Here is a 144179-nt window from a genome sequence, read left to right on the forward strand (position 1 = left end):
TATTTCCAAGTCAATTCCAATAACAATCGGTCCAAGGAGAAGGGAGTTTACAAAGGTAAAAATAAACTCTCTCCTGAAGAGCTTGAAGATTTTCGTAAGGACCACAAATGTTTTAAGTGTGGGGAGCAAGGACATGGCTATCGTTCTTGCCCCAAGAGAAATGCCTGCAATGAGACTCCTAGAGCTTCCACGATCAAAGCTCCAAAAGAGGATGCTCATTGCAAAGGATCACCTCTCTCCTATGCTTGGGGAAAGGTAAGGGATCATGATGACTTCATCTTGTTTGTGACCGTGGCTCTACTCACAACTTCGTATCAACGGAGTTGGCCACTAAGTTGGACATTCAAGCTTTCAAGATGGGAGATATTGTAACTACCGCTGGAGCTTTCAAGGGACAGCAAGCCTCCATTACTCCCTTGATTGGGAAGTTGAGGCTTCATGTCCAAATCTACATCGACAAAGAAGACTTTATCATCTCTCCTCTCCAACATGAGGATGTTATCCTAAGGGCACCATGGTTCAACTGCATGGCTGCCAACATGAAATTCCCTGAAAGGAGAATTTACTTCACCTACAGGAAAAGACCATGTATATAGATGCTAGTGAGTCTGGTCCTACTACACTACTCGTAAATTCTCCTGCTTTTGATAAATCAATGAAAATCGTAATTTTTGTGTACTTGATTTTTGTCAAAGAGTCCCTAAAAGGTCCTAATGTTTCATCAAATGTAAATGGTAGGAATCAAGAAGAGTTAGACTTGTCTAATTTTCTAAATGGATTCCAAGATGTGTTCATCGATGATACCCCTATGGAATTACCTCCAAAACAAGGAGATGATGACCATCAAATTGAGCTCCTACCAAGAAGCTCACCGCCCAACAAGCCTCCTTATCGAGTTTCCCAAGCTCAACAAGAGGAGACCATGAGGAAAGTACAAGAATTAGTAGACAAAGGGATGGTGCGGCCTAGCTCCTCTTCTTCTTTCCCTCCACCCTTTTTAATGCAAAAGAAAGATGGTACATACCGCATGTGTGTGGACTATCGAGCACTAAAACCATATCAGTATCAAAAACAGATTTTTTGTACCACGTGTAGAAGATCTATTTGTTAAGCTACAAGGTTCGACCTACTTCAGTAGGATTGACCTTAAAAGTGGCTACCATTAAATAAGGATAGTGAATGAAGATATCCTAAAGACCGTGTTCCGTACACCGTTTGGTCTTTATGAATATCTAGTCATACCTTTTGGTTTGACTATTGCACCAGCCGCGTTTAATCGTTTAATGGAGAAAATATTTAGACCCTACCGTAAATTCACTGGAGTGTTCTTTGATTATATCAACGTCTATTCCAAGTCTTTGGAGGAACACAAGCAACACCTCTAGGTAATTTTTCAAGCTTTGAGGGAGAACAAGCCTTTTATCAATCAAAAGAAGAGCGAATTTTTCCTTCAAGAGAGTCAATACTTAGGTCATATTATCTCTCAAGATGGTATTTGTATAGATCCATCAAAGTTGGAGGTAATAAAAGCATGGCCTAATCCAAGGAATCTACATAAGCTAAGAAGCGTTATTGGCATGTGTGCATACTATAGGCGCTTCATAAAAACATTCTCTCAAATAGCAGGACCATTGCATGACTTAACAAAGAAGAACGTTAAGTAATCATGGATTGCTAATGAGAAAAATTCTTTTGACAAGCTTAAAGAGAAGCTTACCTCCCAACCAGCCCTTATGCTTCCGATCTCTCAAAGCCATTTGAGGTCCAATGTGATTCTTGTGATGATTGCCTTGGAGCAGTCTTGCTTCAAGAAGGGCATGCCATAGCATATGAGAGCCGAAGGCTCAATGCCGATGAACGAGTCTTGGGCATATACGCAAAAGAGCTTTTAGCTATTCTACATTCCCTAGACACATGGAAGCACTATTTATTGGGGACTCTATTTATTTTGCAAACGGACCATTAAAGTCTCAAGTACTTCATGACGCAAACCAAACTTTTCACAAACAAATAAGGTGGGCAAAATTTATTTTGCAATTTTATTTTCATATTGCTCACGTTGTTGGTACGCATAATCAAGTGGCCGATGCACTTTCACGACGACCAAAAGTCAATGCGGTGTGTATAGCAACTCACAATGATTTATCTTCTATGATAGGTGAGTATGCTATTGACCCTGACTTTAAAGATATAATGCCATCCCTTGCCTTAGGGAAGAAAGATGGTTATCTTCTCCGTGGAAATAGGCTATGTCTTACCCACTCCCTTTACGAGAAAGTTATGTATGAATCCCATGCTCCTCCCTATGGGGGGCATAGAGGTATCCAACCTACTCTTCGAGGAGTAGAGACATACTTATATTGGCCTACCATGAAAGTAGACATACAAAACTATGTTTGAAAATGTGTGGTATGCCAAAAGACCAAGTATGATAGAGAGAAGCAACCTGGATTACTCCAGCCATTGTCAATCCCTAATTACCATGAGAGAGTCTATCCATGGATTTTATCTTTGGGTTACCTAACTTTATCAATGAGAATACGGGAATATGGACAATAATCGACAGGTTTAGCAAGGAAGCACATTTTATTCCTGTCAAAAAGACTATTAAGGCACACCAAATGGCAAGTCTCTTCATATCTCAAAATTTTCAAATACCATTGATTTTCAACATCCTTCATGTCACACAGAGATCCTAGAATGACCAATAATTTAAGGAGAGGTCTCTTTGAAAATCTAGGTACAAGATTGAATTTCTCTTTGGCCTATAACCCACAAACAGATGGCCATAGTGAGATAGCCAATCTTACGATTCTCGATCTACTAAATACTTATGTTACAGAAGTAGATCAATGCTCACAATGGGAGAAGTACTTACCCCTTATAGAGTATGTGTACAATAATATTGCCCATAGTTCTACGAGAAAAGCATCTTTTGAAATCATAGAGGGAAGACCTAAAAGTCTCTTGCTACTTAAAGTACATGGGAAGATCTTCAATGTTAATGAGTAAAGCCATGACATATGTCAGAAAATCTACAATTAATATCTAACCAACCCAAATTATTTTCTCATATTAAATTCATCACTTAATGTGGGAGGATAAACGGGAACAAGTGTTAAGATATAGACATGTGCTTATAGATCTATCTCAACACGGGGCCAATAGTAAAGGGGCCCAAATGAGAGATGGTCTATCAAAGAGAAAGGCTAACAAATGGAGCATAAGACCTTAGGGTTAGCTTCATTGAAGACCTCGGACAATAATGTGTGTAAAAGGCCTTTGACCTTAGGTAAGCTAGAGCTGAGCTTGAGGCGCGGGAACCCGACCCAGCTCGAGGTGCTTGTCCTACTTGTCATGCTTGATGACTAAGGTGCTTGAGGTGCTTGATGATTGAGGTGCTTAATTATTGATATGCTTGAGGTGCTTGACATGCTTGAGATGCTAGGGTTGCACTTGAGGTGAGAACCCAGCCCAAGCTTAAAGTGCTTATGAGCCAAGCTTGTGGTGGGGCCTATGCATGAGGGGCTTGAGGTGTCAAAAAGTCTCAATCCCTACAAGGAGGGTGCGAGCCCTACATGAGGGGTGATGAGAGAGAACACCCACACACTCACACAAGGCATGCATGGTACAAAGAAAGCAAAAGGGACACTTGTCAAGTTCATCCTCATGTTGCCCTCATGGTGTGCCTAAATCCTATTGGTTGGCCACCCAAGGGGTCCAATAATAATTTAGGAGATTTAATTAATCGATTTGGCATTTATCTAGCCCTCTCTCTCAAAGGGGAAAGGGGGACACTTGTCTCAAGGCTACCCTTGCTGCTTGTAATGCCTCATGCTTGTGATTGGCTAGGCCTGGAGGGGTCCAATGAGCTTCAAGCATGAGCTACAAGGGGGGGTCTACCCAAGCAAGCTAGGGGGTTGCTTAGGGGGTATACTCACCCATACACACTCACAAACACTCTCATTGTGTGCTATGCAAAGTGCAAGAGCTCCCTCTCCTTCTCCAAGCTAGTAGAGGTTGAGAGCCTACACCAACACTCTTGGATATGGAGTGCAAATCCAACCAAGAGCCATGCTTCAATGCTTAAGCTTGCCATCTCCTTCTTCATTACTATGCTATTATGTATGCTAGCAACAAGAGTTCTGATAAGTGAGGAACTAATTCTTTCTCCTACGAAATGTTTCTTCTTCCTCTTCCCTACCCTCATCCCCTGCTAGCTCTCTCCACCTTCGAAGGTGTTTGAGGTCTTGGGACTGAGGCTTGGGATAGTTAACGCTTTCTCCAAGTTTATGTTATTTTTGTGATGCATGAAGCTTTCCATCTTCATTGCATCACCTAGGTCACAAGGAACACTAATATTGTATTGTAACAAGTCTCTCTTAATGGGAGAAATCATAATACAAATGCCTATTGGAGGGGGGACCGGCTCCACATAAATCGGGTCCTCAACTGTCATGTTCTCTAAATTCTCTCTCTTGCAAAAGTATTGTTCATGCCAAGTTAACTAATTGCTATGATTATGTTGCTATCTTCAATTATGTTCACCCGCTATGCTCACAAAGTCATTTCTCAAAAGTACTCTCATTAATTTCCGCTACTCTCAAATTAAATAGGCCAATTCCATTACAACATACACGAATCTTTCCAAAAGATTAAGAAGCCTTTATCCATCTCTCAACAAACGCAAAAGATTGTTGACTATAAGCACATAACAACCTTAACATTCAAGGAAAATAATTGGGTCTTACTCAAGTTTCCTATACAGCTCAATTGAGGCAAACGACAAGCAAAAATCCTATTGGCCATCAAAAGAATTATGCTAAACTAGCACTATGGTCCTTTTCAAATCTTGAACCAATCAATGAGATGGCTTATCAACTCAAGCTGCCCAACCATTGGCTCATACACAATGCTTTTCATGTGAGCCTACTTAAGCCCTACAAACAAGAGCCAACAAGTGAACCAATTATTGAAGACCTCCAGAAATCGAAGACCAAGAAGAGGTGCTACAATCCGAAGCGATCCTTCGGCATGAAGACAAGGTACTACGACATGGTAAGATTATTGGACGGTATCTTATTAAGTTCAAAAGTTATCTTTTTGAAGATGCTAGATGGATGCAAGGAATACAACCTAAGGATAGTATGAACCTTGTCAATGCTCACAATGCTACATTAGAATAATCAAATGTACATGTTTCTTTTAAATGACTATTGTTATTGTCTTATAAGACTAATTTTCTTTTTATTGTGCACAAATTTAAATAGTATGCATGCTTGAATCATGTTTATGTGACGACATCTCTCAAACACCAAGTAGTATTTTTCACTCTACTTTGGGAGAATGAAATGGACAAAAGAGCACACATGTTTGTGGTAGCTACGTCCCCCAAGCACCAAATGGATTAGTCATCCATCTTTGAATGATGTCGTAGGGTAAAAAGGCATCCTCCACCCATTAAGAAATATCGACTAATGACTAAGGTTTTATCTCTTCTACCTTATAGTCGAGGACGACTATGATTTCAAGAGAGAGGTAATGTCATAAAATCTAATATCTAACCAACCCAAATGATTTTCTCGTATCAAATTGATCATTTAATGTGGGAGAATAAACGAGAACAAGGGTTAGAATATAAACATGTGCTTATGGATCTATCTCAACACGGGGCCAAGTTAAAGGGTCCAAACCAGAGATGGTATGTCAAAGAGAAATGCTAGCTAATACTGACTAAGATGCTTGAGGTGCTTGTCGTGCTTGCTGACTAAGGTGCTTGAGGTGCTTAATGACCAAGGTGCTAAGGTGCTCCATGGCTAAGGTGCTTGAGGGGTTTGAGATGTTCCACAAAGTCAAAGCACATCCCTACACAAGGGAGGGCGAGCACTCATTGTAGGAGCTAGAGAGAGAACACACACACCCTCACACAATTCAAGCCTTGCCTAATGAAGCAACAGGGACACATGTCAATTTTCTCTCCATGTTGCTTTCATAAGGTGCCTTAAGCCTATCAGTTGGCCTCTCAAGGGATCCCAATGATAATTTAGCTAGTTTAATTAATTGTGTATGCATTTATCAATTCCTCTCTCTCAAAGGGGAAAGGCAGACACTTGTCCAAGGCTAGCATGCTTGTTTGATATGCACTCTGCATGTGATTGGGCAGGCTGTAAGGGTTCCAATGAGCTTCCATCATCATGAGCTAGAAGAGGGGGTCGACTTAGGAAGGTAGGGGCTTGCATGCAGGGTATTCTCTCTCTCTCTCTCTCTCTCTCTCTCTCTCTCTCTCTCTCTCTCTCTCTCTCTCTCTCTCTCTCTCTCATTGTGTGAAGTGCAAAGTGCAAGAGCTCCATCTCCTTCTCCAAGCTTGTTGAGAAGTTGAGATCCTACACCAACACTCTTGGCTATGGAATGCAAATCCAACCAAGAGCGATGCTCCAATCTTTAAGCTTGGCATCTCCTCCATCTTCATTACTATGCTATTATGTATGCTAAGCAAGAAGAGTGATGATAAGTGAACAACTATTTCTTTCTTCTATGAATGTTTCTTCTTTATCTTTCATATCCTCATTCCCCTCTAGCTCTTTCCACTTTTGAAGGTGTTTGAGGCCTTGGGACTGAGGTCGGGGATGGTTAATACTTTTTCAAAGATTATGCTATGCTCGTGATGCATGAAGATTTCCATCTTCGTTGCATCACCTAGGTCACAAGGAACACAAAGATTGTATTGTACCAAGCCTCCCTTGATGGGAGAGTCTATAATACAAAAGCCTATTGGACGGGGGAACGGCTCCACATAAATCCGGTCCTCAATTGTTGTCAACTTCTATAAACTCTCGCTCTTGCAAAAGTATTGTTCATGCCAAGTTAATTAAGTATTATGATTATGTTGCTACCGCTAATTAAGTTCACCCTCTATGTTCTCAAAGTAGTCTCACCAAAATGCTCACTCTAATTCTCTTAATTCTGCTATTCTCAAAGTTCATAGTCCATTTCCATTACACCTTTGGCATATCCGTTCGGGGAAAGAGGTACGTTGCCTTTACTAAACAGTAAACAACCCACAACTACTATAGCTTTCAGAGGCATGATTACAAATGCTAAAGCTGCAACTCCGACTAGCAAGGTACATATTTATCAAGAATACAATGTACATATTTATCAAGAATATTGTTGTATGTTTGTTCAATAGGACCTTATTGCAGTGACCATAAAGTGGTTTGATAACTTTCTAATCACATTGACATGTGCAAAAGACCAAAGTGGATATTCTGGAGTAGTGCGCTAGAGTGGATCTTCTCGAGTAGTTTCACCAAGAAGGATTCTTTGCCAAATCTAAAGGATAACATGATGTGATTATTAGAGTCAAATATATAATACAAATATGGTTTCTTTTGTAAGAACATTTCTAATTCTTTGTGAAAATTATTGATGGGTATAGGGATTCTGTCATGCTCTAGTAAACAAAACATTAGGACACCCTCTGACGATATTATATTATGTCCATCACAGGGAAAGGACAGCGATCCTAACAAGCTCTATATGAAAGAGCTTCTAAAGAAAAAGCATAAAGAGCACCGTGCCATTATGCTTGATAATTGTTGTGTTTTTTGTGGATGGTTTCGCAATTTCATTATTCTCTCAAACACCAAGTAGTATTTTTCACTCTACTTTGGGAGAATGAAATGGACTAAAGAGCACACATGCTTGCGGCGGCAGCTACGTCCCCAAAGCACCAAATGGATTAGTCATCCATCTTTGAATGATGTCGTAGGGTAAAAACGTATCCTCCACCCCTTAAGAAATATCGACTAATGACTAAGGTTCTATCTCTTCTACCTTATAATCGAGGACGACTATGATTTCAAGAGAGAGCTAATGTCATAAAATCTAATATCTAACCAACCCAAACGATTTTCCCGTATTAAATTGATCACTTAATGTGGGAGAATAAACGAGAACAAGGGTTAGAATATAAACATGTGCTTATGGATCTATCTCAACACGGGCCAAGTTAAAGGGTCCAAACCAGAGATGGTATGTCAAAGAGAAATGCTAGCTAATACTGACTAAGATGCTTGAGGTGCTTGTCGTGCTTCCTTACTAAGGTTCTTGAGGTGCTTAATGACCAAGGTGCTAAGGTGCTCCATGGCTAAGGTGCTTGAAGGGTTTGAGATGTTCCACAAAGTCAAAGCACATCCCTACACAAGGGAGGGCGAGCACTCATTGTAGGAGCTAGAGAGAGAACACACACACCCTCACACAATTCAAGCCTTGCCTAATGAAGCAACAGGGACACATATCAAGTTTCTCTCCATGTTGCCCGCATAAGGTGCCTTAAACCTGTCGGTTGGCCTCTCAAGGGGTCCAATGATAATTTAACTAGTTTAATTAATTGTGTATGCATTTATCAAGTCCTCTCTCTCAAAGGGAAAAGGGAGACACTTGTTCAAGGCTAGCATGCTTGTTTGATATGCACTCTGCATGTGATTGGCCAGGCTGGAAGGGTTCCAATGAGCTTCCATCATCATGAGCTAGAAGAGGGGATCGACTTAGGAAGGTAGGGGCTTGCATGCAAGGTATACTCTCTCTCTCTCTCTCTCTCTCTCTCTCTCTCTCTCTCTCACACACACACACACACACACACACACACACACACACACACACTCATTGTGTGAAGTGCAAAGTGCAAGAAGCTCCATCTCCTTCTCCAAGCTTGTTGAGAAGTTGAGATCCTACACCAACACTCTTGGCTATGGAATGCAAATCCAACCAAGAGCGATGCTCCAATCTTTAAGCTTGGCATCTTCTCCATCTTCATTTCTATGCTATTATGTATGCTAAGCAAGAAGAGTGATGATAAGTGAACAACTATTTCTTTCTCCTATGAATGTTTCTTCTTCGTCTTTCATATCCTCATTCCCTGCTAGCTCTTTCCACTTTTGAAGGTGTTTGAGACCTTGGGACTGAGGCCGGGGATGGTTAATGCTTTTTCAAAGATTATGCTATGCTCGTGATGCATGAAGATTTCCATCTTCGTTGCATCACCTAGGTCACAAGGAACACAAAGATTGTATTGTACCAAGCCTCTCTTGATGGGAGAATCTATAATACAAAAGCCTATTGGAGGGGGGAACGGCTCCACATAAATCCGGTCCTCAATTGTTGTCAACTTCTATAAACTCTCTTTCTTGCAAAAGTATTGTTCATGCCAAGTTAATTAAGTATTATGGTTATGTTGCTACCGCTAATTAAGTTCACCCTCTATGTTCTCAAAGTAGTCTCACCAAAATGCTCACTCTAATTCTCTTAATTCAACTATTCTCAAAGTTCATAGGCCATTTCCATTACACCTTTGGCATGTGCGTTCGGTAAAGAGGTACGTCGCCTTTACTAAACAATAAACAACCCACAACTACTATAGCTTTCAGGGGCATGTTTACAAATGCTAAAGCTGCAACTCCAACTGGCAAGGTACATATTTATCAAGAATACAATTTACATAGACTATTGTTGTATGTTTGTTCAATAGGACCTTATTGCAGTGACCATAAAGTGGTTTGATAACTTTCTAATCACATTGACATGTGCAAAAGACCAAAGTGGATATTCTGGAGTAGTGCTCTAGAGTGGATCTTCTTGAGTAGTTTCACCAAAGAAGGATTCTTTGCCAAATCGAAAGCATAACATGATGTGATTATTAGAGTCAAATATATAATAGAAATATGGTTTCTTTTGTAAGAACATTTCTAATTCTTTGTGAAAATTATTGATGGGTATAGGGATTCTCTAGTAAAGAAAACATTAGGACACCCTCTTATGACAATATATTCTGTCCACCACAAGGAAAGGACAACGATCCTAACAAGCTCTATATGAAAGAGCTTCTAAAGAAAAAGCATAAAGATCACCATTCCATTATGCTTGATAATTATTGTGGTTTTTGTGGATGGTTTCGCAATTTCTCTATGCGGACCCACTTGCATCATAACCAAAAAGGCAAAGTTGAGATTATAAAAATAATTTGCAACTATGATGAAATCAATTTGCTTTCTTAGGATGGAGCCAATTACAAATGGCACATAGAGGATATCTATAAATGTGTCGCAACCTCAAAACAATCAAAGCTAAAGTAGACCAAATCAAAGGTAAATAAGAGAGTTGTCCAATTTAATTTTTTTCTTAAATTATTTTGGATATTATCACTCCATCTCATGAAGACTAAAGACAAAGTGTGAAGTCTCTCCTCCCCTTTATCTGTTGTTATTTTATACAATTTCTTCTTTAGGTACACCTTGCGATAGCCCCAAAAAAAAAATCAAGGTGAATCTAAAGAAGCAATTTAATAAAATAACACTTAATATAGAGGACATAGCAAGCCTTGTCAATAGGCTTAAACATCTAGCTCATTTACCTCAAATGTGAAGTTCTTGGAGATGAGAAACTTCTAGTCCTTACAAGTGCTTTTTCTAGACCTTAGGACCTAGTCACAATTCTTAAAAAATGAAACCAACACCGTAACTACAAGTTCACTTTAAGAAGAAGAGAGAAAACAAAAAAAAAAACACAATCCACCTCAAGGGGAGGTGCACTTATGACTGCATAAATAACAAAACATCCGAATGTTATACTTGTGATTGACTAGGATATCTAGCAAAAGATTGCTCTTTAGACAAGAAATGTGCTCATTGTGGTAAGAAGGGCCATTCATCTACAAGAAGATATTTCAAGGAGAAACAAAAGAGCGAAAACCAACCGACAATAGCAATAAGAAGATGCAAAGATCAAGAACACATGTAGTAGATGGCAATGAAGATGAACATGAAGAAGTCAACCACAGCTTTTTCTCTGATTCTTAGTTTGGGGCACTATCAAAAGGATTACAAAAGATATTTCAAGGAGAAACAAAAGAACAAAACCAACCGACAACAGCAACAAGAAGATGGAAAGATCAAGAACACACGTAGTAGGTGGAAATGAAGATGAACATGAAGAAGTCAACAACCACATCTTTTTCTATGATTCTTAGTTTGGTGTACTTTCAAAAGACACCCTTTGATTACATCTATCTCTATTGATTATTGCATTTATGAGAGAGCTTAGGTATATGCTTAGTCTATACCATGATCAAAGCCCAAGGGTAGGGTTTCTAGAGACAGAATGTATTCTATCACTCTAACCTCCATTTTTTGTGCCATGATATGAGAATGTATGATATGATGTATTTATTGCTGTGAATATATCAATATCTCCCATGAGCCATCCAAATTAGAAAAGGTATCCTGGCCATGTGCAAGAGCCAAATGTTGTGGGGGATAAAATTTTCAAGTGGCCTAGATCATCACATGTGTAGTTGGCTTCCTAAATGTTTCCCATTATCATGTAAGTGTTAGTTGCATGCAACTAAATATAAACTTATAATTTGCTTGCTCTAAGGATCAACCAAAAGCGCACGAACAGAGAACATCTTCTTGAGGGAACACTCATGCTCATGTACACATCAAAATTTCCACTAAAATTACAAAATTTTGACTAGATTTCAAGCTTGTCTAGAAAAAAATGGCTCATTGTCTTATGAATGGCTCACTGCCTTATATACCCTAATCACTTCGGGGGGGGGGGGGGGGGGGGGGGGGGGGGGGGGGGGGGGGGGGGGGGGGCTGCTGCTGCTGCTAGCACAATTGGTTACTAAAAGCAAAGGGTGCTTCATGGACCCAAGAAAAACTAAATTTGTGTTTTTCAACAACTAAAACTGAAGAAAAGGACCAAAATCTTACACCATAATATTTGGGCGATTGTGCCTTTTTAATCATTGGTTGAGAACATGAACTTCCCCTTGTGCTGTAATTTTTGAGGGGGCTCCCAAATCTACAGCTAATTTTGCTACAAACACCTTGCCTAGCCTCTCCTTGGAGGATCACTCATGGCTCCTTAGAGCCAAACACCATCACAGAAGCCCACAGTCACAACGAAACTCCATTTCGAGGCATATCGGATTGGAAACTCTGTTTCCTAAAGTCCTCCATTTCTCGTTCCTTTGTTCCGTTTCTTCAAGATTCCGATGCATACAAAATATAACTATAAAAATCTATTTCAAAACAGTTCCATAGATAAGAGCAAGTCTTGGCAAGGTCGAGGAAGTCTTAGATGACCTTGCTGGTTTGGTTCTTCAAGCTTGAAAAAGAAAAATTTAAAAGCCAATACCAGAATTCAAAACCAAGGCATCCACCAGATGTACATTCTCCCCAAATTTTCATGTGAAACAGCTTCAGCAATCAATTGGTGAGCCTGTCCTTCAACTGAAAGAGGCAAAGAAGGAGCAGCACCAACTCCAACTACCACACCTTGTAATCTAGCTTTGATATTCGACAACGCCCTCTGCATAAGTCAGCTAGATTGTCAAAAACCATAACTGCAAATTCAGAACATGTTTAGATTTAGCACTAAGAAAAGTGCAAGTTATAAACTTATGGTAACCATCCAGAGGACAATATAATCAGTTTTTCACATTATTCTTGGGATCCCTACCGAGATTCGCTCTCCCCCCCTCCTCGGGCCTGCACCCCGTCCCTCACCATGACCCCCATCATCGTCCTGCCCAGTGCTCCACCACTACCCTAAACCTGTCATGGCCTGCCTTCCACCGCCTATCCTCAAGTCTGCTTGCCATGCGACACGAGAGAGAGAGAGAGAGAGAGAGAGAGAGAGAGAGAGAGAGAGAGAGAGAGAGAGAGAGAGAGAGAGAGAGAGAGAGAAATGAAATGAAATGTTATATTAACGTCTTCAAAAGGCCATAGTGACCTATGAGACCAGAAAGTTACAAGGTGGTGGATCTGATACAAAGTCAGAGTAACAAAATAACCTAATCAACAGTACAAAACAAAGATATATATTATGGGATTCTAGATAGGTCGATGTGAGCTAAGCCGAAAAATTGAGCAAGAATGGGCGGCTAGTTGGGATAGCTGAGTCACAAAAGATCTAGCATCGGTCGTTGGCGGATCTCATCAATTTCCTCCATGGTTAGTAGTCTGACCGGGCGTTGTGCATGCCTGGCCAGCGTGCTCTGAATCTTTTGACGTAGCCTCCGTCGATGCTGTGTAGTCCTGCGCAATCGTGGGCGCCTGGATTTCCCCAGTTCAATCGCTCGGTCAATCAATGTGCCTCTGGTGTGAGATGGGGGGGGGGAGCTCTGCTGTGGGAGTGGCTCTTGCGGCTGTCCCGTGTCTGCTCTGAAGAAGTCTGTAATCCGTCTTTGAGACTGGTTAGCCTCGCCATTCATCAGGCTCTCTCTGTGTCTGCGCAGCTCGAGCAAGAACAGACCCAGGCATCTTTGATCTTCGTATCCCATTACTCTTGAGAGTGGTCCAAAACCCTCTCTGAACAAGCAATGGAAGCGGCCTCGTATCTCGTAGTAGACGGGGCAACGGCATGTATGATGCACCTCTGTCTCAGGTTCCATGTCACACAAGGGGCATGTCCTGGCCTCTGCTGGTACTCCGCTATATCTCCCGGTTTCAATCCGCAGCTGGTGAGATGATGTGCGTAACTAGCCAATAGCACACCGTATCCCATGAGACAGGTGGGTATCCATGTATCTGGGTCTCATCACAAAACCATCTTCCGTAAGCTGGAGAAGGTGGTCTCTGTAGAAAGCCATCTTCGTGCCCAGTTCTTGTGCTGGTTGTATCCATGTCCTCTTGGTGTCTAGCTGGGTCAGGTCTTGGCGAATGAGCTTGGTGATCTCTGACTGTGTAAGAATGAGAGATGGTGCATCCAATGCATACTGGAATGGTGGCAGCCTGTCTATGCTGAACCAATGCGCCTGAAACCATGATGTCATCTCCCCATACCAGCATGTTGTATCTCCTTGTATGGCTAACTGTCGGGAGGACTCAAGTGTTATGCGAGCATATCTGTCTCTGGGAAGTTCCCATGTGCGGTTTATGAAGGAGACTGATCTGGTGAGCGCCTCTACCACTAGTGGGGGGGCCGCCAGCTCTGCACGAATAATGGCCCGTGGTACTGATGCCTTGGCTCTAATGAGCCGCGAGATCATAGAGACGAGAGGCTTCTCCATGTTCCCCCATCCGTCTGTGCGACCTGTCCTCCCGTGGTGATCCAATGAAGGTCCCCATATCTCAGCCCCATAGAGCAATGCTGAGGCCACCAAGGTGTCAAAGAGCCAGAGCTTCATCCCGGGTTCCTGAAACTGAACCTGCGAACACATCCTCTCCAATCTACCCAATGCTGCGTGGGCTCTAGTCAGTCTGGTCTCTGCTGCTCTTCTGAGTGAGAATGTGGGTCCAGTGAAAACCACTCCAAGGTAAGTGTAAGCGTCTATGTACTCCACAGTCTCCTACCCGTATGTGAATGTAGGTGCTGATCTCCCGATCCATTGTGGGGTGGTATTAAACACCATAACCTTGGTTTTACCAAGGCTGACAGACAAACCACTTTCGTGGGCAAACGTATGCAGAGCATCCAATTGGCGTTGCATTTCCTCCAGGGATTCGGAGATCAACACAATATCGTCCGCATATAACAAAAGTGGAATCCATGTCCCTGCCAACTGTGCACCTTTATCCCCGTCCTTGTCAATGTAGTCAAAAACCTCATCCACATACATACCGAAAAGAGTAGGAGAGAGTGGGCAACCCTGCTTCACCCCAATAGTGGAGTGAACCGGTATTGAGAGTCCCTCCGGGGTGCGTACATGCCCTACTACTGATCTGTATAATGCCATGATCCCCCAAATGAGCTCTGTGGGTACTCCCATTTCCTGTAATCTGCGCATCAGTCTAGCTCTGGGTACCGTGTCGAAAGCTTTGCGGAAGTCCACAAAGCTACAATAGATCCGTCTTCCATGAGATCTGCCTTCCTCGATGATGGCCCTGAGTGTTAGGATATGGTCAAGAGTAGAGAAGCCTCTCCTGAATCCTACCTGCCCAGTTGCACGCATTCCTTCCCTCTCTGCCCATCTACTCAGCTGTTGCTCAAGAATGGATGCATACAAACGTGCCAGTGTGTGCCCGATCATAATAGTGCGATAATTCCCAGGCTCCCTGGGGTCTCCTGATTTGAAGATAGATACTATCGTAGATAGGCTCCAGGTGTCCAGTAGGCCCTCACACATGGCACGGTTAAACATAACTGCTAGAAGCTCTGCTAGTAGGTCTTTGGCATGCATGAAATGCTTAGCTACTAGGCCCTCATGATCATATGCTCTCCCAGTCTTCATCCTATCAATAGCTTTCTTCACCATCTCAATGGTGAAAAAGACATATGTATGTGAGCATGGGTCGGGGGGGTTGGGGAGGGGCGGCTGTTCAGGTACTGTGTACAAAGATGATGCGTACTGACCCCAGGTCTCTGTGGAGGAAATAGCAAGGGGGGGGGGGGGGCTGCTCATGAAAGAGCCGCCACGCCTCACGCGAGTCTTGACTCATGAATAGCTGATATAGATCCTGCTCGAGTCGGGCCAAAAAAGCCTTCTTCTTCCGCCGCACCAGGCGTCGAAAGTCCATCTGTGACTGTCTGTGAGTAACGTCCCCCAACAGCACCTCCCTCTGAAGTCTGGCTCTAGTCTGGCGGCACTCCTCATCGTACCAGCTGTTCTGAGGCATGCTCCCAGATCGGCGGCTCTGCTCAGGCTGGGTGTGTGGGTATGCTTCTGCTGCTACCTCATGTAATGTCTGTGTCAGTATAGTAGTTTACTCCTCCAGAGGTCGCCCCGGGTCCTCAGTGCATAGGCGTCTGTAGATTCCGTCCATGTATACAGAGTTCGTCTCCCTTGTGAATGTGTAGCGAGTAGGGGGTGCTACTCGTGGCCTGTGTGCTACACTGAATTGGAAAGAGATGGTCATTGACACCAGAGCATGATCCACTGCCACCCCGACCGGTCTGGGCCCAACTGTGAGATCCTGGATACTAGAAATGATATTCGGTTGTGCCATGACATAGTCCACCGTGCTGGCTCCATGTCTATGTGGGAAGCATGTAAAACTTCCCGCAGCAGGAAATCTCTGTAGGCCGTTCAAGATGGCCAATCCATGTGCAGTGCCCATGTCTATCAGGTGTCGCCCATACTCAGTATATTCCTTATCGTGTGATAGTCTGGAAAGGCCCGTATCTGCCACATCTATCTCTCTTAGCATCTCCTCTGAAGTATCATAAAACACTACCTGGTGATGGGCAGTCCTAGCATTGAAGTCCCCGAGGATGATAATGTCACCGTCTCTAGAGAACTCTCATATGTCGTCATCTAAAATAGAGAAAGGGGATTGTCCCCTAGGTGGTGCATAAACTGATGTACTCGGGGGAAAGTAACAAATAGCTAGATAGAGGTATCTGCCTGTCTCTGCTTTCAGTCTCACCCACATGTACCTGGCCTGCTCGTCCCTGCGGGCTATATGTATCAGTGGCTACAAATCCTCTCTAAATAACACTGCCACTCCTCCCGAGCCCTGCCCTCTGTGCTCTGAGCATGTCTCCTGTCTGTAGGCTGTCTCCCACCTATATCCACTGATGTGAGGCATGGATTGCCCCGGGGCCTGGTGTGTCTCAGAGTAGAAAATGATGTCTCTTCCAGTAAAGCTATCCTCAAAAGCACCCACATCAAGACGCATAGATCCATTGCAATTCCAGGCAGCTACTTTGAGTGTGGTCCCATAAGTCTCGCACCGTCATGTGGAGCGTCGCTCCAGTATTACTACTTTTCCGTCTCGATAGAAAGCGATCTTGCCTTTCCCCCTTGCCGCTCTAATCTCCGGCGTTACTTCCTGCATATGAGCGATCTGCGAGAGGGTGAGATCGTCCCCGAGAAAGATGCCAGTCTCCTTAAGAGTTGGTCTTTTCTTCAAGAAAGACTTCTTTGCTTCCATAGAGGGAAAACGGAGGATGAGTGCTCTTTCTTTTGAGGTTTCTCCAATGCCTCCATTTTTCTTTATGTTGCCCACTCTCCATGCCCTTGTGTGTGTCGGCTCATGAATCCCCATCAGGGCTGTGAGTTCTTTTACCTCTTCGTCCACATTGCCTTTGTCTTTAAGACCGCAAATTCTCACATGTAAAGCGCGCACTCTTCTCCTCTGCTCCTCCTCTAGTGTCTGGTTAATGATGTTGTTGGGTGTGGATGTGGGCGTTATCTCCTTGTCTTTCCCTTTCTTGGCCACCTTGATCCATTTCTCGGCTTCGTTCGCCTTCTGTTGGGTTTTGGTAAGAACATCCACCCAAGAAGTCGTCATTTCTTTGTGTTGTTCTTCTCCCTCTTTGATGGCCAGTACTTGTTCCTTGATCGTGTTGATTTCTTCAATTACTGAGGGTTCCAGTTCGCCCTCTTCCAGTGTGTTTCTTGATCGGGCTTCCGCGAGTTCTTTCTTGAGTGACGCGATCTCTTCCTCTTGGGTTGTCACTCGGTCTTCCAGCGTGCTTATCTTGCTCTCTTGGATCAGCACACGTCCTTCGAGAATGTTTATTGTGCCCCAGAGATTGCGGTTCAACTTGGTGATGGTCTCCGTCATTTCCTCTTTGCATTTTCAAATGGCATCCTCTAGGGGGTCGGCTTTATCGTTTGTCTTCCTCATGCTTGATTGCTGTCCGCAAGGGGGGGGGTTAGATGCACGTATGCACCCACACTAGTAGCGGTCCCGGCGAGTGGTAGAGCGGGGGCGGTACGGCTCGGGGGTGAAAACGTTAGTTACGAGAGAGAGATAGGGGGGGGGGGGACTAAGTATGGTAGATAGAGTGGGGGGAACGGGGGCGGAAAACGGGGGCCCGGGGGGGGGGGGGGAATAGCTGAAAAAATTAAAGGGTTGATAAGAGAGAGAGAGAGAGAGAGAGAGAGAGAGAGAGAGAGAAGCAGTCGGGGGGGGGGGGAGGGAGGGGGAGAGAGCGATAGAGTGAGGTGAGGGGGCGAAAGTTTGAAAAAAAAATTTTTGGGGGGGGGGGGGGGGGGGGGGGAGAGAGAGTGGGCGATAGACTATAGTCAAAAAGTAAAAACTTAAAACTTAAAAAAGGGGCTGAAAAATGCGCGATAGACAAGGGATTAACCCGCAATAGACCAAAAAAGGGGGGGGGGGAGGTGGGCACGCGATAGACAGGAGGAGGAGAGAAAGAGGGGGGGGGTGATAGACAGCAGGGGGTGGGCGCGCGATAGGCAGCAGGGGAGCGAGAGACAGAGACAGAGAGAGAGAGAGAGAGAGAGAGAGAGAGAGAGAGAGAGAGAGAGAGAGAGAGAGAGAGAGAGAGAGAGAGAGAGTGCGGGGGCAGCAGGGAGCGCAAGAGAGGGGGGGGGGGGGGGGGGGGGGGGGGGGGGGGGCAGGGGCGGATAGCGCGCGAGAGAGAGAGGGTGCGGGGGCGGCAGGGCAGCACGAGGGGCAGCAGGTGTGCGGGGGCAGCAACAGCGCGAGGGGCAACAGGGGTAGCGAGAGAGAGCGGGGGGGGGGCAGGGGCAGGGGCAGCAAGGGTAGCGCGAGGGGCGAGAGAGAGAGAGAGAGAGAGAGAGAGAGAGAGAGAGAGAGAGAGAGGAGAGAGAGAGAGAGAGAGAGAGAGAGAGAGAGAGAGAGAGAGAGAGAGAGAGAGAGAGAGAAAATGAAATGAAATGAAATGAAATGAAATGAAATGTTATATTAACGTCTTCAAAAGGCCAGAATGACCTATGAGACCAAACTCATACAAAAGTGGTGAATCTGTTACAATGTCTGGGTACCTTAGTACTAAAGTACTAATTGTGAAAAGTGTGAAAGTGTGAAAATAAATGTGAAAAACTAAATACAAAGTATTAAATAAACTTCTTAGGAGCATTCTCGGTGTCTGGCTAGAATGCTTCTAATCCGTTGCTGTAGTCTCCTCCGGTGAAGTGTGCTTCTGCATCTCGGTCGTGGTCGTCTCGATTTCCTAAGCTCAATCGCCCTGTCAATGAGGGTGCCTTTCGTGTGAATGTGGGTACTCCTTTGTGCTGGCTGCTGGCCTCTTGCTTCTCCTTCCACTCCTGCTTCTCTCGATCCGAAGAAATCTGTGATCTGCCTCTGAGGTTGTAGTGCTCTTTGTCTTCTCATTAGATTATCCCTATGCCGATGTAGTTCCAGTAGGTACAAGCCTAAGCATCTTTGATCTTGGTATTGCATGACTCTATCTAGAGGTCCAAAGCCTTCTTTAAAAAGGCAATGGAAACGCCTACGTATCTCATAGTATACGGTGCAATGGCATATGTAGTGTAATTCTGTCTCCGGCTCCATTTCGCATAACTTGCAAATTCTGCTCTCAGGTGGGATTCCCCTAAATCTGCCAAATTCAATTTCCAGCTGGTGTGAGGATGTACGAATCTAACCAATAGCACATCTCAAACCATGAGACAGGTGGGTATCCATGTAGCTCGGGCGAATCACAAATCCATCTTCAGATAGTTGTAGGAAGTTTTCTTTGTAGTCCACCATCTTCGTGCCGAATTCTTGTGTAGGGTCTACCCATGTCCTCTTAGTATCCAATTGTATACGATCCTGACGGATGATTTTATTAATCTCCGTTTGTGTAATTGCCAGTGATGGAGCCTCAACAGGGGTAATCTTTCCATACTGAACCCGTGTCTCTGAAACCACGAGGACAGTTGCGCATACCAGCATGATAATTGTCGAGAGGATTCGAGGGCCAGTCTAGTATATCGGCAATTATTTGTACCCCACAAACCATGTATGAAGGACATTGATCTGGTAAGAGCTTCAATTTCTATCGGAGGGGCAGCTAGTTCCGCTCGGGTAATCGCGTGTGGTACGGAGGCCTTGGCTCTAATCATTTGGGAAATCATAGATACCAAAGGTCTCTCCATTGACTTCCAATTATCCTCATCCACAGATGGCCCCCAAATATGGACCCCATAAAGCATAGCCGAAGCCACCACAGTATCAAAGAGCCAAAGTTTTGTTCGTGGTTCCTGAAACTGCACTTGTGAACACATCCTCTCCAAACCTCCCAAGGCCGCAGAGGCTCTGGACAATCTAGCATCCGCTGCTTTCTTAAGAGTAAACTTCGGTCTTGCAAATACCACACCAGGGTATGTGTATGCATCTATGTACTCTACCGTATCCTGGCCATATGCAAATGTAGGTGCCGATCTCCTAACCCACTGCGGTGTGGTGTTAAACACCATAACTTTGGTTTTACCCAAGTTTACAGACCGTCCACTGTCCTCCGCGAATTTATGTAATGCATCTAGCTGCCTCTGCATTCCATCTGGTGATTCTGCTATCAATACAACATCATCAGCATACAACAACAAAGCGATCCATGACCCTGCAAGTTAAGCACCTCTGTCACCCTCTCTATCAATGTAATCTGATACCTCATCTATGTACATACCAAATAGAGTAGGGGACAGTGGGCATCCCTGCTTTACTCCAACGGTGGAATGAACAATGTCGGAATCCCCTTCTGGAGTACGTACATAACCAGTTACTGACCCGTATAAGGCCATGATCCCCCAAATAATCTCTTTGGGGACCCCTAACTCTTGCATCCTGCGCATCGATCTGGCCCCTGGTACTGTATCAAAAGCTTTCCGAAAATCCACAAAGCAACAATACATCCTTCTCCCGCTTGCTCTTCCTTCCTCAATAATGGCTCTGAGCGTAAGAATATGATCTAAAGTGGAATAACCCCTTCCTCAATAATGGCTCTGAGCTTGTCCTGTTGCCCTTAAGCCCTCATTCTCTGCCCATCTACTCAATTTTTGTTCTAGAATGGATGCGTACAGTCGGGTCAATGTGTGACCTACCATAATGGTACGGTACTTCCCGGGTATCATAGGATCCCCTGACTTGAAAATAGGTACGATAGTAGATAATTTCCAAGATCCAGGTAATTGACCCGATTAAACAAACGAGCAAGGACTTCTGAAAGTAGATCCCTGGCATGGATTAGATGTTCTGCTACTAAACCATCATGATCATATGCTCTTCTTGTCTTCATCTTATCAATGGCTTTTTTCACCATTTCCCTAGTAAAGAAAGTACTAGTAGCAGGGCATGGCTCTAGCGAATCTGGTAATGGAGGCTGTCCAGATACCATATATAATGATGTTACATATTGACCCCAAATCTCAGGACAAGTAATCGTCGGAGGCGATGAGTGCTCGTGAAATAAACGCCAGGCCTCATGTGAGTCCTGACTCAAGAAGAGCTGATATAAATCCTTCTCCAGTTTGGCTAAAAATGCCCTTTTCTTGCGACGTACTATACGCCCAAGAGCGATCCGAGACTGCTTATATGTGATGATCCCAAGTGTAAGCTATTTCTAGACCTGGATTCTCGTCTCTCTGCATTCCTCGTCATACCAACTGTTTTGAGGCATGTTCCCAGATCCTCTCTTCTAATCAGGTTGAGTATGTGGGTATGCCTCTTGTGCTGCTCCATGTAGTATCTCTGTTAACTGAGAAGTAATCTCCTCTATAGTATATACTGGCTCGGCTGCCCACATCCTATTATAGATCTTTTCCACATAGACTGAATCAGTTTCTGGCGTGAAAGTATATCTTGTGTGTGTCTTCTTCCTTTGTACTTGAGAGGCATTGTATTGGAAGGAGATTGATAAGGTCAAGAGAGCATAATCCACTGCAATCCCAACCGGTCTGGGTCCCACCTTAAAGTCCTCGATACTAGAAATAAAGCTTGGTGAAGTCATGACATAATCCACTGTACTGGCCCCATGCCTGTGCGGGAAGCATGTGAATCCCCACATAAAGGGAAATTCTCTAGGCCAAACCATGTATAGTTGCCATCTCCATGAGATGTCTCCCATATTCAGTGTGTTCTTTATCCTGTGAGTTTCTAGTAAGCCCCCTCTGTGATAAATCCACTTCTCTGAGCATTTCCTCAGAAGTATCATAGAATACTGCTTGAGAGTTGGCCGTTCTGGCATTAAAGTCTCCTAAGAGAACGATGTCTCCATCTCTAGAGAACTCCCATATGTCATTATTCAATATGGAAAAAGGGGACTGTCCTTTAGGTGAGGAGTAGACTGATCTACTTGGAGGGAAGTAGCATATAGCGATATATAGAAATCTACCTGTCTCGGCTCTCATTCTCACCCACATATACCTTGCTTGCTCATCTTTCCTGATAATTTGTAGTAGCGGTTTCAGCTCCTCTTTAAATAAGACTGCTACTCCTCCTGAACCCCGGCTACCTCGTAGAGATCTCTTGTCTGGTCGACCAGCTGTTTCCCATAAATAACCCTTCACATGTGGCATAAGCTGTCCCGATATCTAATGTGTCTCTGAGTAGAAAACTATGTCTCTGTCCCTAAAGCTGTCTTCAAAGGCACCTACATCTAGCCTATATGATCCATTACAATTCCACGCAGCTATCCGGAGCGTCGCCCCATAGGTCTCGCACCGTCATGATGAGCGCTTTTCCAGAACCACTACTTTCCCTCCTCTACAAAAGGCGATTTTCCCCATTTCTCTTGCTGCCCTGATCTATGGCATCAACTCTTGCATGTGTGCCACTTGTGCCAATGTAAGGTCATCTCCCAGGAAAATACCGGTTTTCTTAAGAGTTGGCCTCTTCTTTAGAAATTCTTTCCTTATTTCTATATTCAGGAAGTGGAGAATAAGTGCCCTATCCTCTACGTTTCCCTTCTCATCGATTCCTTTCTTGCCCACTCTCCATGCACTTGTGTGAGTAGGGTTTGTGATGCCCATGCATTGTAGCAGTTCCTTCACTTCTTCATCTACATTCTCTTTGTCTTTGACTCCTGTGACCCGCACATGCAGAGCCCGATTCTTCCTTTTCTGCTCTTCCTCAATGGTCATATTAATAATGGTGGAGGTAGGTGTGGTCTCGGGCATCTGGGCCTTCCCAAGAGATAATGCATGAGTCGCTGGTGGATCTCATCAATCTCCTCCATGGCAATAGTCTGACCCGGCGAGCCAAATTGATCTGAATCCTCTGATGCAGGCTCCGTCGATGCTGTGTAGTCCTCCGCAGTCATGGGCGTCTGGATCTCCCCAGCTCAGTCGCTCGGTCGATCAGTGTGCCTCTAGTGTGAGGCGATGAGCTCTGTTGTGGTAGTAACTCCTCCGGGTGTCCACTAGCATCTCTAAAGAAGTCTGTGATCTGTCTCTGAGACTGGCTAGCCTCTCCTCTCATCAGGCTCTCTCTGTGTCTGCGCAGGTCGAGCAAAAACAAACCCAGGCATCTCTGATCCTCGTACCGCATGACTCTAGAGAATGGTCCAAAGCCCTCTCTGAACAAGCAATGGAAGCGGCCTCGTACCTCATAGTAGACGGGGTAGTGGCATGTGTAGTGCGACTCTGTCTCAGGCTCGATGTCACACAAGGGGCATTGTTGCTCAATTGGCTTTATCTGACAGAAAAATAATTCTAAATGAATTATTGGATTTATAAGTGAGAGGGTTTTCTCGCTTGAAACACCAAGAAACTAATTCTAAATGAATTATTGGAATTTTAAGTGAGAGGGTTTTTCTCACTGGAGACATCCGAGTACAGAGTATTCGTAGTGCGTCATTCAAAGTAATGACGGGAGCACTGTGAACGGGAATATCTGTAAGGCCACCAAGAACGGGTCTGATGCGTCACATCGGATGGGTGACAGGGAGCATCGGGAAGAAGTATCCGACCATCCGGGAACGGACATCTCTGATGCGTCATAGGATGGGTGACATAGAGCATCGTGAAGGGGATTGTACCGTAAGTTCGGTAGGAAAGGACTGGGTGATGGGTATTCCTGATGCGTCACAAGGTGGGTGACCACTGACCGGTGCATCAGAAAGGGGATATCCATAGTCGAGAGGAAATCCGAACTGGAAAGAGGAATACGCGTAAAGACGCAAGCACAAGAATAAAGATGGGTTCTGAGAAGTTTTTCTTAAAAAGCGAAATATTTTAACGAGTTATTCGGGAAGAGCAGACGCTTTCCCGCGAAGAATCTATGTTTGCATTTCATTTGTGCATGTGGTTGCATCCAGGGACGCCTGGGAAGTGCTGTGAAAGCATTGATTTTAACTTATAAGGTTTTATTGAGTTTTTCGGCAAGTTCAGACCAATTTTAAAAATATGCCGGCTGTCCACTTAATAAGTGGGCAGCCACTTAGAAAATAAAGCAACAAAACCAGCCAGTGAATTCTCTCTCCCTATTTCGGGTAGAACCGTTAAAAAAATAAAGCGAAAAAAGAAACGACCGCGATCTCTCCGCGAGCAGCTATTCGTGCCGTGGTGAAGGAGCTATAAAAGCACCACATGCCCTCACTGAAGGGAAGTTGCCAGCGCCAGCAAGAGAAGACTCTGCCGCCAGAAGACGCGAGAGATCGCGAAACAACGAAGCACGGAAGTCGCTTTTCTCGTGCAAGAGCGACAGGTACCTATTGTGGATTCGCCATACGAATTGTTGTCGTGTGTTTGCAGGTACTTCATCGCGAAGGAGAAGCGAAAAGGCTTCGGCCTATGCTTGGGAATTCCGGAAACGCGGTATTCGGAAATTGTCTGCGGAGTCTCAACTCCGAGTACAGACGGAAAAAGGATTGAGAGCTTGTCTCTCGGATTTCCCTTACGGGAAGGAACGACCATCGAGTCAGAGATTTAGAACGGAGGGGTTTTCTCCGGTTCTTGTGCTTCTAAAAAGATTCTTCCTAACAAAGAATACTCTTTAAGGGGGGAGACCAGCCCATCTTCTAGTCCCCAGTACTGTGTGTCGATCTTCTCTCTCTCTCTCTCTATTTATTTCTCTCTATATCCTTTGGCTTCAGTATTAAGTGATAAATTCTATTTATCCGAGTATATTTTATATTGTTATGCGCTCCCGTTTGTGACAGGCATGTCCTGGCCTCTGCTGGTACTCCGTTGTAACTCTCAGTCTCGATCCGCAGCTGGTGTGAAGATGTGCGTATCTGGCCAATAGCACATCGTATCCCATGAGACAAGTGGGTGTCCATGTATTTGGGCCTCGTCACAAAACCATCCTCCGTAAGCTGGAGGAGATGCTCTCTATAGAAAGCCATCTTCGTGCCCAGCTCCTGTGCTGGCTCTATCCATGTCCTCTTGGTGTCTAGCTGAGTCAAGTCCTGGCGAATGAGCCTGGTGATCTCGGATTGTGTAAGAGTCAGAGAGGGCGCATCCAGTGAGTACTGGAAGGGAGGCAATCTGTCTATGCTGAACCCATGCGCCTGAAACCATGATGTCATCTCCCCATACCAGCATGCTGTATCTCCCTGCATGGCTAACTGTCGAGAGGACTCAAGTGCAAGGCGTGCATATCTGTCTCTAGGAAGTTCCCACATGCGGTGTATGAAGGAGACAGATCTGGTGAGCGCCTCAACCACTACTGGGGGGGCAGCTAGCTCTGCTCGTACAATAGCACACGGTACTGAAGCCTTCGCTCTAATGAGCCGCGAGATCATAGAGACAAGAGGCTTCTCCATGTCCCCCCATCCATCACTGCGGCCTTTCCTCCATGATGATCCAGTGAAGATCCCCAAATCTCAGCTCCATAAAGCAATGGAGAAGCCACCAAAGTGTCAAAGAGCCATAGCTTCGTCCGAGGCTCCTGAAACTGAACCTGTGAACACATCCTTTCCAATCTACCCAATGCTGCATGGGCTCTGGTCAATCTAGTCTCTGCTGCCCTCCTCAATGAAAATGTTGGCCCACAGAAACCACTTCAAGGTAAGTGTAAGCATCTGTATACTCCACCTTCTCTTGGCCGTATGTGAATGTGGGCGCTGACCTCTTGATCCACTGTGGGGTGGTATTAAATACCATGACCTTGGTTTTACCAAGGTTGATGGACAAACCACTTTCCTAGGCAAACCTATGCAAAGCATCCAAGTGACGGTGCATCCCCTCCGGAGCGTCAGAGATCAACACAATATCATCAGCATATAACAATAGTGGAATCCATGTCCTTGCCAGCTGTGCACCTCTATCACCATCTCTCTCAATGTAGTCAGAAACCTCATCCACATACATACCAAATAGAGTAGGAGAGAGCGGGTAGCCTTGCTTCACCCCAATAGTGGAGTAAACCGGTATGGATAGACCCTCTGGGGTGCGTACATGCCCCACTACTGACCTGTATAATGCCATGACCCCCCAAATGAGCTTTGTGGGTACTCCCATCTGCTATAATCTACGCATCAATCTAGCTCTAGGCACTGTGTCAAATGCTTTGCGGAAATCCACAAAGCTACAATAGATCCGTCTCCCACGCGATCTGCCCTCCTCAATGATGGCTCTGAGTGTCAAGATATGGTCAAGAGTAGAAAAACCCCTCCTGAAACCTGCTTTCCCGGCTGCGCATATCCCCTCCCTCTCTACCCATCTACTCAGTTCCTGCTGCTCAAGAATAGATGCGTACAACCGTGCCAATGTGTGTCCATTCATGATAGTGCGATAATTCCCAAGCTCCATAGGGTCTCCCGACTTGAAGATAGGTACAATAGTAGATAGGCTCCAAGTATCAGGCAAGCCCTCACACATGGCACAGTTAAACATAACTGCTAGAAGCTCTGCTAGTAAATCTCTGGCATGCGTGAAATGCTCAACCACTAAGCCATCATGATCATATGGTCTCCCAATCCTCATTCTGTCAATGGCCTTCCTCACCATCTCAGCGGTGAAAAGAGCACATGTGTGTGGGCATGGATCGCGGGGGTCGGGAAGGGGGGGCTGCTCAGGAACTGTGTACAGAGATGATGCATATTGGCCCCAGGCCTCTGTAGAAGTGATGGCGGGGGGGGGGGGGCGGGAGTGCTCATGAAAGAGCCACCATGCCTCACGTGAGTCCTGACTCAAGAATAGCTAGTATAGATCCTGCTCTAGGCGAGCCAAAAATGCCCTCTTCTTCCGCCGCACTAGGCGTCGGAAGTCAATCTGTGAACTGTCTGTGAGTGATGTCCCCCAAAAGCACCTCCCTCTGAAGTTTCGCTCTAGTGTCCCGGCATTCCTCATCATACCAACTGTTCTGGGGTATGCTCCCCGAACGGCGTCTCTGCTCAGGCTAGGTATGTGGGTATACCTCTCTGCTACATCATGTAGTGTCTGTGTCAGTATAGTAGTAAGCTCCTCCAGAGGTCGCCCTGGCTCCTCTATGCACAGGCGTCTGTAGATCCCATCTATGTATACAGAGTCCGTCTCCCGCGTGAAGGTGTAGCGAGTAGGGGCTGTTGCCCGTAGCCTGTGTGCTACACTAAACTGAAAAGAGATGGTCAACGACACAAAAGCATGGTCCACTGCCACACCAACAGGTCTGGGTCCAACCATGAGATCCTAGATACTAGAGATGAGGCTTGGTTGTGCCATGACATAATCCATTGTGCTGGCTCCATGTCTGTGTGGAAAGCATGTAAAACCTCCCGCAGCTGGAAATCTCTGTAGGCCATTCAAGATGGCCAATCCATGTGCAATCCCCATGTCTATCAAGTGTCGTCCATACTCAGTGATGAGCGCGGAGCGGTGTGTGCAAGTGAAAGAGCACACGAAGAAGTGCAGGGTGTGCACCTTGGAGAGGGGCGAGTGCAAGCAGGAAGCAGGGCGCTAGCAGAACGAAGAGAGAGAGAGAGAGAGAGAGAGAGAGAGAGAGAGAGAGAGCGCTACTTGTTAGCTGGGGGGAATAAGTGAGTGAGTTTTAATGAACTCACATTCCCTTTATTAAAATGTATAGAACCAATTTAAAGTTAGTGGCCAAGTTCAATGTGAACTTGGCCAAAGGTTAGTAACCTTTAAAATATACATTAAAGGGGGCCATTTGGGCCTTTAACCCAACAACCTCGCACTTAAAGGCATAAATGGGACCTTTAAGCTACGTGACTCCCACCATCTCTATACATAGATGATGTTGTGCTTTGGATAGGCACTTAGTGAGAGCATCTGCTGGATTTTGTGATGTATGGACCTTAACCAATGTAATAAGCCCATCCTCAAGCACTTCTCGAATGAAGTGATACCGCACATCAATATGCTTTGTGCGTGCATGAAACATGGCATTCTTTGCCAGACATATGGCACTCTGGCTATCACAACCAAGCATAGAGACCTTGGCAGGCAAACCAAACTCACTGCATAGGCGTGCTAACCAAATAGCTTCTTTAGAAGCCTCAGTGGCTGAAATATATTCAACCTTTGTAGTAGACAATGCAGCGATCTTTTGCAATCTAGAACACCATGAAACAGCACCTCCCGCAAGAGTAAATACATAGCCACTTGTGGATTTTCGTGTATCCACATCACCAGCCATGTCAAAGTCACAAAATCCCTTCAACTCCATTGGTCCTTTACCATATCAGAGGCATTTGTTTTTAGTCCCTTTCAAGTACCTCATAATGGACTTCATGGCATCCCAATGCAACCTGCTTGGATTAGCCATAAATAGGCTCACGACTCCCACTGCATGGGCTATGTCAGGCCTAGTAGCAACCATAGCATACATAAGTGAACCACAAGCTGAAGCATAAGGCACACTTTGCATGTCATTGGCTTCTTCCTTTGACTTAGGACAATCATCCTTGGAGATTTTGACATATGGCTGTAATGGCACACCAAGAGGCTTAGCTTCAGCCATGTTAAATATGTCAAGCACCTTTTCAATGTACTTTTCTTGCGACAAATACAATAGGCGCTTGTCTCTTTGCCTTGTAACACGCACTCCAAGTATATGTTCAGCTGCCCCAAGGTCTTTCATTGAAAATGCAGATTTCAGCTGCCCTTTAAGAGCATCAACAATGCTTCTTTTCTTTTCTTTGCAGCTATCAACATATCATCAACATAGAGCACAAGAATGATAGGGCTGCCATCCTCATCACGTTTGGTATACAAACAATGCTTCTTTTCTTTTCTTTGCAGCTATCAACATATCATCAACATAGAGCACAAGAATGATAGGGCTGCCATCCTCATCACGTTTGGTATACAAACAATGCTCTGCATGGCTTCTTTTGTAACCATGTTTAAGCATAAAGCGATCAAACTTCTTGTACCACTGTCTACATGATTGTTTCAACCCATACAAGCTTCTATTGAGCATACATACCAAATGTTCCTTGCCAGGAATAACAAAACCCTCGGGTTGCTTCATGTAAAGCTCTTCTTCCACATCACCATGCAAGAAAGCGGTATGTACATCCATTTGGTCCATTTCCAAATCAAGAGCAGCCACTATGGCAAACAATACACGCAAAGTGGTCATCTTCACAACAGGAGAGAACACCTCCTCAAAGTCTATGCCCTTGGTTTGAACATATCCCTTTGCAACTAGCCTTGCCTTATACTTGGGTTTGCATCAACAGTCTTGATTTTATACACCCATTTGTTAGGAATAGCCTTCCTTCCTTTGGGCAATTCAACCAAATCCCAAGTATGATTAGCATGCAAAGCTTTAATCTCTTCCTGCATAGCAAGTTCCCACTTGTCGCTGTGCTCACATGTCTTTGCCTCTTTATACGTAAGAGGCTCTCCCTCATCTGTCAACATAATGTAATGCAAAGAGGGATCATATATGCTCACAGACCGTCTTTGACGAGTAGACCGCCTCACCCAATGATCCAGATTATCCGGCAATGGGTTTACATCAGGTGGCATGATAAAATCATCAACAATGGGCTGTTGTCCATCATTTTCAGCATTGTTTCTTGGCTGCAAATGCCCTTAAGGAGCCTCAATTTATTGTCCAACATCATCTGGCTCAAACACCACTGGATCATCTACATTTTCAACCATATGTGGTGCATCCTGAGGGTCAAAAATAGGCATGGGTGGCTGGTCATGTTAAAATTTGACCCTTTTATGGTCATGCTTTGAGGCACAATTGTTTTGAAGCAACCTTGCCTCATTAAAAACATCCCGGCTACGTACAACCCTTTTGAGCTGAGGTAACCAAATCCTGTAACCCATTTCGCCTTCTTCACCATATCCCATGAAGAGGCCTTTAATGGACTTGGCATCTAGTTTACTCCTCAACTCAAGTCTAACATGCACAAAAGCCTCGCAACCAAAAATGTGTAAGTGATCATATGAAGCAGGCTTGCCAGACCAAACCTCTTCAAGGATGTCACCTTTCAAAGACATGTGAGGGGATCGATTGCATATATGCACTGCAGTTTTCAAAGCTTCTCCCCAAAATCCATGAGAGAGATTAACTGTGAACAGCATGCATCTCACCCTCTCACAAAGTGTCCTATGAATCTTTCAGCCACACCATTAGAAGAGTGGCTGTATGGCACAGTAAGCTCCCACTTAATGCCCAAATTTTCACAAAACTTGTTAAATTCAGCACTTGTGAACTCCCCCCCATTGTCCATACGCAAGCATTTTAGCTTTTTACATGTTTGGGTGGTCACAAATGCATGAAATTTCTTAAACGCAGCAAAGGCTTCATCCTTAGATTTAAGCAAATAAACCCAAATTTTCCTAGAATGATCATCAACAAAGGAGACAAAATAGCATGTACCTCCCATAGACTTAGTAGGCAAGCTACATACATCAGAGTGTACAAGATCAAGCACACAAGATTTACGAGAGACACCAAAGTAATAAGAACGCTTTACTTGCTTGCCATATTGACATTCATTACAAAAGTCGAGCTTTGTGAAAGCATCAAGCTTGTTCAAAGTACAAAGCTTAGAAAGGCCCTTTTGGCTCATATGGCCAAGCCTCTTGTGCCACAACTCCATGTGAGAGTTAATTTCAGCCAATGCAATAAACTTGCCCAACACGGCCTTTCCATGCATGCAGTAAAGTGTCCCTTTCTTTGTGCCCTTTACTATCAACCTTGAGCCTTTAGTCATTTTCCATGATCCTCTCTCAAACAAGATGCTGTAACCATGCATATTCATCTGACCAAACGAAAGCACTCTTCTTAATTCCCGGCACATATCTAACATCATGCAAGACAAGCTCATTTGTGTCATCTATGGAGAGATGCACAGTGCCAATACCCTCAATGGAACATGCATGATTGTTTCCAAGGTATACATGGCCACACTTGCCTGCATCAAAAGTAGAGAAACACTCCTTGATAGGAGTCACATGAAATGAAGCACCGGAATCAACAATCCAAGCCTGGGATAATGCAAAATTGACAGTCAACAAAGCATCAATAAGATCACTCTTGGTGATCTGCATGTCCTGTGAATGAACATTAAGAGAGGCATCAAAGTCATAAGCATCATCATCTGACAAAGTGGCACACAAGATGTCCTTTACATCTGACAGCTCCTCAATCACAACACTAGAAGCCACATTGGCCTTCTGTCTTTTGAGCTATCCTGTGCATCTGCCGTGACTTCCTTCTTCTCTTTCTTCTTGTCTCCGCCATTCTTTTTCTGTTCTAACTCAGCTTTATAGTACTTGCAATCTGGTTTCTTGTGACCTTTCCTGCCACACTGATAGCAAGTCACATCACCCTTGCCTTTGTTGGCATTTCCCCTTTCCTTACTCTTACTCTTACTCTTACTCCTTTGTGCATAAGCATTCTTATTTTCTGTCCTGCCTCTAACCATGTTCGCAAAGCTGTCTCTCTCTCCACTTGCTTTCCTCCTTACTCTTACTCTTACTCCTTTGTGCATAAGCATTCTTCTTTTCTGTCCTGCCTCTAACCATGTTGGCAAAGCTGCCTCCCTCTCCACTTGCTTTCCTCCTGATTTCCTCATTCAAGATAGAACCCCTAACACCATCAAAGGTCAAATTGGGATTATTGAATAATGAAACCACTAATGTTTCCCATGACTCAGGTAAGGTCATAAGCAAGAAGATACCTTTCAACTTATCATCAAAAGGAGGCAAGCCTGAGTCCTGTAACTGCGACAAAGTACCTGCGAACAACGACAAGTGCTCTGCAGCGCTCTTGGACTCATCTAGTTGCATGCCAACAAGTTTTCGCATCAAATGCACTTGGTTGACAAGCATTGTATTCTCATACATTCCCTTTAACTTCTCCCACACATCAAAAGTACTTGTGAGACCTTTCACATCAATGACTGTCTCATCGGTCATAGCCATTTTAATGTATGTAACAGCCTTCCTGTTCAAGCTAACCCATGCTTCATCTATCATATTCTGTGGCTTTACCTGTTCAAGTGCCCCTTCACAATCCTTAAGAAATAGGATTCCCTGGATCCTGTCTTTCCAAAGGTCGAAGCCTGTTCCATCGAACCTCCAAATCTTGAAGAGATTCTTCACATCCAAAGAAGATAAGGCCATAGTTGCACGAATAAGAGGGCTAATACGCTGAATTTTTGGGCCAAATACACAAAAACCAAAGTATAGCCTCACAGAGGTGTGCACTACAGTTCCAAATGGTCACAGGAGCAATTTGGGGCAAAATAGGTCGATTTGGGCACAAAAAACAATTTCTAAGATTTATGCTCTCCATAGGGGGGGAGCTAATTTTGCTCGAATGATATCATGCGGTACGGAAGTCTTGGCTCTAATCAACCGAGAGATCATAGATACGAGGGGCTTCTCCATACACCTCCAACCATCCTGGCCTACAGAAGGTCCCCAAACCTGCACCCCATATAACATCGTAGAGGCAACCAAAGTATCAAAGAGCCATAACTTTGTCCTAGGTTCCTGGAACTGAACCTGCGAACACATCCTCTCCATTCCTCCCAGAGCCGCACCAGCTCTAGTTAGTCTAGTCTCTGCCGCTCTTCTCAAAGAAAATCTCGGCCCAGTAAAGACTACCCCTAGGTAAGTGTATGCATCTGTATACTCCACAATCTCCTGACCGTATTTGAAAGTACGTACTGATCTCCTGACCCATTGCGGTGTGGTGTTAAACACCATAACCTTGGTTTTACCTAGGTTTACACACAATCCACTATCCTCTGCCAAACTGCGTAGTGCATCTAAACGTCATTGCATACCTTCTGGTGAGTCCGATACCAACAGAATATCATCAGCATATAGCAACAATGGGATCCATGTCCCTACCAGCTGGGCACCCCTCTCACCCTCTCTGTCAATGTAATCAGACACCTCATCAACATACATACCAAATAGAGTAGGCGACAATGGGCAACCCTGTTTCACTCCAGTAGTAGAGTGAACTAAATCGGATACCCCTTCCGGAGTGCGTACATGTCCCATCACTGATCTGTACAAAGCCATAATCCCCCAAATCACCTCTATGGGCACCCCCATCTCCTGTAGTCTGCGCATCAATCGAGCTCTTGGTACCATGTCAAATGCTTTGCGAAAATCCACAAAGCTACAATAGATCCGTCTCCCATGTGCTCTGTCCTCCTCAATGATGGCCCTGAATGTCAAAAAGAAACCCCTCCTGAAGCCGGCCTGACCTTTTGCTCGTAGACCCTCGCCCTCTGCCCAATTACTCAAGTGTTGCTCCAGAATAGATGCATACAACCGTACCAATGTGTGTCCAACCATAATAGTGCGGTAGTTCCCAGGCCCTGTAGGGTCACCAGCCTTGAGGATGGGCACAATATTAGACAGCCTCCAAGTCTCAGGTAACCCCTCACACATGGCACGATTGAACAACACTGCGAGAACCTCCATCAGCATATCCCTGGCATGTATAAAGTGCTTCGCTACTAGACCGTCATGATCATATGCCTTCTTGGTCCTCATCCTGTCGATGGCCCTTTGTACCATCTCAGATGTAAAGAAAGTGCTCGTAGCTGGGCAAGGCTTGGTAGGGTCTGGAAGGGGTTCCTGTCTAGGAACTGTATAAATGATGTTGCATATTGGCTCCACACATCAGGTGAAGTAATCACTGGGGGAGGGGAGTGCTCATGGAAGAGTCGCCATGTCTCTCCTGAGTCCCTACTCAAGAACATCTGATATAAGTCTCGGTCCATCTGAGCTAGGTAAGCTCACTTCTTCCGTCGCACAAGGCGTAGAAAAGCAATCCGAGACTGTCTGTAAGTGATGACTCCTAAAAGAAGATCCCTCTGAAGCTCGGCTCTCATCTCTCTGCACTTCTCATCATACCAACTATTCTGGGGCATGCTCCCAGAATGTCGTCTCTTGCCTGGTGCCCGGCTCAGTGTGTGGGTATGCCACTGATGCAGCCCCATGCAGTGTCTCAGTCAGTAGAGTGGTGAACTCCTCCACTGAGAGGCCTGTACCATTTGTGCCAGTTGTGCCTTCCAATAGACGGTCCCAGATCTCCTCTATATAAACGAAATCAGTCTCTGGTGTAAATGTATAGCGGGTGTGTGACCTACTTCCTGATGTCTGGGTTGTACTATACTAAAATTTAACGGACAGTGTCAAGAGAGCATGATCTACTGCTATGCCCACTGGCCTGGCTCCCACTGTGAAATCTTGAATGCAGGGGACAAAGCTCGGTTGTGTCATAACATAATCCACTGTACTGGCTCCATGTCTGCGTGGAAAGCATGTGAAACCGACTGCTCCACGAAATCGTTGTAAACCATTAAGTATGGCTAATCCATGTGTAGTCGTCATTTCCATGAGGTATCTTCCATACTCCGTCTGCTCTCTGTCATCTGAGCATCTGTCAAGTCCCAACTCACCCACATCCAGCTCTCTAAGCATCTCATCTGAAGTGTCGTAGAAGATTGTTTGCAAGTTGCCCGTTCGGGCATTGAAGTCCCCTAGGAGAATGATATCACCATCCCTAGAAAACTTCCATATGTCATCATCTAGTATAGAGAAAGGCGACTGCCCTCTGGATGCAGCATACACTAATGTACTGGGAGGAAAGTAACATATGGCAATATATAGGAATCGACATGTGTCAGCTCTCAGTCTCACCCACATATATCTAGCATGATCGTCTATTCGTACAATATGCAGTAATGGTTGTAGTTTCTCTCTGAATAGCACTGCTACTCCTCCTGAACCTCTACTCCCATGCTCAGATCTCACATTTGTCCTGTGAGCTGTCTCCCATCTGTATCCCACCACATGTGGCATCACCTGTCTAGGGGCTTGATGAGTCTCTGAGAAGAATACAATATCCTTGTCTTTGAAACTGTCCTCAAATGCACCCACGTCCAACCTCATAGACCCATTACAATTCCAGGTAGCCATCTTCAGTGTGGTCCCATAGGTCTCGCACCGTCATGCAGTGCGCCGCTCTAAAATCACCACCCGTCCATCTCTATAGAAGGCTATCTTTCCCTTCTCCCTTGCTGCTGTAATCTCTGGCATTACCTCTCTCATATGTGCGAGCTGTGAGAGAGTCAGGTCATCACCGAGGAAAATACATGCCTTTTTGAGAGTAGGCCTCTTCCTCAAGAAATCCTTCTTCTCTTCCAACGAGGGGAACCGTAGTATGAGAGCTCTCCCCTTTGAAGACTCTCCCGTACCATCACTTTTCTTACTTACCCTCCATGCCGTTGTGTACAAAGGCTTCTCCATCCACATCATGGATGTAAGGCTTGTGACCTCTTTCTCCACATTCTTTATGTCCTTGAGACCGGTGACTCTCACATGCAGTGCTCGCATCCGCCTTCTTTGTTCCTCTTCGAGGGTCATGTTGATAAGCGTCGGTGTACAAGGAGTTTCTTGTCCTTTCCCTTTCTTGGCGACCTCAATCCATTTTTCGGCCTCGTCCGCCTTTTTCTGTGTCCTTGTTATCATCTCCGCCCATGAAGATGTCTTTGCCACACTCAATTTCTCTTCCTCTGTGATCATCCGTACCTGTTCCTTGATTTCCTTGATTTCATCTATTACCGAGGGCTGAAATTCGCCTTCCTCTAGTCCATTGCTTACTCTATCAGCAAGCTCCTGTTTAAGGGCTGAGACTTCTTTTTGAGTGTCCGTATCTCGGCGTTGGGGTTCTCCTGTTTGAGGGCTGAGACTTCTTCTTTGAGTATCTGTATTTCTGCGTTAAGACTCTCTTTCTCCTTCTTCCATTGTGCGCCTTCATTGAAGACGATGCATCTGAAGGAGGTTGGCCTTCTCCATCCACCATCCTTCCATCTCTGTTTTCCACTCCTTCATTTCCCTCTCCATCTGCGCCATCCGCTTGTTCGTGAGCATGAAGGTTGCCTTTGCTCGCGACTTGCAAACAGTTGAGACATTGACGGCTTCCGTGTCCTGTGCAAGGTCCTTTGCAGGGGAGATTGCTTCCATGTTTTGTCGTTCAAGAGATGTATCGGGCTCACTTACCATTTCGCACACAGAATTTCCCACTGAATCCTACGCATATGATGTCGCGTATGATGTCCGGGTCTATAGTGGCCGGCACACTAGAAACCACTCCAAAACAAGGATATGTGAGCGAGGGTATGTCCTTCTCAACTTGACGAGCCCAACACGGCTCACAATACAAGATAACAAGGGTTCAAAGCTCAAGGGGCTCACCCTTCTACTGGCATACAAAGTATGGGATAAAGACGCACTTGAGAGATCAGCCACGACCTCGAAAACAACTCCACGCTCTGGCTCATCTGAGTCCAGGCGGAGAAACCAAAACCCCACAACTTGATGCGGGTATCTTTACATCCACAGCCCACTACGGGCGCTCGACCAATTCAGCCAAAGTTCCAAAGGTTCAGCCTCTTTGTGATATGTTGTTGTCACCTACACCTGACACCCCTACTGAGCGCGACCTGCACATCCAAAACTGTATTCGCAAAGAGGCCCTGCGCCAATGACCAACGCGGACGCCACTGCTGTGTCTAGTGGAGCTAGATGCGCAAGGGGCTGAACTGCTACCCACGCCAGAGCTGCTGCAGGGGCTGAAGCACCTCACCCACACACACACACACACACACACACACACACACACACACACAGAGAGAGAGAGAGTACCTGGAGTTCCACGCGATGAAGGGATTGAAGCACTCACGCACAAGAGAGAGAGAGAGAGAGAGAGAGAGAGAGAGAGAGCATGGCAGACCTGCTCGCGCTCAGACAACAGCCTGCACAGCATCCCGTTGAGGCATCCCACGCTGCAGGAAGTGTGACGCCCGAACTGCCCACGCACTGCCTGCAGCAATTCCTAGCGAGTGGTCCGTGAGCTCGACATCCGCTGGCTGCACAGCTGGCTGTACAGCACGCTGTGAGTAGGTCGCGTCTGCTAGGGTTCGCTGATGTCTGCAGCGACCCCTTCAGCCTCGCGCTTAGCAGCTCGCCAGAGAGAGAGCTGTCCTCCTCGCTGCAGAGAGACCCTCGCGCTCAGCCTGCCAGAGAGAGAGAGAGAGAGAGAAAGAAAGAAAGAAAGAAAGAAACATTTTTAACGTCTATGTCAGGCCGAAATCGGCCTATGAGACAAATCAAATGTACATGGTGTGTATGTCATCCGTCTATCGGAAAGACAAATGAAACAAAACTGATACAAAACTGAACTGAATGTAGGTAGTGGAGTATCTGAGGAGGGATGGAGCTCTATCTCTAGGGATATATGCATGTCTATATGCTCAAGGTAGTACAATCATGAGAATGCATCCATCAAGCTATCTAGCTCCATCCTGTACTAATGGGGGGATGTAAGATGTGGTACATGGGCGGGTCTGGTGCCAAGGCTACCCGGATGAAAGCTGTCGGGTCGGCCCTCATCTGAGCCACTCGCTCCTCAGTGGCACGGCGCTCCCGGGCTCGGATCTCCTCGATCTGTCGGTGGTGGGAGCTCGCGCCCCTGTAGCCTGTGACTCGTAGAGAGAGAGAGAGAGAGAGAGAGAGAGAGAGAGAGAGAGAGAGAGAAATGAAATGAAATGTGATATTAACGCCTTCAAAAGGCCAAAATGACCTATGAGACCAAAAGGTTACATGTGGTGAATCTAATACCAGGTTTGGGTACAAAAAGTACAAAGAACTGAAAAGAAAATAGTGGGTAGGGGTGGGGTGAAAGCTGATACAAACGGAAGACAAAGGGTGAGCTAATACAGTGGAGCTATCTGACAGTCGAGGCATCATATACATATACATCGGTATCCGGGATGGCTCCTATGTCGCTCCAATATGGTATGGATCCTCTGTCGCAGTCTCCGTCGATATTGAGAGGGCCCTCTCATCCGTGGGCGACGGGACCTCCCCAACTCTATCACCCGATCAAGTAGTATGCCTCTGGTACCTCTGGTGTTGTTATGTTGTGGGGGTTGCTCGAACTCCTCTGTCTATGACTGAAAGAAAACTGTGATCTTCCCTGTTGCTGGATCTCTCTCATTGTGCCCCTCTTCAAGAGGTCCTCTCTGTGTTTGCGAATCTCCAGTAAGTATAATCTGAGGCATCTCTGATCCTGGTATCTCATGACCATAGAAAGTGGCCCAAAACCCTCTCTAAATAGACAATGAAAGCGGCCTCATATCTCATATTATACTGGGCAATGACAGATGTAATGTAGCTGTGTCTCTGTCTTAGGTGCAGTGGAATGAATGTTCTCAAGATTAGTGTCCTTTATTGCTCAAGGTTTCTTTTAGTTCTTTAGGGAAAGAGAGAGCTTTCCGTCTTGTAGAGTGTTGTGGTCACGAACAAAGTGAGTGGATGTTGTGCGTGCAAATGAATGAGACTGAGAGAAGGACAGAGAAGAGATACGACACCAAGAGGTTGTAAAACCCTCCTCCGAAGGCCCCACTCTCGTCGGCGAGAGTGGTCTACTTGATTGCACAACGGTGTACAATGCTCGAGAGAGATAGCCAACAGCATCCGGAATCCTGGAAGGGAATCTTCGCCGGCCCACTCTGATGTGTGGGTCGTGCGGTACTTAAACATCATAAAGGTCTGCAACGCTTTCTTCTTTGGGCCGCGCCGAAAGCGACACAAAGTCTTCTGAATCTCCTTTCTTGCTTCAACTTCGTCTAGAGTCCTGCTTCTTTCGTCTTCAAAAATCTCCATGGCTGAAAATTCCTGAAACCATCTCCAACACAAAACCATGAACATACCCATTCCATGTAAAGTGAAGGAAAAAAATCTTGTCTTCTCTAAAGACTGTGATGCAATGTAGATGAACACATAGACGGAATGACAAACCGTTCATCAAACACATGCAAACAATGAGGCCGAATCTTTTCTGTTTGATCAAAAACAATCAACTGTGGCAAATCAGAATGGGAATGCCCATGCTTGGTGCTCATACTATCATGTGCTCGTTCAGAAACTGTGTCATGCCACGGAAGAGACATGGAATGTGACTTCCTGACATACAAACTTTTCAACTTTTCATGAACAATCCGCATACATTCGTGCTCATCCATGAGAGAAAAGTGCTCAACATACAATATGTCATGCTTAGGAAAAGGGATCACATAACGATGCTGACTAAAATACAGGAAACGATCACGAATGAAACATTCGAACAATGCGTGCATATCAATCATGCTACCACATAATACTTCCTGTGATGGTTCTTTGGACCAAGGCTCGAGAGCCAAGATCGCCTCTTCGGGATCTATCGAATCTTCTTGTGGGGGATCTGTGGACCTCGACTCGAAAGCCAAGATCGATTCTTGGTGATTGATCGAATCTACAACGAGGTTAGCTTCGCTAGAAAAAGCATCAACTAACACATCATCCTTGTGAACAATCACTTCTGGTTCATGCAGTTCATTATGCTTGTCTTTATCATGCAAATCATTATCATTCAAAGCATCATGCTTCTCATAATCATGCAAATCATGTGTGTCATGTTGTGGAGAAGAAGAGACTGAGAGAGTCTCCTTCTCTTGAATCTTGTCAATCTTGTCCTGTATATTAGCAATGAGAGATGGAGAATGAGCAATGTCCTCTCCATGAATGACACTAGGAGAATCACTTTTGGCATTGAGAGTTATGGTGTTAGTCAGAAAATCCTGGAGAGCGTCATTATAACGAAACCATCGAATGCCCAAAATCATATCACATCCTGAGAGAGGAGAAACAACAAATTTTCTAGTGAAGGCAGTCTGTTTAATTGCAAATAACACATCAAGGCATTCCTCAGTGATGAGAGCGTCCATACCAGGATGAAAGCCAGAGACCTCGATAGGAGATCTCGGACTAACTTCGAGGCGGGCTCTCTCAACAAGAGAACAAGAGAGGGGCTGATCACATCATGCATACTACCTGGGTCAAACAATATGACAACGGTGCCCCGACGTACGACCATAACATTTAATGAGAGAATCATCAATGGGAGGGTCCTGAGAAACTTTGGGCACAATCGTGTTATCATTCATTGCATTGACAGATGTAGTGGGTGCTGTGGGTTATTTAGATTCATTCGAGTCAAGCTCAAGACATGTTCTTTTTATGTGACCCTTAATGTGACAATGAAAACAACGCCTTTCTTTAGAATAAGTGCTTTGTTCTTCCGAAGTGATGTAATCTCCTACAATTCCTTGTGCTACCTTTTCATCTGGAGTAAGCTTAGGTTTAGCAGTTGTGTTAGCCTTACCCTTAGATTCATTGAAAGAATTCTTTGATAAGATACTGTTGGTAGATTGGTTAGAAGAGTTATCATTCTTACCGTTCTTACCGTTCTGAGGAGTCTGTGAGGTACTTGTGGAAGTCTTGTTCTCCTTAGGCTTTCCCTTGTTGTGCTTCATCTCCTGTGCGAGAGCAATCGCTATCGCCTTGTTGAGATCGATTGGATCGAATACCTCGACATCGTACTTGATAAACTCGTCCAATCCAAAGAGAAAAGCCTCTTTGCGCTCATCATCTGACATGCGTAATTGGGTACCTAGTTGCAAAACACGATTAGAAAAAGACATAACCGGCATACCATTTTGCTTGAGAGCACGCCAATCGTGTTTCAATCGTGCGAGATACTGAGGTGGCATAAACCACGCCTTGAGCTTGTCTTGGAAATCAACCCAACTAAAGGAGAGGGGCGTGAAATCGTCGGCTGCCTCTAGGTGCGCGGCTAGTTGTGCCTCTTGCCATGCGTGGTACCAATTTATGACATCACCGGCAAGGTACATAGCTACCGTCAAAACTTTGCTATTCCCTGTCTTCTTAGCTGTCGCAAAATAAGCATTAAATTGATGCAACCAAGAATGAATCACTGTAGCATCCATCTTACCGTCATACTTACTGAAAGTCAACTTTTCTGTGACTGGATGGTTGGAATCCGTGTCGTGGCTTGCGCCACTTGACAAACTTCCACGATCTTTGGATGGATCGGTCTTCGAGGCTAGGATGTGGGAAAGAAATTCTTGATGGCGAATCTCCCTTTGAGCTTCTCATTCATCGCGCTCGCGTTCGAAAGCAAGCCGATTTTCTTCTTGTTTTGCGGCAAGAGCAATGCGCTCACGTTCTTGAGCCAGGCGATTTTCATCGCGCTGGCGGTCCTTGGCTTCTTGTGCTTCTGCTTTGCTTGCAAGTTGTGCCAATGCAACTCGATTTTTTTCTTGTTGTTGTGCCATCATGTCCAACATCGACTTGACCATCATCTCCATAGGACTGAGTGCAACTCCTGGCGTAGATGGCGAAGGGGGAGGGTCGAAAAAGTCTCCTGGTGGGGAAAAATATTCGCCGCCTCTCTCATGCTCATCACCTGTATGCGAAGTATCCATTCCGCTTTAGGTGACGACCATGCACTATAATCTTGGGTTCTGAAGTTCGCGAGGAACTTGGGTTCTTGAGGGTCTTGAGATACTTGAGGTCCTTGATTCGTGAGAATCTAGGGTTCTTGGGGTTCTTGAGATTCTTGAGGGTCTTGGGTTCTTGGGGTTCTTGAGGTTTTCTTTCGCTTGCAAATCGCGTTGAGAAGGATCATCTCTTCACCCGAGTTCTACCCTTTTCTGCGGGCGCACCCCTTGACGGCCTTGCACTCACACCAAGGTTGCTTTTTCCCACCTCACGTCGATTGGCCGGCCGCTAAGTGCACGGTCCGCTCTCAATGAGTGAAAAGAGACACAAGGGGAGGCTGGACAAGCCCTTCTTTCTTGGGATTCCTGTCACTCTTCAACAAAACACGATTAGGAATCGCCACGCCCAAGTAAACTTGGGTTCGTGTGATCGCAACAAGCAAAAAAAATTCTTGTGGTTCTTTCCTTGAGTAATGCAAAACACTTCCAAAGCTCTGATACCAATGTTAGGTGCAGCGGAATGAATGTTGTATTTTCTCAAGATTAGTGATCTTTATTGCTCAAGGTTTCTTTTAGTTCTTTAGGGAAAGAGAGAGCTTTCCGTCTTGTAGAGTGTTGTGGTCACGAACAAAGTGAGTGGATGTTGTGCGTGCAAATGAATGAGACTGAGAGAAGGAGAGAGAAGAGATACGACACCGAGAGGTTGTAAAACTCTCCTCCGAAGGCCCCACTCTCGTCAACGAGAGTGGTCTACTTGATTGCACAACCGTGTACTATGCGAATGCAATGGACAGATGCAATGGGACTATGTCGATGACGACGACGGTGATGACGTCGGCGACTTGGGCTGAAATCTGAGATCTTCTAGATGCTGAATTTCTTGGACTGTTTCAAGGCTGAAAATGGACTGTTTCTATCTGCTGTCAAAAAGGGGCAACTGCTGCGGTTCTGAGAGGTCTTATGGCTGATTCACATGGCTGAAATTCCCTGTTTTGACAAGGAATTTAGGGCTGAACAAAACACTGGAAAACAGGGTTCAAGACTGCGTTTTTGAAGAAGCTGCCTTGGCTGATAACGCTGGCTTGTTGCAGTTCTAAGGGGCTGAAATCCTTGCCGTGTTTAGGTGCTGAAAACCTGGCTGAAAACGCTGCCAATGATGGTCCAAAAACGCTGCCAAGGCTCGTTCTTAACGATCCCAAAAACGCTGGCTGAATTGGACTGCTGGCTGGCATTAGTACTTCTTGAGGACTGCTGCCAGGGAATGATGGAAACGCCAGCCTCGAGGGTGGAGGGATGGCGATGCTGATCTTGGAAACGCCAAGGGAAGGGAGGTTATGGCAATGGTCTACTGTGGCGGGGGGGTACTGCTGAGAAGTTGCCTGTTGAGCAGGGAGCTCCTGCTGCCTCTTCTGCCAGAAAGTGTGAATTTTGGTTTGCTTATATATTAACTTAGCAAAATTGCCCTACCTACTTTTGTAGGAAAGTCACTTAAAAATAATAAGTGAAAATCCCAATAAATCGGAAAATAGGCTAAATGCACTGGAAAATTCCCCTAACTGATGCTAATGAATTCTGATGGGAATTCCGATGATCATGCTATGTGCAACCGGAGGATATGCATCTATGCTAAGTGACTGGGCATGCACGGTCTACGAATAGACTCACAAAAGTGCCAGATCACTACTATTCTAGACTTGACTTGACTAACGGGAACCCTGCTATGGTGTAGCTTGTCCACGGACACATAGGGTTGGGATGTGTCACGTGACACTCTGGCTCTATTTGGCACATCTGACAAATCCTAAACTCAGCGGGTACTCCTCTAAATCTGCCTGTCTCGATCCCTAGCTGATGTGAGGATGTGCCTGTCTGACCAATAGCACATTGTATCCCGTGGGATAGATGAGTATCCATGTATCCTGGTTTGATCACAAAACCATGCTCCGTGAGTTGGAGAAGATGCTCTCTATAGAAAGTCATCTTCGTACCTAGCTCATGTGTGTGGGAGAGAGAGAGAGAGAGAGAGAGAGAGAGAGAGAGAGAGAGAGAGAGAGAGAAATGAAATGAAATGAAATGTTATATTAACGTCTTTGAAAGGCCAAAATGACCTATGAGACCAAAAGGTTACAATTGGTGAATTTGATACCATGGTTGAGTATGGAAAGTACAAAGAACTAAAACTAAAACACTAAAACACTAAGGAAATGAATTTGAAGCTCTAGTGTGGGTGGGCTCTGAGATATGCTGTGATGACTGCTCCTCTAGTTCTCCCCTGGCTGGTGTAAAGAAATCTGTGATCTATCTCTAAGATTCTCTCCCCTAATGTCCTCAACAGGCTCTCCCTAAGTCTACGCAACTCTAGTAGAAACAATAGGAGACATCTCTGATCCTCGTATCTCATGACTCTAGAAAATGGTCCAAAACCCTCTCTGAATAGATAGTGAAAGCCATCTCGTATCTCATACTACGCCGGGCAATGACATGTGTATTGCAGCTCTGTCTCTGGCTCTAAGTGACATATCCTGGCCCCTGCTGGTACTCCTCGAAATCGGCCAGTCTCAATCTGGAGCTGATGTGAGGATGTGCGTATCTGCCCAATAGCGCATCCTATCCCATGAGATAAGTACGTATCCATGTATGCAGGCCCAGTCACAAAACCGTCCTCCGTGAGTTGGAGAAGATGCTCTCCGTAGAAGGCCATCCTCGTGCCCAAATCCTATGTCGGCTGTATACATGTGCTCCTGGTATCTAGCTGAATCAGATCCTGACATATGAGTCTGGTGATCTCTATCAGTGTGAGAGATAGGGAGGGTGCATCCAAGGAGTACTGAAATGGATGCAATCTATCCATGCTGAAACCATGTGATTGAAACCACGTTGTCATCTATCCATACCAGCATGCTGTATCGCCTTGTAGTGCTAGTTGTCGAGATGACTCCAGGGCAAGCCAAGCATATCTATCTCTGGGAAGGTCCCATAAACTATGTATAAAGGATACTGATCTAGTCAATGCCTCGACCATCGGGGGGGGGGGCTAGCTTGGGATAATCTCATGCGGAACTGAGGCCTTAGCCCGAATTATCCGAGCGATCATAGAGATCAAAGGCCTCTCCATATATCTCCATCCATCTATGCTGCCAGATCTCCCATAATGGTCTACTGAGGGTCCGCATACTTGAACTCCGTAGAGCATAGCTGAAGTCACTAGAGTGTCAGAGCTAGAGAGAGAGAGAGAGAGAGAGAGAGAGAGAGAGAAATGAAATGAAATGAAATGTTATATTAACGTCTTCAAAAGGCCAAAGTGACCTATGAAACCAGAAAGTTACAATGTGGTGGATCTGATACAAAGTCAGAGTAACAAGATGACAAAATGACAAAATGACAAAATAAAATGCTACGGAAGCCTAAACTGCTAGGTGTGAACTAAGCAGCTAAACACCTAGCTGGGATAGCTAGATCACAGGAGATAATGCATCGGTCGCTGGTGGATCTCATCAATCTCCTCCATGGCAATAGTCTGATCGGGCGAGCCAAAGTGATCCGAATCCTCTAATGCAAGCTCCGTCGATGCTGTGTAGTCCTCCGCAATCATGGGCGTCTGGATCTCCCCAACTCAGTCACTCGGTCGATCAGTGTGCCTCTGGTGTGAGGCGACGAGCTCTGCTGTGGTAGTAACTCCTCCGAGTGTCCAATGGCAGCTCTAAAGAAGTCTGTGATCTGTCTCTGAGACTAGCTAGCCTCTCCTCTCATCAGGCTCTCTCTGTGTTTGCGCAGCTCGAGCAAAAACAAACCCAAGGATCTCTGATCCTCGTACCGCATGACTCTGGAGAATGGTCCAAAGCCCTCTTTGAACAAGCAATGGAAGCGGCCTCGTATCTTGTAGTAGATGGGGCAGTGGCATGTGTAGTGCAACTCTGTCTCACGCTCAATGTCACACAGGGGGTCTGTCCTAGCCTCTGCAGGTACTCCGTTGTATCTCCCAATCTCGAACCGCAGCTGGTGTGAAGATGTGCGCATCTGGCCAATAGCACATCGTATCCCATGAGACAAGTGGGTGTCCATGTATCTGGGCCTCGTCACAAAACCATCCATCGTAAGCTGGAGCAGATGCTCTCTGTAGAAAGCCATCTTCGTGCCCAGCTCCTGTGCTGGCTGTATCCATGTCCTCCTGGTGTCTAGCTGAGTCAGGTCCTCGCGGATGGAGAAAATGAAATGTTATATTAACGTCTTCAAAAAGCCAGAATGACCTATGAGACCAAACTCATACAAAAGTGGTGAATCTGTTACAATGTCTGGGTACCTTAGTACTAAAGTACTAAGTGTGAAAACTGTGAAAGTGTGAAAGTAAATGTGAAAAAAGTCAATACAAAGTATTAAATAAACTTCTTAGGAGCATTCTAGGTGTCTGGCTAGAATGCTTCTAATCCTTTGTTGTAGTCTCCTCCGATGAAGTGTGCTTCTGCATCTTGGTCGTGGTCATCTCGATTTCCTAAGCTCAATCGCTATGTCAATTAGGGTGCCTTTGGTATGAATCTGGGTACTCCTTTGTGTTGGCTGCTGGCCTCTTGCTTCCCCTTCCACTCCTGCTTCTCTCGATCCGAAGAAATCTGTGATCTGCCTCTGAGGCTGTAGTGCTCTTTGTCTTCTCATTAGATTATCCCTGTGCCGATATAGTTCCAGTAGGTACAAGCCTAAGCATCTTTGATCTTGGTATTGCATGATTCTATCTAGAGGTCCAAAGCCTTCTTTAAAGAGGCAATGAAAACGCCCACGTATCTCATAGTATACTGTGCAGTGGCATATATAGTGTAATTCTATCTCCGGCTCCATTCTGCATAACTTGCAAATTCTGCTCTCAGGTGGGATTCCCCTAAATCTACCAAATTCAATCTCCAACTGGTGTGAGGATGTACGAATCTGACCAATAGCACATCTCAAACCATGAGACAGGTGGGTATCCATGTAACTCAGGTGAATCACAAATCCATCTTCAGATAGTTGTAGGAAGTTTTCTTTGTAGTCGGCCATCTTCGTGCCCAATTCTTGTGTAGGGTCTACCCATGTCCTCTTAGTATCCAACTGTATAAGATCCTGTCGGATGATTTTATTAATCTCCGTTCGTGTCATTGCCAGTGATGGAGCCTCAAGACGGTATTGGAAGGGAGGTAATCTTTCCATACTGAACCCGTGTCTTTGAAACCACGAGGACAGTTGCGCATACCAGCATGATGTATCCCCTTTCATTGCTAATTGTCGAGAAGATTCGAGGGCCAGTCTAGTATATCTGCCATTATTTGTATCCCACAAACCATGTATAAAGGACACTGATCTGGTAAGAGCTTCAATTTCTATCAGAGGGGCCGCTCGTTCCGCTCGGGTAATCGCGTGTGGTACGGAGGCCTTGGCTCTAATCATTCGGGAAATCATAGATACCAAAGGTCTCTCCATTGACTTCCAATTATCCTCATCCACAGATGGTCCCCAAATCTGGACCCCATAAAGCATAGCCGAAGACACCACAGTATCAAAGAGCCAAAGTTTTGTTCGTGGTTCCTGAAACTGCACTTGTGAACACATCCTCTCCAACCCTCCCAGGGCCGCAGAGGCTCTGGATAATCTAGCATCCGCTGCTTTCTTAAGACTAAACTTCGGTCCTACAAATACCACCCCAAGGTATGTGTATGCATCTGTGTACTCTACTGTATCCTGGCCATATGCAAATGTAGGTGCCGATCTCCTAACCCACTGCAGTGTGGTGTTAAACACCATAACTTTGGTTTCACCCAAGTTTACCGACAGTCCACTGTCCTCCGCGAATTTATGTAATGCATCTAGCTACCTCTGCATTCCATCTGGTGATTCTACTATCAGTAAAATATCATCTGCATACAACAACAAAGGGATCCATGAACCTGCAAGTTAAGCCCCTCTGTCACCCTCTCTATCAATGTAATCTGATACCTCATCTATGTACATACCAAATAAAGTACGGGACAATGGGCATCCTTGCTTTACTCCAACGGTGGAATGAACAATGTCGGAATCCCCTTCTGGGGCACGTACATAACCAGTTACTGACCCGTATTAGGCCATGATCCCCCAAATAATCTCTTTGGGGACCCCTAACTCTTGCATCCTACGCATCAATCCCTTGGTACTGTATCAAAAGCTTTCTGAAAATCCACAAAGCAACAATACATCCTTCTCCCGTTTGCTCTTCCTTCCTCAATAATGGCTCTGAGCGTAAGAATATGATCTAAAGTGGAATAACCCCTCTTGAATCCAGCTTGTCCCGTTGTTCTTATGCCCTCATTCTCTGCCTATCTACTCAATTTTTGTTCAAGAATGGATGGGTATAGTCGGGTCAAAGTGTGACCTACCATAATGGTACGGTAGTTCCCGAGTATCATAGGATCCCCTGGTACGATAGTAGATAATTTCCAAGATTCAGGTAATCCTTCACACATGACCCGATTAAACAAACGAGCAAGGACTTTTGAAAGTAGATCCCTGGCATGGATCAGATGTTCTGCTACTAAACCATCATGATCATATGCTCTTCTTGTCTTCATCTTATCAATAGCTTTTTCCACCATTTCCGTAGTAAAGAAAGTACTAGTAGCAGGGCATGGCTCTAGCGGATCTGGTAATGGAGGCTGTCCAGATACCATATATAATGATGTTACATATTGACCCCACATCTCGGGAGAAGTAATCGTCGGAGGCGGTGAGTGCTCTTGAAATAGGCGCCATGCCTCATGTGAGTCTTGACTCAAGAAGAGCTGATATAAATCCTTCTCCAGTTTGGCTAAAAATGCCCTTTTCTTGCGACGTACTATACGCCGAAGAGCAATCCGAGACTGCTTATATGTGATGATCCCAAGTGTAAGCTCTTTCTGGACCTGGGTTCTCGTCTCTCTGCATTCCTCGTCATACCAACTATTTTGAGCCATGTTCCCAGCTCCTCTCTTCTGATCAGGTTGAGTATGTGGGTATGCCTCTTGTGCTGCTTCATGTAGTATCTCTGTTAATTGAGCTCCTCTACGGTATATACTGGCTCGGTTGCCCACATCCTATTATAGATCTTTTCCACATAGACTGAATCAGTTTCTGGCGTGAAAGTATATCTTGTGTGTGTCTTCTTCCTTTGTACTTGAGAGGCATTGTATTGGAAGGAGATTGATAAGGTCAAGAGACCATGATCCACTGCAATCCCAACCGGTTTGGGTCCCACCTTAAAGTCCTGGATACTAGAAATAAAGCTTGGTGAAGTCGTGACATAATCCACTGTACTGGACCCATGGCTGTGCGGGAAGCATGTGAATCCCCCATATAACGGGAAATTCTCTAGACCATTAAGTATGGCCAAACCATGTATAGTTGCCATCTCCATGAGATGTCTCCCATATTCAGTGTGCTCTTTATCCTGTGAGTTTCTAGTAAGCCCCCTCTGTGATAAATCCACTTCTCTCAGCATTTCCTCAGAAGAATCATAGAATACTGCTTGAGAGTTGGCCGTTCTGGCATTAAAGTCTCCTAAGAGAACGATGTCTCCATCTCTAGAGAACTCCCATATATCATTATTCAATATGGAGAAAGGGGATTGTCCTTTAGGTGAGGAGTAGACTGAGGTACTTGGAGGGAAGTAGCATATAGTGATATATAGAAATCTACCTGTCTCGGCTCTCATTCTCACCCACATATACCTTGCTTGCTCATCTTTCGTGATAATCTGTAGTAGTGGTTTCAGCTCCTCTTTAAATAAGACGGCTACTACTCCTGAACCACGGCTACCCTGTAGAGATCTCTTGTCTGGTCGACCAGTTGTTTCCCATAAATAACCCTTCACATGTGGCATACGATGTCCCGGTATCTGGTGTCTCTCGGAGTAGAAAACTATGTCTCTGTCCCTAAAGCTGTCTTCAAAGGCACCTACATCTAGCCTATATGATCCATTACAATTCCACGCCGCTATCCGAAGCGTCGCCCCATAGGTCTCGCACCGTCATGCTGAGCGCTTTTCCAGAACCACTACTTTCCCTCCTCTATAAAAGGTGATTTTCCCCTTTTCTCTTGCTACCCTGATCTCTGGCATCAACTCTTGCATGTGTGCCACTTGTGCAAATGTAAGGTCATCTCCCAGGAAAATACCGGTTTTCTTAAGAGTTGGCCTCTTTTTAGAAATTCTTTCTTTATTTCTATATTCGGGAATCGGAGAATAAGTGCCGTATCCTTTATGTTTCCCTTCTCATCGATTCCTTTCTTTCCCACTCTCCATGCACTTGTGTGAGTAGGCTCTATGATGCCCATGCGTTGTAGCAGTTCCTTCACTTCTTCATCTACATTCTCTTTGTCTTTGACTCCTGTGACCCACACATGCAGAGCCCGAGTCTTCCTTTTCTGCTCTTCCTCAATGGTCATATTAATAATGGTAGAAGTAGGTGTGGTCTCGAGCATCTGGGCCTTCCCTTTCTTCGCATCCTCAATCCATTTCTCTACTTCATCAACCTTTTCTTGTGTCTTCACAAGACGTTCCGCCCATGAAGATGCCGTTTTCAATTTTTGTTTATCTCCTTCCCGTAGAGCTTTCATCTGATCCTTCATGTCCTTGAGCTCCTTCAGCACCGAAGATTGGTCGTCTCTCTTCTCCTTAGTTGCAGATTTGCAAGCCGCAAGTTCTCCTTTAGCTCCTCGATTATTGCATCCGTTTCCCCCATGTGTTTTTCCATATTTGTTGTCCATGCTTCAAAACTTGCTACTGCCTCATCGAGTTTCTTTTGCATAACGCATTCTGTTACATTTACTTCTGCCTTGATTAGGTTTCGTAATTCCGTTTTCAAGATCTGAATCTCCTCATTCTGTATTCCCCGGATCTCTCTCCTTAGTTCTCTCATCATGTCTCCATACATGGAGTTCCTGTAGCTCTCAGCGCTCGCGTGCATTTCCTTCCTGATGTCATCTCTCATGTAGTTTAGCTTTGATTTGAGCATCATATGGACCTTCTCCATCATTAGTTCATCATGTATCTTGGACATTTTGCCCACTCGTAATGATCTTGGTGATAGTACAGTATCTCTGTTTCCCCGCTTAAATGTAGCTGTTGTTTTTTTTGGGGTGATGTAGCTATATACACCCGGCCCTTCCCCTCCGGTAGGCGGATCCATCGAACCCGAGCCCCAAATGTGGGGTAGGGTACTAGGGAGAATAGGGCAAACTTAAAAGATTTTATCTTAAGGATTTTTACCTTAAGGCTTAAAAATTTCTCTAAATTTGAACATAAGGTTGGGACTTCTTACGTGTAGGTGAAGGGCGGGGGTGATGCGGCGCGTATGCTGGGACTTGCTACGCGTAGTGTTGCTGGGACATTCTACGCGTAGGACTTCTCCTGCCTTATCGTGAGAGTCCCCTGCCTGCCCTTCGCGCGAGCTCCTGCTTGCTCCAGCTCACTCGCGTGAATCCCCTAGGGCTGCTGCGATCCTGTTCTCAGCAGTTTCGGCTCAGCTCAGTGGTTGTTTGGCGAGCAGAATTCAGAGCGACCCACCTCTGCGTGCAAAGGTGTCCTTGTGCTAGTCTTCGATTCCCTTCTCAACCCTACAATGCTGTCTGCAGCTTCGTCTACCGTGCCCCAACTTGCTGCAACGAGGTCCTCTCTGCACACACACACACACACACACACACACACACAGAGAAATGAAATGAAATGAAATGTTATATGAACGTCTTCAAAAGGCCAAAGTGACCTATGAGACCAGAAAGTCACAAGGCAGTGTATCTGATACAAAGTCAGATTAACAAAATAAATCAAACTAGGATAACAAAATATAAATACTGTGGGATCCTAAACTAAGCAGTACAATGTGAAGACAATATGGGAGGCGAGTAGAGATCCATCTTCATCTGCACTCTGGACGACGAAAGAGTATGGCTTGAATCCTTTGCCATAGCCTCCTTCGAAATTGTGTAGCTCCTCTCCTCCCTCGGGGTCGTCTAGATCTCCCTAGCTCCAATGCTCGGTCTATGAGAATGCCAGTAGTGCTGGTAGACCTCTCCACCGTCGCTGGTTGCTCCTCTGTTTGTTCTTCTGGGTGTACAGTATCTAGTGTAAAGAAATCTGTGATCTGTCTCTGGGGATGTCTCTCTTCACCTCTCCTCAGTAAGGTTTCTCTATGCTTGTGTAACTCAAGTAGATAAAGCCCAAGACATCTTTGATCCTCATAACTCATGACCCTAGATAGAGGCCCAAAACCTTCTCTGAACAGACAGTGAAAACGACCTCGTATCTCATAGTACACTGTGCAATGACATATGTAATGTACTTTTGTCTCTGGCTCTAGATGGCATAAGCGGCATATTCTGTTATCTGCTGGTGTCCCTCTGAATCTGTCAGTCTCAATCTCGAGCTGATGTGAGGACGTGCGTATCTGGCCAATGGCACAACGCAAACCATGCGAAAGATGCGTGTCCATATAGCTAGGTCGAATTACAAACCCAACCCCCGTGAGGTGGAGAAGATGCTTTCTATAGAAAGCCATCTTTGTGCCCAACTCTTGTAACGGCTCTATCCATGTCCTCCTTGTGTCCAGCTGACAGATGAGAGAGAGAGAGAGAGAGAGAGAGACCAGTGTGCTGCTCCCGTGCCTTGCCTCGTGCATCTGCTCACCTCCTACTCCGCCGCCTCTCATCACAGTTGCCTTTCCCTGCCCCTAACACACAAGTTGCACGTTGCTGCAGCCTTCTACCAGTGTATGGAGGCGGTAAGCACACAAAGGCAGACGCCTACTTGGCAGAAAGAGACACACAGAGGAGTTGCCTCTTCTCCAGGTTGCAGGTTGCGTCCCTTGCATACTAGCTGACAGAGAGAGCAGGAGAGGAGATGACAATCCTCAAGATGAGACGGTGGGAGAGTAGATTAGAAAGACCCCCGTCTGCCGCCCTCAGCAAGTCGGCTACGCGAGACGCTTCGCATCATGAAGCACACGCGAAAGAGACAGACAGCTGGGTTTGCCTTTCTCTAGAACACTCTTCTTCTTCTTCTTCTTCTTCTTCTTCTTCTTCTTCTTCTTCTAGAGAGAAGCTTCGCGAGAGACCACCTGTCAACCTACCCAAAATAATCCTTAGGACCAACCACGGAATCTTTTCCACATTCCAGCTAATTCGTCTTTTTTTCCAAATTGATAACACATACACACTTTCACTTTCTGAGGCTTTCACTTCCTAGACTCACCCTCATTTTAGATGTTTTGGAAGGAATTTTTTTTTCCAAAACTGTAGAGACCTAACCAAAACTGGGTGTAGAGCTAGGTATGTAGAACGAGCTTGCAAAAAAAAAAGGTCCAAACAATTAGTGAATACCTGTGCATGGGGATTTTTCACTTCTATTCCACTGGACTTGTGTGACTTGGTCCATTCCACCAATGGATCATGAATAAATGTCTCTAGAACACTCATAAGTGTCTCACGGTTAGCCCTTAGTACGGACAACGTGATCTCACAAACACGTGAAAAGACCCCCTCATAGCCAGTAATTCCAAGTCCATCCACCATGTTCTGTAGTCCCAAAAAAAAAAAAAAAGAGCATTTAGTCAAAGAATGGCCAGTGAAACCTTCTCACTTTCACACTAACCATTCAGCATACCCTGCTTTAGGCACTTTGCACTTTACCTTGCACTCTATGCTACACACTTTTACACTCTAATTGATTAATGCTTTAGAAGACTTCACTTTACCTGTGTCAGCCTGAAAGGCACCAGCTCTGGCTTCTCTAACTGGAGCCCTTTATCAAATAGGCAACTGAAATCTACATGTACACAATCCCCTGTTGTAGAGTCGAACAAGATGTTTTCCCCATGTCGATCCCCGAGTCCAACAATATGTCCGACCATGGACCACACCGCAGTCGTGTGAGCATACGCAACTCGCGATTGGAACCAGTTTGCTGGTTCAGAAAACATACTCAAAAACCATTTATGAAATATAGGTGGAAACATGGGCAATATTTGTGTTTTGAATATCTCTACTTCTGATTTCTTGCCCTGGTTCTGATCATATATATGCTTAATAGTGGGATTGGTCTTCTGTCGATCAAATTTTCCGCAGGACACATAGATATCTTGAAGAATATGCCTCAAACCTCTAGTGTGTAGTACCCATTCAACCATTCCACAATCCTCAGTTAAGGGAATAACTGCAAATGTACGGATGTAAAGCTTTCGCCTTCTACTTTTCGGATCCTTTGAAAGCAACCTGTTTATCGTGGTTGTAAACTCCATCATCCGTGCATCTTTTCTCAAGTCATCCTTAGGTTTGCATAAAAATGGGTGCTCACTTCCATCACTTCCATAGAGTATCACCTACAAAATGATATGAACGACATGACGTTCTATTAATGCTCCGTAAAGCTGGAAAAGTAACCAAATACCTTTTTTGGCCTCTGTAAGGAAGCCAATATTTCAACCTCCTCAGCAATGCCTGAGATTGTTGAGAAGTCTCCTGCTGGAAATGGATTATAGCTTGTATTTGTGAGCCCATCTGCCGGTAGTGTGACAGTAAGAGCTCTTTGCACGGGCATGATAACTCCTACAGGCATCATCCGCTTGAGAGAGCTGAATTCGCTTGACAAGGTTAGAGTGCGAGCCTTGGATGCTCCTCCATGAAAGCAAAGCCTAATTAATTGGTCTATCAGTGCAATAAATTGGGAGAAAAGATCTTTGTTCATCTCTTGCCGTAGTCCATTTTTTGCAAGCTTTAGAATCTCTGCAGCAGCCGAGCACCTCTCTGCTACAGTTGACTTTGAAACGGCAGCCATAGTCCATAAAGACTGCTGCGGATAAGCTTGAAGGACAGCTACAATAATATGCTTCACCAAGTGGACGACATCCTCATTTTGATGGCAAATTCTGGAGACCAACTGGGAAAGGGCAGTCAGCCACTGATAAGTAGGAAGATCTTTTAAGCAGCCCCGCATGATGCTCATCACCTGTCAACAATCGGCCAAAGTAAACATACGCATAGTACATAGGGCTTGTTTCATAACATTGGATTGGCAGATATGAAGGCTTATATGCTGCAGAATTTTACTGCATCTTCAAGGTGCTTAGCTCTAAAGCATGAAGCTTAACAATATTTGGATTGCCTATCAAAGGTCCTCATGGACTTTTCAGAAGTCTCGGAAAAGTTTTAAACAAATAATCACCCACACAATCATCCTGTTAACATTTCAACATTTTAATTTTCAAGAGCATCTGCCCACGCTTGCAGCTCTTTTGGGTGAAGTGATATGCCCTTTTCAACCTTGGGAGAAAGGCACCGTAGAACACTGGTGAACCAGTGAAACCTAGGCATGACCTGTAATGCTATGCAGCAAATAAGCATTGGCAGAAGTAAGTATGAATTAGTTTGGGCACATTTACTCGAGCATGTTTTAGATGTAAACAATTACCAATTTCTTCAAGATACCTTTTCTCTCTTCTCTCCTCCTCCTCTCTCTCTCTTTTAATATATGGCCAGGAGACGGTGGAGTACACAGATGCATACACCTATCTTGGGGTAGCCTTCAGTGGACCGGCATTTTCATTGAGGAGAGCAGCAGAGACTAGATTGACGAGAGCTTATGCAGCCTTGGGAGGTTTGGAGAAGAATTGTTCGCAAGTTCAGTTTCAGGAACCTCGAACAAAGCTGTGGCTTTTTGACACCCTAGTGGCTTCAGCTATGCTCTATGGGGTTGAGATTTGGAGGCCCTCAGTGGACCACCAGGGCAGATCTGGTAGCACTGATGGAGGCCTCTAGTCTCTATGATCTCTCGGATGATTCAGGCTAAGGCCTCAGTGCCACATGAGATTATTCGGGCTGAGCTAGCTACCCCTCCTCTCGTAGTTGAGGCCCTTACTAAATCAGTTCCTTCATGCATAATTTATGGGACCTTCCCAGAGACAGATATGCTCGGCTAGCACTTGAGTCATCCCAACAGCTAGCGCTACAAGGGGACACATCATGTTGGTATGGGCAGATGACATCATGGTTTCAGTCACATACTTTCCACATCACCATAGTCAAAAGTTTGACCTTTACCTCCATTCGAGTACTCCTTGCCACACGTACAGAGACCACTAGACTTATACGTCAGGATTTGATTCAACTAGATACCAGAAGCACATGGATACAGCCAGTACAAGAGTTGGGCACGAAGATGGCTTTCTATAGAAAGCATCTCCTCCAACTAAAAGAGGATGGATATGTGATCAGACCGGTCTATATGGACACTCATTTATCCTATTTGATACGATGTTTCTATTGGTCAACTGCGCACATCATCGCATCAGCTAGAGATTGAGACTAGCGGATTTAGGAGAGTACCAGCAAGAGCCAGGAAATGCTGGGGGGGGGGGGGGGGGGGGGGGGGGGGGGGGGGGGAATAGCGGGCTTGGGCAAGCGGGCAGGCAGCAAAACAAGCGCAGGGGATAGGGCAGCGGACGGCGGCAGCTGGGGCTGAGGGCGGGCTGGGACAGGGGCAGCGCGAGGGGGGCAGCAGGGGCTGAGGACAGGCGGGAGGGGGGAGGCAGCCAGCGGGAGTACAAGGCAGCGCTGGGGGGGGGGGGAGGGGGGGGGAGGAGGGGGGGTGCGAAGGCGCAGCGGGGAATACACAGCAGCAGCGAGCCTGAATCTGCTAATGATGATGGTGATGATGGCTGAAGAGGCTGATAGAAAACGCCAAATGGCGAAGTATCTCAAATGTTGTCATCAAGTACTGAGACTGATTGCTGATACTCAATGGGTGTACCCCTAGGTTCACTTATATAGGTCTTTTATGCTAGGTCAAGTAAGGCTCTAAGATCATACCCCAAGACTGGCTATTATTATGACTAAAATCTCACTTGTTAATAAATTAGCCATTATTAATAAGGATACGGTACTGGATATTATAGTTGTAATGGAAGCACTCTCCGGTGTCTACCTAGCAGACACTGGCGGTGCTCATGTGCAATATGAGGGTATGCAACTACAAGTGCCTGGACATACACGTCCTGCGTGCAAGCTCACAAAGGTGCCAGAACACTTCCTACGTTGTCCTAAACCCTCGAAGTAGGAGTTAGCTTGTCCACATGCACATAGGGTTAGATATGCACGTGACACACACCCCCCCCCCCGGGCCCCCACCCCCCTTTTCAAGGTGAGGTATTGGTACTAAGCTGCATCGCTTCCTTGTAGTCCGGCAACAACTTCGGGGAATCTATGAAGAAATCTTAGCCAACCCACTCTGCAGCATGCTGCGATACTTGAACTTCAAAAAGGATTGCACTGCTTGCTTCTTTGAGCTGCACCTAAAGCAATGCAAGAAAATCCGCTTCGATCCATGTCTTCAACTTCATCTACAATCTTGGGTTTGTTCTCTTCGAGAATTTGCTTGAGGGGAATCTCCCTAAAACAACGTCCACTAAAAAACATGGAAAATGGTGTGCATTGACCACATGAATTAGGCAACCATAATTTCATAGACACATCTTTTGTCTTTTTAATGATTGGGAATGGGCTATGCATCCTAAAAGACTATGGATAAAATGCACATCAAAAATGTCACGAAGTGCCAAACTTTTCAAAGAGTGCTTACCAAATACATGATCTAAACTTAATTTCTCTACCTGAACCAATCGACCCTAGAAAACCACAAAAGGAATACCAATGCTTGATGGACAATCGTGCTAATGCTTGTGCTATGACTGTGTCCTGCCAAATAATGAGCATGCAAAACTTATTGAAATGACCAAAACACTGTGTATTCCTTGAATGCAATCTTTCTACCTAAAGTGTAGTTCATGCTTCTGTGCTCACCCATGAATGAATCATGCGCATCGTGCAATATGGCTTTCCTATGAGAACATAACACACAAAGACGGTGACAAAAATACAAGAGACTATCACGAATGAGGAACTCAAAATCTACATACTGAGATACTTCTTGAATGGGTACTATGGACCTCAACTCGAGAGCCAAGATTTGTCCTTAGCAACTAAACGCATCTGCAACTGGGTTAGCTTTACTAAGAACATAATCAATCAAACCACTAAATTGCTCAACAGACTAGGACTGACACTAAAATTTCTATCATAGAAAAAATAATTCTCATGCTTGAAAGAATGACTAACATAGAGAGATTCCTTGTCATGCACTCAAAGGTTCTTATTTCAATTGTTTACCTCTGTATTGGGAGATGCTACTGGGCACCACCAGAGAAGCACCCTTGAGAGTGATAGTGAGTGTGTTTTCTTTCCAATTAACTTATGGATCAATTTCACAGAACTACTTAATGCCAAAAATCATATCGCAACCAGAGAGAGGAGAAACAACAAGCTTGCAACAGAAACATGCGTGACTCACACAAATTGGACATGAAGACATTCATGCATAATTGAGTACATGCTAGGAGCAAATCCAAAAACCGCAATGGGATCTACTCGAATAGGCTCTAAACGTGTGCTCTTCACAAGAGAATCACTAATTACATCATGCATATTGTTGGAATCAAACAAGATCACATCACGTTAACCATTCACTTGACCATAACACTTAATGAGAGACTCATCTCGATGACTTGGGGCAAACTACTTGGCTCAATTAGGACACTACCAGATGATGTGGGTTTTCTGGGTTCTTTCTTAGGTGATTCCTTAGGACAATCTTTTTTTACGTGACCTTTAGTGTGACACTTGAAACATCTTCCTTCTTTTCCGTACTCGGTTCTTTCTTCAAGATAACCAACCTCATACAATTCCTCGAGCAAAATTTTCATCAGGTGTCAACTTAGGGGTTTCTTGAATTTCAACATTTCCTTTATTATCACTATTAGGCAAAGAGTTATGTGCTTTAGGTGTAGTGGAAGATTCAAAAGAAGAGTTATTGTGATTCTTACCATGTTCATTGCATTCATGCAACCAAGAATAAATACACATGCATCCATCTTACCATCATACTTACTGAAAGTCAACTTCTCAATGACTTGATTATTGGAGTTGTCGTCTACCTAGTCTGCGTGATGACTTGCCAGCCTCCTTGGGTGGATCGCCCTTCCAAGAGAGAACTTGAAAGACCAACTCTTGTGTGCGTTGGTCTCTTATGTCCTCACGCTCTAACTCCATAGCTACCCTCTTTTCTTCAGTCGCTATGCATTAAGCTTTGCGTTTCGGCTCACGCTCTAGCTCTGTACCTACCCTCTTTTCTTCGGCAACTACACATAGAGCTTTGTGTTCCCTCTCTAGAGCCATTCTTTCCCTTTCAACTGCAGCCCGCTAAGCCTCTCTTTCCCTTTCAATTGCAGCTCGTTGAGCCTCTTGCTATAGCATCATCTCCATCCTTTCCCTTTCAATTGCGACTCGCTAAGCCTCCCGTTCTAGCATCATCTCCATCATTGACTTCATCAAAGCCTCCATGGAGTTGGGTGCAATCCGTGGCGAGGATGGGGATGGAGGAGGTGCCAAAAACGGTCCTCTTGGTGTAGGGACTTCTTCTCTACCTTCACTCTCATCACCTTCACATAAAGTATCCATTCTACCTCTACTGATGACCCGAGATTACATGTCACGAGCCTCTGGCAACCACTAACCTTAGTTGTTGGTTTCTTTCCCTTGATATTTCTTTAATTTTTAGGACCCTCTTTTTGAAGCCACAAATGGTTGGACATTGTGTGGCCAATGTGAAACGGCCGACGGCCGAGAGTTTCACCCACAATCGGGAAGGGCAGGTCGCCACGAGATGGTCGGGCCAATCGGCATTGGAATCCGAGCGGTAAGAGGGTGTCTAGGCTTAATTCAAATTCATTTAGGCCCCTCGCTACATTTAATAAGTGAGTGGGTACTAGGAATTAACTCAAAAGAGGCTAAGTGGACACTTGGCAGCTCCAGATGCATTTGCCAAAATCATCAACAAGAGGGGGCACCCAAATTGAGAGAAGGGGCTGATTTTGATCATAAGTGAACCACTGTGTGTGTGAGTAGTGGGTGCAGGTGATCACAGCTTTAATGGAAAGCTTGCCTTCTCCCTTGTTTTATGTAGCGCGATGATTCCTCTCTCGCGCACCTCTCCCCTCCTTTGCATACAGAATCATAACGCCCAGCTCAAGGGCTTTCCATCTATATGTACAGTTGTGTGGGTTCATGCGTGTATGCCAAGGCAAGAGCATCTTGTCTAGGTACTGGATTGGCTAATTGCTAATCTCCCGCAGGTATAGGTGAATTCGGAGAGATTTCACGCGAGAAATCTCGTCCGATTCAATGGTCAAGTAGCCCTATAAGTGTGGGAGTACAAGGGCTTGCTAAGGATGCGACCCGCACGTGAAATGGAGCCCAAATCAGTAAAATACAGCCTGCTGTGTATTTTTGCAGGTTTAGGGTTTTGACCCTAATTGATCCCTAATACCCCCAGGAGCTTCAGGGAAGCGATGGGATCGTTGTAAGGGTAGATACCTGTCGCTCTTTCGCGGGAAAAGCGACTTCCGTGCTTCGTAGTCTCGCGATCTCTTGCGTTATCTGGCGGCAGAGTCTTCTCTTGCTGACGTTGGTAACCTCCTTTTCAGTGAGGGCATGTGGTTCTTTTATAGCTCCTTGGCCACGGCACGAATAGCTGCTCGCATATAGATCGCGGCCGGTTTTTTTTTTTTTTTTCCATGCCCTGATCTACCCGAAATAGGGAGAGAGAATTCGCTGGCTAGTTTTGTTGCTTTATTTTCTAAGTGGCTGCCCACTTATTAAGTGGGCGGCCGGCATATTTGAAAATTGGTCTGAACCTGCCCACAAACTCAATAAAACCTTATAAGTTAAAAACAATGTCTTTCACAACACTTCCCAGGTGTCCCTCGATGCAACCACATGCACGAATGAAATGCAAACATAGAGTCCTCACGGGAAAGCGTCTGCTCTTCTCGGAAAACTCGTTAAAATATTCCACTTTTTAAGAAAAGCTTCTCAGAACCCATCTTTATTCTTGTGCTTGCGTCTTTACGCGTATTCCTCTTTTCCAGTTCGGATTTCCTCTCAACTATGGATATCCCCTTTCCGATGCACCCGTCACCCACCTTGTGACACATCAGGAATACCCATCACCTAGTCCTTTCCTACCGAACTTACGGTACAGTCCCCTTCACGATGCTCTATGTCACCCATCCTATGACGCATCAGAGATGTCCTAGTCGAATACTTCTTACCAATGCTCCCTGTCACCCATCCGTTGTGACGCATCAGAAGTACCCGTTCTTGGTGGCCTTACAGATACTCCCTTTCACAGTGCTCTTGTCATTACTTTGAATGACGCACTAGAGATACTCTGTACTCGGATGTCTCCAGTGAGAAAAACCCTCACTTAAAATTCCAATAATTCATTTAGAATTATTTTTCCTGGTGTTCCAAGCGAGAAAACCCTCTCACTTATAAATCCAATAATTCATTCAGAATTATTTTTCTGTAAGATAAAGCCAATTTAGCAACATCCCTCTCACTTATAAACAGTTGTCCTCAACTGTAGAGTTCCAACTGAACTGCCGAGGAGAAACCGGAAAATTTTAAATCTTGCTCAATGGTGAGTTGAGCTAGTCCTTTCTCAAAAGAGAACTTAGAAATTAAATTAAACAAAAATTCAATAATTCAACACTTACCTTACCGGTTCATGTCCTTCCTCTAGTACCTCGAGGATATCCTTCACCATTCATTAAACTTACGAGCCATGTAAGAACTCGTCATTCACGTCTTTCCGAGAATCTGTTAACTCAATTCCACCTTCTCAATCCCGAGAAGAATCATCCTTCTAAAAATAAATTTAGGTCTATGTCCTCGCGCATAACCTTGCGCTAGTAATCCTGAGGATATTAAACCTCTTCTGTCCTCCCGCATAGGGCATGTCAAGAGCATTAAGCTCATGTGAATCTTCCTATGGTGGCAGACAAAGTGTGCCATCTTATCAAAGTAAGTTCTTATTACGAAGCCTTTGCTTTGGGTAGGCCAATTGTTCTGATGCAAAGTTTCCTTATCAAATTCGTCTTCTCAAATTCGAGAAGAATAATCTTCCTAGAAATCAATCTAGGTATCTGTCCTTGCGCATAATCCTCCGCTGTTAGTCCAGAGGGTATTAAACCTCTTGTGTCCTCCCACATAGGGAATGCCCAAGGCATAGAGCATTAAGCTTGATGTCTTTCTTTCACAAACAAAGTTTACAATCACCTTAAAGAAGGTTCTTGTTCTGGGCCGTCGCTCAACGTAGGCGGACGGTTCCAATCCGAAGATTCCTTGTGCACGGCGGCACTTCTTTCCAATCTTTTCCTCTTCCAAGTTATTACCAACGGCAGTGTTTTCCACTACTTTCTTTGACTCGCTCGTGTTCCTATTGGGCAAACCGATCCCAATCCTCTTGGATGCCTTCCTCAAAGCGTAGAGGAAAAAAATTTGGCAGAAAATTCAGCCTTGAATTGTTGTTGTAAGTTCCTTGCAGAGCTTTGGTATACCACCAAGTACTTGCAATCCCCTTGAGGTGTTTCGTCACATGCCTCACCTTCGACGCTTCTCAGAAATTGCCGTTTGCAAAGGCAACTTCATACTGTCAAATGAAAGCGGTAGCTTTTGGGGCATATTCTCTTCCATCAAAAGTATCAAACTTGACCGGAATGTTCTGAGGTCTAAAGACCTTCTTCATATCCTTCCCGAGATGACGGGATTTCTTGGCTATGGTTCTGGATTGATGTTCATGGATATCTTATGGGTTCTGAACGATCTTGAGAATTCCGCTCCTTGGATTCTCTAGGTTCTTGAGCATCATGCTCTTGTCGCCTTCTCAGAAAATCCCAGACTTGTGTGGACTTCTTGCAGAGAGAAAAAAAATTCCGAACTCTGCAAGCTTTTCCTGCAAGGCTTAGGGTTCTGCCTGCTTACTTCTCTCTTGGCTTGTCATGGCTTCTTCCCGTATCTTCCCAGAGTCGTCCTTCTTTACAGAAAAAGAGAGGAGACCATGCTCTGATACCACTGTCACAAACGGGAGCGCATAACAATGTAAAATATTCTCGGATAAATAGAATTTATCACCTAATACTGAAGCCAAAGTATATAGAGAGAAATAAATAGAGAGAGAGAGTAAGGAGATCGACACAGTACTGGGAACTAGAAGATGGGTTGGTCCCCCCCCTTAGAGAGAATCCTTTATTAGGGAGAATCTTTTTTACAAGCACAAGAACCGGAGAAAACCCCTCCGTTCTAACTCTCTGACTCGATGGTCGTTCCTTCCCGTAAGGGAAATCCGAGAGACGAGCTCTCAATCCTTTTTCCGTCTGTACTCGGAGTCGAGACTCCGCAAACAATTTCTGAATTCCGTTCCAGGAATTCCAAAGCGTAGGCAAAAGCCTTCTCGCTTCTCCTTCGCGATGAAGTACTTGCAAACACACACGCAAACACGCGACAATAATTCGTAAGGCGAATCCACAATAGATACCTGTCGCAGTTTCGCGGGAAAAGCGACTTCCGTGCTTCGTAGTCTCACGATCTCTTGCGTTATCTGGCGGCAGAGTCTTCTCTTGCTGACGTTGGTTACCTCCTTTTCAATGAGGGCATGTGGTGCTTTTATTGGCCACGGCACGAATAGCTGCTCGCACATAGATCGCGGCCGGTTTTTTTTTTTTTTTTCCTTGCGCTGATCTACCCGAAATAGGGAGAGAGAATTCGCTGGCTGGTTTTGTTGCTTTATTTTCTAAGTGGCTGCCCACTTATTAAGTGGACGATCGGCATATTTGAAAATTGGTCTGAACCTGCCCACAAACTCAATAAAACCTTATAAGTTAAAAACAATATCTTTCACAACACTTCCTAGGCGTCCCTGGATGCAACCACATGCACGAATGCAATGCAAACATAGATTCCTCGCGGGAAAGCGTCTGCTCTTCCCGGAAAACTCGTTAAAATATTCCGCTTTTTAAGAAAAGCTTCTCAGAACCCATCTTTATTCTTGTGCTTGCGTCTTTACGCATATTCCTCTTTTCCAACTCGGATTTCCTCTCGACTATGGATATCTCCTTTCCGATGCACCCGTCACCCACCTTGTGACGCATCAGGAATACCCATCACCTAGTCCTTTCCTACCGAACTTACGGTACAATCCCCTTCACGATGCTCTATATCACCAATCCTATGACACATCAGAGATGTCCGTTCCTGGATGGTCGGATACTTCTTACCGACGCTCCCTGTCACCCATCTGTTGTGACGCATCAAAAGTACCCGTTCCTGGTGGCCTTACAGATACTCCCTTTCACAGTGCTCCTGTCATTACTTTGAAGGACGCACTAGAGATACTCTGTACTCAGATGTCTCCAGTGAGAAAAACCCTCACTTAAAATTCCAATAATTCATTTAGAATTATTTTTCCTGGTGTTCCAAGCGAGAAAACCCTCTCACTTATAAATCCAATAATTCATTCAGAATTATTTTTCTGTAAGATAAAGCCAATTTAGCAACACACAGTACATCCTAGGTATTTCGGGGGTGGATCTGTGTTTCAGAGCATGGCTGGTTATGCACCTAGAAACCAGCAATATATGCCAAGAACAATGTTTGGGGGCATGTAAGGCATGATGCCAAACCCCATGTATGGTAATATTGGCATGTAGCAAAGGTTTCAGTGAAACCAGGGCCAGTTTAGGGTGCCACAGGGCAATTTTGGCATGGCTTGTTTTTCCGACCAGCAAGCACATATGGCGCCAGTGACACAAAATGTCAATTACCAAGGGGCGTCGATGACCCATATTACAGTGTGCAAGCAATTCCATACGACAATTTGGGAACAGTGGAAAAGCCAACAGCCTACAAAGAAGGTGGTGCAACTATCAAGTTTAAAGCTTTCAAGGGTTTTGAGGATAAAGGCAAAGGCTCTTACTTTCCTCCGACAGTTCGATACAGCTTGTGCAAGGGGGAATTTTACAGAGGCCTCTAAGTTCAAGAAAGTTGCCACTTTCTTGAAACTAACTGCGGCTACTTGCAAGAGCCTACAGGAGTACAATCGGAGGTTCTGTAAAGCGTTGCTCTCAATAACCTCCTACAATTTGTGCCACTAACATAGCAAATTGAGAAGTACTGTTGTGGACTGCCTAAAGGGCTTCGAGATTACTGTACAAAGAACAGAGTGGCTACCCTCACTCAACTTATGGAAGTTGCCAATACTAGTCTTGCCTTGTTGAAGGGAGAGGACAGTGGGTTTCAAAGCAACGTGAAAGGGGGTCAGAAAAAGAAAAATTCAGCACAGAAGCCGGTTGTGAAAGTGACTGTTGAAGCATCCCAGGGGTCAGAAAAGACAAATAAAGACAAGGACTCACCCGAAACATCTGGAGCGCACGCTAAGAAACAGAAAAGGAAGCCTTTTGTGCACAAGTCATTCGAGGAAAAGAAAGTTCTAATCGCTGAGAACAAATGTTTCATATGCGAGCAACCTAGTCACTTTGCTACAGATTGTCCGCAAAGAAGAAGACAAGCTAATTCAGATGATAAAGAGGACCGGAAAGGCAAGAAGCCTAAACCCATGGCAGGTCTAGTGCCAGATATGGTGGGTGATAGGCCAAGTTCAGATGCCAGTGAGTTATGCAGAGCATGGGGTAAAGTTAGAGACCACACAACACTTATCTTCTTTGATCCAGGTGCTAAAGCAAACTTTATCTCACCAAAATTGGCCATCAAGCTGGGCATCAAAGCTGAAGAGATGGGATACACAGCAGAGGCAGGGTTGGAATGTCCTGGCTACTCAGAGTGTGTTACGCCTATCATTGGAAAGCTGCGTCTGCATATCCAGTCATATGTGGACACAGAAAAATTTTACATCATGCCATTGGAAGGGTGCGACGCGCTGTTGGGAATCCCGTGGATGTTCCGTATACATGGAGTGTTGGATGTCTTCAACAAAAAGATCACCATTCAGCATAGGGACAAAACTCACATCCTTGATGTAAAGCTTAAAGAGGAGTCTGTCTCTATTGTATCTGCTTCAGATATCACTTCTATAATTTAGAATCATCTTTCTGCGTACTTGATTTTTGCACGTGATGTTTCAGATAATTATCAGTCAAATTAACATGTGTTAGATAAAGAAAGGTCAGCATTTTTGCGAGAGTTTAATGACGGTTTTTCTGATTCATTACCGTCTCAGTTGCCGCCGGAGAGGCCTGAGGATCATGCGATAGATTTGGTGCCAAGTTGTAGCCCACCAAATAGGACTCCGTATAGGGTTAGTGCGGCTCAGCAAAAAGAGATTATGGGCTAAGTAGAGGAGCTCCTAGAGAAAGGGCTGATTCAACCTAGTTCTTCGCCCTTTTGCTCCCCAGTGCTTCTAGTGCAAAAGAAGGATGGCTCTTGGCGCATGTGTATTGATTATCGTGCATTAAATAAGAATACCATCAAGAACAGGTTTCCTATCCCAAGGATTGATGATATTCTTGACCGATTAGAGGGTGCTACAATTTTCAACAGGATAGACCTTAAGAGTGGGTACCATCAGATTCGTACCAAGCCAGAGGATGTGCACAAGACTGCGTTTAGGAGGACATTTGGTCTGTATGAGTTCTTAGTGATGCCGTTCGGTCTTACAAATGCTCCTGCTACGTTCAATAGGATGATGGATCGGATTTTCCGTCCACATCAAAAGTTTGTTGGCACATTCTTTGACGACATGATAGTCTACTCAAAGAATGAAGAGGAGCATAGGCGTCACTTAGCCATTGTCTTCGAAGAGCTACGCAGTCACAAGTTGCTTGTTAATCCTAAGAAAAGTGAGTTCTTAGAAGAGATTCACTTTCTTGGCCACATAGTATCAAAGGATGGTGTCTGATGGATCTTGCCAAGGTTGAAGCAATTAGGACATGGCCAGATTTGAAGACTGCGCATGATGTCCGTAGCTTCTTGGGCTTATGCTCTTATTACAGAAGGTTATCAGGGACATTGCCGAGATTGCTTCACCTTTGCAAAAGAGAGAGGTCACGTTCAAGTGGACACAAAAAGAGATTTCAGCTTTTAATCTCTTAAAGGAAAAGATGAGTTCGGATCCAATAATTGTCTTACCAGACCTCAGGAAGTCATTTGTGGTCCAGTGTGATGCGTATGGCAATAGTATTGGGGCAGTGTTAATGCAAGATGGTCAGGTAGTAGCTTATGAGAGTAGAATCTTGCAAGGGCTAGAAACGACTATGCAAATCTATGAAAAAGAGCTACTGGCCGTGATTCATGCGCTTTCTAGTTGGAAGCACTACTTGTTAGGTGCTGATTTTGTTGTCCAGATAGATCATCAAACCTTGTGATACTTCTTGACGCAGTCAAAGTTATCCGAAAAGCACATGCAATGGGCAAACATTCTCTCTATGTTCCACTTTCATATTCTCTATGTGGAAGGCAGAAGAATGTTATGGCTGATGCGTTATCAAGAAAGCCACAAATTTCAGCTGTGTCAATTCTTTATGATCATGAGCTTGATGACATGAAGGAACAATATGCTATTGATGAAGATTTTGCAAGGATCTTTGAACAGTTGCAAGATGGGCAACGCCATTAGCACTACCTCCTCAAGGATGGTTTTATGACGATGCATGGCAGAATAGGTGTCACTAGGCCATTACGACATAAGGTTATGGTAGAAATCCATGTCCCACAGTATGCAGGGCATCGTGGTATAGATGCGACAGTGAAAGCGGTTGAGACATTCTTTTATTCGGCCTATTTTGAGGAGAGATGTGGATGCCTTTGTGCGAGCATGCGTGATTTGACAAAAGGTCAAGTTTGACAGGCAAAAGGCACCAGGGTTATTACAGCCACTGCCTATTCCAGATAAGCCATGGGAAAGCATTGCTATGGATTTTATCTTTGATCTTCCAAGAACGCCGACAAGGAATGATGGTATATGGACCATTATTTGCAGGTTCAGCAAGCAGACCCATTTTATTCCTGTCAAGAAGAAGAAAAAATCTTGCCAAATGGCACAATTGTTTATGTACAGTGTTTTCAAGTACCATGGTATGCCATAATCTATTGTCAGTGATCGTGATCCTCGTATGACGAGCGTGTTTTGAAGAGGCTTGTTTGAAAACATGGGCACCACACTCAAGTTTTGTTACAAATTGTTGACGTGTCAAGCTACTGAAGAACAGAGCCAACCTACAGATCCTGGCCAAGGAGCCTAAATCCTAAGTGAACAAGCAGAAGCAGCAGAAGAAGTTTTATCAGCTTGCAAAGTCTTGCCGAGTGGCCTATCGCTAAAGAGGAGTTCCCACAAACTTCTGGAACCCCGTCCGATGGGGCAAGTGACGTAAAGGCATTAAAATAAAGCAAGCCCACACACACACGTGCGGAGAACTAATGACGTGGTAGCTCTGGAGACAGATTTCCGTAATTCATGCTGGTTGTGCTAACATAGCAACAAGTACGGAATTCCGCGTTTTACGTTGGCTGTGCTGACGTGGCACCTGTACAGATTTCTGCAAAACGTGCTGGCAGCTTTTGGGCGTGAGTGCTTTTGGGGCCAGATGATTTTGAGTTTGAAGCTTTTCATGTAACTTCTTTTCATTGGCCAAGGGCTCATTCTCTAGCACTCTTCCGGGTGAAGGTGCAGAGCGTGTGTACCGGTATTGTACTGAGTTCAAGCAATAGAAAGAAATACCGAAAGGGGCGCCAAGGTTTGGGGCCAATGCTCTCTTGGGGTGTAATTCCGTCACCCCCTGTCTCTTGTGGTCTATCTCTTTCAGTTCAATTGTTATTTGACGTGCTTAAAGTTGTTCAGTCTATTCTTTTCCGTTGGCACGTGGAGCTCGTTCCCTTGACAAGTTTTCCTCCTCATTTCATCCACAAATTGTTGGGCAGTCAGAAGAGGCTAATTCTATTGTCTTTGATCTGTTGAAGTGTTATGTGTCAGATAATAAGGGCAAGTGGGAACAATATCTACCTATGCTTGAGTATGCGTACAACAATAATGTGCGGTCGTCAACAGGCAAGACACCTTTTGAGATTGTTGAGGGTGACAAAAAGGTTCCTCCCATTTTGCACACAAAGGACAAAATTTTCGAAGCAGATCGATATGTTGAGAACATGGATGGAATGTATAAGAAAATCAAGCTTGCCTTGGAGAAAACTCAGGCAAAGCAAAAAAGGGCAGCTGATCGTCACCGTCGTGAATTGTTGTTTTCACCTGGTGATTGGGTACTTTTACGGTTTGAAAAGGCAAGTTTAAAGAAGATGAAAGGCAAGGAAAGGTTGTTTCTGAAGCTCAGCATGCATTACTATGGACCTTTTCAAGTACTTGAGAAGATCAACGATGTTGCGTATAGGCTGAAATTGCCTCACACTTGGAAGATTTATAATGCGTTTCATGTGAGTCTTCTAAGATCCTTTGTGGGTGATATACCAGAAGATATGTCAGATCAAGATCTTGGATGTACCCTGTGCTGACGTGGCACCTGTACAGATTTCTGCAAAACGTGCTGGCAGCTTTTGGGCGTGAGTGCTTTTGGGGCCAGATGATTTTGAGTTTGAAGCTTTTCATGTAACTTCTTTTCATTGGCCAAGGGCTCATTCTCTAGCACTCTTCCGGGTGAAGGTGCAGAGCGTGTGTACCGGTATTGTACTGAATTCAAGCAATAGAAAGAAATACCGAAAGGGGCGCCAAGGTTTGGGGCCAATGCTCTCTTGGGGTGTAATTCCGTCACCCCCTGTCTCTTGTGGTCTATCTCTTTCAGTTCAATTGTTATTTGACGTGCTTAAAGTTGTTCAGTCTATTCTTTTCCGTTGGCACGTGGAGCTCGTTCCCTTGACAAGTTTTCCTCCTCATTTCATCCACAAATTGTTGGGCAGTCAGAAGAGGCTAATTCTATTGTCTTTGATCTGTTGAAGTGTTATGTGTCAGATAATAAGGGCAAGTGGGAACAATATCTACCTATGCTTGAGTATGCGTACAACAATAATGTGCGGTCGTCAACAGGCAAGACACCTTTTGAGATTGTTGAGGGTGACAAAAAGATTCCTCCCATTTTGCACACAAAGGACAAAATTTTCGAAGCAGATCGATATGTTGAGAACATGGATGGAATGTATAAGAAAATCAAGCTTGCCTTGGAGAAAACTCAGGCAAAGCAAAAAAGGGCAGTTGATCGTCACCGTCGTGAATTGTTGTTTTCACCTGGTGATTGGGTACTTTTACGGTTTGAAAAGGCAAGTTTAAAGAAGATGAAAGGCAAGGAAAGGTTGTTTCTGAAGCTCAGCATGCATTACTATGGACCTTTTCAAGTACTTGAGAAGATCAACGATGTTGCGTATAGGCTGAAATTGCCTCACACTTGGAAGATTTATAATGCGTTTCATGTGAGTCTTCTAAGATCCTTTGTGGGTGATATACCAGAAGATATGTCAGATCAAGATCTTGGATGTACCAGAAGTAGAGGAACTTGATGGGATCTTGGTTCCTAAGCAGATTTTGGCACATAAGGAAAGAAAAGTTAAGGGAAAAGTTGCACGACGGTATTTGGTGAAGGTCAGGAACTATCCACCTACGGATGCAAAGTGAATGGAAGAGTATGAACTATTAGAGTCACCAAATGTATTGCAGCTTTACCTTGAGGCCTTTGGGTTACAACCTCCGTATGCCCCAACCCAACGTGTTCAAAAGAGGGGTAATGATGGAGCTAGCACATCAAATGTACATACGAATTCAGTGCAATAGAAGTGGACACTGCTCTATAAATGCTAAAGGCATATGCTCACTTCTATCTTAGATGAAATGAAAAAAGTATGAAGGTCTCATTAAATCATTTGTATCTATGTTTCATGACCTTTCCTGCGGATACATGTGATGATAAAAGGGTACTAATCACCCTAAATCATCTATGGCATGTATATTTGGCATGCAATCGAGGACATTTGCGATTTCAAGAGGGGGGTATGTCACGAAGCTGTGGCAACCACTAACCTTGATTTTCTTTAATTTTTGGGACCCTCTTTTTGAAGCCACAAATGGTTGAACATTGTGTGGCCAAGGTGAAATCGCCGACGGCCGACGGCCGTTTCACCCGCAATCAGGAAGGGCAAGTTGCTACGAGATGGTCGGGCTAGTCGATACTGGAATCCGAGTAGTAAGAGAGTGTCTAGGCTCAGTTTAAAGTCATTTAGGCCCCTCGCTACACTTAATAAGTCGGTGGGTACTAGGAATTAACTCAAAAGAGGCTAAGTGGACACTTGGCAGCTCCAGATGCATTTGCCAAAATCATCAGCAAGAGGGGGCGCCTAAATTGAGAGAAGGCGCTGATTTTGATCATAAGTGAACCACTTTGTGCATGAGTAATGGTGCAAGTGATCACAGCTTTAAGCCAACTTGCAGATCCCGACGGAGGGGCTTAAACCCTAAGAAGAACAAGTAACAGAAGAAGAAGTCCTACCAACTTATGGGGAACACGTCCGATGGGGCCCCAGTGACATAAAGGAACTAAAATAAAGCAAGACCCACACACACACCCCCCAAGAATTACACGAAAGCTGATGACGTGGTAGCTGTACGAACGCTCCGGATTTTTCGCTAACATGATGACGTGGCACTGTACGGATTTCCGCGTTTTGCGTTGACTGTTGACGTGGCAACTGTACGAATTTCCGTGATTTACGCTGGCAGCTTTTTGCCACTACTTTTGGACTAGAAGCTTTTGAGTTCGAAGGCTTTTCATGTAAACTGCTTTTGGGGCCTATGGGGCTTTAAATATGAGGCCATGGGCTCATTCTCGAGCATGCTTCCTGAAGAAGGTGCAGAGTCTGGAGTACCGGCTTGTACCGAGTTGATGCAATATAAAGGAATATCGAAAGGGGCGCCAAGGTTTGGGGCCAATACTCTCTGAGGTGGAATTCCGCCACTCCGTGTCGCGTGTCGTCTCTCTCTCTCAGTTCAATTGTTATTGAAGTGCTAAAAGTCTGTTCAGTCTGTCCTTTTCTATTGGCACGTGGTGCCCGTCTTGTGACATCTTAACCATAAATTCGCCTGGCTGCTAGGGAAGCTTGGCGACCAGAGACTTCGTTCTGGTGATGAGTTCTACAAAAGTCTCATTTGGCTGGAGCATCAAGTTGGCCAACTCATCTAGAACTTTCTCTTAGAAGTCCCCTGGTCTGAAAGCTTCAAAGAAATGCTTTCGTAATGTGGCCCAAGTCGTTAAGTGGTTCTCTGCAAATTGATTGTACCATTTATCTGCTAAGCCATCCAAGGTTGATGGAGTACTAGGTAGGCATCTTCTCTGTTGAGACCACAACCCTTGCAGAGGGATACAAATCTCCTAGCATGATCGTTTGCATCCTCTGTGAAGAAACCTTTGAAAGTCGGAAACTTGATGTTCACCTTAGCCGAAACGCTTGTCAGCTCCTCCATGGCTGTCTATTCCTGAACCTGTTGCTCAAGAGGTTGCTGTAACACAGTGGGTGAGAACTGAACTGAGGAAGGTAACCTGGGAGGTGAAGAACCGGTTGAGGGAGTGGAGGTAGATGCGTGGGAAGGTAGGGGTAACGGGGCTGGTGGACTTCTACTCGGCACAAAGGGTTGGCGCTTCCGCTGATAGTACTTCAGAGAACTTAGTAGTGGACTTTGTCGATCTTTAAATTTCCTAGTATATGTCATCCAGTAATCAAAAGCCCACCCAAGCTTTGGGCACGACGACCTTCAACTTACTAAACATCGGTCCAGACTCCCCTAGACCAGGGCGAGTGACTAGACCACTTGGCTAGATCTGGATTGGACCCTGTGGCGTCAGCGTAATGTTTACATGTTCCATCGTACTCATGCAAACCCGTTCCCACTCTTCAAGCTTTCCCTTAGGCAATCGTTACGGTTTGCTTCGGAAGTTGGTGATATCACCGTAGAGATACATCGGCTTTCCTATGAATGTTTCTAGCTACTCTGTAGAATTGAGTAGTTCTATGTTCTTCCCCTTGTACATTACCCTTTCGGTGGGTTTTCCTCGCTTTGAGGTTTCCCACTAGTAAATTAATCAATTCGATTTACAAAAAGTGTGTGTTTACACACACACATGGTATACACATCGTGTGAGTGTGTGTGTGTGTGTGTGTACATCTATATATTGGCACAGTTGGAGTGTGTGTGTGTATACGCATGCATGCGTGCAGACGCACAAGGGCGCACTAATCAAACGCTAGCGTTCTGTATAATACCAAGATCCCCCTGAAACGTTTGTAAGTTGCAACATTTAGATGATGCATGTCACAAACTGCTGACGTGTCAAAGCCCTGAAGAAGAGAGCCAACTTGCAGATGCCGGCCGAGGGGCCTAAACCCTAAGAAGAACAAGTAACAGAAGAAGAAGTCCTACCAACTTATGGGCACCCCGTCCGATGGGGGCCCCAAGTGACATAAAGGAAGTAAAATAAAGCAGGACCAACACACACACTTGTGCAAACTGATGACATGGCAGATTTTTGAAAATTACGTTGATATTGCTGGCGTGGCAGGTTGTACGGATTTCCGCGTTTTGCGTTGACTGATGACGTGGCAATTGTACGGATTTCCGTGAATCACGTTGACAGCTTTTTGGCATTGCTTTTGGACCAGAAGCTTTTAAGTTTCAAAGGCTTTTCATGTAAACTGCTTTTGGGACCTAGGGCCTTTAAATATGAGGTCAGGGCTCATTCTCTGGCATGCTTCTTGGAGAAGGTGCAGAGTCTCGAGTACCGGCTTGTATTGTGTTGATGCAATATAAAGAAATACCGAAAGGGGCGCCAAGGTTTGGGGCCGATACTCTCTGGGGTGGAATTCTGCCACTCCGTGTCGCATGTCCTCTCTCTCTCTCTCTCTCTCTCTCTCTCTCTCTCTCTCTCTCTCTCTCTCTCTCTCTCTCTCTCTCTCTCTCTCAGTTCAATTGTTATTGAAGTGCTAAAAGTCTGCTCAATCTGCTCTTTTCTATTGACACGTGTTGCCCGTCTTGTGACAATGCACATGCATAATCTACATTGAGTGACCTCATTCCCATTTAATAAGCTTATGTATGTTTCTAGAATTAACCGATAGTATTTTGTGTGAGAGTCACTCCCAAGATTCGGGAACTCCTAATGTTTCGAACATTATGTTCAGTGAAAGGGCCATAAGTTTGAGAGGTCTCGTGGTTGTCGAAACAGTAGAGGTTACAAGGTCTAAAGCTATAATGTTTTGTGCACTTTGCGATAAGTTTGTTGTCCTGACATGCCCCTTAGTAGTAGTGCAAAGAATGTTAGTGCACATGTACCCCTGCAAAGTTTTACGGGCATCAAAATCCGTCTCAACGGTCCAAGGCGGCACAATCGCCAACTTTTGGCCGGTGGGCCCTATATAAACCCAACGGCCAAAAGAATGTGATTGTGCTGCCTTTGACTACCGAGATGGGAACGGGTGTCCATGCAACTTTGCAGGGGTGAAAAAACCACACTAATCCCCACCCCTGTAAAGTTTCATGGGCATCGCAATCTGTCCCAACGATCCAAGATAGCACAATCGTCAACTTTCAGTCGTTGGGCCCTTGGTGAGGCCAATGCCACCATGGACCAACAAGACGAGAACAAATGGCCATGAAACTTTTCTGGGACAAGAGAACCACACTAATCCTCACCCCTGCAAAGTTTCATGGCCATTACAATCCATCTCGGCGGTCCAAGGCTGCACAATTACCAACTTTTGGCCGTTGGACCCTTGGCGAGCCCAATGGCCAAAAAATTGGTAATAATGCCGCCTTGGACCTTTAAGATGGGAACTGATGGCCATGCAACTTTCCAGGGGTGAGGAAATCATATTAAACCCTACCCTTGTAAAGTTTCGTGGGTATCGCAATCCGTCCAGGGTGGCACACTTGCCAAATTTTGGCCGTTAGGCCCTGGCAAGCCCAAAGCCAAAATATTGGAGATTGTACCACCTTAGACCGGCGAGACAACAATGGATGGCCATGAAACTTTGCAAGGGTAGGAAAAGCACACTAATCTCCACGCCTACAAAGTTTCATGGGCATCACAGTCCGTCTCGACGGTCCACAACGACACAATTGCCAACTTTTCGGCGTTGGGTCCTTAGCGAGCCCAAAGCCAATAAATTGGCGGTTGTGCCACCCTAGACTGACGAGACAGGAACGGATAGCCATGAAACTTTGCAGGGATAAGGGAAGCAAACTAAACCCATTCATGGCCATTACAATCCGTCTCGATATGATCCAAGGCATCACAATCGCCAACTTTTGGCCGTTGGCCCTTGGTGAGCCCAAAGCCAAAAATTTGGCGATTGTGCCACCCTAGACCGATGAGACAGAAACGGATGGCCATGAAACTTTGCGGGGATAGACAAAGCACACTAATCCTTGCCCTACAGTGTTTCATGTCCATTGCATTTCGTCTTGATGATCCTCCAACTTTTGGCCGTTGGGCTCTTTGTGAACCCAAAGCCAAGAAATTGGCGATTGTGCCACCTTGGAACGATAAAATGGGATGCAATGAAAATGAAACTTTGCAAGGGTAGGGGAAGCACACTAATCCTCATTCTTTGCGAATCCAAAGCCAAAAAATGAGCAATTGTGCCACCCTTGACTGATGAGATGGGAACGGATGGCCATGAAACTTTGTGGAAGCAAGGGAAGTGCACTAATTCTTTCCCCTATAAAGTTTCATGGCCATCACAATCTGTCTTGATGATCCAAGGCCGCACAATCACCAACTTTTGGATAATGGGCCCTTTACAAGCCCAAAGCCAAAAGATTGGTGATTGATCAACCTTGGACCAATGAGATGGAAACGGATGGCCAAGAAACTTTGCCGAGGCAGGGAATTTTTTCTCATCCTCATCCTTGCAAAGTCTCATGGGCATTGCAATCCATCTCAATGAACCAAACGGACACAATCCCCAACTCTTGGTTGTTGGGCCCTTAGTGAGCCCAAAGCAGAAATATTGGCGATTAAGCCACCCTGTACCAACTAACGGGAGTGGATGGCCATGAAAATCTGTGGGGGTAGGGGAATCACACTGGTCCCTACCCCTACAAGGTTTTTTTGCCATCGCAATCCTCTTGTCGATCCAAGGCGGCACAATCGCAAACTTTTGGCCGCTAGGTCCTTGGCGAGCCCCAAGCCAAAAAAATTTGGTGATTGTGCCACCTTGGACCGACGAGATGGGACCAGATGGCCATGAAAATTTGTAGGGGGGAGAGTAGCAATAATCCTTGCTCCTAAAAAGTTTCATGGCCATCGCAATCCGTCTCAACGGTCCAGGGTGGCACATTCACCAACTTTTGGCCGTTGGCACAAAGCCGAAAAATTGACGACTCCGTCGCCTTGTACCAACAAGACGGGAATAGATGGCCATGAAAGCTTGTAGGGGAAGGGGAAGCACACTAATCTCCACATGCATAATGTTTCCTGGCAATACCTTTCCGTCTCGATGATCCAAGGCGGCACAATCACCAACTTTTGATCGTTGGGTCCTAAGTGAGCTCAAAACCAAAAAATTAACGATTGTGCCACCCTAGACCAACGAGACGAAAAGGGATCACCATAAAACTTTTTAGGGACAAGGGAAGCACACTAAACCCAGTCCCTAAAAGTTTCATGGGCATCGCAATCCGTCATGACGATTCAAGAAGGCACAATTGCCAACTTTTGGCCGTTGGCCCTTGGTGAGCCCAACGTCCAAAAAATTGGTGATTGTGCCGCCTTGGATTGCCGAGATGGGAAGAAATGGCCATGAAACTTTGCAAGGGTAGATAAAGCACACTAATCCTTGTCTCTCCAAAGTTTCATGGATATCACAATCTGTCTCAACGATCCACAGCGGCACAATCGTCAACTCTTGGTCGTTGCTTATTTAATATTCATAGACAAAGATTTCTATTCACTTTTGTCTTAACTTGGTCACCTTTAGCTTTCTCTTTCTCTATCTTCCATCTAAAACAGTCCTACTGTATATGACCAAGCTAATTGCAATGGTAATAATTTATGTCATGACAAGAATGAGATTTGCTTCTTCATTTTATGTTTCTACAAAATCCTTTCTTGACTCTGATCTACCACGAACATCAAGAACAGTAGAATATTTCTCACTATCATTGTTTTCCATATTCATGCAAAGTTTCATGGACATCGCAATCCGTCTCGACGATCCAGGACAGCACAATTGCCAATTTTTTGCCATTAGACACGCCCAAGGCCAAAAAATTGGCGATTGTGCAACCCTGGACAGACAAGATGGGAACAGATGACCATGAAACTTTGCAAGGAAAGGCGTGTCCAAAACCAAAAAATTGGCGACTCTATCGCCTTGGACCAACAAGACAGGAACAGATGGCCGTGAAACTTTGCAAGGCCAAGGAATCACACTAATCTCTACCTCCACAAAGTTTCATGGGCATCGCAATCGTCTTCACGGTCTAGGGCGGCACAATCACCAACTTTGGGCCCTTGGACCCTTGGCACGAGACCAAAGCCAAAAAATCTGTGATTGTGCCACACTCGACCGACGAGATAAGAAAGGATGGCCATGAAATTATTTGGGATTAGGGGAAGCACACTAATTCCCACTGCAAAGTTTCATGGGCATCGCAATCCGTCTCGACGGTTCAAAGCGGCACAATTGCCAACTTTTGGTTGTTGGACCCTTGGCGAGCCCAACGGCCAAAAAATTGGCGATTGTGCCACTGTGGACCGCCGAGATGGAAACGGACGACTATGCAACTTTGCAGGAATTCAGAAAACACGCTAATCCCCATGCTTGCAAAGTTTCATGGGCATCGCAATCCATCTCAATGGTCCAAAGTCGCAAAATCGCCAACTTTTGGCCGTTGGGCCCTTGACGAGCCCAAAACCAAAAAATTGGCGATTGTGCCACCTTGGACCGACGAGAGGAGAATGGATGGCCATGAAAATTTACGAGGACAAGGAAAGAATACTAATCTCCATCCTTGAAAAGTTTCATGGGCATCACAATCCATCTTGACGGTCCACAGCGGCACAATCGCCAACTCTTAGCGAGGCCCAAGCCAAAAAATTAATTATTGTGCTGCCTTGGGTTGCTGAGACGGGAACAGATGGCCATGAAACTTTACAAGGACATAGAAAGAACTCTAATCTCTACCCCTATAAAGTTTTACGGCCATCGCAATTTGTCTCAACGGTCCAAGGCAACACATTTGATAACTTTTGGCTGTTGGGCCCTTCGCAAGCCCAAAGCCAAAAAATTGGCGACTCTATTGCTTTGAACCAACAAGACGGCAACAAATGGCCATGAAACTTTGTAGGTACATTGAAATCACACTAATCCCTACCCTTTAAAAGTTTCATGGCCACGTAATCCAACTCGATGAAGGCGGAACAATCAGTTGGATCCTTGACGAGTCCAAAGCCAAAAAATTGGTGATTGAGCTACCTTGGACCGATGAGATGGGAACATATGGCCATGAAACCTTTCCGAAACAAGAATCACACTAAGCTCCACCCCTGCAAAGTTTCATGGGCATCACAATCCGTCTCAATGGTCCAAGGCGACACAATCGTCAATGTTTGGTAGTCGTTCAAAGCCAAAATATTGGCGATTGTGCCACCCTGGACCAATGAGATGGAAATGGATGGCCATGAAACTTTGCGGGGGCAAGGGAAGCACACTAATTTTTACCCCTACAAAGTTTCATGGCCATCAAAATCCGTCTTGACGATCCAAGGCGGCACAATCGTATGGCCGTTGGCGAGTCCTAAGCCAAAACATTTGGCAATTGTGCCACCCTAGACTGACGAGACGGGACCGGATGGCCATTAAACTTTGTAGGAAAGGAGGGAAAGCACACTAATCCTTGCCTCTACAAAGTTTCACGGCGGCCATTGCAATCTGTTTCGACAATCCAAGGCGGCACATTTACCAACTTTTCGCCGTTGGGCCCTTGGCAAGCCCAAAGCCAAAAAAATGGTGACTTTGCCACCTGAACCGACGAGACGGGAACAGATGGCCATGAAACTTTGCATAGGAAGGGGAACCATACTAATCTCCACATCTGCAATGTTTCATGGGCATCACAATCTATCTCGACAGTCCAGGGCAGCACAATCACCAACTTCTCGTCATTGGCCCCGAGCCCAAAGCCAAACAATTGGCGATTGTGAAACCTTGGACCGACAAGACGCGAATGGATGGCCATCCTTACAAAGTTTCATGGGCATCGCAATCCATCTCGACGGTCCAAGGCGGCCCCATTACCAACTTTTGGCCGTTGGACCCTTGGCGAGCCCAACGGCCAAAAAATTGGTTATTTTGCTTCCTTGGATTACCGAGATGGGAAACGATGGCCATGAAACTTTGCAAGGGTGGAGAAAGCACACTAATCCCTACTATTGCAAAGCTTCATGGGCATCGCAATCCGTCGCAACGGTCCAGGGTGGCACAATCACCAACTTTTGGTCGTTGAGCCCTTGGCAAGCCCAAAGCCAAAAAATTGCCGATTGTACCCCCTTGGACCGACGAGACGAGAATGGATGGCCATGAAACTTTGCGGAGATAGGGGAAGCATGCTAATACCTGTCTCTGCAAATATTCACGGACATCGCAATCCGTCTCGACAGTCCACAGCAACACAATTACCTACTTTTGGCCATTGGCCCTTAGCGAGCCCAAAACCAAAAAAATCGGCGATCGTGCCACCCTAGATCGACGAGACAAGAACGAATATCCATGAAACTTTGGGGAGGTAGGAGAAGCACACTAATCCCTGCCCTTGCAAAAGTTTATGGACATCGCAATCGGTCTCGACTGTCCACGGTGGCACGATCGCCATCTTTCTTGTCATTGGACCCTTAGCGAGCCCAAGAACAAAAAATTGGCGATTGTGTCACCCTCGATTGACGAGATGGGAACAGATAGCCATGAAACTTTGCAATGGGAGGGGAGGCACACTAATACTTGCCTCTGCAAAGTTTCATGGGCATTGCAATCCGTCTTGACGATCCAAGGCGGCACAACCGCCAATGTTTTGTCGTTGGGCGCTTGGCGAGCCCAAAGCCAAAAAAGTTGATGATTGTGCCACCCTAAACCAACACAACGGGAACGGATGGCCATGAAACTTTTTGAGGGAGGGAAAAGCACACTAATACTCACTCTACAAAGTTTCATGGCCATCGCAATCCGTCTCGACGGTCCATGACGGCACTTTCTATAACTTTTGGCCAATGGGCCCTTGAAGCCGAGTTATGGAGAAGTGAAATCGCAAAGGCGGTCCAAAGTAAATTGTGAAGAGTAAATTCAAAAGGAGCACCCACTATAGAGGGCACAATACATTATCTCCGCTAGAGCCCGCTTGGCTGTAGGCTCCCAGGCTCGGGGGTGAGCCCGTATTGGCTCCATGGCTGGGAGGTGAGCCTAATGTCTGCTCACTACGTGCGTCTAGGTGTGAGTTTGGCTTGTGTCATGTGATGTGTGCAGGATGGATCCGGTGAGGGACTAACAGAGTACCTTTCAATTTTCATTTTTATAAGCTATAAGAAGTAATAATCCACCCATACCCGAGCGTGTTGTGCCTTGACTGATGCCTGAGCTGACGCTGACAAGGCCTCCCCAAAAAATGCACTGCCAAATTCAAACCACAATGTAAGCAACCGTGGCAAGGCCTGAAACAGACGACGATGCCCTTTATGTAGACCCTTTGCATAAAAGAGAATAACGTCTGGTAGCATAGTCCACCAAGGCTTGTCATCAACTCTGGTTTTTGCTGTAGCAGCTGCATTCTGTTGCTTGGCATTTCTATCAATAGACTGTTCCTGGATCTCTTCCTGTCTCTTTCGAGCATCTCCTAGCAAGTCATCACAATATTTAGCAAGGTAGAAGTAGCTCTTTTCCCATTTTGGTTGCAACTCTTTCACTCGTGTATACATGCTAAGAACATCCTCTCTCTGTTTTTGACCTGTACTGTGCACCCATCTTGCAAGAAGCAGCAAACTCTTTGCAGCATCCAAGCTTTCAATTCTTTGTGACTCAGTAATAGGACAAGGTTCTTGGTCTGGCACGTGTAAAAGACCACCCAAAGCAGCTTTACGTGTTGCTCCAAGCACATGCCCAGGAGCTTTTGCAAGGGCCTGCTGAAGTTCTGCGATAGCACGGTGATTTTTTTTGGTAACCCAAAACAGCTTTGCCAGCTCTATGTGAGCATTGGGCACTCCAGCTGATTGAGCCTCCAGTATTGCTCTGCTAGCAGTCTCATAATGTCCAGCGGCACGACACAGCTTTGCATACTGGAGCCAGCATTTACCTGATTCTATTTGCATGTTGCTTGAAGTGAGCATTAATCTGCGTAAAGCTAAGATTGGTTCCCTTGCCCACAAGGACGGTTGGGTAACTTTAATGCGGTCCTCCCAACTATCCACTAACTCTCGCCACTTTTCATCCATATTATCTGCATCTTCCGCTTCATTCTCCTTACCCTCCTTAAATAGCTCTTGAAAATTTTCCAGCTCATGCAGCATATGTAACTTTATTATTAAGGGATAAGCTCGGGAATATGACTCCATACTAGCAGCAGCTAAAGGTGCCAACAATCCATGTCTTGATTGAATGATGGCCTTGGAAAAAGCAAGGCTATCCTTTTTGTGCATGGCAAGTAAAACCTTTGCAAGGCTTATGTCAAATGCATTGTTGCTGTCACTCACTGCAGCTTGCCCTCCTTCACCTACAGCCCCACATACATATTCATCAAGCAATCCCCACTGTCCAAGCCTCCAAGCCGCCTGCACACCCCATGAGCTCCACTCTTTTTTCTTCTCAGGAAATCGAAGAAGTAGACCGTCTACATGTGTGACCAGTGCTTGCAAATGTCCCATGTTTAATAAACAGTTCAGAACACCTTCGTGCCTTGTCACACTCATGGGATCCATCTGCAAAGCCTGTTCGCAGCAAGTCAAGGCTTCTGCCCAATTTCCAGCTTTTACATTGATGAGCACTTCATCTTGCAAACTCAGAGACTTGTGCAGCTTTGACAGCCCAGTAAGTCCATCAGGTTCGTCTAATCCACCATATACACCAAGAAGGAAACTAACGTCCTCATCTTCAAAAATTCCACTTCTCTCTGCAGCTGGATTTAAAGCACCCGACTTATTGCGAATATGAGCTTCAAAGTAAAGCAGGGCTCGTGCATATGCTTGACAACGGAAAGAAGCTGCAGCAAGTGCCGTCTTCGGAATTGCTTCTAGCAACTGGGAGACATGAGTATGTTGGAATACTTTGAGAACTTGAGGATCTTGATTGCCAGTTGATTTAGAGTTTCTGTGTTTCCCTTTTTGACTTCCACTAGCTTCCAGTTGTTGCATCAACGCAGTTTCTTGTTTGCCTTCATCCAGCCATTGGGCAAGGTTATCCAAAAGTGTGAACACTGCCTGAATGCTGACTTCACTTGGACCCAAGTTGCTATGACTGCTGTTACCCAAAGCAGCCTGTCCAGCAGTCCTCTTGTTTGTGTTTTCGTTCGCCCCTTTTGCCGCCTCAGCAAGCACAGAAAGTATTTCATCCGTTACGCTAGCACGAGCCTCAGGAGTCCCATCACAAACTACGTTAAGAACTATGTAAGGAAGCAGATACAGTAGCGTTGCCATGTCATGCCTCAAGATACCTTTGCAAGCGATGAAGATGAGGGATCTAGATCCTGTTGTAAGCAGCACAAGGCGCCGTACCCATAGATACATCCACCGTCTGAATGACATGCCAGGGCGGAAGACTGTGCCTGAGGGAACTAGGGCATTTGCATTTTTCAGTAAATACTTTGAAGTCAGACAGGGAGTAATAATATCTTTGATGTCCTCCGAAAATCTGTTCCAAAGCTTCTCCCCCCTGTCAGATAAAGGAGCCTCGAGAGAATTTTTTGCCTTATTCTTGCTCATGTGGTTGAGCTTGTTTGCAGTTGAGCTATGTGAAGAACCAAGAACTGCTGCTCTGCAACCACAATGCTTGAGCAGCTCTTGGATGGCCAGAGCGGCAGCATCTTGGACGTCTGTTTCCGAGGCTGCCCGCATCACTCTCACCAAGTGTTTATCAATCAGTTCAAAAACCAGGTCATCATCGCTTCTCTCAAATCTAGACCGTCCATCAATTTTTAAATTTAATCTGACTGAATCAACAGCTCCAAGTTCCCCAAAGCATTCTGCACAAAATAACTTCAACTTTTCACTGGTCACAGACCGAGACTCTTCAACACAGCCCTGCAAGAGTGATACAACCAGATGATTAATCACTGATGTGTCTGAGCAGGACTCCCCCAACAGCATACCCATCAAGTTCTTCCTTTGAGAGCTCATAACCCTCTTGAGCTCACTTGAAGCCATTAATCGTACACTAGTACTTTCATGTTGAAGGCCCTCAGCAGCCCGTCGTAATTGATCACAAAACAAAGTCACACCCCTGGCCTCTTGGAGCACAGTGTTCACGCTTTCAAGTTCAGGAAGACTGGGTAAAAGAGGAAGATCACTAGCTTGTTCATCAAGGGTATTTCGATTTGTTAAAACTAACTCTTCCAGAACTTTTACCACAGCAGCTAGAATGTGATCTGGGATCTCCCTCTGCCCCTCAAGGCAAGGCATTACAGAAACAACAATTTGGCTTGCGACACTTTTAAGGTTTGATGGAGAAACATCTGCAAGCTTTTTTATAAATGATAGCCACACCTGCAATCCCTCAAATTGAATAGCTGGCTCCTGCACTGCTCTTGTCAAAAGGACCATTATCTTTGGTACGAAAGCTGTAAGGTGGCATCCTATCATTCCCATCAACTGATCTATGCATCTCAACCCCTGCTTTTGTAATGCAACATCCCTGACTTTTAACATCTTGCGATCAATACTATTGAGAAGGCCCACAAAATGGGTTTTAAGAAAACCTGGGAGCTCATCAGACCCGCAGACAATACAAGCAACTTCTTGGATCATCAATGGAACCCTTGCTGACCTTTTGAGCCCAAAAAAGAAAAGAGTCAGACAATTGCAATCAAAAACAATACTAGAAACCATTTTATCAAAATTATAGCTTGACCATGAAAAAAGTGGGACACTTATCCTATGGTACTTACCCCTCAAGTAATCACACTAACAAATTTGTTAACAAATTCAACCTACAACAAAATCAACTTGACCAGACTAGATCATATGCTCCATCTGCTCTTTGGTAAGGGAAGGGTAGAGAAGGGTATTGCAAACTCTAGCTTGTACAATCTTTTCCACTAGAGGGTGTTGGCATCGTTAGAGTAAGATTCACACGTATATTAAATTTTTCAACTTACTGCCTAAATAATTGGTTGGTCACTGTCAGGCCGAATGCAGACCAATAATCAGAAAGAAAAGAAAGAAAGAGTATGTTAACGTCTCTTAAAGGCCAATGCGGTCTATGAGACCAAAAAATGTACAAACAATGAAATTTATGTCTCATATGGGAGAAGAGAAAAACAGGCCTGAATCCAAAGGCTAATAACTATTAACAACCTATTCAAAAGGACATCATTAAAATGCTCCCTCTCAATGGGGTCTCTCTTCTAGAAAGATGTCTCTCCATGATTGAGATGCCCTGGCATCTTCCTCCTTGATGCTCAATAAAAGCTGATCTGTCTAAAATGCAGATGTCTGGGTCTACTCCTAGCTGGGTGTAGGTGTCTCCCATGGCTGACCGCCCCTCTCTATCCAGCATGGCACCTATAAAAGATAAACCCTTCATTGATGTATCCTTGCTGATGTCGGTAAAGAAGAGAAAGAGCGATAAATTACCTTCTCTTAAAGGCCAAACTGGCCCATGCAACCCAAATAAGGTACAATTGATGATGATTTCACTCACCATAAAAAGGAACAAGAGCTAAAGTCTAAATGTAACTAAATCCTTAGCTAGACTAGAAATGAAAAGCTCTTGAATGACTGTAGAGCTGAAGGCTACACTGGCAGGTCATAGGAGTGATCTTTGCTCAACGTAATGTCTCCATCAGGGTTGCCTCAAGAGGACGAGACCACTGAGTCGTGGTGCATTACTCAGAACTTCTCCAATGGCGTACGATGATGGCTCGAATTTTTTGATGGTGAGGAAGCCGTAAACGTGGTTGTGGACGTCTCCTCCATAGATGACAATGGCTTTATCAAATTTTACTGCTTTACAGAGACGTCCCTGATACTGTTGGTGAATGGATGAGCAAGTAGAGGCGGCTGGAGCTGCAATAATGACACTGAAGGAATCTGTGAGAACTCTCTATGTTGGCATCACTGGACCCACCACTCTCTTGTTTATTAAGAAAGCCTCCCTCTCACGTTTAAGCTTCAATTAAAAGAGCACCCCCACGACACCTCTAATCTTCAAAGCACATGATCCAATGCAATGGTCCAAGCCTTCACATAAAAAGCAACAATGCCTCCCTCGGATCTCATAATGAACAGGACAAAAACATATACAATAAAGAAAAAAAACTAAACTTTGGACCAACCACGAAAAGTTCATGCTCCTCTGAATCCACCAATTGATGGCATATATTGCATCGTGTTACACCATCATGTCTACCTGTCTCCAACCTTAAATTGGGTGAGGAGGTGCACATCTGTCCAATGGAACCCTTGATACCATGTGAGAGGGGTGTGTGAAGAATATGATGATGAACATGTTTGTAAAGGTGTGTAGAATATGTCACTGGGATGCACCATTGACACCCATGTCTACGATATCACATAACTATGTCTGAATCATTGAAAACCTAATTGTGAACAAAGATGAAGGGACGCAGGTGTATACTGTGAATATTTAAATATTTTGTTACCTTCTTATTGCATCTTCACTGCTTGTATCTCCAATGTACTGTATGAGTTCATCAAGCAATGCTGGCAAAACTGCAGAAAAGATCTCACGTGTGTCAGACCCTGTCTGGGCTTCATAAAACTGAAGTGCAGCCATTAAATCCTTCCCATCTGCCTTTAGCAGCAAAATTGATAGCACTTTATGACACCATTCCAGTAAAAGCAAAGGTACTTCAGTTCCCACATGTTGAGATAATGCATCAAGAATATGGAGAGCATCGTTGTTGTGCTGCTGCTCAATAATGAGCTTAGGGAGTACAACAGGGACTATCTGCCTAACGAGCTCTCCAGTCTCTACACCCAGAACAGCATCAGCAAAATTTTCTACAATTCGTGGCCGAGAAACCAAACGACCACTAAGGTATGCAAAGAGTTCAGGCTGAATAACCTCAAGCATAAGTCTCACCCCATTGGAATCTCCTTCGAACCCAAAAATGTTAATACTCTTCTGCAGTAGGCATACACTAATGGCTTGAACGGAGACATATTTACTGTCAAGTTGCTCAAGCAGAAGAACGAAAGAGAAGAAAAACAATTGCTGACGTTTGGACGCTGAGACAACTGTTGCTGCTACCATCTCAAGTAAATTTTCCAAAACATCAGGATCCTCTGTGCTGCTTAATGCATGTTTGAGTTTTCCCAAGACTTGAAGCTCTCTGGTAGCAGTGTCGCTACATGCCTCATCATTAGCAAACAGACCTTCTAGAACATGGTGGTGGAAAAAGGACGGTAGCTGGGAAGAGAACGCAATCCTAAGAGCTCTGTGAGGATGTGAGGGCAAAATATCCAAACATTCTAGCCATTCCTTTTTTAATTGGAATATATCCTTTTGGGATGCATGTGTCAAGATGGAGGAGATGCTCTTTACGAAGGTAAGTTGAACCTGTTGAGTTTCTTCTTCAAACAGCAATCGTGTAAAGAAGGATTTCCAAACCCCAACTGAAAGACCACCTTCTAGCTCTTCATCCTTCACTTTCTCAAATTCCATTGTCCCACAAGCTGGGCACTTCAGACTATTTCCATCACTTGAAGGCTTTAACTCCTTCACACTACTCTTACTCGACCCACCCAGTTTCGTAGTTTTCCTTCTACTCATGCAAGCCATCTGACCAATGGCATGAGCAACAGACTCTCGAACTTGTGGAGAGTGGTCCAAGCATAAGCCTCTGCAAAGGACAAAATTATATTTTTGGTGAGCAAAAGGCAGCTAAAAGATCTAAACTTTAGATTTTTCCACCATGATGCATGAAATCAAAGCCCTTGGCATACCCTAGCAGTTCCAATAGCTGTCTTCGACTCCTGTCTCCTGAAGAGATGGCTACATCTGCAAGCAAAAGGGCCTCTTTACTGCGTACATTGACATCCCCATCATTTACAGCATGACTATGCAATCGTTGAAAGTCTTCGTCGTCAAGCTTCAACATAGATGTTATGACCAATGCAGAGCATTTAGCTCTTTGAAGGTCAGAATCCTGAGCAGGACGCTCCAATGACCAAGGAAGTTCCAACAATTCTAACACCCCTTTAGAAGTTTCAGCTCTATGAAATATATGGTGTCCATCTGCACAGACACGAAACTGTTGCAAGAAGTGACTTTAGCTTGAAAAATCTGGCGAGGCACTATAGACAAAGGCAACAGTAAAGCAAGAACAAATTATGCTATGGGAATATATTGAACTCTACCAGGACTAAAAGAGAGCCTCTCTAATGCTTCCAAAAAAGTAGCTAGATGGAACAGTGTCAAAGTTCCCTCTTTTGCCTGCATTTACGACAAACATTATTGAAATCTAAATTTGCATGAAACGTTCGTAATGAAAGGAATTGAATGTTTAAAGCTCACCTTACAACTGATCCAAGAAATCCACAGTTCAGTAAGCTTTATGAGCTCCTTATAATACACACTATTTTGGTGATTGCAGAACACATTAATCAACACATGAAAAGCAGAAAAAACACCGTTCAGGTCTGCCCCAGTTGATTTGAATGAAGCCGGCTCCAATAAACTTATGATGTGCATCAATTGAGTATGGAAAGAACTAGCAGAGACCTTTTTCTGATCTTCAAACACAGAGATCAAGTCAAATTGCTTGGCAGGCACATGTTCATTCAAGACTGGACACAATGCAGAATTGAGTCTCTGGCTAATCAAAACTTCAGTTACATCTGGCTCAGCTCTTTGCCGTTTTGCAGCCTCTTCTGGGGAGCTCTCAAATTTCCTCTTTCTCAATCTCTCTGACATCTTTAAGTCTTGCCTTTCCAATGTCATTGGGCATCTATCATGCTCCTTCATATCGCTTACAAGTTTAAGAGCATCTAGGGCATGTTCCAGGCACTTGCACACATGTGACTGAATGTCTGAAACGAAGAGCAATTGAAGAAAGTCATCTAGCTTCCAAGCTGCTGGAGGGCAAAACTTCAGGATATTTTCAAAAGATAGACACATGGCAACCTGAAGATAGAGGAAATTTACAGAAATCAGCTGACAACAGTTTACAGAAATCATTCCATAGAGCATCTTCAACCTAGCATTGTGCTCGCACACTGACCTTTAGCTCCAGACTCCTAGTATTCAGTATTGTTGGTAGAAACACTTCCATAATCATGTGGGCAGTTGCTTCAACTGTCTCTTTCTGAAGAGAGATAAACAAAGAGGAGAGGCATGACCCCAATGCTGAGTCATAAGCCACAGTCCTGTTGGAGCAATAGAAACATAATAGCAGATATGTCTCTCCTTAAAGCTAAACATAATCGGTAGAAATTTCTTTCAATGTGAGATGAGCAATCTCACCTCAAAGCCTTGGCTCTTTCTTCATCCAAACTTAGGATACTGGATATAGTAAGAAGTAGCTTTTCAGCCGGTACTACTTCAATATCAACGACTGGAATCACTTTAGATAGGAACTCAAAGCCAGTCTGCAACCATACATGGCCTTCTGGTTGGTTTTTAGTGAAGTTTTGTTGTTATTTTAAAAAAACCGACTGAAGAAAGAAAGCCTGCACCTTTTGTAAAGAGCTATCACCAAAGCAAATTAGGCAACCCACAGCAGAAATAAACGTTGAGGAAATAAGACCTTCGACATGCAGCATCCCCTCCACCAATGTTCGCCCCAAGAATTTCAATGTCCATTCAGCCAGAGGCTGCCACCGGACCTTCCCAGTTACATCAAGAAGTAGGCCTGAACCATCTGTTGCTCTCCAATGAGAAGGAAGATTGCAAAAGGACTGCTTATCATCCACATCAACCATGGAAAATGCTCCAGCAAAGCACTTCACAGATATTGTGGTGCTGCTGGTGATGGGTGTTGCAAACTCGAAGAAAGAGGCAACCGAAACCAAATCTGCACAAGGTTGTACACAAATTTCTACAATCACCAAGCTGCGACAGCTTGACGTCTTTCAAATTTGAAAACATATGGTGATGGTGATGGATATTGCAAATTATAAAACAAGAGGCAATTGAAACCAAATCTGCACAAGGTTGTAAACAAATTTCTCAAAGATCAAGAAGTTGCTAAGAGTTGGCCTCACAAAGGGCATTTCGATACAATGATGAGAAAACAGCCAATTGACAACATATACAAGGAGCAGCTGCACAATGTTCCATGAAAAATTATAGTGCCTTGATGCAAGAAATTCGATCCACCACCATGAACGAATGGCCTTTTGATACAAAACGTTTTGAATCATTTAGAGCTACATAGGTTTCCTTTGAAGAAACATTTGATATCTAATTAAATTTAGCAAGTATGGTTGCCCGAAGGCTCCACTTGCGTTTTACCATGGACACCTACGACCCAGAGCCAACCCGTAGACTAGAAAAGCCTAGGTAATTGTGTGCCAACAGGGTTGTGAGCCTGTTCGCAGACCACTTTCCTGCCACAAGGGTCAAGTGTGTCCAAGTAAACCTCGTTGGGACAAAGCCCAAGGTAGCACCCAATCAACTCCAGTCATCAGTTTGATAGATCCCTTACTTCATCCCAGTAGTAGTCGTTTGAGCTAAGTAGTGCCTAGATCTAAACACCCTAGCCTTACCCAATCAGCCCTAAGAAGTGTCTCGCATGAGGAGTTACTTGGAGCCATAAGGCATGTGCAGACAAGCATCGAAGAAGTAGACCGCAGTGGTATCAGAGCAAATTTTTTTCCCGGGACCCGAAGGTTGTAAGCCTCTCACCCTCGCCATTACATTCTATCCGCTTCCCGGAGTTGCATGGAAACAGAAGAAAGATGGTATATATGACCATATGAGGTAACTTGAATTTTATCACTCCAATTCTATGTGCAAGACAGAAGAGAGATGTGTGTCCCTCCCAGGAAAAGATCTTTCAGGCAGATCAATATGTGCAGAATATGGATGAAATGTACCAGAAGATAAAGCATGCCCTTGAAAGGACACAAGCAAAGCAAAAGAAAGTTGTTGATCTCCACCATCGTGAATTGTTGTTTTCACTTGGTGATTGGGTATTGTTGCGGTTTGAAAAGGCACACTTAAAGAAGCGAAAAGGTAAAGAAAGTCTCCTTACAAAGCTTAGTATGCATTACTATGGGCCTTTTCAAGTAACAGAGAAGATCAGTGGCGTCAGTTATAGGCTAAAATTGCATGAGAACTGGAAGATTCACAATGCTTTTCACGTGAGACCATTTATTGGTGATGTGCTAGAGGATATGCCATGTGAGGTGCAGCGGAATGAATGTTTGAACTTTGCTCAAGATGAGTACTCCGAAGTTCGAACTGTGCTCAAGGTTCCTTTTGTTCTTATGGAAGGGAGAGCCTTCTGTTCTTAATGAGAGAGTGCAATGATCACAAACAAGTGGATGGACACTGTGCGTGCAAGTGTATGAGACTGAGAGATAGAGAGAGAAGAGAATACGACACAAGAGACGTTGTAAAACCCTCCTCCGAAGGCCCCACTCTCGTTGGCGAGAGTGGTCTACTCTTGATTGCACAAACTGGTACAAAGTGAATGCATGTGACTGATGCAAGTCTAGGCTAGGTCGATGACGACGACGGGGATGACGAGACCGACACTATGGCTGAAATCTGCTACTTTTAATCTGCTGTCCAAAAACGCTGATAGGCTGAATTCTGTTGCGGCTGAAAAGGCAAGAGAAAACGCTGCCTTTGCTGGTCTTTATGGCTGAAAATCAGCGGGTCCTTGGGGCTGAAATCTGATGGTCTTTAGGGCTGAAAATGCAGGTCTTTGTCTACTGAAATCGCCATGCACACAGGGGCGATAATGCTTCAGAAAACGCTAGGTCTGCTGGTACCTTCCTGATGAAAAACGCTAATGGCTGATATCCTATGGCGATGATGCCTGCTGAAAAATGCTAGTGCTGATGTTGATGGAAAACGCTAGCATGGGGAAATCTGTGGTGATGATGCTAGGATCAAAAACGCTAGGCTGTGGATCTTCTTGCTTGGAGGGAAATCGCCACCAAGGGTTCTTGCATGAGAAGTTGCCTATTGAGCGATGGAGCTCCTACTGCCTCTTTTGCCAATTAGTGCTAGTCTAGGTTTGCTTATATACAAACTTACTCAATTTGCCCTACCTACTTTCCAACAAAAGTCACTTAAAAATAATAAGTGAAAATTGTCAAAAATAGGAAAAATAGACTAAATACATTGGAAAATTCCCCTAAAGGATTCTGATGGATTCTGATGGGAATGCTTATGATCATGTTGTGTGCAACCAGAGGATATGCATCTACACTAAGTGTCTGGGCATGCATGATCTGCGCACAGACTCACAAAAGTGCAAGATCACTTCTAAATCTAGACTGACTGGACTGACTGAACCCTTGTCGCGCTGTAGCTTGTCCGCGGACACGTAGGGTTGGATGTGCCACGTGGCATGCCAGTTGAAAAGTAGCCAGAAGTTGAAGAGCTTGATGAAATTTTGGTCCTAGAACAGATCATGGCACACAAGGAAAGAAAAGTCAAAGGCAAGCTTACAAGGCAATATTTGGTGAAGTGCAAGAACTATCCACCTATGGATGCAAAGTGGATAGAAGAGAGTGAATTGTTAGAGTCGCCAAATGTATTGCAGCTTTACCTTGAAGCCTTTGGTTTACCACCTACGTATTCTCCAACTCAAGTAGAGCAAAGGTCAAAAGGAAGAGACCTGCGCTAGAGGGGGGTGATCCAGGAGCTAGCACCTCCCATGTATCTATGTGTACCCTGCTTGGCAATTTCCCTCGGGGAATAAAACTTTTGTCCAAAAGTTTGTTCAGTGCTATAGAAGTAAGTATGTCTTGTCAGTTATCAAGAGTACAGTAATTGCTTCTAATGAGTATATGTTGACACATTTTTAAACTCTTGGTTTATTATGCTTGAAAGGATTCGAAGTGTATGAAAAGCCAGTGGCACAGTGTGAAAGCTATCTACTATGTCAATGGAATAGTTTCACAGGTAGACCATACATGAGTTCACAAGTGTTGAATACACAAGAGTGTTAACTATGAGCATGTATGTCTCGTACCATGTCGACCAGGTATGTACACACGAAAAGGTTGACAACCGTGATACCGTGTCCATGAAGTGTTGTACATACTAATGGATTGATATTCATGCAAACGAGGACGTTCGCGATTTCAAGAGGGGGGTATGTCACGAGTCTGTGGCAACTAACTTTACTTGTTGATTTCTTTTTGGGGGAAATTTTATTTGACTTGTTTTAAAGCACCCCTCTGGAAATGCCAATGTCCGAGTTGCATGGTGTGAGGCGATCAGTGAGAGTCTAAGCCGGACGGCCGGTGAGCACTAAAGTTGGACAAATGGATTAAGGTTAGCCACGGTGGGGCTACGAGTGTAAATCACCTGATAGCTGGCCTACATTGCATTTTTCGATGTGGTTCCAGTGGCGATTGATGGTCAGACGACCCGTGTGAGTGCCATGGAAGCATCTCCTAAAATTTAGGGAACTGCTATTTTGGACAAGAAAAAGTGTTCGCATCATTAGCTCTGGAATGTCAAGGGGAACATTTTTATTACTCTGTTGCAAAGTCATCTGGACAACCGGTCGGGAGATTTTTAGGCGACAACCCCGAAACGGAAAAATGCGTGTGATTATGCCAAATGGCACATTTTTGTGCACTTTCCTCATGAAGGAGAAGGTAGCATTGAATTTATAGCTAGGAGGCTCATTTTGGAGCTCTCTGTCACAGGTTAAGAGCTATGGAGTGCTTTCTTTCCCTCTTATGTACAGTGCGGTGCCAGGAGTGATGCCCTGCACACTACGCACTACTCTCTCTCTCCCCTACGAGCAGTTATGTTATGCCCCTCAAGTGGGCTTCTCATTTGACCAATGTACAGCTGTGGGGATTTATGCTTTTGTGCCGAGGCAAGAGCCTCTCTGAACATGAACGGGTGTAGCTAACTGCTACACCAAAGCAGGCACCGGTGAGGGTGATAACCTCACCACACAGGTGCATTTTCAGCGCTGCGTATTCGCTGAAATTGGACTATTTTACAACTGTCATGATGCCGGGAGCATTGGGAACAGTGCCCCACTGTTAGACGACACTTCGGGGGTTGTTTAGGGCTGAAAACAGAGGAAAAACTAGTAAATACGAAGTGCTGTAATTATTGTTTTGGCGCAGGAAACAGGGGGTCTATGCTATTGGAAACGAGTCGGAGCTTGGGAAACTGTCCAGGGCAAGTTTTGGGGCCGTTATGCTGCCGAAATTTTGCCTGCACAGGTGCCATCTAACTGGATGCACATGAAAGTCTCAAGGACTTAGCTTATTCCTCATTCCTGAAGAGTAATAAAGAAATACCGAAAGGTGCGCCAACCTTTGGGGCCTACAGGTGTCACTGTCTGCTTGGGAGCATTCTAGCTTCCTGGCAGAGCTTTTGTTTTGAAGTATAATTCCACTCTCAATTACAGGTTCCTTTTAAGTCATTGCTTTGTGTCGTAAAGTCCAAGTGTTGAAGATCGGGTGAAAGCTAAAGTCTACCGTCCCACGGAGCCGGTTTCACTCTCTGTATCTCACGCTCGGCCTCCAAGACCGCTCGTCTTTCTTCGATCGCTTCGCGCGCTTGCGTGAGCTCACGCTCAAAACTACCCTTCTTTCTTCGACCGCTGCGCGCGGTTGCTCACGCTCACGCTCCAAGGCTACCATTCTTTCTTTGTGTTCACGATCCAAGTCGTCCTTTTGCTTTTCGGCCTCCAAGCGCGCTTGCTAGCGCACACGCTCCAAGTTGGCCTTTTTTTCTGCTTTTCTGTATTCCTCCGCCAAGCGCGCTTGTTCACGCTCACGCTCCTCGATGGCACGTTGCACATCTTGGTGTAACATCCTATCCATCATCGATTTGACCAAAGCCTCCATAGGACTTGGTGCAATCCGTGGAGTAGATGGGGAAGGGGGAGGGTCAGAATACCTCCTTGGTGGGGAAATTCTTCTTCACTACTTTCATGCCCATCACCTCCGTGCGAAGTATCCATTCCGCTTCGGGTGATGACCATACACTGAAGTCGTGGGTTCTTAAGTTCACCAAAAACTTGGGTTTTTGTGGGTCTTGGTTCTTGAGTTCTTGAGGTTCTTGAGGGTCTTGAGGTTCTTGAGGTTCGTCTTTAGCTTGCAATCTGTGTTAGAGAAGGATCTTCTCTTCACTCGAGCTATACTCTTTCCTGCGGGTGCACCCCTTGGCGGCCTTGCGCTCACACCAAGGTTTCTTTTTTTCACCTCACGTTGATTGGCTAGCCGCAAAGTGCTCGGTCCGCTCTCAATGAGTGAAAAGAGAAACAAGGGGAGGCTAGACAAGCCCTTCTTTCTTGGGTTTCCTGTCACTCTTCAAAAACACGATTAGGAATCGACACGCCCAAAAGGTCTTGGATTACGTGCGACCGCAACAAGCAAAAAAAATTGTGGTTCTTGTGGTTCTTTCCTTCAGTGATACAGAACACTACCAAAGCTTTGATACCAATGTAAGGTGCAGCGGATGTGAATGTTGTTCTTTCTCAAGATGAGTGCTCCGTTTGTGCTCAAGGTTCCTTTAACAAACGGAAGGGACAGCCTTCCATTCACTTAATGAGAGAGTGCAAGTGATCATATACAAAGTGGTAAACACTGTGCATGAAGGTGCTGAGACTCAGAGATAGAGAGAGAAGAATACGACACCATACAAGTTGTCAAACCCTCCTCCGAAGGCCCTTCTCTCGATGGCAAGAGAAGTCTATGCTATTGATTGCACAAAACTGCTACAAGATGCTGATGCAATGTGTGTTTAGGTTGGAGACGACGGTGTCAACGATTGGCTGAATTAGCTCTTTTCGGGCTCTTCTTTATCTGCTGGAAACGTTGGGTCTACTGCTGAATTTGCTGTTGAAAAATGCTGAACCTATTGCTGTCCAAAATGCTGATTGGCTGGCTGTGGAAACGCTGATTTGCTGGCCTCAAATGCTGATCTGCTAGCTTCAGAAATGCTGATCTGAGGGGCTCAAAAGCGCTGATCTGCTGGCTTCAAAAACGCTGATCTGAGGGGCTGCTTGGCGATGGGAATGGCTGCGGAAAAACGCTGGGCTTTGCTTGGTGGAAAACGCCAAGGTTTTGCAAATGTTCTTGCTTGAGAGAGAGAGAGAGAGAGAGAGATGCCTGTTGCAAGCAACTTGATAGTGCACTTCTTCCTCTTCTGCCAGATTCCAATAGCGCTAGGTTTTCTTTTATACAAGCTTTGCTAATTTGCCCTACCCAGTTTCCAACAAAAGTCACTTAAAAATAATAAGTGAAAAATGGCTAAAATAGGGAAAATAGGTTTTGTGCACTGTAAAATGCTCCTGATGGATTCTGATGGTAATGCTGATAATCATGCTGTGTGCAACCAGAGGATATGCATCTACTCTAAGTGCCCAGGCATGCACGGTCTGCAAACAGACTCACAAAAGTGCCAGAACACTTCCTAAGCTAGGCTAACTGAACCCTGGACTTGAAGTAGCTTGTCCACATGCACAAAGGGTTAGATGTGCACGTGACAACTTGCTCCTAGAAAAAAGGGCTGTGATTGCTCGCTATGGATAAGCTAAAGCATTGTGGTGGTCTGTGTCACAAATTGATGGCGTGGCAAGACTACGTGGACAGTTGTACAGATAGGTGACGTGGACAGTCGTACGGACAGATGATGTGGCAAGCTATACAACAAACCCGCACTTCGTGCTGACATGTGCCACGGCCCACGTGGCAGCAGTACGGATTTCCACATTATGTGCTAACAAGCTGACGTGGCTGCTGTACGGATTTCCGCCAATTGCGCTGGCTGCTTTTCGGCAGTTTTTGGGACCATATGCTTTTGGAACAAGTTGCTTTTTGAGTTTAACTGCTTTTGGGGCATCCCTTGTAAGAATAAACAGACCTACAAGAATAAACAGACCCTAGGGACCTCACTCTGCAGAGCATCTAGATGCAGAGTCTGAGAGCAAAGATCCCTCGGTTGTTGTACTTTGCTCAACATTAATATAAAAATAAATACCGAAAAGGGCGCCAAATTTTGGGGCCAATACCTTTGGGCATGGAACTACGTCGGGCCGTGTCAACTCAAATTTTAAAGTTGTGAATCATTTGAGGTGATTCTCTCGTGTGTCGTGTCAAATTCCCAACTTGGGGTGCCCAAGTCTGTGACAATGGTATCAGAGCACAGACGATTTCTCTTCTATCGAGAAATCCGATCCTCTTACCGCGACACACATGGATTCAAACAACGAATCCCGCAAGAATTGTATGAACCCTCTTGACACTTCTTGAACAGGAGGTAGCACGGGAAATTCGAATGGATCAACAGATCAAGAATACGGGCCACCTCCACCTATGGAGTATCAATTGATGGAGATGCAACGTCAACAACAAGTTGATGATTGTGCAAAGCAGATGCTTCAGTTTGCAAAGGATCCCAAGTATGCTAAATTTTTGACCCGGCACCCAATCGATGAGGTGCATTCCCATTCGCAGAAACCCATCGATTCCCCAATAAATTCAACCCACAAGAAACCTCTTGTCCCACGAATGTTTACTGAAGATGAACTTGAGGACGTTGTTGAAAGAGGACTCGACCAACTTTTGGGGGCAAAGAAGAAGCAACTGAAGAAACGCAACAAGGGAACTCACTACCCTGGTTATTTGGGCCGAAAATCCTCTTTTGCGAATGCAAGAAAACAGAAGAAGCATGTACACTTAGAAGGATTGTCCAATTCGTCCTCATCTTCTTCAGACAGCTCGGACAGCTCATCCTCTTCTAGCTCGAGTGATGACGACAGAAAGGGAAAGAAACGACGAAAGAACCAGAGATTGGGAAAGAACAAGAAGAAGGCCAAGAAAAGCGGATCCCGACACTCTTCCGACAGTTTTGATGAGGATTCATCTTCTTCTGAGAGTTCGGATTTCGATGACCATACGTTTTATTCAAAAAGAAACCACTTTTACAAAGCCAACCAATATGATTTTCTCAAGGACAAGGACAAAAAGACCAAGGAATTCAAAGAGAGTGGACAGGCAGTAAAGTTTGAAACCTTTTCAGGGTTTCAAGATGCTCCTAAGGCTTTAGCCTTTATTCAACAGTTTGACACAGCATTTTCTGGAGGCCGCTGTAGCGCGGATAATGTGTCGTGCTCTCTACAGTGTGGGTGCCCCTCAGTGCAATGTGCGTGACAATCTCACTCAACAGATGGAAACTCACTCAAACAGAATGAAACACAGAAACAATGGATAACAACAGAACAACAGAGACACAGAGTGGACAAGAACATGTGGACTCGACTATCTCAAAGAACCATGTACAGACTCTGGCGTGGCAACACACTCAGCTCCAGCCCAGGACTCACAGGTACAAAATGGGGGTGTCGAGGCTCAGATGTGCAGGGATGGTGAAGACGTGCTCTGTGTATAGACCCATTGCTCTCTAGAACGATGCTGGACCAAAGGTGAAGAAGATGATAACGATCACCAACCGCTACTACTCCTATGTACCACCATAAAGAGCCACCAACGGCTCATAAATGTCAGCCATGTGGTGACCTGGCCACGAGGTCCACTAGACCACTGTCGGTACCCCGTCACGTGTCACTCCCTAGGCCAGAGGGTCCAGAGGGTCCGTCCAGTGTGAACCAGCCTAGACCAACTGTACTAACTGTGTCTTGTGAAAGTGACATTGTAGCCTGCTACAGCCGCTATACAGAGCACCCCAAGATTAGACAGGCAGCATTATTTTTGAAAGGCAATGCACGGACATGGTGGTCCACTCTCCTGTTAAGAAAAGAAGCACCAACAAAGTGGTTGAAGTTCAAGAGACTCTTTATTTCTTCATGGCTCACTCAAGAATACGAGGGAGACGTGATTACTGACTGGAATCATCTTCGGATGGTAAAGGCAAAAACTTTGGATACTTATTGTGAGAGATTTTGGGATATTTTCTACCGGCTTCATCCTTTAAGAAGGTCAATTTCAAGCAACAAATCAAGCGATTCTGTTGTGGACTGCCCAAAGAGATACAAGACTACTACTTGTTACAGAAATCTGAGTCTATATAGCAGTTGATGGGACATGCTAGCAAGGCTGTGCTATGCATTCAGGTAACTTTAGTTATCCATCAAATGAACCTTCAACAAGTCATAACAAAAGCAAACAACAGAAAGATACACGACCTCGACTGACAGAAGAACAAAAAGACGAATATTTCAAAGCAAGAAAGTGTTTTGATGTGGGGAACAAGGACATATCTATATGCACGGTGCCCCAAAAAGGCACAAGAATGAGAATGATTGACAGTTTGAAAATGGAATTGGGTGAGGAGATACTCCTTCCATAACAAATACTAGATAGAAAATTGCGAATAAACTTGCATTATTTTGCTTTGTGATTTTATGAATGAATAATTTAAAGTAGGACTTTTTGAAGATGACTTTGATTTACGTATGAAACTAATGTTTTGTTAGGTGCAGCGGAATGATTGTTTGCGCTTTGCTCAAGATGAGTGCTCCAAATTGTGCTCAAGGTTCCTTTTGTTCTTATGGAAGGGAGAGCCTTCCGTTCTTAATGAGAGAATGCTATGGTCACAAACAAAGTGAATGGATACTGTGCGTGCAAGTGTATGAGACTGAGAGATAGAGAGAGAAGAGAGATATGACACCAGAGACGTTGAAAAACCCTCCTCCGAAGGCCCCACTCTCGTCGGCGAGAGTGGTCTACTTTTGATTGCACAAAGTGGTACAATGCGTATGCAATGGATTGATGCAACTTGGGACTATGCCGATGACGACGACGGTGATGACGACGACGACTTTAGGGCTGAAATCTGTGATCTTCTAACTGTTGAAATTCGGGGCTGTTTCGGTGGCTGAAAATGACTGTTTTGGCTGCGTTTTCGAGGGCTGAAAATGGGGGTGTATCTGCAACCGACTAGGCTGAATCTGCTGCGTTTTCCTGATGCTGAATTTACGTTTTTGCTGCTGCTGATTTTGCGTTTTTGCTGCTGGATCTGATGGCTGCAAACGCTGGTCACCTGTGGCGATAGGAAGTTAGAAAACGCTGATTCTCTTGCAGCCTTAGTGGCGATTCTGCAACGCTAGATGCTGGGGGTGTTAGCGATGAGGGGGAAACTGCAAACGCTAGCTTGGGGAATTCGATGATGAAGAAAACGCTAGGTTCATGAGGGTGCTTGATGGTTCTTGTTGAGAGAGAAGGGTACCTGCTGCCTGAGGGCCTGTGTGCTCCTTGCTTATCTCCCAAAGAGTGCTAGCTTTGGGTTGCTTATATATTAACTTAGCAAAATTGCCCTACCTACTTTTGTTGGAAAGTCACTTAAAAATAATAAGTGAAAATACCAAAAATAGGGAAAATAGGCTAAATGCACTGGAAAATTCCCCTGATTGAATCTGATGGATTCTGAAGGGAATACTGATGATCATGTTGTGTGCAACCGGAGGATATGCATCTACACTAAGTGACTGGGCATGCACGGTCTACGAATAGACTCACAAAAGTGCCAGATCACTGCTAATCTAGACTTGACTAGACTGATTGAACCCTAATCATGCTGTAGCTTGTCCACGGACACATAGGGCTGGATGTATCACGTGACATCCCCTCCTTTTCAAAGTGAGGTACTCGTACCGAACTGTATGGCGTCGAGGGAGATCGCCAATAGCATCCGGAATCCTGGAAGGGACTCTTCGCCGGTCCACTCGGATGTGTGGGTCGTGCGGTACTTGAACTTCATAAAGGTCTACAACGCTTGCTTCTTTGGGCCGCGCCGAAAGCGACAAAGTCTTTTGTGGCTCCTTCGTTGCGTCAACTTCGTCTAGAGTCGTGCTTTTTTCGTCTTCAAGAATCTCCATGGTTGAAAATTCCTGAAATCATTTCCAACACAAAACCATGAACATACCCATTCCATGTAAAGTGAAGGGAAAAAATCTTGTCTTCTCTAAAGACTGTGTATGCAATGTAGATGAACATAGAGACGGAGTGACAACCCGTTCATCAAACACATACAAACAATGAGATCAAATCTTTCCTGTTTGATCGAAATCAATCAACTGTGGCAAATCACAATGGAAATGCCCATGCTTGGTGCTCATACTTTCATGTGCTCGTCCGGAAACTGTGTCATGCCAAGGAAGAGACATGGAATGTGACTTCCTTACATACTTACCTTTCAGCTTTTCATGAAAAAACCGCATACATTCGTGCTCATCCATGAGAGAAACGTGCTCAACATACAATATGTCATGCCTAGGAAAAGGGATCACATAACGATGTTGACTAAAATACAGGAAACCGTCACGAATGAAACACTCGAACAATGCGTGCGTATCATGCGAACACATAATACTTCCTGTAAGGATTCTTTGGACCTAGGCTCGAGAGCCAAGATCGGTTCTTCGTGATTGATCGAATCTGCAACAAGGTTAGCTTCGCTAGAAAAAACATCCACTAACACATCATCCTGGTGAACAATCACATCTTCTTCATGCAACTCATCATGCTTGTGAGAAATCGCATCTTGATCATGCAAATCATCATGCTTATCTTTGTCATCCAAACTATCATGCAAATTATTATCATTCAAATCTTCATGCTTCTCATAATCATGCAAATCCTGTACATCATGTTGTGGAGAAAAGGAGACTGAGAGAGTCTCCTTCTCTTGAATCCTTTCAATCTTGTCCTGCATATTAGCAATGAGAGATGGAGAATGAGCAATGTCCTCTCCATGAATGACAATAGGAGAATCACTTTTGGCGTTGAGAGTTATAGTGTTAGTCTTAAAATCCATGAGAGCGTCATTATCACGAAACCATCGAATGCCCAAAATCATATCACATCCTGAGAGAGGAGAAACAACAAATCTTCTAGTGAAGGCAGTCTGTTGAATTGCAAACAACGCATCAAGACACTACTCCGTGATGAGAGCGTCCATACGGGAACGCAAGCCAGAGACCTCGATAGGAGATCTCGGACTAACTTCGAGGCGGGCTCTCTCAACAAAAGAGGAATTGATCACATCATGCATACTACCTAAGTCAAACAATATGACAAAACGGTGCCCCGACCATAACATTTAATGAGAGAATCATAAGTGGGAGGATCCTGAGAAGCTTGGGACACACTCGTGTTATCATTCATTGCATTGACAGAGGAAGTGGGTGTTGTGGGTTCTTTAGATTCATTCGATTCAAGCTTAGGACATGTTCTTTTTATGTGACCCTTAATGTGACAATGAAAACAACGACCTTCCTTAGAATAAGTGCTTTGCTCTTCCGACGTGATGTATCCTCCTACAATTCCTTGTGCTACCTTTTCATTTGGAGTAAGCTTAGGTTTAGCAATTGTGTTAGCCTTACCCTTAGATTCATTGGAAGAATTCTTTGTTGGGAGACTGTTGGAAGATTGGTTAGCAGAGTTATCATTCTTACCATTCTTATCATTCTGAGAGTTCTGAGAAGTCTACGAGGTACTTGTGGAAGTCTTGTTCTCCTTAGGCTTTCCCTTGTTGTGCTTCATCTCCTGTGCGAGAGCAATCGCTACCGCCTTGTTGAGATCGATTGGATCGAGTAACTCGACATCGTACTTGATATACTCGTCCAATCCAAAGAGAAAAACCTCTTTGCGCTCATCATCCGGTTTTCGTAATTGGGTACCTAACTGCAAAACACGATTAGAAAAAGACATGACTGGTATACCATTTTGCTTGAGAGAGCGCCAATCGTCTTTCAATCGTGCGAGGTATTGAGGTGGCATAAACCGCGCCTTGAGCTTGTCTTGGAAATCAACACAATCGAAGGAAAGGGGCGTGAATCCGTCGGCTTCCTCTAGGTGCGCGGCTAGCTGTGCCTCTTGCCATGCGTGGTACCAATTGATGGCATCACCGGCAAGGTACATAGCTGCCGTCAAAACTTTGTTATTTCCTGTCTTCTCAGTTGTCGCAAAATAAGCATTAAATTGATGCAACCAAGAATGAATAACCGTAGCATCCATCTTACCGTCATACTTACTGAAAGTCAACTTCTCTGTGACTGGATGGTTGGAATCCGCATCGTGGCTTGCACTACTTGAGGAACTCCCACGATCTTTGGGTGGTTCGGTCTTCGAGACAAGTACTTGGGAAAGCAATTCTTGAGTGCGTAGCTCCCTTTGAGCTTCACGCTCTGCCTGCCTTTCTGCTTTTCATTCATTTCGTTCATCGCGCTCGCGTTCGAAAGCAAGGCGATTGGTTTCTTGTTGTGCCAACGCAACTCGATTCGCTTCTAAAGTAAGGCGAGTCGCTTCTTGTTGTTGTAGTGCGTTTCTTTCATTTCGTTCCATCGTAATGCGTGTCGCTTCTTGTTGTGCCACCATCATGTCCATCATTGACTTGACCATCATCTCCATAGGAGTTAGAACAACTCGTGGCGTAGATGGCGAAGGGGGAGGATCGAAAAAATCTCCTCGTGGAGAAAAATCTTCGCCGCCTCTCTTATGCTAATCACCTGTATGCGAAGTATCCATTCCGCTTCGGGTGACGACCGTACACTATGATCTTTGGTTCTTAAGTTCACGAGGAACTTGGGTTCTTGAAGGTCTTGGTTCTTGGGTTCTTGGGTTCTTGAGGTTCTTGAGGTTCTTGAGGGTTTCTTTCGCTTGCAGATCGCGTTTGAGAAGGATCTTCTCTTCACCCGAGTTCTACTCTTTTCCGCGGACACACCCCTTGGCGGCCTTGCGCTCACACCAAGGTTGCTTTTTCCCACCTCACGTCGATTGGCCGGCCGCTAAGTGCACGGTCCGCTCTCAATGAGTGAAAAGAGACACAAGGGGAGGCTGGACAAGCCCTTCTTTCTTGGGATTCCTATCACTCTTCAAAAACACGATTAGGAATCGACACGCCAAGCGAACTTGGGTTCGTGCGACCTCAACAAGCAAAAAAAAATCTTGTGGTTCTTTCCTTGAGTGATACAGAACACTGTCAAAGCTCTGATACCAATGTTAGGTGCAGCAGAATGATTGTTTGCGCTTTGCTCAAGATGAGTGCTCCGAACTATGCTCAAGGTTCCTTTTGTTCTTATGGAAGGGAGAGCCTTCCGTTCTTAATGAGAGAATGCTATGGTCGCAAACAAAGTGAATGGATACTGTGCGTGCAAGTGTATGAGACTGAGAGATAGAGAGAGAAGAGAGATACGACACCACAGACGTTGAAAAACCCTCCTCCGAAGGCCCCACTCTCGTCAGCGAGAGTGGTCTACTTTTGATTGCACAAAGTGGTACAATGCGTATGCAATGGACTGATGCAACTTGGGACTATGCCGATGACGACGACGGTGATGACGACGACGACTTTAAGGCTGAAATCTGTGATCTTCTAACTGCTGAAATTCGAGCTGTTTCGGTGGCTGAAAATGACTGTTTTGGCTGCGTTTTCGAGGGCTGAAAATGGGGGTGTATCTGCAACCGGCTAGACTGAATCTGCTGCGTTTTCCTGATGCTGAGTTTATGTTTTTGCTGCTGCTGATTTTGCGTTTTTGCTGCTAGATCTGATGGCTGCAAACGCTGGTCACCTATGGCGATAGGAAGCTAGAAAACGTTGATTCTCCTGCAGCCTTAGTGGCGATTCTGCAACGCTAGATGCTGGGGGTGTTAGCGATGAGGGGGAAACTGCAAACGCTAGCTTGGGGGATTCGATGATGAAGAAAACGCTAGGTTCATGAGGGTGCTTGATGGTTCTTGTTGAGAGAGAAGGGTACCTGCTGCCTGAGGGCTTGTGTGCTCCTTGCTCATCTGCCAAAGAGTGCTAGCTTTGGGTTGCTTAACTTAGCAAAATTGCCCTACCTACTTTTGTTGGAAAGTCACTTAAAAATAATAAGTGAAAATACCAAAAATAGGGAAAATAGGCTAAATGCACTGGAAAATTCCCCTGACTGACTCTTATGGATTCTGAAGGGAATACTGATGATCATGTTGTGTGCAATCGGAGGATATGCATCTACACTATATATATATATATATATATATATATATATATATATATACCTAGATGAATCCAGGATAAGCCCAAATTCACCCTTGAAGGAAAGTGCAAGGTATAGACCCATGGTAGTCACCCACAAGACAATATAACCATCAGCTCCATCATGCATAGTATTGACTAAATACCACAACATCCCCACTAACGTCGTCAGTGCCCAATAGTGGGTGTAGAACTAGGTAGTAACATATGCTCCCCAACACAACACACACCACACGCACACACACATGAGCATACATCAACACAAAGTTCAGTGTACACTAAGTGACTGGGCATGCACGGTCTATGAATAGACTCACAAAAGTGCCAGATCACTGCTTATCTAGACTTGACCGGACTGACTGAACCCTGATCATGTTGTAGCTTGTCCACGGACACATAGGGCTGGATGTGTCACGTGACATGTTTTATGAAAGATCCTGCTATTTGTGAACAGATAACATGATCGAAAATGAGATGATGATGAATTCAGAGCAATGACAGCTCCAAAATGAATCTGATAACGATAAGAATTGTGAATTTTCAATCATGATAAATGACTTAATGGAATGGTCACACAGCTAGAACTGAATGATTCAAACACTCTGTTCGGTATGAACTCGGTGTCTGATTGATGGATTGGAATTCCCCGAAATGATTACTCACACATGATTGTGTTTGAGTGCAGATGGAATGATTGACAAAATGATTGCAGCATTTCAGTCTCGAGAAATCTATGGACATGACCACAATATGAGATTAGTTAATCCGACATCAGTGAGATCCGGTGTGGATTTAAATGCGATTGCTAATTACGATGCCAAGAATCATGGTCCTAAATCTGAATAAATTCTATGTGATATGACTTAAATGTGATGTGATGTGACTGTCGTCTTTGTACAAGTGCTGGATTTGTGCCGTCTAGTGCGTCGGTACTTAGAGTTAGTGTTTACTAAACTAGTCTATGGCTTATGTCTGATTTTGCAGGCGTAATCGAGGGCGATTACAATTCTTTCAATAGGGGCAATGTCACAAATTGATGATGTGGCAGGACTACGTGGACAGCTATACGGACATGTGATGTGGACGGCCGTACGAACAGATGACGTGGCAAGCTGTACAGGAGACCCGCGATTCGTGCTGGTAGTGCAACATGACAATAGTACGGATTTCCGCATTATACATTGACATGCTGACGTGGCTGCTATACGGATTTCCGTCAATTATGCTGGCTGCTTTTTTGTAGTTTTTGAGACCAGATGCTTTTGGGACAAGTTGCTTTTGAGTTTAACTGCTTTTGGGACATCTCTTGTAAGAATAAATAGACCCTAGGGGCCTCACTCTGCAAAGCATCTGGACGCAGAGTCTGAGAGCAGTGGTCCCTCAAGTGTTGTACTTTGCTCAAGCATTAATCGAAAGGGGCACCATATTTTGGGGCCAATAACTTTGTGCACGAAACTACGCCAAGCCGTGTCGACTCAAATTTTTAAGTTGTGAAGTGTTTTAAGTGATTCTCTCACGTGTCGTGTCAAATTCCCGACTTGGGGTGCCTAAGTTTGTGACAGTCTGAATATTCTACATTTGTGTTCTCATGTTATTGCAAGGAAGGCCACCTTGTTATTGGTACTAGTAGAGCAAAAACAACCCTGGACGCTGATGTTTGCGTTTCTGTGTTCTCATGCGGTTTCTACACCAGCTTTTGGGCCTTGGCAGTCTTCATACTAGGATGTGGTTTTTGGCAAATTTGAAGCCACGATACCCAGTTGCCCTTTGCTTCCAGCCTTGTACCTGATTGGAAAATAGTCACGAAGGAGTTGTCGTGACATGATCGAGACGGACGTGAGTGGCAATTTGCTTAGAATGAAGAGTTTGCATTGGAATCTGGTTTTTTATCAGACTCTTGTTCAGCGGTCTCCCGGACAGGCTTACTTTCTCTCGCAGAGAGGCATTGAAAGGATATTAGATGTGGTCGACGTTGGTGGACATGTGCTCTCATTTAGACAAGCTGCTCTTACTTTTGGTCTTCGAATGCATTATAGACACAAGTGGCACACCATTAACAATATGGTTGATTCCATATCTCCCATTCCATCGCTTGTTGCTAAGGATAGAATTAGCGACTGGCATCATGTAGGTTCTTTAATCCTCTCTATATCTGCGAAGAAGGTATATTGTCATTTGCACTCATCTTCCTAGATACACGAACACTGTAATAAGGTATGGAATATGAACAAAGGTGTTGCATGGTGACGACATAAAGTTATGGAAGTGTGGCATGCTAAGCTTCCTTTCAAGATTGTTTACGTGGAGATGCATCATTGGGAGTCTCCCAACTGGCAGATTTTTGAGCTCCAAAAGATTAGCTTCCTCACGATGTGTTCGTTGTGGTGCCAACATTGAGAATATTCCACATTTATTCTGGTATTGTTCTCATACGAAACAATTTGTGGATTACATCTCTTCGCATGCGTTTCCCAGGGATACCTTTTCGTTGATATTTCTGGCTTTTACGAGTGCTTCCGCCACTGCTTCAGCCATATGCATACTTTTTCGACTTGGTTAGATTCTGGGTGTTATGGACAGTGTGGAGAGCATGTAATTTCCTCATGTTTAAGCATGTTCAAGTGGAGCATGTATCCTTCTTCAAAACCTCTCTTCAACAGTCTCTTTAATTTGCCTATGACTTGGATGAGCTCCCCACTCTTCATTACGAGCTCTATTTTGACTATCTCTGATTTACCGCTTGTAATATTTTCTATGGGTTTTCCTTGATTTGAGGTTTCCCATTAGTAATTCAATCTGACATACTAAAAAAAAAAGTGCGTGTGGTGGAACTCTTCTAAGCATCACAAATTCATGCACTGCATCATATGTGTGTGCATCTCTACACAAAAGTAAATGCACGCAAAATGCATATTGGATCCTGGCTGTCAACCATGTTTTGATGAATACTACGTATTTAGGATAAGAAAGCAGAGTGCAACAAGCTTTAAAAGTGAGAATTGTCCAGAGACATGGGCATTAACAAAGAATGTTCTCTTTGTGTATATACCTTCAACACATGCACTTAGAACATTCACCTTGAAGAAGAATTGTAGATTCAATAAATAAGCGGCGATACACTTCTCGATCACCATTCTTCAAAAGCGTGATCAGAGATCCTACAGCCTCCAAAAGCACTCCAAACCGGCCACTGTATGGCATCAAAACATCCATCACCCAACTCGAACTATGAAAGACTCCATTTGTGAATAAAAATACCAGAGGAGTACCTGTATGCTGATTCAGCAAAAAAAGGAAAAATCTGACCAAAAACAGGCAGTACAGCTGATGCCTTGCCTCGATAAAACACACCAGGGAAGTTTTTGGCAGTATGGCAGAGAAGTTTGAGGACAGCTGTGAACTCTCTCTCTTTGACTGGAATTGGCATAGCAAAAATAAGCAAGTAGTGTGAGTATTTAAAAAATGGCGGGGCTGTTTTCTCTCTCTCTCTCTCTCTCTCTCTCTCTCTCTCTCTCTCTCTCTCTCTCTCTCTCTCTCTCTCTCGGGCGCACACATACACTCACCTTTGGAAGGCACGACGTAGGTTTGGAGAAGATTGGGAAGAACAGATCGAAACCTAGCCTCGACAGGATCCTCATCATCATCGAGCTGCGTCCCGCTAGAAGATTCGCCCTTGTTGGCAATCCTCTCGCCAAGGTCCTGCAGCAGCCCGAACAAATCAGCCATTCACCTTGAGCTAACTCTGTATTCTCGCGCGCAATTCAAACTCAATGCTAGTGCTTCTTTGACAGTTTTATTGGTCTCTCTCTCTCTCTCTCTCTCTCTCTCTCTCTTTTTGATTAGCTTTGATGCTCAAAAGCAACCTTGGACTCAAATGTTGGAATTTATGTTTGATGTATTGTGTTCCTCTTCGTATATCCATTGGCATACCTCGTTCTTGGGTGTGGTTTTGAGTCAGTTCTATGTTTCCATACTTGGCTATTCTTATGCCACATACTTCTTAGTGCTGATTGGGAAAAAGTGACTTGTCACTTATCTTGGCATCCGAAATTGATTTGGCTAGTAATTCTTTTCACTTGTAAAGTTCTCTATGTCCTCTAAATACAAGTAAACACTAGCAAGAACTTGATTTTTCCATGGCTGGCAAGTGTAGTTAAGAGCCAGTGACGTGCTCAGTCCATGTCCCTTTGTTCACAAACTTGCTCATCAAATATATGTAAAAGTCACTAACCATTTCTCTATCTATGCTTGGAGGGTAATACAACTACATGGTGGACCCGAGCTCATTATATCCCCTCATCCATTTCTTGTTATAATGATAAATGGTGGTGTAGTGCTATTGAGGATGCAAGCTATCAATACTGTTGAAAAATGGGGGAAACTTTCAAGAAGGCCACCCATCTCATTGGTGTCACCGCACATGCACGCTAACCTAAAAGAATTCCCAAACTAGTCTAGCCATCTAGACCCCAAATTCCTAACCAATTTGAATAAATGTTGCAATGTGGCACCACTCTAACACTCCCCTTGGAGCCAACTTGTCCATGGATGTACACATCCCAATGAGCTTAGGAGTAAACAGCGTGATCAATGGCTATCAACCAATTTGAAAGGACACGATGCACCATGCCGCTTCACTAGCCAATGACTCCTAAGTGTCGGCTACTACACACGCAAGTGCAAGGCACATCAACTTGCCTCTAATACAAATTGTTGAAAAACGGGAAAAGACTTTTCGGGAGGTCACCCATCCCGATCGTATTGCCAGAGATGCATGTTTAACTGAAAGATTTCCCAAACTGGTCAAATTCATCTCGGTCTCGAAACCGTAAGGTGATGGAAACCTTTGGTCTAGCCAATTTGAGTTAATCTCATGACTTGTACACCATTCTAACAAATATGTGTGTATACTCGCTTAAATGGATGCATCCCACATCATTTGCCTAATTTAAGTGCATCATAAAATATTCATAGCTACAAGATGCAATTTGGAGACTAGGCTATTTATATGTCTCCTTCTATTAGAGTGAGTGTGTGTGTGTGTGTGTGTGTGTGGGGGGGGTTGAGGATGTGGTCGTTGAGGCCAAATATACTTTTGAGTCTCCCTTCGCTACTCGCCGTTTTGGATTGGGCATGCATTACCGTCAGTTTTGGAGAGAGCTTCAAAGCATGCTGCTTGAATTTTTGCTTATTTCACCTTTACCTTATAGTGATCGAATGTCTAATTGGGAACTTCGAAAACACCTTTTCGAGATATTTCTGCAGGTCGAATTTATGCTCTTCTTCTACCACAATCGTGGCTTGCTGATCATTGTAATGCCCTTTGGCGCATGCACAAATCTAATATCTAGTGGAGGAAGCTCCTCTCTGCCTTGTGGAAAAGTCATTTGCCTTTGAAGGAGCGACTGTTTCTTTGGCACTCTTTGCTTGGAGTGCTTCCAGTCGGCACTTTTCTTAGCGCACGTCATACTCGCCCTTCTTCTTGCGTTCGTTGCCCAACTGCAGAAGAGGATATTTGCCATTTGTTGTGGGATTGTTGCATTACTAGAGACTTCCTTCGCCGTGTATCGACTTGTATGCGAACCGTTTTCCTGGGATTGTCTTTCACAAAAGGTTCTGGGCATTTGGCATTTTCTCACCAACTACAGCGTTTTGCGGTCTTCTTTATGTGGGTCAAATGCTGGGCTTATTGGACCTTGTGGAATCAGTGTAATGCTTACATGTTCCATCGTACTCATGCAGACCCGTTCCCACTCTTCAAGCTTTCTCTTAGGCAATCGTTACGATTTTCTTTGGAAGTTGGTGATATCACCACAGAGATACATCAGCTTTCCTATAAATGTTTCTAGCTACTATGTACAGTTGAGTACTTTTGTGTTCTTCCTCTTGTACATGACCCTTTCAGTGGGTTTTCCTCGCTTCAAGGTTTCCCACTAGTAAATTAATCAAATTGATTTATAAAAAAAAAGTGTGTGTGTGTGAGTGAGTGTGCGCATGCGTGTGCATGTGTGCATGCATGTGCGTGTGCGTGTGCGTGTGTTGTTGTTGTTGTTGTTGTTGTTGTTGCTGCTGTTGTTGTTTTAAATAGACTATTTAGACACAAAAGAACACCATGTTCAAAAGACAATTGGCTTCAGAAAATAGGAAAGTATTTGCACAAAAACATTTTTGAATTCGAAGCATTTTTAACAATATGAAGATTCATTTCAATTACCCTAGTTCTCAGGACAAGAAGTAGGTCTATAGATGAACTAGGTCTTCATTTCAAGGTAGGCAACCTAAACATCTTTAAGCAAGGATAGGACTTTCACTAGCATTCATATTAACAAGACAATTAATTTTGTTAGGCCTGTATACATTTTACAAGTGTCAAAGAGCTTATCAATTGTTATCCATGTCAAAACTTTAACACTATCTCTACATAAATAATGCAGAGATGGCATCCATTGGGGAGTTAGGGATGATCCACTTGGCAAGCACTAGAGTGTTAAAGAAAAAGTCACAGATGTCAAGCCATGTGGTGCGCGGTTGTGCATGTAGAGGTGCGAATGTTGTCGCATCACAGCTATTGTTGTGGGAGGATGCCACAAGGAGTTCTCTCTCTCTCTCCCTCCCTCCCTCCCTCTCTCTCTCTCTCTCTCTCTCTCTCTCTCTCTCTCTCTCTCTCTCTTTGGCTTTACACTGCCCATGAGACTCCGGACTCCGCATGTAGTTGCACACCTATGTCATTCAATGCAATGAAGGCAACGAATACTTAAGGGGTCACATGGGGGCCAAGTTTGGAGACATGTGCTAAAACAATAGATAGTGGAAGATAGTAGATGTCAAATGCCTTGACAATAAAGTGAAACCTATGTCGGAAAAATCTGACGGACAATGAAGTTGTGAATGGTTTTCAAGTAGTATTGGGTGGGGCAGGCTTCAACGGATCTGCCAATAGTCGAATAAAGTTACGAGTTAAAGATCTTTGCTTGCAAGGCTAACAATGCAAAAGACAAATAGTTGATGGTGATGTTAACGGGACTAACAAGGCCACCATCTCTCTCTCTCTCTCTCTCTCTCTCTCTCTCTCTCTCTCTCTCTCTCTCTCTCTCTCTCTCTCTCTCTCTCTCTCTCTCTCTCTCTCTCACACACACACACACACACACACACACACACACGTCATTGGCATATGTGGCCTAATAACAACATACCCTTTACTTGGGAAACCCCAGTACTAAGTATGACTTGACCCGATCCAATAAAGGGCACTCCACTTGATATGTTTAATCTATAGCCCTCCTAGTGGGTTAAACCCCGTCTTGCACTAAACATTCTTGAATAATCCTCTTCGTTTTAAAAAAAAACCCCTAGTTTTTGTTGGAATTAGGGTTGCAGAGAAACGCGCACAGCTTGGAGAAGACGAAGGAAGCTCAAGGCACACAACTGAGAGTATATCACTTAGTGTGCAATGGAAAGATAGATAGCCCTAGAGTGATGGGCGTATATTCAATGCACGGGGGAAAAACCTCCTAAAGAGGGAAAAAATGCCCCCGGCGGTCCTAGTGTGTTCACACACATCACTGCCACATGTACACGGTAACAAATCCCCCCTGGAGTGATGCGGTGAACGAGAACTGGCACATGAGTAAAGGGAAGTTCCATGCCTTGAGGACATGATCAGTCCACAAAGGGGAGTAAGCCCAAAGCTTTGTGGAAAGCTTCGAGCTTCTCACGAGACAATGCCTTTGAAAGCTCGCAAGGTTTTCATGTGTTGGCACATAATCCAAGCTGATCTCTCCTGATGAGAGCCTCTCCCTGACATAGTGATAATGCACCTCAATGTGCTTTGTGCAAGCATGAAAAACTGGGTTCCTCGCAACTACCAATGTGCTCTGACTGTCAGTGTAGATAGTGTTGGCAGTGTCATGTCCAATACCCAAATCAGCCACAAGTTGTCTGAGCCATACACACTCGATCGTATCTGTGAAGACTGCCCTATACTCAGCCTCACAACTAGAAGTGGCCACAGTAGGTTGCTTCTTGCTCAACCATGATATACATGAACTACCAAGCATGAAACAAAAACCACTTGTGGACACTCGCGTGTCAAAACAACCAACCCAATTTTGAGTCCAAAAAAGCATGTAAGTCTGGCGGCAATGATCCCCCCTTGGGATAAAACAAGCCAAGATGTAAAGTGCCACTAAGGTAGCGGAAAATCCTCTTGACAGCTTGCCAATGCTTAGACCCTGGGCTATGCATAAATCTGCTAACTTGTGAGACTGCAAACTGAATATCCGGCCTTGTGTTGCATACATAAATGAGGCATCCAATAGCAGTTTGGTAAAGAGTGACATCTACAAGATCACCAGCATCATGAAGATTTCAAACCTATTTCCATGGGAGTGGCAATAGGTTTGCAATCCTCAAGTCCAAACTTACATAGCAATGTCTCTATGTAACTTTTCTGACACAAGGCAATACCACCATCACACTGCTTAAATTGTATACCTAAGTAATGATGCAACAGCCCCAAATCTTTCATCTTGAAAGTAGCATTCAAATCAACCTTAAATTCAGCAATATGTCTCTCATTTGGTCGAGTGATCAGCAAATCATCTACATAAAGAACCACAATGAGAAGTACATCACCCTCACGCTTTACATACAATGTGCTTTCTGTTGGATTGTTACGAAAACCTCGTTTGACCAAATGCGTGTCAGCTTTCTCATACCAAGCACGAGAAGATTGCTTCAACCCATACAAAGCCTTCTTACATCTGCACACTTTGTCCTCTGCTCCTTTTTTGACAAAACCGCGAGGCTGCGTTACATAAACTTCCTCAAATATGTCACCGCGTTTCAACTTGTAAACCCACTTCGTACCAATGGCCTTTTTACTAGGAGGCAAATCACATAACGTCCATGTGTCATTTTCTATAAGTGCATCATATTCTAATTGCATGGTAGCCATCCAATTTTTTGAATTCTGTGCTTCATCAAAAGACAGAGGTTCCTCAACATCATGTAAGCTAGACACAGCCGAAGCATAACAATCTGATGCATAAGATGCATGGCCAGAGCCTGAACAAGTATGACTAGACAAAGGTGCATCCAATTTACTGTCACTCAATGTATGCACCAGCCATTTTGGCATACCTCTAGCCTGCTCATTTTCAGCCCTTTCCTCATCAAGTACATCATGTACATCTGCATCAGTAATAGGTTGATATGTAACATTTTTGGAAACCCCCATAGGATGTACACTTGCCTCATTGGAATTTACATTCAAACTTCGACCATTGAAAAGAGGCAACAAAGTGTCATAAATATCCCATAGCTTATATTACTGTCTCTAGTACATGACAGCAAGGACTGAACAGAATCTTCCACAAACACTACATTCCGTGAAACCAGAATACGCTTTGTTTGTGGATGATACAACCTGTAACCTTTGCTTTCAGCACTATAACCAACAAAAATACATTTGACAGCCTTATCATCCAGTTTTTTGTGTTGTGTTTGTGGCACCAAAGCATATGGCAAACAACCAAAAACACGCATGTGCTCAATAGAAGGCTTTCTATCATGCCATGCTTCATATGGAGTAATAGACCACTGCAAAGCTTTTGTAGGACACCTGTTTAGTACATAAGTGTCACACATGATGGCCTCAAGCCAAAAAGAATGTGGCAAAGCTTGACTTTTGACCATACATCGTGCCATTTTTGTAAGTGACCTATTTTTCCTCTCAGCAACACTATTTTGTTGAGGCATTGTACATTGGTGTTTTATCCCACAACTAGCCAGAAATGCATTAGATTCATGAGACATATACTCCCCTCCTCGATCGGAACGGAGGGTGCCCATAGTACATTTCGAGACATTTTCATCCATAGCCAGAAATTGTTTGAAGCACATAAAAACTTTGAGCTTCGCTTTAAGTGGAAATACCCATGCATGCCTCAAGTAATCATCAATGAAAGTCACGAAGTAAATGTAATTGCCCAAGGACGGAGTTTGCATGGGTCCACAAACATCACTATGCATAAGCTACAACCTGTATGTGGCCCTAACTGAACCATCCTTTGGGAACTTAGAACGCTGCATTTTACTCAAAATACAGCCTTCACAAACATGTTTGACAGGTGCTTTAAGAGGCGGCCAAGAAGCAACCATATCAAATTTTTGCAAATGCAGCAAACTGGCAAATTTCAAATGCACAAAACGTGCATGCCACAGTTTTGCATTTGAAACAGCCCTTGAATCTGCAAAACTGCGTCTGCAAAATTTTGTCCACACTTGTCATACAAAGCAAGCTTATACAACCCACGACACAAAATGCCAGATGCAACAATTTCATCACCAAAATTGAGATCATGAACTGTACATTTGTCATCCACAAATTTGACTACAAGTCTAAGTCTAGCAAGTGCAGATACAGACAAAAGATTCTTCTTGATCCAGGTACATAAAGTGCATCAACAAGTGTGAAAGAACTACCATTTTCAGCAGTAAGCACGATCTTTCCAACTCCCTGAACCGGATAAGAGGCATTGTTGGCACAAGTGACTGAATTCATGAGGGACAGACTCGAGAGAGGTGAACAATTCACAATATGAGGTAATGTGCTTTGTAGCACCACTGTCGAAATACCACACATGTGAATTTGCAGCAACTGACATGCATGCATCATAGACAACAGGATTGTAAGTGCACTCTGCACTAAAAGCCCATTTTGCGTCAACATCAGCATCACAATCTCCTTTCACAGAAGACTCAATGGCTGCATCTGTAGTGGAACCAACATTTGCAGTGGAACCACCTTCTTTCTTCTTAGCTTCTTTGGCCTTCAACTTAGGACACTGCTTGATCAAGTGATCATTAGCTTTACAATAATGGCAACGCAGATTCTTTTTGCCCTTAACCAAAATTTCTAGACGAATTACTGCCAGCAGAACCATTAGGAACATATGCTTTTCCACTCGGAGAAGAATCATAAGAAGTGGCTGTATTGCTGTTACCACCCTTTGTTTAAGAAGCAATAAAAGCCTGTTCAACTGCACGCTGTTTAGTCATGTTCAACTGCATGCTGTTTAGTCCTGCTTTTCCTGGAAAGTGACTCTTGTAATAGCAATGTGCATAATGCATCAAACTTGACAACTTCACAATTTCCTTGGGTCATAAGTCTCCAAGTACTAGCAAAAGTCTGGTAAGAATCTGGCAAGGCATCAAGAACGATCTGCGTAAGGGAACTGTCTGAAATGACTTCACCTACAGAAATAAGTTTCTCATTGATCTCCTTGACTGGTACCATCAAGGAAAGTGTCCATATCATCTTCCTCATGCATAATCTTCGATTCCAAGTCTTTACGCATCAAAGCAATTTTAGCCTCATTGAGGTTTGCATAAAGACTTGCTAGAATATCCCAAGCCTGTTTTGCATATTTTGTTGAACGAATATGAGGAGTAATGGTGCGCTTCACAGACAACGCAATCAACGCATGAGCCTGCGCATCCTTTACATCCCAACGAGCTTGTTCTGATGTAGGCAAAACAATCCTAATTGCAACAATCCTTGCAGCAAGACCTGCAACATCCTCAACATCTCCTCATCCTCAGAACCAGGACATACATCAATGCCCTACACAATATTCCAGAAGCCCTTTGACATAAGAACATGTTGCATCATGTAAGCCCACATAGGGTAATTGTCCCCATCCAATCTGTCCTCAGTAGCAAACATCTTGAACACATCTGTGTTGTTATCAACCATGGAGGCTGAAATGAGCCTGAATCAGAAATATGAGAAAATTTAGCTCTACGAGCTTCCCCAAAATTTTTGTCAACCTGCGACTATTCACCAAAGCTCACTGAAATCGGAGAAAGTGAGCAGGCATGTGCTGGAGCTGCTGGCGACTAAGCCCGGGAGGATGCAACTTGCTCTGATACCAATTGTTGAAATTAGGGTTGCAGAGAAACGAACACAGCTTGGAGAAGACGAAGGAAGCTCAAGGCACACAATTGAGAGTATATTACTTAGTGTGCAATGGAAAGATAGATAGCCCTAGAGTGATGGGCGTATATTCAATGCACAGGGGAAAAAACCTCCTAAAGAGGGAAAAAATGCCCCGGTGGTCCTAATGTGTTCACACACATCACTACCACATGTATATGGTAACATTTTTTCTGGGTGCCTTGAGGAGCTACCCCTCTCATATCCCTTGGAAAACCCCTCGATGTGATCTTATGACAATTGTATGCCTTGACGAGGTCTGAACTGAATGCTTACCTTGAGTTTATACCTTGTATATTCCTCAATTGCGTGCTCTCAATTATAGGGTTGTGATATTATTGTGGTTTTGGGTTATTCATATGTTTGGTGGGACCTCACACCTAATCACGGACCCCCGCATGGGAAACTAGCCTGGGCTGTGGGGACTTCCCATGTTACTTGTTCTAATCAAATTCGTGAGAACTTACCTTATTTGGACTAGTACTTTGGGGGTGGGGCTCTTTGAGTGGGAACCTGTAATACCACCAACTACTTTAAATAAGATGTACTAAAGGTAATTATCTTCTTTACTCCCTTTTGAGCTACATCAGGGCCGACCTGTCTGAGCTTCTCTATCGCTCTCCCTCTGCACATAATGATATTGGCTGACTTTACCGCCTAGAACCAGCTTGCTGGCGTGTGGGTTTTGTCACCTATGTTGATGCCAATTCAATACTCACGATGCTTATCACCCCTCTTGCTTCCCTCTCACTCTCTCTTTGCTCCCATGTACCAACACTGGGCCGTGCCTGATTGATGCATACTGCATCTCTCTCTCTAGATCTATTCCAGACTAGGTCGATACACCTGGATTCTCTTGCTGGATTTTGTGTTGACTTAGAGGATCCTCCTGCTGGCAAGGACTATTGCCATGCGGGTCTCAATGTTGCTGAGATGATCTTCACTAAATGAAGGGCTGCCTATTTAAACAAAGGTGAGGGTTCTTCCCCTCACTTAGCCTTGATATGCGTGGGGTGTGTGTCTGTGAAAGAGAGTTTGAGTACCTGGTTTGTCGATTAGATTGATTCTCAGCAAAACATTTTGTGTGGAGTGGTGTGGTCTCCCATCCTAAAGCCTTTTACAATGGAGATAGTGGAATAAAATAATATTGCTCTCACTTAGCCTTAAAACTCGTTTTATCTTGCATTCTGTGAGAGAGGGTCATAGCGGATTTGTTAAGTATGGAGCCTGATTTACCCTTGTAATTTTCTGTGGTAAAAGCGCACATTTGTAAGGCCCCCATTATGAGGAGAAGCCATCCTGCGTGAAGGAAAATCACTCTTTGGAAACCAAAATTTTCACGGCCAAAAATCAGGGGCAACTTTAGGGGCCTCGCCAGAATATTCCTTTTCGTCGAAATATTATGGCCGGCCGGCGGTCGGAAAGTGGTCGGAAAACAACCGTTGGTTGGCCGGTGGCCGGTGGCCAGTGGCCGAATTCAATGGCCGGTGGCCGAATTCAAAAGCGGACTTGTCTTCTCAAGGGCGGCCACACATGGGCGGATTGAAGGGTCCGATTTGGACTTATCTACACAAGGGCGGCTACACATGGCTGCCTCTCATGAGAGAGGGCGGCCCTTTTGGTCTATAAAAGGAGGCCATTTCTACACACATTTCATAGTGTGTGAAGTTGATGCAACAAGGTGAGTGTGAGGTGGTGAGAGTGAAGCAAGGCGGGAGCTCCATTAAGGGTATAATCCCTTTGTAAACTACTTCTTGTTTTGAAGTACTAAAGCCATTGAGTGGCTGTTTTCTCGTGGACGTAGCCCACATTGGGTGAACCACGTATATCGTGTGTACTCTCTCTCTCTCTCTCTCTATCTCTCTCTCTACTCTATAATCTTGTGTATGTAAATCTGTCTCTCTCCATTAAGTAATCTACTCAATTATCTATGTAGCTACGTCTTTTTTCCTAACAGGATTGGCTTGTTGTTTTCAATATGGAAATCTTTGGAAAGGATGTCATGCCACGGGTAGGTATACAGGAGGGCATGATCGTGGCCAATGGCCTACGGCTACACATGCAATACAGGGGCTATATATAGCTAAGATCCAGAGGGCCAAGGGCCTATATATAGGTATGGTTGGGTGGTTATTGGCATGTCTATCTTCCCTATGGCCTTTCACTAGTATCACAGCTCAAGGGAGGAGAGCTATGGAGGGGGGAAGGAGAAGGGTACAAGTTTTTGCATGGATGCTCTCTCTCTCTCTCTCTCTCTCTCTCTCTCTCTCTCTCTCTCTCTCTCTCTCTCTCTCTCCCATGTAAGGACATGGCGGTTGTATGGAGATGAAGAGGATGAAGTCGAGATCCGGAAAAAGTCGACTACGTCGGGCGTGGGAGCGGCTACTTGCAAGAAAAAACATGCCGATGAGCCGAGCCACATGCAAGCCACTCACGTTGGGCAGGGTGCATATCGACCAAAGTCTTGAGCCCAATGAGCTCGCGTTGGGCAGGGTTATGTTTTTTGTTTCTTTATTTCTCTCCCTTGTGGGTTGTGTCGTCTTCCACGCTGCCGCCATCACCATCTGCTGCTGCTGTCGAGCATCTCGTTTCTCATTGGAACGCCCAAGGCCAAGGGCCTTAGGGCAATTAAAGTTGCTAAGGGCAGGTGCCCATGGGAGAAAATCCCTTATCCTATTCTTCTTCCGCTTGCCTTGGGCCATCGAAGCCAGGCATACAGGGTAACAACTGGATCAACAGCTATGGCATCATATTTCTATGATATTTTCAAAATCACAGAAATTTTGAGTCAATTTGATTCTATTTGACGGTTTGAGTTGCATGTGAGTATCGACTGATTCGAGCAAGCAAAGAGCCGCATACACGGACTGCCTTATCACCAACATTTGTCATCAAAACGGCTACCAATGGGGATTTTTTGCAAGATTCCCACGAGGATTATGCATTCAGCACCGAGGATAATCCAAGCATATGGAAATCGTGAGCAATTGTGCAAGATGCACATGGATTAAATGTGAAGCAAGGCAAATGTAATCCCCGTTGCTGTGTATTTCAATAACAAGACCTTCATGTCAGGCAAGGCCTAGTGCATGCAAATAGAGGCAAGGCCTGTGACATGTAGAGCAAAGATACTTAGCATGGCCGACTAGTTGTTTTCATTCAACTCCGTATCGGCATGCTGCATCCAGCGCGTTTCCAAGGAGAATTGTAGCGAGTACAGGTATGCTTTATTCCTAAAATTACACTAGTTTGTCTAAAATTGTCCTCCTTGTCACGATTGGGGAACGATACACACGCTTTTTTGTCAATCTTGCCTCGACTTTGAGTTTGGACACAAGGTACATAAATCATGATTTGCCTATGGAGTAGGACTCTGTATATGCCTACCCACAAGCACGACTTATGTTAAGCTATAGCAAGGCTTGTTACCTTTACCACAAGCGTGATAATTTTTGTTTTTGCACACACTGTGTGCAACAACCATTCACAGTCAAGCAAGGCTTGCATGAGAAATGGGCTTGTTTACATGCAAAGCTTCTTCCCTGCATGGAAAAAAAGTTAGGGCATCGTAGTGCTTGCAAATCTCATGGAGATTGGCACGACTTGTTGCTCGCCTTGGTGACGAGGGCACTTGTACCTCGGCAAGGCCAACCATTACTTATAATTTGACCAGGTCAATTATTTGTGAATGCTCGACAAGGCCGACTTTCTTTTGTTATGCCATTGTAAATTGGCAAGATTTTGTGATAGCTAAGAGCACCATAATTGCATGAGGACTTATGTGAAGCATAGCTTCCCTTTCCACATTCGGCATAGTGATTTCCAACATTCAGAATCTGCTAATAGCATACAAACTTGGGAGTCTTTGCAACTTGTCTGCATGTTTTCTCCCTAGAGATCAAATTACACCAAGCCAAGAAGGCATCTGTGGGACATGCGCCAACTCTCAAGCTATTTGCATATATGGCTATGAGTCGGATTCGAGTACACTACCAGAAACCTGCCCCCAAGTGGGGGACACGGTCAGACAATTTCACATTATGTTTGTTTTTGTCTATGTTTTACTTTTCATTTTGGAAAGCATCTCTTTGCTGTGCAAAGAAAAGTGATTGGATAGACTCCATAAGAAGCCACTGTACAAAGCCAAATGCTTTGCCCGTCTTCATGTGAAGCACGGTTCCTCTTATGTGCCAAGATATTTCATTTGACTTTAGATCAATGATAATGGCATACATCTTTGGCACTATATGGATATAAGCTCACAATTTACGCAACGGCACATTGTGATGTATCCATGCCAGTGTAATCGTGCACGTCACGTATACCAACGTCACATGGTTGAAACTGTCATTAAAGACACGGGCTTATTATTCTATTTTTTGCTATGTATGCACGACATACTAGTCTGCTAGAAGTGACACTCCATCATTATATACGCTTTTGCTATAACACTAAATACTCTGTCAAGGACAAGGTAAGTAATTGATATCTTAAAACATTTTTTATGTTATCCACAGGCAACGTGCCATATTTAAACTTACTTTGATACAGTCACCATCACATACAAGATCAGTGGATCAAGATGTGACTTATGGTCTCTCTCTCTACGACGGAGTGGTACAAGTACATAGCTGTACGCTTATTGGATAAGCTCAGACACAAACTTGGTATGCACGAGATCGTATACACGTGGCATACAACACATTCATATAATGTGAAACTAGGCATGATTTTATTGCCACCTATTTTGGAATAGTTAAGAGCCATCGGTTTGTAATCCATCAATGATTGCTTTCAAGCTCGCACAATTCTATTTGGTTGAGTGCCCCTCAATTCTAATGGACAAGTGTTAGCAACAGCTAACACAGGCTACACCAATTATGCATCAAGCGGGAGGTGTGCTATGTATGTGCACAATATTTCCTACTCAATTTGTATAAGGTCTTGGGCTCATTGGGAGTTCCAAAGTTATATATGCTAGCTAGAGAGCTCAAACTTAAACCTATAGTAGAAGGGATTGTGGTGCAAGCTTTTATAAGGAATCCTTTATGCAAGGAGGCTTCATTCTTGAGTATCCACTTTTGAGAGCTCTCTCTCTCTCTTAAGTGTTCACTCTATGGATGGCCTAGCCTTGAGCTTAATGCCCATGCTTAAGACTCAAGAGGCTAGTGCTAATCCATTGCAATTAGAGAAGCATTCTTAATCTAATCTCTACTTTCTTCGTTAGTCTTCTTCTATATTCCATTAAGTCATGAAGTAGTTTCACCTTTCTCATTATTCTAGATTTGAGTGTGTGGTGATGACTTCTTGCTTATTAACCACTCCTATCCTTTTATGAGCATTCGATTTGCGATATTTAACATCTCTAATTAGGTTGATTAAGTTGGTTCTTAATCTTGTAATTAGTGTATGTGCCCTATTGTTTGCTTGTGTGTGGATGGGTTTAATGAAACTCTAGCACCATTCACCTTGTGTGTGTAGCTTTTTATGAAGTGCTTTGGTTGGCATGTGGTGATTGGAGAGGCCAATGCCAATGCAATTAGTGTTCTCTTGTCATGAGTGTTCTTTGGGATTCTAGTCTATAGTAAGTTAGAATTTGGTGGGCTTTATGTGTGTGAGTGATGCTTGATTGATGATGTGATTAGAGTTACTGATTAATGGCTAATCTCTATTACATTGGATGAGCATTCTCTTGAATCCTCTCATTCGATACATCCGATGCTCATTCTTCCATGCCCTAGCAATCTTAGGATTGGTAATTTTGTTGGTCTTGGGTTGATTAGGCTATGCTACGATTGCCTCCAACATTTGGCGCCGTTGTCGGGGATCGATAACCTAAGCTAGTGAGTATAGGGTGTTTAGAATAGAGTAATTTCACTACTAATTTCATTGGTTTTTGAGTGTGTGTAACTCAATTTTGATTGATTTGATGAAGTTGTGTAAGTAATCGAAACTAATTTTTGAGTTATGAATACCCCAAACCCACAATTCCACCCTCTCAATTTCACTAATTTCATACTAATCCTTACTAATTTCGTTTCACTTCCATGCTAATTGTACTAATTCCATGCTAATTTTACTAATTTTTGACTAACTTTGCTAACCTAACCGCTAACATTGAAGTGTAATGTATGTTCAATCCCCTTGTAAGAGGTGGAATCATCACTCTAATCAAGTTAATTGTGTTAATTTATGCCTAATTTGATGATTTGAGTGTTTGATTTTTGGCCTACAATGGTCAATTTTTGGGCCGATTTGATGGTGCACACACTTGTGTGTGCAAAAATACGTCTTCACGTGGAGCAAAGGAATAGCTTAGAGTGTGATTACAATGTAAGTGCACTCACTTGCTGATGTCAATTCTTGATTGATTAATGTGGTTCAATGTGTGCTAATTATTTGCTAAAATTAGGTGTGTAAATCAATTGACCTACACTTTGCACCTAATTTGATTCACTTGGAATAAAATTAATGGTCAAATTTTGACTGATGAACTTTGTGTGTGTCAAGATAATGCTTAATTTTCATCAAGAATTCATGTGTGTGCATAAAAATCATTGTGTGTGTAATGCACCAAAGAGGGAAAAAACTGCCAAAAAATTCAAAAGTGTGTGCACCTAATCTTGAGTGTGTGCATGCATAGAAATTGAACCAATTGATGGTATATGAGTATGCAATCATGTAAGTTATGTGTATGTTAATCTAATTCAATCATTGGATAAGCCTAAATGCCAAGAATTTGGGTAAAATTTGAGTGTGTGTGTGTCCATCCAAGACCACTTGATTTCAATGATTGATGGTCAATTGGAGCACCCAAATGATTTTTGATTGTGAAATGTGCATGAAAAGTGTGTGAAAACATTAGGTATAAGCCTAAATTCATTGCCAATTGAGCCAAATTTGATTTTTTGTGCTTAATTTTTGAGTGTGTGCATCACTGCTTGATTGGCACTACAAGAGGTTGTGTGCTCTTGTGACGCTTTTAGTGGCGGAAATAAATTGGATTTTAATAACCCCGGCGTCGCTAAGAGCGTCGCTAACAACGTCGATACGGGAACGTCGCTATAAGCGTCGCTATAACAATCACTATAATTGTCGCTATATAGCGACGATTATAACGACGTTTGCAGGCCATCTATAGCGACATTTATAGCGACGCTGCAGAGCCTTATGTAGTGACGTTCATAGCGATGCCCGAGAGGAAAATTTTTTGGTGGCAAGGCATTCAATCAACCATATTGAATGTTTCATTAATTGATTCACCTTTGAAAAAAAGTGCAAAGGTAGATATAGACCCAAAATAGTCACTCACAAGACAATATAACCATTAACTCCATCATCCATAGTACGTATTGTTTGCAAAATAAAGATACAAAACTGACAAGCGTGAATTGATGAAAGTAAATCAATGACAATTGTACACATAGGCAAAACAATCAAACTTTGCAAATGTAATAGTTACAAACCATTGTCATTATTGAAAAAATATACATGATTTTCAAAAAGACGTATAAAAGTCGTCTCATGATACATAAGCTATGATAAAAAGAAACTAATGCTATCTAGCTATGGCTAAATTGACGTTGTCTAATCAGACGTCTCATCGCGTCCAAGCAGCGTATTTGTCGAATTCTGCAAAAAAAAACAATAAGGCAGCTTTTTGTAAGTATAAACATATAGCGACGTTTATAAAACAATACAACAAATAGAAAAGAGTAAACCCTAATACTAACCATGCCGCCGCGAGAACTCAGAATGTCCATCAGGGTGTTTAAGCCCTTCCTGCCTGCGTACTCGCGCTTATACGGTGTGGGATCACGTCCTGTCATCGACCATTGTCAAAACATACAAAGAATCCATTATGTTAGAATTTAAAAACCCATAAACCCTAAACTATCAAACATAGAGAGCAATGCGAAAACACTTACAAAATCGGCCTCAAATGATGTCCACCTGCCGCTCCCCAAGTGGTGCGAGCTCCCTGCCTCTACTCGTGCTCTAGCTGCCTCCTTTTGTTGCTTCCACTTGTCGGGATTCTCGCGCGCTACTGTCTTCGCATTCTTCCAATCTTCTTTGGCCAGTCAATCTGGTATGTTCCACCCATACTTGATTGCTTTTTGCACTTCGGAACGCTTGTGCTTGCAGTATTCGCACATTCGAACCTTCATCACATCTTCATTGAAGCGCTCATCCCGTGTTGGAACGGGAAACTCGTCATGAAGAATGCTGATGACTGTGTCTTTTAAATCATTCGGTACTTCACTCCAGCTATTTAGTATGTAGTGTCTAAACACCTGAGAGCAAAGACTGCACATGCGCGAAATCACCTTCTTGCCTTCATCATCCAAGATGATGCCGCCGCTGAAGTCGACGGAGTAAGGCAAGCCCTCTCGCTACTGACGTGTGAACCTGGGTGTCTCGGTAGGGGACTCTAGCGGCGTGTCGACGGGGGTACGGACGTCAGGTGTCTCCACTGGAGTCTGTGCCCCGAAGTGAGGAGTGGCCATTGGAGTGACTCCTGGAGGAGTAACTAGTGGTGTGTAGCTGCTAGGAACGGCAGTCAGCCGCGCAAAACCTGGTGTCGATGGCGATGCCGTGGCTGGTGTCGGGGCGGGCAAAGAAGGGTAGGGTAAAGATCCTCGTCGAACACGACGCGATGTCGAAGCATCAGCGACGGCATCCCCACAACAACCGCCACCGCCACCGCCACCACTAGAGCGCCGGTGCCTAGACGAGTGTGAAGATCGTCTCGTCGACATAGAAGCTTTGGAGCACGCTAAATGCTCCGAAACAGAGGGAGATGCGGATGGAGTAGGAACGCACGATGGTGCGCCAGAGCGATGACACTCCACGTACCACTGTCTTTGCTGGGGTGACAAAGAAGAAAGAAACTCCTCATCATCCATACTTGCATTAAACACACGAACATTTAAACTTAATATTGAATGAATGGAGTAGAAAACATGGACAAGTAGATAGATAGATAGATAGATAGATAGAGAGAGAGAGAGAGAGAGAGAGAGAGAGAGAGAGAGAGAGAGGAGGAGGAGGTGCTCATCATCCCTGCTTGTGAGAACATACCTAGAGCATACGTACCTGGAGTGGACGCAAAGACCATTAAATACAATGACGCAATGACGCATATAAATACAATGATGCAATGATGCGTTCTTCTTCTATTCAACTCGAGTGATGGAAGAGGCAAGTCGATAACTCAGAATTTTCAATAGAGAGAGAGAGAGAGAGAGAGAGAGAGAGAGAGAGAGAGAGAGAGAGAGAGAGAGAGAGAGAGAGAGAGAGAGAGAGCGCACACAATCAAATCTTACAGTCGAAAAACCAAGTGGTGGAGCTGCATGTGGCCATGGATTGCCCAGGATGTGAGCGCAAAATCAAAAGAGCGTTATACAACATGGAAGGTACTTAGAGAGCCAGAGTGTTTACAAAATGGAGCAAAATTGTTCAAAACGGAGAATCGTACAAGAATCCGAACTATCTCTTTCTTTTTCACGGCGAACTAGAAGGTGCTTGTAGCTTTGGAATGTTCAAAGGCTAGCAGCAATAGAATGTTAAGTATGGAGCCTGATTTACCCTTGTAATTTTCTGTGGTAAAAGCGCACATTTGTAAGGCCCCCATTATGAGGAGAAGCCATTGTGCGTGAAGGAAAATCACTCACCGGAAACCAAAATTTTCACGGACAAGACTTTTTTTTCCGCCGGAATATTATGGCCAGACGGCGGCCGAAAAGTGGTCGGAAAACAACCGGTCAGTTGGCCGGTGGCCGGTAGTCAATGGCCGATGGCCGGTGGTCGGAAGTCAATGGCCGGTGGCCGGTGGCCGAATTCAATGGCCGGTGGCTGAATTCAAAAGTGGACTTGTCTTCTCAAGGGCGGCCACACATGGGCGGATTGGAGGGTCCGATTTGGACTTATTCGCACAAGGGCGGCTACACATGGCTGTCTCTCATAAAAGAGGGCAGCCCTTTTGGCCTATAAAAGGAGACCATTTCTACACACATTTCACCGATGGCCGGTGGTCGGAAGTCAATGGCCGGTGGCCGGTGGTCGAAAGTCAATGGCCGGTGGCTGAATTCAAAAGTGGATTTGTCTTCTCAAGGGCGGCCAGACATGGGCGGATTGGAGGGTCCGATTTGGACTTATTCGCACAAGGGCGGCTACACATGGCTGTCTCTCATAAGAGAGGGCAGCCCTTTTGGCCTATAAAAGGAGACCATTTCTACACACATTTCATAGTGTGAAGTTGATGCAACAAGGTGAGTGTGAGGTGGTGAGAGTGAAGCAAGGCGGGAGCTCCATTAAGGGTATAATCCCTTTGTAAACTACTTCTTGTTTTGAAGTACTAAATCCATTGAGTGGCTGCTTTCCCATGGACGTAGCCCACATTGGGTGAACCACGTATATTGTGTGTACTCTCTCTCTCTCTCTCTACTCTATAATCTCTTGTGTGTGAAATCTATCTCTCTCCATTAAGTAATCTACTCAAATATCTATTTAGCTACGTCTTATTTTCTAACAACTGGTATTAGAGCAAGGTTTGCTCGTAGTTAAATTATCTCAAGGAAAGGATTCCTTGAATTGAGTGGGAGTTATGGCGGAGGAAGGGAAGCTCAAGATTGAGAAGTTCAACGGCAAAAACTACCAACATTGGAAGATGCAGATTGAAAACTATCTCTACCAGAAGGACCTCTATTTGCCACTAGGCAGTCTTGCAAAGAAGCCCACAACAATGGCAGATGAAGCATGGATTGTCCTTGATCGAAAGGCACTGGGAACAATCTGGTTAAGCTTGGCATCAACTGTGGCCTTCAATGTTTCGGAGATGAAGACCACGGAGGACTTGATGAAGTCACTTGATGACTTCTACGAGAAACCATCGGCATCCAATAAGGTATTTCTTATGAAGGGCTTGTTCAATCTAAAGATGACAGAGAATGGTTCAGTTGTAGAACACCTAAATGACTTTAACACAAACATAAGTCAACTTCGATTGGTGAAAATCAATTTCGATGACGAAGTGTGAGCTCTCCTTATACTATCATCTCTACCGGATAGTTGGGACAGCCTTGTGATGGCTGTAAGTAATTCTATCTCTGGTACAAATACTCTTAAGTTTGATGATGTTGTGGGTGTTCTCCTAAGCGAGGAAATGCGAAGGAGAAACACAGGAGAATCATCAAGTGCTGCACTTTCAGTGGAAACAAGAGGAAGGCCTAAGGAGAGGTTCAAAAACCAAAAGGGTCGTGATCGCTCAAGGCGGAGCAAGTCACGCACAAAGTCAGTTCTTGAATGTTGGAACTGCGGCAAGAAGGGCCACATCAAGAAGGATTGCTGGTCCAAGAAGAAGAAGGAGACAGAGTCTCAAGACAACAAGCCATCATCGGAGGCCAATGTGGCAGGTAAAGTAGAGCAAGATGCTCTAATTCTCTCATTAGACAATGTGTCTAATTCCTGGATAGTAGATTCCAGGGCTTCATTCCATGTGACACCACACAAGCAACATTTCCAAGACTACACCAAAGGTAATTTTGGGTATGTATACTTGGGAGATGATGAAGCTTGTGAGATTGTCGGCAAAGGTACAGTTTCTGTCAAAACTGCTAACGGAAATGAATGGAAGCTTAAAGATGTTAGGCATGTTCCTTCTCTTCGCAAAAATTTGATCTCTACAGGACAATTGGACGATGAAGGTCACAACATTGCATTCGGAAACAAATGGTGGGAGATCTCAAAGGGATCTTTGGTGGTTTCCAAGGGTGAAAAAGTCGGTACACTTTACTTGTGTACTGTTAGCACGTAACCTTCAGCTTGTGCAGCAACTACAGAAGTCGACAGTGCGGTATGGCACTACCGACTTGGGCATATGAGTGCCAAAGGAATGCAAATCCTTCAAACAAAGAAGCTTCTACCAGGTTTGAAAGAAGTGGACTTAGAGTTCTGTGAAGATTGTGTTTATGGTAAACAAAAGAGGGCAAAATTTCAAAAATCAGGAAATGAAAGAAAAAATAAAAAACTTGAGTTGGTTCATTCTGATGTTTGGGGTCCTACAAGTACACCATCACTTGGTGGCTCATTGTACTATGTAACATTCATAGACGATGCGACTAGAAAAACATGGGTTTATGTCATGAAGAATAAATCCAATGTATTTTCCATATTTCAAAGGTGGAAAGCCTTTGTGGAGAATGAAACAGGTACCAAGGTTAAATGCCTAAGATCCGACAATGGAGGCGAATATTGCAGCCAAGCTTTTGAAAGCTTTTGTGCTAGCAATGGCATTCGGAGGCAAAGGACAACCCCAAGGACACCTCAACAAAATGGGATTTCGGAAAGGATGAACAAGACAATCATGGAACGAGCACGAAGCATGCGGCTACATGCAGGACTACCGCTTGAGCTTTAGGCGGAAGCTGTAAGTACGTCTGTGTACTTAATCAATCGGTCACCCTCAACGGCATTGGATGGGGGAGTTCCAGAAGAGTCATGGACAGGTAAACCGGTGAATTATGCATTTCTCAAAGTGTTTGGGTGTGAGGCTTTCATGCACATAGATAGAAGCCTAAGATCAAAGCTAGATGCAAAGTCCAAAAAGTGTTTCTTCATTGGCTATGGAGAAGGAGACTTTGGGTATCGCCTATGGAATCTTGAAGATGGTAAAATCTTAAGGAGTAGGGATGTAATTTTTAACGAACAAAATATGTACAAAGATTACTTGGAAAGAAAACAAACAAAAGAAACAGGTGATGAGTACATGGAGCTTGAGGACGGTGAAGACTCAAGGACTGCAAACGGTGACAATGTGCAACAACGTCAACCAAATGAGGAGCCTCAACCTATTCTCCGAAGATCTACAAGAGCAAGTAGACCTCCAGAAAGGTTTGTTCCTTCCTTCAACCATCTCTTGATCTCAGATTCTGGAGAGCCGGAATCATACGAAGAAGCTATGCAACATGAATCCAAAGAAGAATGGACGAAAGCATGCAAGTGGAGATGGACTCACTACATCGCAACCAAACATGGGAGTTGGTTGAGTTGCCTAAAGGTAGCGGGCACTTCAAAACAAATGGGTGTACAAGCTAAAGGAAGAAGAAGGTGGGAAGAAAAGGTACAAGTCTAGGCTTGTGGTAAAAGGTTTTTCTCAAAAGAAAGGTATTGAATTCAATGAAATATTTTCTCCTGTTGTAAAAATGAACTCAATTAGGCTTGTCTTAAGCCTTGTGGCTGCTCATGATCTAAATCTCGAGCAAATGGATGTAAATACGGCATTCCTTCACGATGACTTAGAGGAGGAAATCTACATGCTTCAACCAAAGGGGTATGAAGTAAAAGGTAAGGAGAAAATGGTTTGCAGATTAAAGAAGAGCTTGTATGGTTTAAAGCAAGCATCAAGACGAAGTTTGATCGATGGATGTTGGATAATGGATTCACAAGATGCAACTCGGATCACTGCGTCTACACGAAGAATTTGGGAGATGGGAAATTCATCATCCTAATGTTGTATGTTGATGACATGTTGATAGCAAGTGCTAACATGCAGGACATCAAAGACCTAAAAGAGGAGCCGTCCAAATCTTTTTCAATGAAAGATTTAGGTGCTGCAAAGAGGATACTTGGTATGAAAATATCAAGGGACAGGACGAAGAAGACAATAAAGCTATCTCAAGAAGATTACATCAAGAAGGTACTAGAAAGGTTTGCAATGCAAAATGCAAAACCAGTTTCTACACCTTTGGCTGGACATTTTAAACTAACGAAGGATATGTATCCAAAGACACAAGAGGAGATAGCCTATATGTCTAAAGTTCCATATGCTGCAGCGGTAGATTCTCTAATGTATGGTGTGGTCTGGACAAGGCCAGACATTGCATATGCAGTGGGAGTTGTGAGTAGGTTCATGGACAACCCAGGTAAAGAGCATTGGCAAGCTGTGAAGTGGATACTTAGGTATCTAAAAGGGACAACAACAAATGCTTTGTATTTTGGAGGAACTGATATTTTTCTAGAAGGGTATGCTGATGCAGATATGGCAGGTGACAAAGATACTCGAAGGAGCACTACTGGCTATGTGTTCATGGTTGGAGACACAACAATAAGCTGGGCTTCAAAGCTGTAGAAAGTGGTTTCACTTTCTAGCACGGAAGCAAAGTGTGTAGCAATGACGGAGGCAAGCAAAGAAATTCTGTGGCTTCACAGATTCTTAGAAGAGCTTGGATTCAAACAAGACAATTGCGTCTTGTACAGTGATAGCTAAAGCGCTATCTATTGGAATTAGGGTTGCAGAGAAACACACACAGCTTGGAGAAGACGAAGGAAACTCAAGGCACACAATAGAGAGTGTGTTACTTAGTGTGCAATGGAAAAATAGATAGCCCTAGAGTGATGGGCGTATATACAATGCACGGGGGAAAAAACCTCCTAAAGAGGGAAAAAATGCCCCGGCGGTCCTAGTGTGTTCACACACATCACTACCACATGTATATGGTAACAAATCCCCCTTGGAGTGATGCGGTGAACGAGAGCTGGCACATGAGTAAAGGGAAGTGCCATGCCCTGAGGACAGGATCAGTCCACAAAGGGGAGCAAGCCCAAAGCTTTGCGGAAAGCTTCAAGCTTCTCACGAGACAATGCCTTTGTGAAAAGATCTGCAAGGTTGTCCTGTGTTGGCACATAAGCCAAGCTGATCTCTCCTGCTGAGAGCCTCTCCCTGACATAGTGGTAATGCACCTCAATGTGCTTTGTGCAAGCATGAAAAACTGGGTTCCTCGCAACTGCCAATGCGCTCTGATTGTCAGTGTAGATAGTGTTGGCAGTGTCGTGTCCAACACCCAAGTTAGCCATAAGGCGTCTGAGCCATACACACTCAATCGTAGCTGTGAAGACTGCCCTGTACTCAGCCTCACAACTCGAAGTGGCCACAGTAGGTTGCTTCTTGCTCAACCATGATATACATGAACTGCCAAGCATGAAACAAAAACCACTTGTGGACACTCGCGTGTCAAAACAACCAGCCCAATCTGAGTCCGAAAAAGCATGTAAGTCTGGCGGCAATGATCCCCCCTTGGGATAAAACAAGCCAAGATGTAAAGTGCCACTAAGGTAGCGGAAAATCCTCTTGACAACCTACCAATGCTTAGACCCTGGGCTATGCATAAATCTGCTGACCTGCGAGACTGCAAACTGAATATCTGGCCTCGTGTTGCATACATAAATGAGGCAGCCAACAGCAGTTTGGTAAAGAGTGACATCAGCAGGATCGCCAACATCATGTAGACTCAACTTCAAACCTGTTTCCATGGGAGTGGCAATAGGTTTGCAATCCTCAAGTCCAAACTTACATAGCAATGTCTCTATGTAACTTTTCTGACACAAGGCAATACCACCATCACACTGCTTAAACTGTATACCCAAGTAATGATGCAACAGCCCCAAATCTTTCATCTTGAAAGTAGCATTCAAATCAGCCGTAAATTCAGCAATATGTCTCTCATTTGGTCCAGTGATCAGAAAATCATCAACATAAAGAACCACAATGAGAAATACATCATCCTCACGCTTTACATACAATGTGCTTTCTGTTGGACTGTTACGAAAGCCTCGTTTAACCAAATGAGTGTCAGCTTTCTCATACCAAGCACGAGGAGATTGCTTCAACCCATACAAAGCCTTCTTACATTTGCACACTTTGTCCTCTTGTCCTTTTATGACAAAACCGCGAGGCTGCGTTACATAAACTTCCTCAAATATGTCACCATTCAAGAAAGCAGTAACAATGTCTGATTGATGTACATCCCAACCAAAATGAGCTGCCAATGCACATAGAAAACGCACAGTAGTCATACGACAAGTGGGAGCAAAAGTCTCTTCATAATCTATGCCTTTTCGTTGTGCATAACCCTTTGCAACAAGTCGAGCCTTATGGCGATCGATCTCACCATCCGGCTTGCGTTTCAACTTGTAAACCCACTTCGTACCAATGGCCTTTTTGCCAGGAGGCAAATCACATAAAGTCCATGTGTCATTCTCTATAAGTGCATCATATTCTGATTTCATGGCAGCAATCCAATTTTTTGAATTCTGTGCTTCATCAAAAGACAGAGGCTCCTCAACATCATGTAAACTAGACACAGCCAAAGCATAACAATCTGATGCATAAGATGCATGGCGAGAGCCTGAACGAGTACGACTAGATAAAGGTGCATCCAATTTACTGTCACGCAAAGTGTGCACCAGCCATTTTGGCATACCTGTAGCCTGCTCATTTTCAGCCCTTTCCTCATCAAGTACATCATGTACATCTGCATCAGTAATAGGTTGTTCTTAAACATTTTCAGAAACCCCCATAGGCTGTACATTTGCCTCATTGGAACTTCCATTCGTATTTCCACCACTGAAAAGAGGCAACAAAGTGTCATAAATGTCCTGTGAGCTTACATTACTGTCTCTAGCACATGACAGCAAGGGCTGAACAGAATCTTCCACAAACACTACATCCCGTGAAACCAGAATACGTTTTGTTTGCGGATGATACAACCTGTAACCTTTGCTTTCAGCACTATAACCAACAAAAATACATTTGACAGCCTTATCATCCAATTTTCTGCGCTGCACTTGTGGCACCAAAGCATATGCCAAACAGCCGAAAACACGCATGTGCTGAATAGAAGGCTTTCTATCATGCCATGCTTCATATGGAGTAATAGACTGCAAAGCTTTCGTAGGACACCTGTTAAGTACATAAGTGGCACACATGATGGCCTCAAGCCAAAAAGAATGCGGCAAAGCTTGACTTTTGACCATACATCGTGCCATTTCCGTTAGTGACCTGTTTTTCCTCTCAGCAACACCATTTTGCTGAGGTGTATAAGGCACTGTACATTGGTGTTTTATCCCACGAGTAGCCAGAAATGCATTAAATTCATGAGACATATACTCCCCCCCTCGATCGGAACGGAGGGTGCCCATAGTACATTTTGAGACGTTTTCAGCCATAGCCAAAAATTGTTTGAAGCACATAAAAACTTCGGACTTCGCTTTAAGCGGAAATAACCATGCATGCCTGGAGTAATCATCAATGAAAGTCACGAAGTACAGGTAATTGCCCAAGGACGGAGTTTGCATGGGCCCACAAACATCAGTATGCACAAGCTGCAACCTGCATGTGGCCCTAACTGAACCATCCTTTGGAAACTTAGAACGCTGCATTTTACCCAGAATACAGCCTTCACAAACATGTTTGACAGGTGCTTCAAGAGGCGGCAAAGAAGCAACCATATCAGATTTCTGCAAACGCAGCAAACTGGCAAAATTCAGATGACCAAAACGTGCATGCCAAAGTTTTTCATTTGAAATAGCCCTTGAATCTGCAACAGCATTTGCAAAATTTTGTCCACACTTGTCATACAAAGTGAGCTTATACAGCCCACGGCACAAAAGCCCAGATGCAACAATTTCATCACCAAAACTGAGATCATGAACTGTACATCTGTCATCCACAAATTTGACTACAAGTCCAAGTCTAGCAAGTGCGGATACAGACAAGAGATTCTTCTTGATCCCAGGTACATAAAGTGCATCAACAAGTGTGAAGGAACTGCCATTAGCAGCAGTGAGCACAATATTTCCAACTCCCTGAACTGGATAAGAGGCGTTGTTGGCACAAGTGACTGAATTCCCATGAGGGACAGACTCGAGAGAGGTAAACAATTCACGATGTGAGGTAATGTGCTTTGTAGCACCACTGTCGAAATACCACACATGTGAATCTGCAGCAACTGACAAGCATGCATCATGGACAGCAGGATTGTAAGTGCACTCTGCGCTAAAAGCCCATTCTGCATCAACATCAACATCACAATCTCCTTTCACAATGGCTGCATTTGTAGTGGATCCAGCATTTGCAGTGGAACCAGTCTCTTTCTTCTTAGCCTCTTTGGCCTTCAACTTAGGACACGACTTGATCAAGTGATCATTGGCTTTACAATAATGGCAACGCATCTTCTTTTTGCCCTTATCACCAGAATTGCCAGACGAAGTGCTGCCAGCAGAAGCATTAGGAACAGAATTTTTGCCACTCGTAGCAGAACCATAAGAAGTGGCTGCATTACTGTTACCACCCTTTCTTTGAGAAGCAATAAAAGCCTGTTCAACTGCACGCTGCCTAGTCCTGTTTTTTCTAGAAAGTGACTCTTGCAACAACAATGTGCATAATGCATCAAACTTGACAACTTCAGGATTTCCTTGGGTCATCAGTCTCCAAGTACTAGCAAAAGTCTGGTAGGAATCTGGTAAGGCATCAAGAATAGTTTGCACAAGGGAACTGTCCGAAATGACTTCACCTGCAGAAATGAGTTGCTCATAGATATCCTTGACACTAGCAAGGAAAGTGTCCATATCATCTTCCTCATGCATAATCTTCGACTCTAGCTCTTTACGCAGCAAAGCAATTTTAGCCTCATTGCGGCTTGCATAAAGACCTGCTAGAATATCCCAAGCCTGTTTTGCAGATTTTGCTGAACGGATGTGAGGAATAATGGTGCGCTTCACAGACAATGCAATCAATGCATGAGCCTAGGCATCGTTAACATCCCAACGAGCTTGTTCTACCGTAGGCAAAACAACTCTAACAGCTGCAATCCTTGCAGCAAGACCTGCAACATCCTCAATATCGCCTACATCTTCAGAACCAGGACGTACATCAATGCCCTGCACAATGTTCCAGACACCTTTTGACACAAGAACATGCTGCATCATATAAGCCCACATAGGGTAGTTGTCCCCATCCAACCTGTCCTCAGCAGCAAACATCTTGAACACATATGTGTTGTTGTTGTCAGCCATGGTAAATGCTGCACCTGATGTGAAAACTGCCCAAAAATAGGAGAAATGGAGCGGGAACAACTTGTGCTATATAGCACAAACCGTAGAAGACTATAAGGCACCTGTTATACAGAAAACGGCACTGACAGAAAATCTGCACAAAATGACGAAATAGCCTATGCAGTACTGCCCGTAGTGGAAACGGAGGCCGAAATGAGCCCAAATCAAAATTTTGAGCAGACCGAGCTCTTCGACCTATCCCAAAATATTTGTCGACCTGCGAACGCTCGCCAAAGCTCACTGAAATTGGAGAAAGTGAGCAGGCGTGTGCTGGAGCAGCTGGCGACTAAGCTCGGGAGGACGTGACCTGCTCTGATACCAATTGTTGGAATTAGGGTTGCAGAGAAACACACACAGCTTGGAGAAGACGAAGGAAGCTCAAGGCACACAATAGAGAGTGTGTTACTTAGTGTGCAATGGAAAAATAGATAGCCCTAGAGTGATGGGCGTATATACAATGCACGGGGGAAAAAACCTCCTAAAGAGGGAAAAAATGCCCCGGCGGTCCTAGTGTGTTCACACACATCACTACCACATGTATATGGTAACACTATCTATCTTGCGAAGAACTCAGCCTTTCATTCAAGGACAAAGCACATTGAGGTGAGATATCACTTCATACGCACTCTTTTGGAAGAGGGACAGCTAAAGCTAGGAAAGGTGTATACAAGTGAAAATCCTGCAGACATGTTTACAAAGGAGGTCAACAAGGAGAAGTTGAGCTTTTGCTCATCTTCAATCGGCATTCAAGGATAAGAAGCCAGAATGGAAAGCAGTCACAGGTTTGGTTTGGAGATCAGTCTCCAAGTGGGAGATTGTTAAGTATGGAGCCTGATTTACCCTTGTAATTTTCTGTGGTAAAAGCGCACATTTGTAAGGCCCCCATTATGAGGAGAAGCCATCGTGCGTGAAGGAAAATCACTCACTGGAAACCAAAATTTTCATGGACAAGAATTTTTTCCGCCGGAATATTCCTTTTTGTCGGAATATTATGGCCGGACGGCGGCCGAAAGTGGTCGGAAAACAACCGGTCAGTTGGCCGGTGGCCGGTAGTCAATGGCCGATGGCCGGTGGTCGGAAGTCAATGGCTGGTGGCCAGTGGTCGAAAGTCAATGGCCGGTGGCTGAATTCAAAAGTGGACTTGTCTTTTCAAGGGCGGCCACACATGGGCGGATTGGAGGGTCCGATTTGGACTTATTCGCACAAGGGCGGCTACACACGGCTGTCTCTCATAAGAGAGGTCAGCCCTTTTGGCCTATAAAAGGAGACCATTTCTACACACATTTCATAGTGTGAAGTTGATGCAACAAGGTGAGTGTGAGGTGGTGAGAGTGAAGCAAGGCGAGAGCTCCATTAAGGGTATAATCCCTTTGTAAACTACTTCTTGGTTTGAAGTACTAAAGCCATTGAGTGGCTGCTTTCCCGTGGACGTAGCCCACATTGGGTGAACCACGTATATCGTGTGTACTCTCTCTCTCTCTCTACTCTATAATCTCTTGTGTGTGAAATCTATCTCTCTCCATTAAGTAATCTACTCAAAAATCTATTTAGCTACGTCTTATTTCCTAACATAGAACGCATTCTTCTTCTATTCAACTCGAGTGATGGAAGAGGCAAGTCGATAACTCAGAATTTTCAATCGAGAGAGAGAGAGAGAGAGAGAGAGAGAGAGAGAGAGAGAGAGAGAGAGAGAGAGAGAGAGAGCACACAATCAAATCTTGCAGTCGAAAAACCAGGTGGTGGAGCTGCATGTGGCCTTGGATTGCCCAGGATATGAGCGCAAAATCAAAAGAGCGTTATACAACATGGAAGGTACTTAGAGAGCCAGAGTTTTTACAAAACGGAGCAAAATTGTTCAAATACAATATTTATGGCTTTAAGAGATCTCTCTCTCATCCTCGCATAGCTCAGCATAACTTCCTATATCTATATAGAGCTCTCCGTTTAAACAGATGTCCTCCGTTTCATTTTGTAGATCCTCTGCATGCACCCCATACAGAGTAGCAACTTGATGTTCGTCTGGCACCACCTCAACGGCTTCTGACTGAGCATCTTCTCCGATCTCCTCCATGTTGGGGTATAAAGCCCAATGTGGTCGCCCAGGTAAGTGGGCGGGCCGCCATGTATGTACACATATTCTTTTGTAAAAACCTAATAAGAACTCACTATGCTCTACACATTACAGTAGAGCGAGTTCACCATATCGTCGTGCTCTTCTTCTCGCACTCTCTCTCTCGTCGCACTTTCGCTCGTACTCCTTCAATTGGTATCAGAGCTCAGATCGAGGCTCGGGGCAGCACTGCAGGAGGCCAGAGTCACCAGCTCAAATTGGAGTGAAATTCGACAGGCAAAGACACGGCCCCAAATCTTGTGGGTAAGCCCGTAGGGCTTGGTGTGCTCAGAATTTCATTCTGAGGTCATCTCGGCCACTGTTTGGCTTCGACAAAGGTCTGCGCAGGCCATTTTCGACTACGTGGTCTCAGCGGGTGTAGATCCGACTCTGCAAATTTGGGGTTTTCGGCCTATGACTGCAGGTGCTGAGGATATCGACACTCCCAGAGTGTTGATTTGTGGCTGTCTACACATCGAAGGACGGCTCACAGTTCTTGGAGGCGTGTCACATACGACACGGGCGCATCTACACACAGACTATAGGCGACATCCACTAGTTCATCAGGTAGCTTGTGTTTGCTGCTTGATATTCCACATTTCATCCTGACATTGCAGGTACTTCCACATGGGATGTATTGTCAGAGATGATGTATGTCTGTTGAGGGTTTGCTGGCTGTGAGTCACGCAGCAAACAACCGCCGCAGCGGTTACAACATACAGTGGAAAATTTATGGATGTATGACTTTGTGGGAAGTCTATGTACTGTCAGATTTACTACAGCCTTTGTTGAGGGTCGAGTGAGGTTTTATTGAGCTGGGGGATTCTCGAATGTTGAGATCCTTTCGGTGATACAGGTCTTGGAGCGATCCCTCGAGCACCCTTAGATAGGCAGCTAGGATGTATTGACTGTGAGTTAGACAGTTGGGATTGCATCTTTGCTTTACTGTCGTTGAGGCATTGTCGCAGTCTATGCTTACAGGACAGTGACAGGACAGTGAGAGACAGTACAGGTGTAGGACAGGTTTACCCGCAGCTTACAGTGTTAGAGAGACAGTGTTTTTTGAGCTGTTTTTTGGTATGTTTTTAGTACACCAGAGCCATTTTACAAAGGAGACTCTGCCGAAATTTATGCAGAATCTGAAGCTTTCTTGGTTCATTTGACAGGTTGATATTGGTTCAGAGGTCAGTTTACAGGGGAAACTCTGTCGATTTTTTCCCAGGAAAGTAAACCACTGTGAAGCGTAGCTATGGCTTGATCACACGACACTGCTCTTTACAATATCAAGAAGCTGGATGGAACCAATTTCCCATTGTGGAAGAAGCAGATTTGGCACGTGTTGGTACAAAAGAAGCAGATAAAACCTATAAAGCTCAAGGGGATAAAACCAGAAGATATGGACAAAGATGAATGGAGCGAAATGGATGAATTGGCACTTTCTACCATTATGCTGACTTTGGCAGAAAGCGTTTACTTCAATGTAGGAGACGAGATGTCGGCTTATCAAGCATGGTTAAAGCTGAGTGATCTTTATGAGAAGCAGAGTGCAGCTTCACAGGTATATTGGCTTAAGAAGCTTGTTGACTTGAAGATGAAAGAAGGGACACCTATGTCCAATCATCTGAATGAATTCAACACAATCTATAGTCAGTTGTCAGCTCAAGGTGTCAAGTTTGATGAACCTGTTAGAGCTATGTTCCTGTTGATCACATTGCCGAAAAGTTGGGACACTTTTCGCACAGCTTTGAGTAATTCTGCACCTCCAGATGGTTTGAACATAGCAGGTGTAGAAGGAAGTCTGCTTACTGAAGAAACCAATAGAAAGACAATGGACAAAGGCAAAGGAACATTCTTAGTTGTCAGGGGAAGGACCAAAGAAAAGTACAAAGGTGGAAAGAGGAATCAGTCTCGTAGCAAGTCCCGCAGTGCTAAAGGCAAGAGTGACATAGAATGCTACCATTGTGGCAAGAAGGGTCACATGAAAAGAGACTGCAGAGAATGGAAAGCAGAAAAAGGCAAAGAGAAAGCTGAAGACCATGGTGAGAAGAACAAGTCCTCAGTGAAGATTTAAGAAATAAATGTGACAAACACTGTTGCAGAGGATGATAGTCTAGTGTCAGGAGACATCTACTTCTTGAAGAATACAATGGACTCAGCTCTTCTTACAGCATCTGATGGAAATGCACTGAGTGACTGGATTATAGACTCAGGGGAATCACTTCATGTAACTCCAAACAAGGAGTGGTTTACCTCTTATGTGACCACTAAAGATCATGTTCGGCTAGGCAATGGGCAGACATGTGAGATCTTAGGTGTTGGAGATGTTCAATTGAAGTTTCAGAATGGCTCTTCTTTCACGCTGAAGAATGTGAGACATGTTCCCGTGATTACAAAGAGCTTGATCAGCACAGGTTTACTTGATGATGCTGGCTACGTCACCACTTTTGGACAGAACATGTGGAAGATATCCAAGGGTTCTATGACAGTAGCACATGGAGTAAAGTCTGGAGGACTTTACATGATTTATGTATCAAATGTCTCTAAAAATGTAATCAATGTAACCGAGCAGCCGAACGTTTCTTTGTGGCATAGCCGGTTAGGACATATGTCCAAGAAGGGAATGGAAATCTTGTCTCGTTCTGGTTATTTGCCTGGCTTTTCATTTAATGATTTTGAATTCTGTGAACATTGTATGTATGGTAAGCAAACACAGCAGTCACATAAGCATAGAAGCAATAGAAGAGATACACAGTTGGCACTTGTTCATAGTGATTTGTGTGGACCTATGCCTAACCTATCTCTAGGGGGAGCTTCTTACTTTATGACATTTATAGATGATTACTCGAGGAAAGTATGGGTTTACTTTCTCAAGCACAAGGATGAAGCGTTGAGTGTTTTCAAAACGTTTGTGACACTTGTGGAGAATCAGAGTGGCAAGAAGCTTAAATGCTTACGCACTGACAATGGTGGAGAGTATGTTTCAAAGGCCTTTCAGGACTTTTGTGAGTCAAAAGGTATAAAACGTGAACTTACTGCTCCTTACAATCCTCCTCAAAATGGTGTTGCTGAGAGGATGAATAGGACCATACAAGAGAAGGTCAGAAGTATGTTGTCTAATGCACAGCTGCCAAATGGGTTTTGGGCTGAAGCTGTATCCACAGCTGTTCATCTTGTAAATAGATCTCGTAGCAAGGTTTTGCAGAAGGATTCAGTGCCAGAGATGGTATGGTCAAACAAAATGCCCTCATACAAGCATCTCAGAGTCTTTGGCCGTGAGGCATATACTCACGTTCCAAAGGAATTTAGGAACAAACTTGAGCCAAAGAGTAGAAAGTGCATCTTTCTAGGCTATGGTAATTCTGGTGAGATGGGATACAGACTTTGGGATCCCGAATCCAGAAAGGTTATCCGCAGCAATGATGTTCACTTTAATGAATCCAAATATCATTCTAAACCAGAGAGGGTTGAGGAGATTAGAAGAGTTGTCTTCCAAGAAGATGGGCCTGCACATGCAAGACAAAATGTCAGGGCTCAAGAGGAGCGAGGACAAGATAGATTGGAACCACAGGTAGTGGCTGAGCCTGAGCCACCTATTGTGCGTAGATCTGGACGTATCACGTGACCTCCTGATCGGTTTGTTCTATCTATGAACTATGTCATGTTGACTGATTGCAATGAGCCTTCATGTTACAAGGAAGCAGTGCAAATGAAGGACTCCGGGAATTAGCAATTGGCCATGCAATCAGAGATGACAGCTCTGCATAAAAACAAGACATGGAAGCTAGTTAAATTACCACAGGGCAAAAAGGCTCTACCTTGTAAATGGGTTTACAGGTATAAGATCACCGCTCATGATAGTCAGCCAAAGTACAAAGCAAGGCTTGTTGCCAAGGGCTTTAAGCAAGAACAAGGCATTGACTTTGATGAAGTCTTCTCTCCGGTGGTCAAGATGACTACATTGAGATGCTTTCTTGCATTGGTTGCCATATTAGATTTGGTGTTGCACCAAATGGATGTCAAGACAGCGTTCTTGCATGGTGATTTAGATGTGGAAATTTACATGCAGCAGCCAGAAGGGTTTGTTGAGAAAGGCAAGGAAGATTGGGTATGCCAGTTGTTAAAGAGTCTTTATGGCTTAAAACAATCACCGAGGGCATGGTACCATAAATTCCACAAGTTTATGCTTTCTCAAGGCTACAAACGTAGTGAGTTCGATCACTGTCTATATACAAAGAAGGCTAAGGATGGCAGTTGGCTGATCCTTATTTTGTATGTGGATTACATGTTGATTGCTGGCAAGCACTTGGAAGAAATTTCAGCTTTGAAGTCAAAGATGGCAAAATCGTTTTGACATGAAAGACATGGGTGAGGCAAGTCATATACTTGGTATGCGCATTGAGAGAGACAGATCAAAGAAGTTGATTTGGTTATCTCAAATAGAGTATATTGACAAGGTTTTGCAACATTTCAATATGGAGAAGGGAAAGGCATTGAGTGTTCCATTGCCACCATATGTGAAACTTAGCAAACAAGATTGTCCTGTGTCTGAGGAAGAACATGCTGAAATGGATAAGATTCCATATGCGTCTGCAGTGGGTAGTTTGATGTATGCAATGATTGCTACTCGCCCAGACATTGCGTTTGCAGTGGGAGTAGTAAGTCGATACATGTCAAACCCAGGCAAGAAACATTGGGAGGCAGTGAAATGAATATTGAGATACCTGAAAGCTACAAAGAGTATGCGTATATGCTATGGGAGTCAGGAGCTAAGTGTAAAGGGTTTTACAGACTCAGATTATGCAGGTGACTTAGACAACCGAAGGTCTACGTCAGGGTATGTCTTTACATTGGCTGGTGGAGCAGTATCATGGCGTTCTAGATTACAAGATTGTGTTACTCAGTCTACTACAGAGGCTGAATATGTTGCAGCATCAGAGGCATGCAAAGAATCAATTTGGCTTAATCGACTAGTAACAGATTTGGGAATCAAAGAAGAGATGCCCGTGTTATATTGTGATAGTCAAAGTGCTATACAATTGGCTCGCAATCCAGTTTATCACTCAAAGACAAAGCATGTGGATGTGAAGTATCATTTCATCAGGGAAATGCTCGAGGATAAGCAACTTCAGCTTGTCAAAGTTCACACCACAGAAAATCCTGCTGATCTACTTACAAAAGGACTTCCCTCAGAGAGCTTTGCGCATTTTCGCAAGCAGTTAGGTGTAGGATATTACATCACTTCTCTACATCTCTTGTATATTAGCTTGTATAGTAGCTTCTCTCACACTTAAAGTACCACATTGGACTTTAAGTGGGAGGTTGTTGGGGTATAAAGCCCAATGTGGTCGCCCAGGTCAGTGGGCGGACCGTCAGGTATGTACACATTCTTTTGTAAAAACCTAATAAGAACTCACTATGCTCTACACATTACAGTAGAGCGAGTTCACCATATCGTCGTGCTCTTCTGCTCGCACTCTCTCTCGCGTCACACTTCCGCTCGTACTCCTTCAACGTTTTGAGATTTTCATAGTGACAACCCAAAAGGATTTACAAGGGACTTAAAGAAAACATGCAATGGTAGATAGAAGAATGACAAAGTGTGTGTGTGTGTGTGTGGTGTGGTTGGGGTGGGGGGGGGGGGGGACTTACCTACCACGTGCACAAGAGTCACTCTTCAATCCTCTATCAAAGAGCTCGCGGCGGGAGAAAATGGCTCTCCGCGGCTTATTTAAAAATATTTTTTCATATTACTGACGTCGCTTATGAGACATCAAATAGTTCGTAGACGTCACTAAGACATCACAAATTATCATCACTTAAGCGACGATGTTTGTGACGCTTGTAACACTAAGTTTAGTGATGATTTTATTAATTCGGTCAAGAAATTTTAAAGCGATCAGATAAGCGATGCTTGCTATATAGTCAAAACCACAAAAGGTTCCTTGTAGTGACTAGTGCCCAAAATATGTCCTTAATGACTAATCCAATACAAATTATGCACAGTACAAACATAAGTGAATCTAAAGGACAATTAGTGGTACTTCATATTGTGATGTACTTCTATAAAGCGGAAAAGGCACATCCAGCAAAGCCTTTTGCAAGTTTAGGATTTCTTCAAACTCTTCCTTTTAGCATCATTTGACTTGACACACTAAAATTCAACAATTTTGCAGTTGATGGGGCCTAATTCTTTGAATAACTACCTAAATCATACCAATGCATGTGGATTTGCATTAGCATAAGTTAGGCAGTCCCTAATAAGATGGCACCCATTGTATAGCCATCATAGTGAAATAGGTAGCCACACACATGACCAAGACAATGTGTCGATCCAATGAGCTCTGTCCATCAGCTAGGGCATGGAGACAACCATATGTAAACATGGGAATCTACATACTCCATAAATGTTATCACCTGATGCTCAATTCAACTCTACTTAGCTACAAGCTCATGAAAATAGCACATATGGCAAAGATGCCCTTCCTGGACCCTCTATACACAACCAAACACTCAGAGTATGATCTACAATGTACAAAGCATGCACACAAGTTCATACACATACTCAGGAGAGTATGCGCGCACACATGCAATAGGGAAATCGCTTCCCTTGAAACACACCTACAAATATGTCAAGTCTCTCTCTCTCTCTCTCACACACACACACACACACACACACACACACACACGTTAAAAAATCCTTTAATACCTCAGAAAATGACATATACACACAGGGTTTACAAGATTGAATAGTAACTGCAAACTAACGCTTGGAATAGTCTAGAAGATGCGGGAGTACAAGCTAGAACTAGGTTGACTCTTTGCAAAATTACAAAATTACAATCTCACCTACAATGTCACTTGATGGTCTTGGGACTCATAAATGTATTACTTCAACATCAATAATCCACATTCACTCTAGGCCTTCACACATGTAATCCTCATCTTTCAATAGCTACAAGCACATACGACACTCCATGTGCGGTAAGTGGAAGCAAAGTACTCATCTGTGAAGGGTTATGTTTTTTGATTAAGGTAGGAACCAAATAAAAAGAATCACTATTTTTCATCAAGAGGTTAGATACAATACATGCTAAGTAACACAAGAACAAGCTCAAACAATATAGAAAACCTTGTAAATCTGTATGCAGTTTATAAAGAATGATAGGGTAGAAAACCTTGTAAATCTGTATGCAGTTTATAAAGAATGATAGGGGGAAAACAAGCAACAAAAACCAACAATCACATACAAGGTCTTCACCTTCATAACCATAGAGTCCTTCATGCGTAATGCACATGGCAATGAGTGTTTTGAACAAAGAACAAGGTAATGCACATGGGTATTAGTGTTGTAGGAGTCATTACTATATAAAACACCATCAAGGAACAACGGCTCACAAGAAGATTTAGAATTTTTCTCATGAAGGAAAACAGAGTCTTTTCCAGCGTTTTTCATACAATGCA

General features: G+C 44.4%; 1 protein-coding gene across 3 annotated transcripts; it reads right to left on the bottom strand.

Moving 5' to 3' along the window:
- Positions 1 to 11719: 11719 nt before the first annotated feature.
- On the bottom strand, positions 11720 to 107525 carry ATR (Ataxia telangiectasia-mutated and RAD3-like protein). 3 transcript variants are annotated; one of them, XM_086495892.1, is made up of 16 exons: positions 107283 to 107525; positions 106989 to 107133; positions 106797 to 106909; positions 88260 to 88597; positions 88048 to 88172; positions 87806 to 87950; positions 87100 to 87708; positions 86943 to 87018; positions 86529 to 86820; positions 85223 to 86425; positions 79962 to 83385; positions 53864 to 54421; positions 53172 to 53795; positions 52798 to 52992; positions 38476 to 38782; positions 12217 to 12375 (listed from the first exon to the last, which is right to left on the bottom strand). In XM_086495892.1, the coding sequence occupies exons 1-16, from the start codon at positions 107443 to 107445 to the stop codon at positions 12350 to 12352; spliced, it is 8343 nt and encodes a 2780-aa protein (XP_086352018.1). In that variant the 5' UTR covers positions 107446 to 107525; the 3' UTR covers positions 12217 to 12349. The 3 variants fall into 3 exon arrangements, with proteins under 3 accessions (XP_086352020.1, XP_086352018.1, XP_086352021.1); XM_086495894.1 differs by lacking the exon at positions 38476 to 38782 and having other exon boundaries at positions 11720 to 12375; positions 107283 to 107524; XM_086495895.1 differs by lacking the exon at positions 107283 to 107525 and having other exon boundaries at positions 106769 to 106909; positions 106989 to 107129.
- Positions 107526 to 144179: the final 36654 nt, after the last annotated feature.

This window comes from Adiantum capillus-veneris, chromosome 22 (assembly GCF_014529385.1).
Source record: "Adiantum capillus-veneris isolate H3 chromosome 22, ASM1452938v2, whole genome shotgun sequence".
In the NCBI taxonomy this organism is placed as follows: domain Eukaryota; kingdom Viridiplantae; phylum Streptophyta; class Polypodiopsida; order Polypodiales; family Pteridaceae; genus Adiantum; species Adiantum capillus-veneris.

Bases quoted from the DNA above. Each gene is read 5' to 3' on its own strand.
- ATR (XM_086495892.1), bottom strand. From the start codon at position 107,445: ATGGCTGATTTGTTCGGGCTGCTGCAGGACCTTGGCGAGAGGATTGCC. The intron at 87,951-88,047 runs GTGAGATTGCTC...TTGCTCCAACAG, and splicing joins GAAAGAGCCAAGGCTTTGAG to GACTGTGGCTTATGACTCAG. The intron at 86,821-86,942 runs GTAGAGTTCAAT...GTGTCTGTGCAG, and splicing joins GAGGCTCTCTTTTAGTCCTG to ATGGACACCATATATTTCAT.